Raw genomic sequence first — 139,715 nt, forward strand, 5'->3', positions numbered from 1 at the left:
CATCCACACTATTGAGTTCCTGTTTCTCTTTATTCTTTATACTTTATTGTGTGGATGCTTTATGCATCCACACTATTGAGTTCCTGTTTCTCTTTATTCTTTATTATTCTTGGTGTTTCCGTACGTTTTTCGCCGTGGATCTACTTCCACAATTTTCAGCCGATTTTCACCGTTCAAATTTTAAACTATTCTGCTAATTTTTCCCTTTCCGGCTATATCTTTTGGTATTTTATACTATTATACTTTTTAAAATATTAAGCTTTTTCCTTTAATTTGTCCCATTGGAAATGAATGGGAAACTTCTGCAATTCTGCTAAAACTTTCTTGTTTTTGAGACTTAACTACTTCCTCATACTTTAGCCTAGAACAACCATTCAAACTTTAAAATGTTCACAAATTATTGGGCTATTCAGGTATAAGTCAGCTTTTTCAAATCTTTTACCGTTTTACTTTTATGCCTCTTAAAGTTTTGAGTTTCATTTTTGTGATTTTTCACAAAATACACGCGTTGTTATGGTTGCTATGGTCTTGGCTTCCACTGTGCCACTGAAGGTTTTGCAGTCTTCTCTTCATGTCCGAACAACTTCTTGCTACTCGCTCAATTTTCACTTAACTCACACAAATTCTACATCAAAACGTAGGTATCTTTGCTGGCTTTCAGAAAATGTCACTGTCATTGTTGTGGGATTTATAGAATTTTGCCAAATCTCCTCAGACCAACACAAGGTCGGAAAAGTCTCCATACAAAGTCAATGGAGAGTTTGTTCAAAATCACCGCTTGATTTCTGTCATGAGAGGCATATTCGAATCGTCATATCTCCTTAACGAAGCGAAGTTAAAACATGAGGCTTGTCCCAGTATATCTTCAGACACTCCTGACGCTCACAATTCAAGAATTGTTTTCTCAAATATTACCATTTGGCCATGAATTGGGTTTGTTTGAGGGTAGGAAATTTGTCCCTCGCTCAGATTTCTTCAGATTTCAAACTCTGGAAATGAACCACTTTTTTCTCTTGTCATAACTTTTTGTTGGATTTCCACAGAGACCTGAAAATTTCCATGACTGTTCACCAAAGCCTGCTGTCTCTTACGGTGAAAGAATGATATCGATACTCCAAATAGATTTAGAGTTACAAAGCTTTGTTCGAGGGCAAGTCAGGGCAGTTTTCTCTTCGCCTCTACTCAGTTATGGTGCATTACAAGTCGAATATCTTTAATAATTCATATTTTAATGATAAATTGTCAACACTTGAAGATTCCCCCATCTCTTCTGAACAAAACGGTGTAAGAATGACTGTTCTAGCCCCTACGGTTAGAAAATTATAGCCATTTGTTTGAGGGGAGTCCTGACTATGAGAAATAGACTGCAGAAATCCTGTCTCTGTGCTGCGTGTGTGTAAAAAGAGGTGCACCTGTTTTGGCGGGAAAAAGTGCACAGCCTCTCTGATTGGTGGATTCAAATTTAGCAGCTCCCAGGCTGCTTGACTGACCTAGAAACTTGATTTTCTCTCCCTGTGTGTGTGTGTGTGTGTGTGTGTGTGTGTGTGTGTGTGTGTGTGTGTGTGTGTGTGACACAGAGAGAGAGAGAGAGAGAGAGAGAGACTTTTTATAGGAGCATCTTATTGTATGATTTTAATTCAATATATTTAGACTGGTTGACTGAATTTGATCCTGTGTGTCTCTCTGTGCTTGTGTGTTTCCATATGTGTACATACTTGTGATTGTGTGACTGTTATACTTTTTTTTGCTGATTCTTTTTTCATTTAACAATTACATTTGAGGGACCCTTAGTATGTTCAGGATTTTTTTAGCTGTCCATTTTGCTTTTCCAATTTTTCTATTTAACTTATCACTATTGTGCTAAGTCATAGCATTTCTGCTGATTTACAGTATTTGTGCTAAATACAGCATTTCTGCTAAATCATACTATTTCTGCTATTTTATAGGATTTGTACTTAATATAATATTTCTGCTTAATTATAGTATTTCTGCCATTTTATAGTATTTGTGCTAAAACATAGTATTTCTACTAAATGCAGTATTTCTGGGTAATCATTGTATTTCTACATATTTCTGCCAGGTCCCCAGGGAGTCAGTCCTCTGTAAGGACTGTAATATTCAAACTTACCTATCAGGACCTGGACGGCTTCCCAGCCAGCCAATCATATCTGAGCCCTGGCACATTCAAATTTGCATATTGGGGCCTTCATGGCTTCTAAGACAACCAATCATATCTGAGCCCTGGCACATTCAAATTTGCATATTGGGTCATTCATGGCTTCTAAGCCAACCAATCATCTATGTCATATATCTTTAATATGTCATATTTGTATTTTAAATGGTCAACATTTCAAGATTCCCCCATGTCTTCTGAACAAAATGGTGAAAGAATGACTGTTCTAGCTCCTACGGTTAGGAAATTATGGCCATTTGTTTGAGGGGAATCCTGACTATGAGAAATAGACTGCAGAAATCCTGTCTCTGTGCTGCGTGTGTGTGAAAAGAGGTGCACCTGTTTTGGCGGGAAAAGTGGACAGCCTCTCTGATTGGTGGATTCAAATTTAGCAGCTCCCAGGCTGCTTGACTGACCTAGAAACTTGATTTTCTCTCCCTGTGTGTGTGTGTGTGTGTGTGTGTGTGTGTGTGTGTGTGTGTGTGTGTGTGTGTGTGTGTGACACACACAGAGAGAGAGAGAGAGACTTTTTATGGCAGCATCTTATTGTATGATTTAAATTCAATATATTTAGACTGGTTGACTGAATTTGATCCTGTGTGTGTCTCTCTGTGCATGTGTGTTTCCATATGTGTACATATTTGTGATTGTGTGACTGTTATACTTTTTTTGCTGATTATTTTTCGTTTCACAATTACATTTAAGGGACCCTTAGCATGTTCAGGATTTTTTTAGCTGTCCATTTTGCTTTTCCAATTTTTCTATTTAACTTATCACTATTGTGCTAAGTCATAGCATTTCTGCTGATTTATAGTATTTGTGCTAAATACAGCATTTCTGCTAAATCATACTATTTCTGCTATTTTATAGGATTTGTACTTAATATAATATTTCCGCTTAATTATAGTATTTCTGCCATTTTATAGTATTTGTGCTAAAACATAGTATTTCTACTAAATGCAGTATTTCTGGGTAATCATTGTATTTCTACATATTTCTGCCAGGTCCCCAGGGAGTCAGTCCTCTGTAAGGACTGTAATATTCAAACTTACCTATCAGGACCTGGACGGCTTCCCAGCCAGCCAATCATATCTGAGCCCTGGCACATTCAAATTTCCATATTGGGGCCTTCATGGCTACTAAGACAACCAATCATATCTGAGCCCTGGCACATTCAAATTTGCATATTGGGTCATTCATGGCTTCTAAGCCAACCAATCATCTATGTCATATATCTTTAATATGTCATATTTGTATTTTAAATGGTCAACATTTCAAGATTCCCCCATCTCTTCTGAACAAAACGGTGTAAGAATGACTGTTCTAGCCCCTACGGTTAGGAAATTATGGCCATTTGTTTGAGGGGAATCCTGACTATGAGAAATAGACTGCAGAAATCCTGTCTCTGTGCTGCGTGTGTGTAAAAACAGGTGCACCTGTTTTGGCGGGAAAAAGCACAGAGCCTCTCTGATTGGTGGATTCAAATTTAGCAGCTCCCAGGCTGCTTGACTGACCTAGAAACTTGATTTTCTCTCCCTGTGTGTGTGTGTGTGTGTGTGTGTGTGTGTGACACAGGGAGAGAGAGAGAGAGAGAGAGAGAGAGAGACTTTTTATGGCAGCATCTTATTGTATGATTTAAATTCAATATATTTAGACTGGTTGACTGAATTTGATCCTGTGTGTGTCTCTCTGTGCATGTGTGTTTCCATATGTGTACATATTTGTGATTGTGTGACTGTTATACTTTTTTTGCTGATTATTTTTCGATTCACAATTACATTTAAGGGACCCTTAGCATGTTCAGGATTTTTTCAGCTGTCCATTTTGCTTTTCCAATTTTTCTATTTAAGTTATTACTATTGTGCTAAGACATAGCATTGCTGCTGCTTTTCAGCATTTGTGCTAAATACAGCATTTCTGCTATATCATACTATTTCTGATTTTTTATGAGGTTTGTGCTAAATAGAGCATTTCTGCTAAATCACACTTTTTCTGCTTTTTTATGAGATTTGTGCGAAATTATGCATTTCTGCTAAATCGTACTATTTCTGCTTTTTTATGAGATTTGTGCTAAATACAGCATTTCTGCTAAATCATACTTTTTCTGCTATTTTATGAGATTTGTGCTAAATACAGCTTTTCTGCTAAATCATACTGTTTCTGCTATTTTATAAGATTTGTGCTAAATAGAGCATTTCTGCTAAATCATAGTATTTCTACTATATTATATTTTTCTTTCTAAATATAGCATTTCTGCTATAGAATAGTGTTTCTGCTATATTATAATATTTGTGCTAAACTGGAATATTTTTGTTAAAACATAGTACTTATATAAAATTATAATATTCATAGTATATTACAGTGTCTCTGGTAAATCACAGCATTTCTGCTATGTTGTACTGTTTTTCTAAATCATAGTATTTCTGTAATGTTTAAGATTGTTTGGCTAAATATATTCTTTCTGTTATCTTATACTATTTCTCCTAAATTCTTGTATTTTTGAGAAGTTATCATGTTTCTGGTAAGTTACAATATTTCTGCTAAGTTCTGCAATTGCTATTGTATTTCTGCCAAGTAATATGTTTCCTCTAAGATATTGCAGTTCTGCTAAGTTACTACATTTTAGCAAAGTTCCTTTGCTTCTGCAAAGTTTTTACAACTTCTGCAACTTTTTAGCTTTTTCAGCTAGTTTCAGCAGACAGCTTCAGCGTTCCAGCATCCACACTGCATTTTCGCAGGAAATGCAAATTTTTCTAGTTGTGTGGATGCTGGAGGCATCCACACTATTGTTTTCCTGTTTCTCTTTATTCTTTATTATTATTGTGTGGATGCTTTATGCATCCACACTATTGTTTTCCTGTTTCTCTTTATTCTTTATCTTTACTTTATTCTAGTTGCGTTCCGTACACTTTTTGGCACTTAACTACTCCTACAATTTTTAGCCGATTTTCACCGTTCAAATTTTAAACTATTCTGCTATTTCTGCTAATGTGCGCTATATCTTTTGGTATTTTTTGCTATTATACTTTTTAAAATATTAAGCTTTTTATGCTTTTTTTTGTCCCATTGAAATGAATGGGAAACTTCCGCAATTCTGCTAAAATTTGCTTGTTTTTGAAACTTAAAAACTTCCTCATATTTACACGTAGAACAACCATTCAAACTTTAAAATGTTCTCCAATTATTGGGCTATTCAGGTATAAGTCAGCTTTTTCAAATCTTTTACCGTTTTACTTTTATGCCTCTTAAAGTTTTGAGTTTCATTTTTGTGATTTTTCACAAAATACATGCGTTGTTATGGTTGCTATGGTCTTGGCTTCCAGTGTGCCACTGAAGGTTTTGCAGTCTTCTCTTCATGTCCGAACAACTTCTTGCTACTCGCTCAATTTTCACTCAACTCACACAAATTATACATCAAAACGTAGGTATTTTTGCTGGCTTTCAGAAAATGTCACTATCATTGTTGTGGGATTTATAGAATTTTGCCAAATCCCCTCAGACCAACACAAGGTCGGAAAAGTCTCCATACAAAGTCAATGGAGAGTTTGTTCAAAATCACCGCTGGATTTCTGTCATGAGAGGCATATTCGAATCGTCATATCTCCTTAACGAAGCGAAGTTAAAACATGAGGCTTGTCCCAGTATATCTTCAGACACTCCTGACGCTCACAATTCAAGAATTTGTTTCTCACCTATTACCGTTCTGAAATGAGTTAGACTTGTTTGAGGGTAGGAAATTCGTCCTTCGCTCAGATTTCTTCAAATTTCAAACTCTGGAAATGAACCACTTTTTTCTCTCGTCATAACTTTTTGTTGGATTTCCACAGAGACCTGAAAATTTCCATGACTGTTCACCAAAGCCTGCTGTCTCTTACGGTGAAAGAATGATATCGATACTCCAAAGAGATTTAGAGTTACAAAGCTTTGTTTGAGGGCACGTCAGGGCAGTTTTCTCTTCGCCTCTACTCAGTTATGTGCATTAGAAGTCAAATATCTTTAATAATTTCTATTTAAATGATAAATTGTCAACACTGTAAGATTCCCCCATCTCTTCTGAACAAAACGGTGTAAGAATGACTGTTCTAGCCCCTACGGTTAGAAAATTATAGCCATTTGTTTGAGGGGAGTCCTGACTATGAGAAATAGACTGCAGAAATCCTGTCTCTGTGCTGCGTGTGTGTAAAAGAAAGTGCACCTGTTTTGGCGGGAAAAAGCACAGAGCCTCTCTGATTGGTGGATTCAAATTTAGCAGCTCCCAGGCTGCTGGACTGACCTAGAAACCTGATTTTCTCTCTCTCTCTCTCTCTCTCTCTCTCTCTCCCTGTGTGTGTGTGTGTGTGTGTGTGTGTGTGTGTGTGTGTGTGTGTGTGTGTGTGTGTGTGTGTGTGTGACACAGAGAGAGAGAGAGCCTTTTTATGGGAGCATCTTATTGTATGATTTAAATTCAATATATTTAGACTGGTTGACTGAATTTGATCCTGTGTGTGTCTCTCTGTGCTTGTGTGTTTCTATATTTGTCCATCTTTGTGATTGTATTACTGTTATACTTTTTTTTACAGATTTTTTTTCAGTTTTTCATTTTTTCATTTTACTTTTTTTGCTAAGTCATAGCATTTCTGCTGATTTACAGTATTTGTGCTAAATACAGCATTTGTGCTAAATCATACTATTTCTGCTATTTTATAGGATTTGTACTTAATATAATATTTCTGCTTAATTATAGTATTTCTGCCATTTTATAGTATTTGTGCTAAAACATAGTATTTCTACTAAATGCAGTATTTCTGGGTAATCATTGTATTTCTATATATTTCTGCCAGGTCCCCAGGGAGTCAGTCCTCTGTAAGGACTGTAATATTCAAACTTACCTATCAGGACCTGGACGGCTTCCCAGCCAGCCAATCATATCTGAGCCCTGGCACATTCAAATTTGCATTTTGGGGCCTTCATGGCTTCTAAGACAACCAATCATATCTGAGCCCTGGCACATTCAAATTTGCATATTGGGGCATTCATGGCTTCTAAGCCAACCAATCATCTATGTCATATATCTTTAATATTTCATATTTGTATTTTAAATGGTCAACATTTCAAGATTCCCCCATGTCTTCTGAACAAAACGGTCTAAGAATGACTGTTTTAGCCCCTACGGTTAGGAATTTATGGCTGTTTGTTTGAGGGGAGTCCTGACTATGAGAAATAGACTGCAAAAATCCTGTCTCTCTCTGTGCTGCATGTGTAAAAGCCTGCACTTGGTGCACCAGTTTTGGCGGGAAAAGCACACAGCCTCTCTGATTGGTGGATTCAAATTGAGAAGCCCACAGCTGTTTTACTGACCTAGAAACATGCTGTTCACTTGCTGCTGCTGTGTGTGTGTGTGTGAGTGTGTGTGTGTGTGTGTGAGAGAGAGAGAGAGAGAGAGAGAGAGAGACAAGGAGGGAGGGAGAGAGAGAGAGAAAGAAAGACACACACAAAGCATCTCATTGGTGGATAGAAATTTAATATATTCAGACTGGTTGACTGGCATAGACCCTGTGTGTTTGGCTCTCTCTATGCTGCGTATGTGTAAGCAGTTGCACCTGTTTTGGCGGGAAAAAGTACACAGCCTCTCTGATTGGTGGATTCAAATTTAGTAGCTCCCAGGCTGCTTGAATGACCTACAAACGTGCTGTTCTCTCCCCGTGTGTGTGTGTGTGTGTGTGTGTGTGTGTGTGTGTGACACAGAGAGAGAGAGTGAGAGAGAGAGAGAGAGACTTTTTATGGGAGCATCTTATTGTATGATTCAAATTCAATATATTTAGACTGGTTGATTGAATTTGATCCTGTGTGTCTCTCTGTGCTTGTGTGTTTCCATATGTGTTCATATTTGTGATTGTGTGACTGTTATACTTTTTTTTTGCTGATTTTGTTTCATTTAACAATTACATTTGAGGGACCCATAGCATGTTAAGCATTTTTTCAGCTGTCCATTTTGCTTTTCCAATTTTTGTATTTAACTTATTACTATTGTGCTAAGTCATAGCATTTCTGCTGATTTACAGTATTTGTGCTAAATACAGCATTTCTGCTAAATCATCCTATTTCTGCTTTTTAATGAGATTTGTGCTAAATACAGCATTCCTGCTAAATCATACTGTCTGCTATTTTATAAGATTTGTGCTAAATACAGCATTTCTGCTAAATCATACGTTTTCTGCTATTTTATGAGATTTGTGCCAAATACAGCATTTCTGCTAAATCATACTTTTTCTGCTTTTTTATGAGATTTCTGCCAAGTATTATGTTTCCTCTAAGATATTACAGTTCTGCTGAGTTACTACATTTTAGCAAAGTTCCTTTGCTTCTGCAAAGTTTTTACAATTTCTGCAACTTTTTAGCTTTTTCAGCTAGTTTCAGCAGACAGCTTCAGCGTTCCAGCATCCACACTGCATTTTCGCAGGAAATGCAAATTTTTCTAGTTGTGTGGATGCTTTTTGCATCCACACTATTGAGTTCCTGTTTCTCTTTATTCTTTATCTTTACTTTATTCTAGTTGCTCCGTAAACTTTTGGCACTTAACTACTTCCACAATTTTCAGCCGATTTTCACCGTTCAAATTTTAAACTATTCTGCTATTTCTGCTAATGTGCGCTATATCTTTTGGTATTTTTTGCTATTATACTTTTTAAAATATTAAGCTTTTTATACTTTTTTTTGTCCCATTGAAATGAATGGGAAACTTCTGCAATTCTGCTAAAATTTGCTTGTTTTTGAAACTTAACTACTTCCTCATATTTACACGTAGAACAACCATTCAAAATTTAAAATGTTCTCAAATTATTGGGCTATTCAGGTATAAGTCAGCTTTTTCAAATCTTTTACCGTTTTACTTTTATGCCTCTTAAAGTTTTGAGTTTCATTTTTGTGATTTTTCACAAAATACATGCGTTGTTATGGTTGCTATGCACTTGGCTTTCAGTGAGCCACTGTAGGTTTTGCAGTCTTCTCTTCATGTCCGAACAACTTCTTGCTACTTGCTCAATTTTCACTCAACTTGCACAAATTATACATCAAAACGTAGGTATTTTTGCTGGCTTTCAGAAAATGTCACTATCATTGTTGTGGGATTTATAGAATTTTGCCAAATCCCCTCAGACCAACACAAGGTCGGAAAAGTCTCCATACAAAGTCAATGGAGAGTTTGTTCGATATCACCGCTTGATTTCTGTCATGAGAGGCATATTCGAATCGTCATATCTCCTTAACGAAGCGAAGTTAAAACATGAGGCTTGTCCCAGTATATCTTCAGACACTCCTGACGCTCACAATTCAAGAATTTGTTTCTCACCTATTACCGTTCTGAAATGAGTTAGACTTGTTTGAGGGTAGGAAATTCGTCCTTCGCTCAGATTTCTTCAGATTTCAAACTCTGGAAATGAACCACTTTTTTCTCTCGTCATAACTTTTTGTTGGATTTCCACAGAGACCTGAAAATTTCCATGACTGTTCACCAAAGCCTGCTGTCTCTTACGGTGAAAGAATGATATCAATACTCCAAATAGATTTAGAGTTACAAAGCTTTGTTCGAGGGCAAGTCAGGGCAGTTTTCTCTTCGCCTCTACTCAGTTATGGTGCATTAGAAGTCAAATATCTTTAATAATTCATATTTTAATGATAAATTGTCAACAATGTAAGATTCCCCCATCTCTTCTGAACAAAACGGTGTAAGAATGACCGTTCTAGCCCCTACGGTTAGGAAATTATGGCCATTTGTTTGAGGGGAATGCTCACTATGACAAATACACTGCAGAAATCCTGTCTCTCTCTGTGTCTGTGTGTGTAAAAGCCTGCACTTGGTGCACCAGTTTTGGCGGGAAAAAGCACACAGCCTCTCTGATTGGTGAATTCAAATTAAGCAGCTCCCAGGCTGCTTGACTGACCTAGAGTCTTGCTTGTCTCTCCCTGTGTGTGTGTGTGTGTGTGTGTGTGTGTGTTTGTGTGTGTGTGTGTGTGTGAGAGAGAGAGAGAGCCTTTTTATGGGAGCATCTTGCTGTATGATTTAAATTCAATATATTTAGACTGGTTGACTGAATTTGGTCCTGTGTGTGTCTCTCTGTGCTTGTGTGTTTCTATATGTGTCCATCTTTGTGACTGTGTGACTGTTATACTTTTTTTTACTGATTTTTTTTTTCATTTAACAATTACATTTGAGGGACCCTTAGCATGTTCAGGATTTTTTCAGCTGTCCATTTTGCTTTTCCAATTTTTCTATTTAAGTTATTACTATTGTGCTAAGTCATAGCATTTCTGCTGCTTTTCAGTATTTGTGCTAAATACAGCATTTCTGCTAAATCATACTATTTCTGCTATTTCATAAGATTTTTGCTACATGTAATGTTTCTGCTAAAAATACAATTTCTCCCAAATATAGTATTTTTGATTAATTATAGTTTTTCTACCAAATCATAGTACAGTTTTACTGCTTTTTATATGGCTTCTAAGACAACCAATCATGTCTGAGGGCTTGCACATTCAAATTTGCATATTGGGGCCCTCGTGGCTTCTTAGATAACCAATCATCTATGTCATATATCTATGATATTTCATATTTTTATTTTAAATGGTCAACATTTCAAGATTCTCCCATGTCTTCTGAACAAAACGGTCTAAGAACGACCATTTTAGCCCCTACGGTTAGGAATTTATGGCTGTTTGTTTGAGGGGAGTCCTCACTATGAGAAATAGACTGCAAAAATCCTGTCTCTCTCTGTGCTGTAAGAGCCTGCACTTAGTGCACCAGTTTTGGTAGGAAAAATACACAGCCTCTCTGATTGGTGGATTCAAATTAAGAAGCTCACAGCTGTTTGACTGACCTAGAAACATGCTGTTAACAGCCCCTGTTCACTTGCTGATGCTGCTGCTGCTGCTGCTGCTGCTGTGTGTGTGTGTGTGTGTGTGTGTGTGTGTGTGTGTGTGTGTGTGTGTGTGTGTGTGTGTGTGTGTGTGTGTGTGTGTGTGTGTGTGTGAGTGAGTGAGAGAGAAAGAAAGACACACACACAAAGACCCTTTTTAGGGCAGCATCTCATTGTTGGATAAAAATATAATATATTCAGACTGGTTGACTGGCATAGACCCTGTGTGTGTGTCTCTCTCTGTACATTTGTGTATCCATATTTGATTTTCTGTGTATTTGGTGATTTGTGTATCTATATTTGATTTTGTGTATATCTGTTGGCTGTTCATTTGTTTTTTTTTCTAAATGTATTTTTATTTTATTTTTTTCACAGGTGAACAAAAATTAGTTTTGAGCAAATTTAACCTTGTTCCTTTTTATTCAGCTTGTCATTTTACCTTTCCAATATTTTCACTTAAGTTATTACTATTCTGCTCAATCATAGTATCTGTTCTAAATCATTGTTATTAAGCTATATTGTAGGATTTCTGCTAAATCATAGTATTTCTACTATATTATATTTTTCTTTCTAAATATAGCATTTCTGCTATAGAATAGTATTTCTGCTATGTTACAATATTTGTGCTAAACTGGAGTATTTTTGCTAAAACATAGTATTTATTCAAAATTTCAATATTAATAGTATATTACAGTGTCTCTGGTAAATCACTGCATTTCTGCTATGTTGTACTGTTTTTCTAAATCATAGTATTTCTGTAATGTTTAAGAATGTTTGGCTAAATATATTCTTTCTGTTATCTTATACTATTTCTCCTAATTTCTTGTATTTTTGAGAAGTTATCGTGTTTCTGGGAAGTTAAAATATTTCTGCTAAGTTCTGCTATGCTATTGTATTTCTGCCAAGTATTATGTTTCCTCTAAGATATTACAGTTCTGCTAAGTTACTACATTTTAGCAAAGTTCCTTTGCTTCTGCAAAGTTTTTACAATTTCTGCAACTTTTCAGCTTTTTCAGCTAGTTTCAGCAGACAGCTTCAGCTGTAAAGCATCCACACTGCATTTTCGCAGGAAATGCAAATTTTTCTAGTTGTGTGGATGCTGGAGGCATCCACACTATTGAGTTCCTCTTGGGACTTCCTTACACTTTTTGGCACTTAACTACTTCCACAATTTTCAGCCGATTTTCACCGTTCAAATTTTAAACTATTCTGCTATTTCTGCTAATGTTTGCTATGTCTTTTGGTATTTTTCACTATTATACTTTTTAAAATATTAAGCTTAATTTGTCCCATTGAAATGAATGGGAAACTTCTGCAATTCTGCTAAAACTTGCTTGTTTTTGAAACTTAACTACTTCCTCATATTTTCACGTAGAACAACCATTCAAACTTTAAAATGTTCTCAAATTATTGGGCTATTCAGGTATAAATCAGCTTTTTCAAATCTTTTACCGTTTTATTTTTATGCCTCTTAAAGTTTTCAGTTGCAAAATTGTGATTTTTCACAAAATACATGCGTTGTTATGGTTGCTATGCACTTGGCTTCCAGTGTGCCACTGAAGGTTTTGCAGTCTTCTCTTCATGTCTGAACAACTTCTTGCTACTTGCTCAATTTTCACTCAACTTCCACAAATTATACATCAAAACGTAGGTATTTTTGCTGGCTTTCCGAAAATGTCACTATCATTGTTTTGGGATTTATAGAATTTTGGCAAATCTCCTCAGACCAACACAAAGTCGCAAAACTCTCCATAGAAAGTCAATGGAGAGCTTGTTCAAAATCACCGCTTGATTTCTGTAATGAGAGGCATATTCGAATCATCATATCTCCTTAATGAAGCAAAGTTAAGACATAAGGCTTGTCCCAGTATATCTTCAGACACTCCTGACGCTCACAATTCAAGAATTATTTTCTCACCTATTACCGTTCTGAAATGAGTTAGACTTGTTTGAGGGTAGGAAATTCGTCCTTCGCTCAGATTTCTTCAGATTTCAAACTCTGGAAATGAACCACTTTTTTCTCTCGTCATATCTTTTTGATGGATTTCCACAGAGACCTGAAAATTTCCATGATTGTTCACCAAAGCCTGCTGTTTCTTACGATGAAAGAATGATATTGATACTCCAAACAGATTTAGAGTTAGAAAGCGTTGTTTGAGGGCAAGTCAAGGCAGTTTTTGCTTTGGTCTACTCAGTTATGGTGCATTAGAAGTCAAATATCTTTAATAATTCATATTTTAATGATAAATTGTCAACACTTTAAGATTCCCCCATCTCTTCTGAACAAAACGGTGTAAGAATGACCGTTCTAGCCCCTACGGTTAGGAAATTATGGTCATTTGTTTGAGGGGAGTCCTGACTATGAGAAATAGACTGCAAAAATCCTGTGTCTCTCTGTGCTGCGTGCACCTGTTTTGGCGGGAAAAAGTGCACAGGCTCTCTGATTGGTGGATTCAAATTCAGCAGCTCCCAGGCTGCTTGACTGAGCTAGAAACTTACTTCTCTCTCCCTGTGTGTGTGTGTGTGTGTGTGTGTGTGTGTGTGTGTGTGTGACAGAGAGAGAGAGAGAGAGAGAGAGAGAGCCTTTTTATGGGATGATCTCATTGTAAGATTCAAATTCAATATATTTAGACTGGGTGACTGAATTAGATCTTGTGTGTGTGTGTGTGTGTGTGTGTGTGTGTGTGTGTGTGTGTGTGTGTGTGTGTGTGTGACAGAGAGAGAGAGAGAGAGAGAGAGCCTTTTTATGGGATGATCTCATTGTAAGATTCAAATTCAATATATTTAGACTGGTTGACTGAATTGGATCTTGTGTGTGTGTGTGTTTGTGTGTTTGTGTGACAGAGAGAGAGAGATAGAGAGGGCGAGAGAGAGTTTTTATGGGAGCATCTTATTGTATGATTTAAATTCAATATATTTAGACTGGTTGACTGAATTTGATCCTGTGTGTGTCTCTCTGTGCTTGTGTGTTTCCATATGTGTCCATATTTGTGATTGTGTGACTGTTATACTTTTTTTTGCTGATTTTTTTTTTTCATTTAACAATTACATTTGAGGGACCCTTAGCATGTTCAGCATTTCTTCAGCTGTTCATTTTGCTTTTCCAATTTTTCTATTTAAGTTATTACTATTGTGCTAAGTCATAGCATTTCTGCTGCTTTTCAGTATTTGTGCTAAATACAGCATTTCTGCTAAATCATACTATTTCTGCTATTTTATAAGATTTGTGCTAAATACAGCATTTGTGCTAAATCATACTATGTCTGCTACTTTATAGGATTTGTACTTAATATATTATTTCTGCTTAATTATAGTATTTCTGCCATTTTATAGTATTTGTGCTAAAACATAGTATTTCTACTAAATGCAGTATTTCTGGGTAATCATTGTATTTCTATATATTTCTGCCAGGTCCCCAGGGAGTCAATCCTCTGTAAGGACTGTAATATTCAAAGTTACATATCAGGACCTGCACGACTTCACAACTAGCCAATCACATCTGAGGGCTGGCACATTCAAATTTGCATATTGTTGCCTTCATGGCTTCCCAGCCAGCCATTCATATCTGAGGGCTGGCACATTCAAATTTGCATATTGGGGCCTTCATGGCTTCTAAGCCAACCAATCATCTATGTCATATATCTATAATTATTTATATTTTTTTTAAAAAGACAACACTTGACGATTCCCCCATCTCGTCTGAACAAAAGAATGTTAGACCTGAGACCTGAAAATTTCCATGACTGTTCACCAAAGCCTGCTGTGTCTTACGGTGAAACAATGATATCGATACTCTATATAGATTTAGAGTTACAAAGCGTTGTTTGAGCGCAAGTCAAAGCAGTTTTTGCTTCGCCTCTACTCAGTTATGGTGCATTGCAAGTCAAATATCTTTAATAATTCATATTTTAATGACAAATTGTCAACACTTTAAGATTCCCCCATCTCTTCTGAACAAAACGGTGTAAGAATGACTGTTCTAGCCCCTACGGTTAGGAAATTATAGCCATTTGTTTGAGGGGAATCCTGACTATGAAAAATAGACAGCACAAATCCTGTCTCTGTGCTGCGTGTGTGTAAAAACAGGTGCACCTGTTTTGGCGGGAAAAAGTACACAGCCTCTCTGATTGGTGGATTCAAATTTAGCAGCTCCCAGGCTGCTTGGCTGACCTAGAAACTTGCTTGTCTCTCCCTGTGTGTGTGTGCGTGTGCGTGTGCGTGTGTGTGTGTGTGTGTGTGTGACAAAGAGAGAGAGAAAGAGAGGGCGAGAGAGAGGTTTTATGGGAGCATCTTATTGTATGATTTAAATTCAATATATTTAGACTGGTTGACTGAATTTGATCCTGTGTGTCTCTCTGTGCATGTGTGTTTCCATATGTGTATATATTTGTGATTGTGTGACTGTTATACTTTTTTTTTGCTGATTTTTTTTCGTTTCACAATTACATTTGAGGGACCCTTAGCATGTTCAGGATTTTTTCAGCTGTCCATTTTGCTTTTCCAATTTTTCTATTTAAGTTATTACTATTGTGCTAAGTCATAGCATTTCTGCTGCTTTTCAGTATTTATTTTTATTTCAGTAATCATACTATTTCTGCCATTTTATAGGATTTGTACTTAATATAGTATTTCTGCTTAATTATAGTATTTCTGCCATTTTATAAGATTTGTGCTAAATATAGTTTTTCTGCTAAAAAATAGTATTTCTGCCAAATATAGTATTTTTGATTAATTATAGTTTTTCTACCAAATCATAGTAAAGTTTTACTGCTTTTTCTATGGCTTCTAAGACAACCAATCATATCTGAGGGCTGGCACATTCAAAGTTGCATATTGTTGCCTTCATGGCTTCCCAGCCAGCCAATCATATCTGAGGGCTGGCACATTCAAATTTGCATATTGTTGGCTTCATGGCATCCCAGCCAGCCAATCATATCTGAGGCCTGGCACATTCAAATTTGCATATTGGGGCATTCATGGCTTCTAAGCCAACCAATCATCTATGTCATATATCTTTAAATTTATATTTGTATTTTAAATGGTCAACATTTCAAGATTCCCCCATGTCTTCCGAACAAAATGGTCTCAAAATGACCGTTTTAGCCCCTACGGTTAGGAATTTATGGCCATTTGTTTGAGGGGAGTCCTCACTATGAGAAATAGACTGCAAAAATCCTGTCTCTCTCTGTGCTGTGTGTGTAAAAGCCTGCACTTGGTGCACCAGTTTTGGCAGGAAAACGTACACAGCCTCTCTGATTGGTGGATTCAAATTGAGAATTCAATTCAATTCAATTCAATTTTATTTATATAGCGCCAAATCACAACAAAAGTCGCCTCAAGGCGCTTTATATTGTACAGTAGATAGCACAATAATAAATACAGAGAAAAACCCAACAATCATATCATATGACCCCCTATGAGCAAGCACTTTGGCGACAGTGGGAAGGAAAAACTCCCTTTTAACAGGAAGAAACCTCCGGCAGAACCAGGCTCAGGGAGGGGCGGCCATCTGCTGCGACCGGTTGGGGTGAAAGAAGGAAAACAGGATAAAGACATGCTGTGGACGAGAGACAGAGATTAATAACAGATATGATTCGATGCAGAGAGGTCTATTAACACATAGTGAGTGAGAAGGTGACTGGAAAGGAAAAACTCAATGCATCATGGGAATCCCCGGCAGCCTACGTCTATTGCAGCATAACTAAGGGAGGATTCAGGGTCACCTGGTCCAGCCCTAACTATATGCTTTAGCAAAAAGGAAAGTTTTAAGCCTAACCTTGAAAGTAGAGATAGTGTCTGTCTCCTGAATCCAAACTGGAAGCTGGTTCCACAGAAGAGGGGCCTGAAAACTGAAGGCTCTCCCTCCCATTCTACTTTTAAATACTCTAGGAACAACAAGTAAGCCTGCAGAGCGAGAGCGAAGTGCTCTAATAGGGTGATATGGTACTACAAGGTCATTAAGATAAGATGGGGCCTGATTATTTAAGACCTTGTATGTGAGGAGCAGGATTTTGAATTCAATTCTGGATTTAACAGGAAGCCAATGAAGGGAAGCCAAAACAGGAGAAATATGCTCTCTCTTTCTAGTCCCTGTCAGTACTCTTGCTGCAGCATTTTGGATTAACTGAAGACTTTTCAGGGAGTTTTTAGGACATCCTGATAATAATGAGTTACAGTAGTCCAGCCTGGAAGTAATGAAGGCATGAACTAGTTTTTCAGCATCACTCTGAGACAGGATATTTCTAATTTTAGAGATGTTGCGCAAATGGAAGAAAGCAGTCTTACATATTTGTTTAATATGTGCCTTGAAGGACATGTCCTGGTCAAAAATGACTCCAAGGTTCCTCACAGCATTACTGGAGGCCAAGGTAATGCCATCCAGAGTAAGGATCTGCTTAGATACCATATTTCTAAGATTTTCAGGGCCGAGTACAATAACCTCAGTTTTATCTGAATTAAGAAGCAGGAAGTTAGCGGCCATCCAGGTCTTTATGTCTTTAAGACATTCCTGCAGTTTAACTAATTGGTGTGTGTTACCTGGCTTCATGGATAGATAGAGCTGCGTATCATCTGCATAGCAGTGAAAATTTATGCTATGTCTTCTAATGATGCTACCTAGGGGAAGCATGTATAATGTAAATAGAATTGGTCCTAGCACTGAACCCTGTGGAACTCCATAATTAACCTCAGCATGTGAAGAAGACTCTCCATTTACTTGAACAAATTGGAGTCTATTAGATAGATATGATACAAACCACTGCAGTGCAGTACCTGTAATACCTACAGCATGTTCTAATCGCTCTAATAGGATATTATGGTCGACAGTATCAAACGCTGCACTGAGGTCTAGCAGGACAAGCACAGAGATGAGTCCACTGTCAGAGGCCATAAGAAGATCATTTGTAACCTTCACTAAAGCTGTTTCTGTGCTGTGATGAGCTCTGAAACCTGACTGAAACTCTTCAAATAAGCCATTCCTCTGCAGATGATCTGTTAGCTGTTTGACAACTACTCTTTCAAGGATTTTTGATATGAAAGGAAGGTTGGAGATTGGCCTGTAATTAGCTAAGACAGCTGGGTCTAGAGATTGCTTTTTAAGTAAGGGTTTAACTACAGCCACCTTGAAGGCCTGTGGTACATAGCCAATTATTAGAGATAGATTGATCATATTTAAGATTGAAGAATTAATTAATGGCAGGACTTCTTTGAGCAGTTTTGTAGGAATGGGGTCTAAAAGACACATTGATGGTTTGGAGGAAGTAATTATTGAAGTTAACTCAGAAAGATCGATTGGAGAAAAAGAGTCTAACTTAACATCAATGGTACTAAAAGTAGCTGTAGACGATATTACATCTGTGGGATGATTATTGGTAATTTTTTCTCTAATGATAAAAATTTTATTTCTGAAGAAGTTCATGAAGTCATTACTAGTTAACGTTAAAGGGATTGTTGGCTCAGTAGAGCTCTGACTTTTTGTCAGCCTGGCTACAGTGCTGAAGAGAAACCTGGGGTTGTTCTTATTTTCTTCAATCAGTGACGAATAGTAAGATGTTCTGGCTTTGCGGAGGGCTTTCTTATAAAGCAGCAAACTATTTCTCCAGGCTAAATGATGATCCTCTAAATTTGTGACACGCCATTTCCTCTCCAGTTTACGAGTTATCTGCTTTAGGCTACGTGTTTGAGAATTATACCACGGAGTCAGGTACTTCTGATTTGAGACCTTAGTTTTCACTGGAGCTACAGTATCCAGAGTCGTACGTAGTGAGGAGGTAAAATTATTAACAAGATAATCGACCTCTGTTGGAGTAGCGTTCAGATAGCTGCCCTGCTCTATGTTGGTACAGGGCATTGAAGATAATAACAGTGGGTGGATTATATTCTTAAACTTAGTTACAGCACTATCAGAAAGACATCTAGTTTGATAAAGTCTACTCTCCACTGCTGTGTAATCAATTATTGTAAATGTAAATGTTATCAGGAAATGATCAGACAGCAGAGGGTTTTCAGGAAACACTGTTAAATGTTCAGTTTCTATGCCATATGTTAAAACAAGATCTAGAGTGTGATTAAAGTGGTGGGTGGGTTCTTTTACATTTTGAGAGAAGCCAATTGAGTCTAATAACAGATTAAATGCAATTTTGAGGCTGTCATTTTTAGCATCTACATGGATGTTAAAATCACCCACAATAATTATTTTATCTGAGTTGAGCACTAAATCAGATAAAAAGTCTGAGAAATCAGAGAGAAACTCTGTGTAAGGCCCAGGTGGACGATAGATGATAACAAGTAAGACTGGTTTCTGAGTTTTACAGCTGGGGTGGACAAGGCTAAGCATCAGGCTTTCAAATGAATTAAAAGTCTGTCTTGGTCTTTCATTAATTAATAGGCTGGTGTGAAAAATTGCTGCCACACCGCCCCCTCGGCCTGTGCTTCGAGGTTTCTGGTAGTTAGAATGACTCGGGGGTGTTGATTCATTTAAACTAACATAATCATCCTGCTGCAACCAGGTTTCTGTAAGGCAGAGTAAATCGATTTGTTGGTCAATTATTAAGTCATGTACTAACAGAGACTTGGAGGAGAGAGACCTAATATTTAATAATCCACATTTCACTGTTTTACTCTTTGGTTCAGATGTGGATTCTGTATTGTTCTTTCTTTTTGATTTTTTATGTTTAAGTTTTTTATTGCTGGTTTTTGGTTTGTTTTTTGTCTGTTTGGGAGCTGACACAGTCTCAATGGAGATGGGTTTTTGGGGGGGTAGCGGGAGGAGAGAAGCTGCAGAGAGGCGTGTAAGACTGCAACTCTGCTTCACAGCTCACAGCTGTTTGACTGACCTAGAAACATGCTGTTAACAGCCCCTGTTCACTTTCTGCTGCTGCTGCTGCTGTGTGTGTGTGTGTGTGTGTGTGTGTGTGTGTGTGTGTGTGTGTGTGTGAGAGAGAGAGAGAGAGAGAGAGAGACACACACACACACACAAAGACCCTTTTTAAGGCAGCATCTCATTGTTGGATAAAAATATAATATATTCAGACTGGTTGACTGGCATAGACCCTGTCTGTGTGTCTCTCTCTGTACATTTGTGTATCCATATTTGATTTCTTGTGTATTTGTTGATTTGTGTATCCATATTTGATTTTGTGTGTATCTGTTGGCTGTTCTTATTTGTTTTTTTTCTAAATGTATTTTTATTTTATTTTTTCACAGGTGAACTAAAATTAGTTTTCAGCGAACTTAACCATGTTCCTTTTTATTCAGCTTGTCATTTTACCTTTCCAATATTTTTACTTAAGTTATTACTATTGTGCTCAATCATAGAATCTGTTCTAAATCATTGTTATTAAGCTATATTGTAGGATTTCTGCTAAATCAAAGTATTTCTACTATATTATATTTTTCTTTCTAAATATAGCATTTCTGCTATAGAATAGTATTTCTGCTATGTTATAATATTTGTGCTAAACTGGAGTATTTTTGCTAAAACATAGTATTTATTTAAAATTACAATATTCATAGTATATTGCAGTGTCTCTGGTAAATCACAGCATTTCTGCTATGTTGTACTGTTTTTCTAAATCATAGTATTTCTGTGATGATTAAGAATGTTTGGCTAAATATATTCTTTCTGTTATCTTATACTATTTCTCTTAAATTCTTGTATTTTTGAGAAGTTATCGTGTTTCTGGTAACTTACAATGTTTCTGCTAAGTTCTGCTATGCTATTGTATTTCTGCCAAGTATTATGTTTCCTCTAAGATATTGCAGTTCTGCTAAGTTACTACATTTTAGCAAAGTTCCTTAGCTTCTGCAAAATTTTTACAATTTCTGCAACTTTTCAGCTTTTTCAGCTATTTTTAGCAGACAGCTTCAGCATTACAGCATCCACACTGCATTTTCGCAGGAAATGCAAATTTTTCTAGTTATTGTGTGGATGCTGGAGGCATCCACACTATTGTTTTCCTGTTTCTCTTTATTCTTTATTATTATTATTCTAGTTGCGTTCCGTACACTTTTTGGCACTTAACTACTTCCACAATTTTCAGCCGATTTTCACCGTTCAAATTTTAAACTATTCTGCTATTTCTGCTAATGCGCGCTATATCTTTTGGTATTTTTCACTATTATACTTTTTAAAATATTACGTTTTTTTCCTTTAATTTGTCCCATTGAAATGAATGGGAAACTTCAGCAATTCTGCTAAATTTTGCTTGTTTTTGAAACTTAACTACTTCCTCATATTTTCGCGTAGAACAACCATTCAAACTTTAAAATGTTCTCAAATTATTGGGCTATTCAGGTATAAATCAGCTTTTTCAAATCTTTTACCGTTTTACTTTTATCCCTCTTAAAGTTTTGAGTTGCAAAATTGTGATTTTTCACAAAATACATGCGTTGTTATGGTTGCTATGCACTTGGCTTTCAGTGTGCCACTGTAGGGTTTCGCAGTCTTCTCTTCATGTCCGAACAACTTCTTGCTACTTGCTCAATTTTCACTCAACTTCCACAAATTATACATCAAAACGTAGGTATTTTTGCTGGCTTTCCGAAAATGTCACTGTCATTGTTGTGGGATTTATAGAATTTTGCCAAATCTCCTCAGACCAACACAAGGTCGGAAAAGTCTCCATACAAAGTCAATGGAAAGTTTGTTCAAAATCACCGCTTGATTTCTGTCATGAGAGGCATATTCGAATCGTCATATCTCCTTAATGAAGCGAAGTTAAAACATGAGGCTTGTCCCAGTATATCTTCAGACACTACTGACGCTCAAAATTCAAGAGTTATTTTCTCACCTATTACCGTTCTGAGATGAGTTACACTTGTTTGAGGGTAGGAAATTCATCCTTCGCTCAGATTTCTTCAGATTTCAAACTCTGGAAATGAACCACTTTTTTCTCTCGTCATATCTTTTTTTTGGATTTCCACAGAGACCTGAAAATTTCCATGACTGTTCACCAAAGCCTGCTGTCTCTTACGGTGAAAGAATGATATCGATACTCCAAATAGATTTAGAGTTAGAAAGCGTTGTTTGAGGGCAGGTCAAGACAGTTTTTGCTTCGCCTCTACTCAGTTATGGTGCATTACAAGTCAAATATCTTTAATAATTCATATTTTAATGATAAATCGTGAACACTTTAAGATTCCCCCATCTCTTCTGAACAAAATGGTGTAAGAATGACCGTTCTAGCCCCTACGGTTAGGAAATTATGGCCATTTGTTTGAGGGGAATGCTCACTATGACAAATACACTGCAGAAATCCTGTCTCTCTCTGTGTCTGTGTGTGTAAAAGCCTGCACTTGGTGCACCAGTTTTGGCGGGAAAAAGCACACAGCCTCTCTGATTGGTGAATTCAAATTAAGCAGCTCCCAGGCTGCTTGACTGACCTAGAGTCTTGCTTGTCTCTCCCTGTGTGTGTGTGTGTGTGTGTGTGTGTGTGTGTGTGTGTGTGTGTGTGTGTGTGTGTGTGTGTGTGTGAGAGAGAGAGAGCCTTTTTATGGGAGCATCTTACTGTATGATTTAAATTCAATATATTTAGACTGGTTGACTGAATTTGGTCCTGTGTGTGTCTCTCTGTGCTTGTGTGTTTCTATATGTGTCCATCTTTGTGATTGTGTGACTGTTATACTTTTTTTTACTGATTTTTTTTTTCATTTAACAATTACATTTGAGGGACCCTTAGCATGTTCAGGATTTTTTCAGCTGTCCATTTTGCTTTTACAATTTTTCTATTTAAGTTATTACTATTGTGCTAAGTCATAGCATTTCTGCTGCTTTTCAGTATTTGTGCTAAATACAGCATTTCTGCTAAATCATACTATTTCTGCTATTTCATAAGATTTTTGCTACATGTAATGTTTCTGCTAAAAAATACAATTTCTCCCAAATATAGTATTTTTGATTAATTATAGTTTTTCTACCAAATCATAGTACAGTTTTACTGCTTTTTATATGGTTTCTAAGACAACCAATCATGTCTAAGGGCTTGCACATTCAAATTTGCATATTGGGGCCCTCGTGGCTTCTTAGATAACCAATCATCTATGTCATATATCTATGATATTTCATATTTTTTATTTTAAATGGTCAACATTTCAAGATTCTCCCATGTCCTCTGAACAAAACGGTCTAAGAACGACCATTTTAGCCCCTACGGTTAGGAATTTATGGCTGTTTGTTTGAGGGGAGTCCTCACTATGAGAAATAGACTGCAAAAGTCCTGTCTCTCTCTGTGCTGTAAGAGCCTGCACTTAGTGCACCAGTTTTGGTGGGAAAAATACACAGCCTCTCTGATTGGTGGATTCAAATTAAGAAGCTCACAGCCGTTTGACTGACCTGGAAACATGCTGTTAACAGCCCCTCTTCACTTGCTGATGCTGCTGCTGCTGCTGCTGCTGTGTGTGTGTGTGTGTGTGTGTGTGTGTGTGTGTGTGTGTGTGTGTGTGTGTGTGTGTGTGTGAGTGAGTGAGTGAGTGAGTGAGTGAGTGAGTGAGTGAGTGAGTGAGTGAGTGAGTGAGTGAGTGAGTGAGTGAGAGAGAAAGAAAGACACACACACAAAGACCCTTTTTAGGGCAGCATCTCATTGTTGGATAAAAATATAATATATTCAGACTGGTTGACTGGCATAGACCCTGTGTGTGTGTCTCTCTCTGTACATTTGTGTACCCATATTTGATTTTCTGTGTATTTGGTGATTTGTGTATCTATATTTGATTTTGTGTATATCTGTTGGCTGTTCTTATTTGTTTTTTTTTCTAAATGTATTTTTATTTTATTTTTTTCACAGGTGAACAAAAATTAGTTTTGAGCAAATTTAACCTTGTTCCTTTTTATTCAGCTTGTCATTTTACCTTTCCAATATTTTCACTTAAGTTATTACTATTCTGCTCAATCATAGTATCTGTTCTAAATCATTGTTATTAAGCTTTATTGTAGGATTTCTGCTAAATCATAGTATTTCTACTATATTATATTTTTCTTTCTAAATATAGCATTTCTGCTATAGAATAGTATTTCTGCTATGTTACAATATTTGTGCTAAACTGGAGTATTTTTGCTAAAACATAGTATTTATTCAAAATTTCAATATTAATAGTATATTACAGTGTCTCTGGTAAATCACTGCATTTCTGCTATGTTGTACTGCTTTTCTAAATCATAGTATTTCTGTAATGTTTAAGAATGTTTGGCTAAATATATTCTTTCTGTTATCTTATACTATTTCTCCTAAATTCTTGTATTTTTGAGAAGTTATTATGTTTCTGGTAAGTTACAATATTTCTGCTAAGTTCTGCTATGCTACTGTATTTCTGCCAAGTATTATGTTTCCTCTAAGATATTACAGTTCTGCTAAGTTACTACATTTTAGCAAAGTTCCTTTGCTTCTGCACAGTTTTTACAAATTCTGCAACTTTTCAGCTTTTTCAGCTAGTTTCAGCTGACAGCTTCAGCGTTCCAGCATCCACACTGCATTTTCGCAGGAAATGCAAATTTTTCTAGTTGTGTGGATGCTGGAGGCATCCACACTATTGTTTTCCTGTTTCTCTTTATTGTGTGGATGCTTTTTGCATCCACACTATTGAGTTCCTGTTTCTCTTTATTCTTTATCTTTACTTTATTCTAGTTGCTCCGTAAACTTTTGGCACTTAACTACTTCCACAATTTTCAGCCGATTTTCACCGTTCAAATTTTAAACTATTCTGCTATTTCTGCTAATGCGCGCTATATCTTTTGGTATTTTTCACTATTATACTTTTTAAAATATTACGTTTTTTTCCTTTAATTTGTCCCATTGAAATGAATGGGAAACTTCAGCAATTCTGCTAAATTTTGCTTGTTTTTGAAACTTAACTACTTCCTCATATTTTCGCGTAGAACAACCATTCAAACTTTAAAATGTTCTCAAATTATTGGGCTATTCAGGTATAAATCAGCTTTTTCAAATCTTTTACCGTTTTACTTTTATCCCTCTTAAAGTTTTGAGTTGCAAAATTGTGATTTTTCACAAAATACATGCGTTGTTATGGTTGCTATGCACTTGGCTTTCAGTGTGCCACTGTAGGTTTCGCAGTCTTCTCTTCATGTCCGAACAACTTCTTGCTACTTGCTCAATTTTCACTCAACTTCCACAAATTATACATCAAAACGTAGGTATTTTTGCTGGCTTTCAGAAAATGTCACTGTCATTGTTGTGGGATTTATAGAATTTTGCCAAATCTCCTCAGACCAACACAAGGTCGGAAAAGTCTCCATACAAAGTCAATGGAAAGTTTGTTCAAAATCACCGCTTGATTTCTGTCATGAGAGGCATATTCGAATCGTCATATCTCCTTAATGAAGCGAAGTTAAAACATGAGGCTTGTCCCAGTATATCTTCAGACACTACTGACGCTCAAAATTCAAGAGTTATTTTCTCACCTATTACCGTTCTGAGATGAGTTACACTTGTTTGAGGGTAGGAAATTCATCCTTCGCTCAGATTTCTTCAGATTTCAAACTCTGGAAATGAACCACTTTTTTCTCTCGTCATAACTTTTTGTTGGATTTCCACAGAGACCTGAAAATTTCCATGACTGTTCACCAAAGCCTGCTGTCTCTTACGGTGAAAGAATGATATCGATACTCCAAATAGATTTAGAGTTAGAAAGCGTTGTTTGAGGGCAGGTCAAGGCAGTTTTTGCTTCGCCTCTGCTCAGTTATGGTGCATTACAAGTCAAATATCTTTAATAATTCATATTTTAATGATAAATCGTGAACACTTTAAGATTCCCCCATCTCTTCTGAACAAAACGGTGTAAGAATGACCGTTCTAGCCCCTACGGTTAGGAAATTATGGCCATTTGTTTGAGGGGAATGCTCACTATGACAAATACACTGCAGAAATCCTGTCTCTCTCTGTGTCTGTGTGTGTAAAAGCCTGCACTTGGTGCACCAGTTTTGGCGGGAAAAAGCACACAGCCTCTCTGATTGGTGAATTCAAATTAAGCAGCTCCCAGGCTGCTTGACTGACCTAGAGTCTTGCTTGTCTCTCCCTGTGTGTGTGTGTGTGTGTGTGTGTGTGTGTGTGTGTGTGTGTGTGTGTGTGTGTGAGAGAGAGAGAGAGAGAGAGCCTTTTTATGGGAGCATCTTACTGTATGATTTAAATTCAATATATTTAGACTGGTTGACTGAATTTTGGTCCTGTGTGTGTCTCTCTGTGCTTGTGTGTTTCTATATGTGTCCATCTTTGTGTTTGTGTGACTGTTATACTTTTTTTTACTGATTTCTTTTTCATTTAACAATTACATTTGAGGGACCCTTAGCATGTTCAGGATTTTTTCAGCTGTCCATTTTGCTTTTCCAATTTTTCTATTTAAGTTATTACTATTGTGCTAAGTCATAGCATTTCTGCTGCTTTTCAGTATTTGTGCTAAATACAGCATTTCTGCTAAATCATACTATTTCTGCTATTTCATAAGATTTTTGCTACATGTAATGTTTCTGCTAAAAAATACAATTTCTCCCAAATATAGTATTTTTGATTAATTATAGTTTTTCTACCAAATCATAGTACAGTTTTACTGCTTTTTATATGGCTTCTAAGACAACCAATCATGTCTGAGGGCTTGCACATTCAAATTTGCATATTGGGGCCCTCGTGGCTTCTTAGATAACCAATCATCTATGTCATATATCTATGATATTTCATATTTTTATTTTAAATGGTCAACATTTCAAGATTCTCCCATGTCTTCTGAACAAAACGGTCTAAGAACGACCATTTTAGCCCCTACGGTTAGGAATTTATGGCTGTTTGTTTGAGGGGAGTCCTCACTATGAGAAATAGACTGCAAAAATCCTGTCTCTCTCTGTGCTGTAAGAGCCTGCACTTAGTGCACCAGTTTTGGTGGGAAAAATACACAGCCTCTCTGATTGGTGGATTCAAATTAAGAAGCTCACAGCTGTTTGACTGACCTAGAAACATGCTGTTAACAGCCCCTGTTCACTTGCTGATGCTGCTGCTGCTGCTGCTGTGTGTGTGTGTGTGTGTGTGTGTGTGAGTGTGTGAGTGAGTGAGAGAGAGAGAGAGAAAGAAAGACACACACACACACAAAGACCCTTTTTAGGGCAGCATCTCATTGTTGGATAAAAATATAATATATTCAGACTGGTTGACTGGCATAGACCCTGTGTGTGTGTCTCTCTCTGTACATTTGTGTACCCATATTTGATTTTCTGTGTATTTGGTGATTTGTGTATCTATATTTGATTTTGTGTATATCTGTTGGCTGTTCTTATTTGTTTTTTTTTCTAAATGTATTTTTATTTTATTTTTTTTTCACAGGTGAACAAAAATTAGTTTTGAGCAAATTTAACCTTGTTCCTTTTTATTCAGCTTGTCATTTTACCTTTCCAATATTTTCACTTAAGTTATTACTATTCTGCTCAATCATAGTATCTGTTCTAAATCATTGTTATTAAGCTATATTGTAAGATTTCTGCTAAATCATAGTATTTCTACTATATTATATTTTTCTTTCTAAATATAGCATTTCTGCTATGTTACAATATTTGTGCTAAACTGGAGTATTTTTGCTAAAACATAGTATTTATTCAAAATTTCAATATTCATAGTATATTACAGTGTCTCTGGTAAATCACTGCATTTCTGCTTTGTTGTACTGTTTTTCTAAATCATAGTATTTCTGTAATGTTTAAGAATGTTTGGCTAAATATATTCTTTCTGTTATCTTATACTATTTCTCCTAATTTCTTGTATTTTTGAGAAGTTATCGTGTTTCTGGTAAGTTACAATATTTCTGCTAAGTTCTGCTATGCTATTGTATTTCTGCCAAGTATTATGTTTCCTCTAAGATATTACAGTTCTCCTAAGTTACTACATTTTAGCAAAGTTCCTTTGCTTCTGCAAAGTTTTTACAATTTCTGCAACTTTTCAGCTTTTTCAGCTAGTTTCAGCAGACAGCTTCAGCTGTAAAGCATCCACACTGCATTTTCGCAGGAAATGCAAATTTTTCTAGTTCTTTATTATTATTATTCTAGTTGCGTTCCGTACACTTTTTGGCACTTAACTACTTCCACAATTTTCAGCCGATTTTCACCGTTCAAATTTTAAACTATTCTGCTATTTCTGCTAATGCGCGCTATATCTTTTGGTATTTTTCACTATTATACTTTTTAAAATATTACGTTTTTTTCCTTTAATTTGTCCCATTGAAATGAATGGGAAACTTCAGCAATTCTGCTAAATTTTGCTTGTTTTTGAAACTTAACTACTTCCTCATATTTTCGCGTAGAACAACCATTCAAACTTTAAAATGTTCTCAAATTATTGGGCTATTCAGGTATAAATCAGCTTTTTCAAATCTTTTACCGTTTTACTTTTATCCCTCTTAAAGTTTTGAGTTGCAAAATTGTGATTTTTCACAAAATACATGCGTTGTTATGGTTGCTATGCACTTGGCTTTCAGTGTGCCACTGTAGGTTTCGCAGTCTTCTCTTCATGTCCGAACAACTTCTTGCTACTTGCTCAATTTTCACTCAACTTCCACAAATTATACATCAAAACGTAGGTATTTTTGCTGGCTTTCCGAAAATGTCACTGTCATTGTTGTGGGATTTATAGAATTTTGCCAAATCTCCTCAGACCAACACAAGGTCGGAAAAGTCTCCATACAAAGTCAATGGAAAGTTTGTTCAAAATCACCGCTTGATTTCTGTCATGAGAGGCATATTCAAATCGTCATATCTCCTTAATGAAGCGAAGTTAAAACATGAGGCTTGTCCCAGTATATCTTCAGACACTACTGACGCTCAAAATTCAAGAGTTATTTTCTCACCTATTACCGTTCTGAGATGAGTTACACTTGTTTGAGGGTAGGAAATTCATCCTTCGCTCAGATTTCTTCAGATTTCAAACTCTGGAAATGAACCACTTTTTTCTCTCGTCATATCTTTTTTTTGGATTTCCACAGAGACCTGAAAATTTCCATGACTGTTCACCAAAGCCTGCTGTCTCTTACGGTGAAAGAATGATATCGATACTCCAAATAGATTTAGAGTTAGAAAGCGTTGTTTGAGGGCAGGTCAAGACAGTTTTTGCTTCGCCTCTACTCAGTTATGGTGCATTACAAGTCAAATATCTTTAATAATTCATATTTTAATGATAAATCGTGAACACTTTAAGATTCCCCCATCTCTTCTGAACAAAACGGTGTAAGAATGACCGTTCTAGCCCCTACGGTTAGGAAATTATGGCCATTTGTTTGAGGGGAATGCTCACTATGACAAATACACTGCAGAAATCCTGTCTCTCTCTGTGTCTGTGTGTGTAAAAGCCTGCACTTGGTGCACCAGTTTTGGCGGGAAAAAGCACACAGCCTCTCTGATTGGTGAATTCAAATTAAGCAGCTCCCAGGCTGCTTGACTGACCTAGAGTCTTGCTTGTCTCTCCCTGTGTGTGTGTGTGTGTGTGTGTGTGTGTGTGTGTGTGTGTGTGTGTGTGAGAGAGAGAGAGAGCCTTTTTATGGGAGCATCTTACTGTATGATTTAAATTCAATATATTTAGACTGGTTGACTGAATTTGGTCCTGTGTGTGTCTCTCTGTGCTTGTGTGTTTCTATATGTGTCCATCTTTGTGATTGTGTGACTGTTATACTTTTTTTTACTGATTTTTTTTTTCATTTAACAATTACATTTGAGGGACCCTTAGCATGTTCAGGATTTTTTCAGCTGTCCATTTTGCTTTTCCAATTTTTCTATTTAAGTTATTACTATTGTGCTAAGTCATAGCATTTCTGCTGCTTTTCAGTATTTGTGCTAAATACAGCATTTCTGCTAAATCATACTATTTCTGCTATTTCATAAGATTTTTGCTACATGTAATGTTTCTGCTAAAAAATACAATTTCTCCCAAATATAGTATTTTGGATTAATTATACGTTTTCTACCAAATCATAGTACAGTTTTACTGCTTTTTATATGGTTTCTAAGACAACCAATCATGTCTAAGGGCTTGCACATTCAAATTTGCATATTGGGGCCCTCGTGGCTTCTTAGATAACCAATCATCTATGTCATATATCTATGATATTTCATATTTTTTATTTTAAATGGTCAACATTTCAAGATTCTCCCATGTCTTCTGAACAAAACGGTCTAAGAACGACCATTTTAGCCCCTACGGTTAGGAATTTATGGCTGTTTGTTTGAGGGGAGTCCTCACTATGAGAAATAGACTGCAAAAATCCTGTCTCTCTCTGTTCTGTAAGAGCCTGCACTTAGTGCACCAGTTTTGGTGGGAAAAATACACAGCCTCTCTGATTGGTGGATTCAAATTAAGAAGCTCACAGCTGTTTGACTGACCTAGAAACATGCTGTTAACAGCCCCTGTTCACTTGCTGATGCTGCTGCTGCTGCTGTGTGTGTGTGTGTGTGTGTGTGTGTGTGTGAGTGAGTGAGTGAGTGAGTGAGTGAGAGAGAGAGAGAGAGAGAGAAAGAAAGACACACACACAAAGACCCTTTTTAGGGCAGCATCTCATTGTTGGATAAAAATATAATATATTCAGACTGGTTGACTGGCATAGACCCTGTGTGTGTGTCTCTCTCTGTACATTTGTGTACCCATATTTGATTTTCTGTGTATTTGGTGATTTGTGTATCTATATTTGATTTTGTGTATATCTGTTGGCTGTTCTTATTTGTTTTTTTTTCTAAATGTATTTTTATTTTATTTTTTTCACAGGTGAACAAAAATTAGTTTTGAGCAAATTTAACCTTGTTCCTTTTTATTCAGCTTGTCATTTTACCTTTCCAATATTTTCACTTAAGTTATTACTATTCTGCTCAATCATAGTATCTGTTCTAAATCATTGTTATTAAGCTTTATTGTAGGATTTCTGCTAAATCATAGTATTTCTACTATATTATATTTTTCTTTCTAAATATAGCATTTCTGCTATAGAATAGTATTTCTGCTATGTTACAATATTTGTGCTAAACTGGAGTATTTTTGCTAAAACATAGTATTTATTCAAAATTTCAATATTAATAGTATATTACAGTGTCTCTGGTAAATCACTGCATTTCTGCTATGTTGTACTGCTTTTCTAAATCATAGTATTTCTGTAATGTTTAAGAATGTTTGGCTAAATATATTCTTTCTGTTATCTTATACTATTTCTCCTAAATTCTTGTATTTTTGAGAAGTTATCATGTTTCTGGTAAGTTACAATATTTCTGCTAAGTTCTGCTATGCTACTGTATTTCTGCCAAGTATTATGTTTCCTCTAAGATATTACAGTTCTGCTAAGTTACTACATTTTAGCAAAGTTCCTTTGCTTCTGCACAGTTTTTACAAATTCTGCAACTTTTCAGCTTTTTCAGCTAGTTTCAGCTGACAGCTTCAGCGTTCCAGCATCCACACTGCATTTTCGCAGGAAATGCAAATTTTTCTAGTTATTATTATTATTCTAGTTGCGTTCCGTACACTTTTTGGCACTTAACTACTCCCACAATTTTCAGCCGATTTTCACCGTTCAAATTTTAAACTATTCAGCTATTTCTGCTAATTGACGCTATATCTTTTGGTATTTTTTGCTATTATACTTTTTAAAATATTAAGCTTTTTTCCTTTAATTTGTCCCATTGAAATGAATGGGAAACTTCCGCAATTCTGCTAAAATTTGCTTGTTTTTGAAACTTAACTACTTCCTCATATTTTCACGTAGAACAACCATTCAAACTTTAAAATGTTCTCAAATTATTGGGCTATTCAGGTATAAATCAGCTTTTTCAAATCTTTTACCGTTTTACTTTTATGCCTCTTAAAGTTTTGAGTTTCATTTTTGTGATTTTTCACAAAATACATGCGTTGTTATGGTTGCTATGGTCTTGGCTTCCAGTGTGCCACTGAAGGTTTTGCAGTCTTCTCTTCATGTCCGAACAACTTCTTGCTACTCGCTCAATTTTCACTCAACTCACACAAATTATACATCAAAACGTAGGTAGTTTTGCTGGCTTTCAGGAAATGTCACTGTCATTGTTGTGGGATTTATAGAATTTTGCCAAATCCCCTCAGACCAACACAAGGTCGGAAAAGTCTCCATACAAAGTCAATGGAGAGTTTCTTCAAAATCACCGCTTGATTTCTGTCATGAGAGACATATTCGAATCGTCATATCTCCTTAACGAAGCGAAGTTAAAACATGAGGCTCGTCCCAGTATATCTTCAGACACTCCTGACGCTCACAATTCAAGAATTTGTTTCTCAAATATTACCGTTCTGAAATGACTTAGACTTGTTTGAGGGTAGGAAATTCGTCCTTCGCTCAGATTTCTTCAGATTTCAAACTCTGGAAATGAACCACTTTTTTCTCTCGTCATAACTTTTTGTTGGATTTCCATAGAGACCTGAAAATTTCCATGACTGTTCACCAAAGCCTGCTGTCTCTTACGGTGAAAGAATGATATCGATACTCCAAATAGATTTAGAGTTACAAAGCTTTGTTCAAGGGCACGTCAGGGCAGTTTTCTCTTCGCCTCTACTCAGTTATGGTGCATTAGAAGTCAAATATCTTTAATAATTCATATTTTAATGATAAATTGTCAACACTGTAAGATTCCCCCATCTCTTTTGAACAAAACGGTGTAAGAATGACCGTTCTAGCTCCTACGGTTAGGAAATTATGGCCATTTGTTTGAGGGGAGTCCTGACTATGAGAAATAGACTGTAGAAATCCTGTCTCTGTGCTGCGTGTGTGTAAAAACAGGTGCACATGTTTTGGCGGGAAAAAGCACAGAGCCTCTCTGATTGGTGGATTCAAATTTAGCAGCTCCCAGGCTGCTTGACTGACCTATAAACTTGATTTTCTCTCCCTGTGTGTGTGTATGTGTGTGTGTGTGTGTGTGTGTGTGTGTGTGTGTGTGTGTGTGTGTGTGACACACAGAGAGAGAGAGAGCCTTTTTATGGGAGCATCTTAATGTATGATTTTAATTCAATATATTTAGACTGGTTGACTGAATTTGATCCTGTGTGTGTCTCTCTGTGTGTGTGTGTTTCTATATTTGTCCATCTTTGTGATTGTATTACTGTTATACCTTTTTTACAGATTTTGTTTCATTTAACAATTACATTTGAGGGACCCTTAGCATGTTCAGCATTTGTTCAGCTGTCCATTTTGCTTTTCCAATTTTTGTATTTAACTTATTAGTATTGTGCTAAGTCATAGCATTTCTGCTGATTTACAGTATTTGTGCTAAATACAGCATTTCTGCTAAATCATACTATTTCTGCTATTTTATAGGATTTGTACTTAATATAATATTTCTGCTTAATTATAGTATTTCTGCCATTTTATAGTATTTGTGCTAAAACATAGTATTTCTATTAAATGCAGTATTTCTGGGTAATCATTGTATTTCTATATATTTCTGCCAGGTCCCCAGGGAGTCAGTCCTCTGTAAGGACTGTAATATTCAAACTTACCTATCAGGACCTGGACGGCTTCCGAGCCAGCCAATCATATCTGAGCCCTGGCACATTCAAATTTGCATATTGGGGCCTTCATGGCTTTTAAGACAACCAATCATATCTGAGCCCTGGCACATTCAAATTTGCATATTGGGGCCTTCATGGCTTCTAAGACAACCAATCATATCTGAGCCCTGGCACATTCAAATTTGCATATTGTTGCCTTCATGGCTTCCCAGCCAGCCAATCATATCTGAGCCCTGGCACATTCAAATTTGCATATTGGGGCATTCATGGCTTCTAAGCCAACCAATCATCTATGTCATATATCTTTAATATTTCATATTTGTATTTTAAATTGTCAACATTTCAAGATTCCCCCATGTCTTCTGAACAAAACGGTCTAAGAATGACTGTTTTAGCCCATACGGTTAGGAATTTATGGCTGTTTGTTTGAGGGGAGTCCTGACTATGAGAAATAGACTGCAGAAATCCTGTCTCTGTGCTGCGTGTGTGTAAAAACAGGTGCACCTGTTTTGGCGGGAAAAAGCACAGAGCCTCTCTGATTGGTGGATTCAAATTGAGAAGCTCACAGCTGTTTTACTGACCTAGAAACATGCTGTTCACTTGCTGCTGTGTGTGAGTGTGTGTGTGTGTGTGTGTGTGTGTGTGAGAGAGAGAGAGAGAGAGAGAGAAAGAAAGACACACACAAAGACCTTTTTAGGGCAGCATCTCATTGGTGGATAGAAATTTAATATATTCAGACTGGTTGACTGGCATAGACCCTGTGTGTTTGGCTCTCTCTATGCTGCGTATGTGTAAGCAGTTGCACCTGTTTTGGCGGGAAAAAGTACACAGCCTCTCTGATTGGTGGATTCAAATTTAGCAGCTCCCAGGCTGCTTGAATGACCTACAAACGTGCTGTTCTCTTCCTGTGTGTGTGTGTGTGTGTGTGTGTGTGTGTGTGTGTGTGTGACAAAGAGAGAGAGATAGAGAGGGCGAGAGAGAATTTCTATTGGAGCATCTTATTGTTTGATTTTAATTTAATATATTTAGACTTGTTGACTGAATTTGATCCTGTGTGTCTCTCTGTGCTTGTGTGTTTCCATATGTGTACATATTTGTGATTGTGTGACTGTTATACTTTTTTTTGCTGATTCTTTTTTCATTTAACAATTACATTTGAGGGACCCTTAGCATGTTCAGCATTTGTTCAGCTGTCCATTTACTTTTCCAATTTTTCTATTTAAGTTATTACTATTGTGCTAAGTCATAGCATTTCTGCTGCTTTTCAGTATTTGTGCTAAATACAGCATTTCTGCTAAATCATACTATTTCTGCTTTTTTATGAGATTTGTGCTAAATACAGCATTTCTGCTAAATCATACTTTTTCTACTTTTTTATGAGATTTGTGATAAATACAGCATTTTTGCTAAATCATACTTTTTCTGCTTTTTTATGAGATTTGTGCTAAATACAGCATTTCTTCTAAATCATACTTTTTTCTGCTTTTTTATGAGATTTGTGATAAATAGAGCATTTCTGCTAAATCATACTTTTTCTGCTATTTTATGAGATTTGTGCTAAATACAGCATTTCTGCTAAATCATACTTTTTCTGCTATTTTATGAGATTCTTGCTAAATTCAGCATTTCTGCTAAATTATACTTTTTCTGCTATTTTATGAGATTTGTGCTAAATACAGCATTTCTGCTAAATCATACTTTTTCTGCTATTTTATGAGATTTGTGCTAAATACAGCATTTCTGCTAAATCATACTTTTTCTGCTATTTCATGAGATTTGTGCTAAATACAGCATTTCTGCTAAATCATACTTTTTCTGCTATTTCATGAGATTTGTGCTAAATACAGCATTTCTGCTAAATCATAATCAATTATGTTTCCTCTAAGATATTACAGTTCTGCTAAGTTACTACATTTTAGGAAAGTTCCTTTGCTTCTGCAAAGTTTTTACAATATCTGTATTTTATCAGCTTTTTCAGCTAGTTTCAGCAGACAGCTTCAGCGTTCCAGCATCCACACTGCATTTTCGCAGGAAATGCAAATTTTTCTAGTTGTGTGGATGCTTTTTGCATCCACACTATTGTTTTCCTGTTTCTCTTTATTCTTTATCTTTACTTTATTCTAGTTGCTCCGTAAACTTTTGGCACTTAACTACTTCCACAATTTTCAGCCGATTTTCACCGTTCAAATTTTAAACTATTCTGCTATTTCTGCTAATGTGCGCTATATCTTTTGGTATTTTTCACTATTATACTTTTTAAAATATTAAGCTTTTTTCCTTTAATTTGTCCCATTGAAATGAATGGGAAACTTCCGCAATTCTGCTAAAATTTGCTTGTTTTTGAAACTTAACTACTTCCTCATATTTACACGTAGAACAACCATTCAAACTTTAAAATGTTCTCAAATTATGGGGCTATTCAGGTATAAGTCAGCTTTTTCAAATCTTTTACCGTTTTACTTTTATGCCTCTTAAAGTTTTGAGTTTCATTTTTGTGATTTTTCACAAAATACATGCGTTGTTATGGTTGCTATGGTCTTGGCTTTCAGTGAGCCACTGTAAGTTTTGCAGTGTTCTCTTCATGTCCGAACAACTTCTTGCTACTCGCTCAATTTTCACTCAACTTCCACAAATTATACATCAAAACGTAGGTATTTTTGCTGGCTTTCAGAGAATGTCACTGTCATTATTGTGGGATTTATAGAATTTTGGCAAATCTCCTCAGACCAACACAAGGTTGGAAAAGTCTCAATACAAAGTCAATGGAGAGTTTGTTCAAAATCACCGCTTGATTTCTGTCATGAGAGGCATATTCGAATCGTCATATCTCCTTAACGAAGCGAAGTTAAAACATGAGGCTTGTCCCAGTATATCTTCAGACACTCCTGACGCTCACAATTCAAGAATTTTTTTCTCACCTATTACCGTTCTGAAATGAGTTAGACTTGTTTGAGGGTAGGAAATTTGTCCTTCGCTCAGATTTCTTCAGATTTCAAACTCTGGAAATGAACCACTTTTTTCTCTCGTCATAACTTTTTGTTGGATTTCCACAGAGACCTGAAAATTTCCATGACTGTTCACCAAAGCCTGCTGTCTCTTACGGTGAAAGAATGATATCGATATTCCAAATAGATTTAGAGTTACAAAGCTTTGTTCGAGGGCAAGTCAGGGCAGTTTTCTCTTCGCCTCTACTCAGTTATGGTGCATTACAAGTCAAATATCTTTAATAATTCATATTTTAATGATAAATTGTCAAGACTGTAAGATTCCCCCATGTCTTCTGAACAAAACGGTGTAAGAATGACTGTTCTAGCCCCTACGGTTAGGAAATTATGGCCATTTGTTTGAGGGGAGTCCTGACTATGAGAAATAGACTGCAGAAATCCTGTCTCTGTGCTGCGTGTGTGTAAAAAGAGGTGCACCTGTTTTGGCGGGAAAAAGCACACAGCCTCTCTGATTGGTGGATTCAAATTTAGCAGCTCCCAGGCTGCTTGACTGACCTAGAAACTTGGTTTTCTCTCCCTGTGTGTGTGTGTGTGTGTGTGTGTGTGTGTGTGTGTGTGTGTGTGTGTGTGTGTGAGTGTGTGAGAGAGAGAGAGAGAGAGAGAGCCTTTTTATGGGAGCATCTTATTGTATGATTCAAATTCAATATATTTAGACTGGTTGACTGAATTTGATCCTGTGTGTCTCTCTGTGCTTGTGTGTTTCCATATGTGTTCATATTTGTGATTGTGTGACTGTTATACTTTTTTTGCTGATTATTTTTCGTTTAACAATTACATTTGAGGGACCCTTAGCATGTTCAGGATTTTTTCAGCTGTCCATTTTGATTTTCCAATTTTTGTATTTAACTTATTAGTATTGTGCTAAGTCATAGCATTTCTGCTGATTTACAGTATTTGTGCTAAATACAGCATTTCTGCTAAATCATACTATTTCTGCTATTTTATCGGATTTGTACTTAATATAATATTTCTGCTTAATTATAGTATTTCTGCCATTTTATAATATTTGTGCTAAAACATAGTATTTCTACTAAATGCAGTATTTCTGGGTAATCATTGTATTTCTATATATTTCTGCCAGGTTCCCAGGGAGTCAGTCCTCTATAAGGACTGTAATATTCAAACTTATCTATCAGGACCTGGACGGCTTCCCAGCCAGCCAATCATATCTGAGCCCTGGCACATTCAAATTTGCATATTGGGGCCTTCATGGCTTCTAAGACAACCAATCATATCTGAGCCTTGGCACATTCAAATTTGCATATTGGGTCATTCATGGCTTCTAAGCCAACCAATCATCTATGTCATATATCTTTAATATTTCATATTTGTATTTTAAATGGTCAACATTTCAAGATTCCCCCATGTCTTCTGAACAAAACGGTCTAAGAATGACTGTTTTAGCCCCTACGGTTAGGAATTTATGGCTGTTTGTTTGAGGGGAATCCTGACTATGAAAAATAGACAGCACAAATCCTGTCTCTGTGCTGCGTGTGTGTAAAAAGAGGTGCACCTGTTTTGGCGGGAAAAGTGCACAGCCTCTCTGATTGGTGGATTCAAATTTAGCAGCTCCCAGGCTGCTTGACTGACCTAGAAACTTGATTTTCTCTCCCTGTGTGTGTGTGTGTGTGTGTGTGTGTGTGTGTGTGTGTGTGTGTGTGTGTGTGTGTGTGTGTGTGACACACACAGAGAGAGAGAGAGAGAGACTTTTATGGGAGCATCTTATTGTATGATTCAAATTCAATATATTTAGACTGGTTGACTGAATTTGATCCTGTGTGTCTCTCTGTGCTTGTGTGTTTCCATATGTGTTCATATTTGTGATTGTGTGACTGTTATACTTTTTTTTTGCTGATTTTTTTTCATTTAACAATTACATTTGAGGGACCCTTAGCATGTTCAGGATTTTTTTAGCTGTCCATTTTGCTTTTCCAATTTTTTTATTTAACTTATTACTATTGTGCTAAGTCATAGCATTTCTGCTGATTTACAGTATTTGTGCTAAATACAGCATTTCTGCTAAATCATACTATTTCTGCTATTTTATAAGATTTGTGCTAAATAGAGCATTTCTGCTAAATCATAGTATTTTTACTATATTATAGTTTTTTCTTTCTAAATATAGCATTTCTGCTATAGAATAGTACTTCTGCTGTTATAATATTTGTGCTAAACTGGAGTATTTTTGCTAAAACATAGTATTTATTTAAAATTACAATATTCATAGTATATTACAGTATCTCTGGTAAATCACAGCATTTCTGCTACGTTGTTTTTTTTTTTTTTAAATCATAGTATTTCTGTAATGTTTAAGAATGTTTGGCTAAATATATTCTGTCTGTTATCTTATACTATTTCTCCTAAATTCTTGTATTTTTGAGAAGTTATCGTGTTTCTGGTAAGTTACAATGTTTCTGCTAAGTTTTTCTTTTCTATTGTACTTCTGCCAAGTATTATCTTTCCTCTAAGATATTGCAGTTCTGCTAAGTTACTGCATTTTAGCAAAGTTCCTTTGCTTCTGCAAAGTTTTTACAATTTCTTCAACTTTCCAGCTTTTTCAGCTATTTTTAGCAGACAGCTTCAGCGTTCCAGCATCCACACTGCATTTTCGCAGGAAATGCAAATTTTTCTAGTTGTGTGGATGCTGGAGGCATCCACACTATTGAGTTCCTCTTGGGACTTCCGTACACTTTTTGGCACTTAACTACTTCCACAATTTTCAGCCGATTTTCACCGTTCAAATTTTAAACTATTCTGCTATTTCTGCTAATGTGTGCTATGTCTTTTGGTATTTTTCACTATTATACTTTTTAAAATATTAAGCTTAATTTGTCCCATTGAAATGAATGGGAAACTTCTGCAATTCTGCTAAAACTTGCTTGTTTTTGAAACTTAACTACTTCCTCATATTTTCACATAGAACAACCATTCAAACTTTAAAATGTTCTCAAATTATTGGGCTATTCAGGTATAAATCAGCTTTTTCAAATCTTTTACCGTTTTACTTTTATGCCTCTTAAAGTTTTCAGTTGCAAAATTGTGATTTTTCACAAAATACATGCGTTGTTATGGTTGCTATGCACTTGGCTTCCAGTGTGCCACTGAAGGTTTTGCAGTCTTCTCTTCATGTCCGAACAACTTCTTGCTACTTGCTCAATTTTCACTCAACTTCCACAAATTATACATCAAAACGTAGGTATTTTTGCTGGCTTTCCGAAAATGTCACTATCATTGTTTTGGGATTTATAGAATTTTGGCAAATCTCCTCAGACCAACACAAAGTCGCAAAACTCTCCATAGGAAGTCAATGGAGAGCTTGTTCAAAATCACCGCTTGATTTCTGTAATGAGAGGCATATTCGAATCGTCATATCTCCTTAACGAAGCAAAGTTAAGACATAAGGCTTGTCCCAGTATATCTTCAGACACTCCTGACGCTCACAATTCAAGAATTATTTTCTCACCTATTACCGTTCTGAAATGAGTTAGACTTGTTTGAAGGTAGGAAATTCGTCCTTCGCTCAGATTTCTTCAGATTTCAAACTCTGGAAATGAACCACTTTTTTCTCTCGTCATATCTTTTTGATGGATTTCCACAGAGACCTGAAAATTTCCATGATTGTTCACCAAAGCCTGCTGTTTCTTACGGTGAAAGAATGATATTGATACTCCAAATAGATTTAGAGTTAGAAAGCGTTGTTTGAGGGCAAGTCAAGGCAGTTTTTGCTTTGGTCTACTCAGTTATGGTGCATAAGAAGTCAAATATCTTTAATAATTCATATTTTAATGATAAATTGTCAACACTTGACGATTCCCCCATCTCTTCTGAACAAAACGGTGTAAGAATGACCGTTCTAGCCCCTACGGTTAGGAAATTATGGTCATTTGTTTGAGGTGAGTCGTCATTATGAGAAATAGACTGCAAAAATCCTGTGTCTCTCTGTGCTGCACCTGTTTTGGCGGGAAAAAGTGCACAGGCTCTCTGATTGGTGGATTCAAATTCAGCAGCTCCCAGGCTGCTTGACTGAGCTAGAAACTTACTTCTCTCTCCCTGTGTGTGTGTGTGTGTGTGTGTGTGTGTGTGTGTGTGTGTGTGTGTGTGTGTGTGTGACAGAGAGAGAGAGAGAGAGAGAGCCTTTTTATGGGATGATCTCATTGTAAGATTCAAATTCAATATATTTAGACTGGTTGACTGAATTGGATCTTGTGTGTGTGTGTGTTTGTGTGTTTGTGTGACAGAGAGAGAGAGATAGAGAGGGCGAGAGAGAGTTTTTATGGGAGCATCTTATTGTATGATTTAAATTCAATATATTTAGACTGGTTGACTGAATTTGATCCTGTGTGTGTCTCTCTGTGCATGTGTGTTTCCATATGTGTACATATTTGTGATTGTGTGACTGTTATACTTTTTTTTTGCTGATTTTTTTTCGTTTCACAATTACATTTGAGGGACCCTTAGCATGTTCAGGATTTTTTCAGCTGTCCATTTTGCTTTTCCAATTTTTCTATTTAAGTTATTACTATTGTGCTAAGTCATAGCATTTCTGCTGCTTTTCAGTATTTATTTTTATTTCAGTAATCATACTATTTCTGCCATTTTATAGGATTTGTACTTAATATAGTATTTCTGCTTAACCCTCTGGGGTCCAGGGTATAATTGGCCATTTTTGATTACTTTTGATTTTACCTCTATATTTCACCTTTAAAATATGTTTTTCTTGCCTTGTTTGGTATCATTATTTTCAGCACAACCTCAAATATCTGAAATTTGAGTTATTTTTTTCATTTTGGCATACCATATTAGCACAGTTGATCTAAATTCAGACAAGAAATTCAAAATCCGAGTAGAAAAAAGTTATATTTTTTACTGTAAAACTCACAAACATGTTTAACAAATCATTTTCATAACTTGAAATGCAAATAGAAATTGTACATTTCTAAAAATTATGCACAAGTTTTGCAAACAACAAAGTTATATGGTACTATTTACCTAAAAATGCAGCAAAGGCCTCGGGCGTTTTTTATATAACCATTTAAATCTATTTACAGAACAATCAGGTGTGCTGCATCAAGGAAGAAGGCACACAAATGATTTGTGCCAGTCCAAAAAATGTAGTTTTTTTTTTTTTGTATTTTTTATCATAACTCTGGTTTTACGTGGCCCATCGACACAATTCAAAAACTGGTATGTAGTTTGAAGTCCGCACTTTCGACCCAAGTTGAAATGGAGACTCTGACGTGCTGCATCTTGTAGCTGTGTCGTCTTAAATTGGTCATGTGATTTTGACGCGCCGGCGCGTCCAGCGACCCCAGAGGGTTAATTATAGTATTTCTGCCATTTTATAAGATTTGTGCTAAATAAAATTTTTCTGCTAAAAAATAGTATTTCTACCAAATATAGTATTTTTGATTAATTATAGTTTTTCTACCAAATCATAGTACAGTTTTACTGCTTTTTCTATGGCTTCTAAGACAACCAATCATATCTGAGGGCTGGCACATTCAAATTTGCATATTGTTGCCTTCATGGCTTCCCAGCCAGCCAATCATATCTGAGGGCTGGCACATTCAAATTTGCATATTGTTGGCTTCATGGCTTCCCAGCCAGCCAATCATATCTGAGGCCTGGCACATTCAAATTTGCATATTGGGGCATTCATGGCTTCTAAGACAACCAATCATCTATGTCATATATCTTTAAATTTATATTTGTATTTTAAATGGTCAACATTTCAAGATTCCCCCATGTCTTCCGAACAAAATGGTCTCAAAATGACCGTTTTAGCCCCTACGGTTAGGAATTTATGGCTGTTTGTTTGAGGGGAGTCCTCACTATGAGAAATAGACTGCAAAAATCCTGTCTCTCTCTGTGCTGTGTGTGTAAAAGCCTGCACTTGGTGCACCAGTTTTGGCAGGAAAACGTACACAGCCTCTCTGATTGGTGGATTCAAATTGACAAGCTCACAGCTGTTTGACTGACCTAGAAACATGCTGTTAACAGCCCCTGTTCACTTTCTGCTGCTGCTGCTGTGTGTGTGTGTGTGTGTGTGTGTGTGTGTGTGTGTGTGTGTGTGTGAGAGAGAGAGAGAGAGAGAGAGAGAGAGACACACACACACACACAAAGACCCTTTTTAGGGCAGCATCTCATTGTTGGATAAAAATATAATATATTCAGACTGGTTGACTGGCATAGACCCTGTCTGTGTGTCTCTCTCTGTACATTTGTGTATCCATATTTGATTTCTTGTGTATTTGTTGATTTGTGTATCCATATTTGATTTTGTGTGTATCTGTTGGCTGTTCTTATTTGTTTTTTTTCTAAATGTATTTTTATTTTATTTTTTCACAGGTGAACTAAAATTAGTTTTCAGCGAACTTAACCATGTTCCTTTTTATTCAGCTTGTCATTTTACCTTTCCAATATTTTTACTTAAGTTATTACTATTGTGCTCAATCATAGAATCTGTTCTAAATCATTGTTATTAAGCTATATTGTAGGATTTCTGCTAAATCAAAGTATTTCTACTATATTATATTTTTCTTTCTAAATATAGCATTTCTGCTATAGAATAGTATTTCTGCTATGTTATAATATTTGTGCTAAACTGGAGTATTTTTGCTAAAACATAGTATTTATTTAAAATTACAATATTCATAGTATATTGCAGTGTCTCTGGTAAATCACAGCATTTCTGCTATGTTGTACTGTTTTTCTAAATCATAGTATTTCTGTAATGATTAAGAATGTTTGGCTAAATATATTCTTTCTGTTATCTTATACTATTTCTCTTAAATTCTTGTATTTTTGAGAAGTTATCGTGTTTCTGGTAACTTACAATGTTTCTGCTAAGTTCTGCTATGCTATTGTATTTCTGCCAAGTATTATGTTTCCTCTAAGATATTGCAGTTCTGCTAAGTTACTACATTTTAGCAAAGTTCCTTAGCTTCTGCAAAATTTTTACAATTTCTGCAACTTTTCAGCTTTTTCAGCTATTTTTAGCAGACAGCTTCAGCATTACAGCATCCACACTGCATTTTCGCAGGAAATGCAAATTTTTCTAGTTATTATTATTATTCTAGTTGCGTTCCGTACACTTTTTGGCACTTAACTACTTCCACAATTTTCAGCCGATTTTCACCATTCAAATTTTAAACTATTCTGCTATTTCTGCTAATGCGCGCTATATCTTTTGGTATTTTTCACTATTATACTTTTTAAAATATTACGTTTTTTTCCTTTAATTTGTCCCATTGAAATGAATGGGAAACTTCAGAAATTCTGCTAAATTTTGCTTGTTTTTGAAACTTAACTACTTCCTCATATTTTCGCGTAGAACAACCATTCAAACTTTAAAATGTTCTCAAATTATTGGGCTATTCAGGTATAAATCAGCTTTTTCAAATCTTTTACCGTTTTATTTTTATCCCTCTTAAAGTTTTGAGTTGCAAAATTGTGATTTTTCACAAAATACATGCGTTGTTATGGTTGCTATGCACTTGGCTTTCAGTGTGCCACTGTAGGTTTCGCAGTCTTCTCTTCATGTCCGAACAACTTCTTGCTACTTGCTCAATTTTCACTCAACTTCCACAAATTATACATCAAAACGTAGGTATTTTTGCTGGCTTTCAGAAAATGTCACTGTCATTGTTGTGGGATTTATAGAATTTTGCCAAATCTCCTCAGACAGACACAAGGTCGGAAAAGTCTCCATAGAAAGTCAATGGAAAGTTTGTTCAAAATCACCGCTTGATTTCTGTCATGAGAGGCATATTCGAATCGTCATATCTCCTTAATGAAGCGAAGTTAAAACATGAGGCTTGTCCCAGTATATCTTCAGACACTACTGACGCTCAAAATTCAAGAGTTATTTTCTCACCTATTACCGTTCTGAGATGAGTTACACTTGTTTGAGGGTAGGAAATTCATCCTTTGCTCAGATTTCTTCAGATTTCAAACTCTGGAAATGAACCACTTTTTTCTCTCGTCATATCTTTTTTTTGGATTTCCACAGAGACCTGAAAATTTCCATGACTGTTCACCAAAGCCTGCTGTCTCTTACGGTGAAAGAATGATATCGATACTCCAAATAGATTTAGAGTTAGAAAGCGTTGTTTGAGGGCAGGTCAAGGCAGTTTTTGCTTCGCCTCTACTCAGTTATGGTGCATTACAAGTCAAATATCTTTAATAATTCATATTTTAATGATAAATCGTGAACACTTGAAGATTCCCCCATCTCTTCTGAACAAAACGGTGTAAGAATGACCGTTCTAGCCCCTACGGTTAGGAAATTATGGCCATTTGTTTGAGGGGAATGCTCAATATGACAAATACACTGCAGAAATCCTGTCTCTCTCTGTGTCTGTGTGTGTAAAAGCCTGCACTTGGTGCACCAGTTTTGGCGGGAAAAAGCACACAGCCTCTCTGATTGGTGAATTCAAATTAAGCAGCTCCCAGGCTGCTTGACTGACCTAGAGTCTTGCTTGTCTCTCCCTGTGTGTGTGTGTGTGTGTGTGTGTGTGTGTGTGTGTGTGTGTATGTGTGTGTGTGTGTGAGAGAGAGAGCCTTTTTATGGGAGCATCTTACTGTATGATTTAAATTCAATATATTTAGACTGGTTGACTGAATTTGGTCCTGTGTGTGTCTCTCTGTGCTTGTGTGTTTCTATATGTGTCCATCTTTGTGATTGTGTGACTGTTATACTTTTTTTTACTGATTTTTTTTTTCATTTAACAATTACATTTGAGGGACCCTTAGCATGTTCAGGATTTTTTCAGCTGTCCATTTTGCTTTTCCAATTTTTCTATTTAAGTTATTACTATTGTGCTAAGTCATAGCATTTCTGCTGCTTTTCAGTATTTGTGCTAAATACAGCATTTCTGCTAAATCATACTATTTCTGCTATTTCATAAGATTTTTGCTACATGTAATGTTTCTGCTAAAAAATACAATTTCTCCCAAATATAGTATTTTTGATTAATTATACTTTTTCTACCAAATCATAGTACAGTTTTACTGCTTTTTATATGGCTTCTAAGACAACCAATCATGTCTGAGGGCTTGCACATTCAAATTTGCATATTGGGGCCCTCGTGGCTTCTTAGATAACCAATCATCTATGTCATATATCTATGATATTTCATATTTTTATTTTAAATGGTCAACATTTCAAGATTCTCCCATGTCTTCTGAACAAAACGGTCTAAGAACGACCATTTTAGCCCCTACGGTTAGGAATTTATGGCTGTTTGTTTGAGGGGAGTCCTCACTATGAGAAATAGACTGCAAAAATCCTGTCTCTCTCTGTGCTGTAAGAGCCTGCACTTAGTGCACCAGCTTTGGTGGGAAAAATACACAGCCTCTCTGATTGGTGGATTCAAATTAAGAAGCTCACAGCTGTTTGACTGACCTAGAAACATGCTGTTAACAGCCCCTGTTCACTTGCTGATGCTGCTGCTGCTGCTGTGTGTGTGTGTGTGTGTGTGTGTGTGTGTGTGTGTGTGTGTGTGTGTGTGTGTGTGTGTGTGTGTGTGTGTGAGAGAGAGAGAGACACACACACACACAAAGACCCTTTTTAGGGCAGCATCTCATTGTTGGATAAAAATATAATATATTCAGACTGGTTGACTGGCATAGACCCTGTCTGTGTGTCTCTCTCTGTACATTTGTGTATCCATATTTGATTTCTTGTGTATTTGTTGATTTGTGTATCCATATTTGATTTTGTGTGTATCTGTTGGCTGTTCTTATTTGTTTTTTTTCTAAATGTATTTTTATTTTATTTTTTCACAGGTGAACTAAAATTAGTTTTCAGCGAACTTAACCATGTTCCTTTTTATTCAGCTTGTCATTTTACCTTTCCAATATTTTTACTTAAGTTATTACTATTGTGCTCAATCATAGAATCTGTTCTAAATCATTGTTATTAAGCTATATTGTAGGATTTCTTCTAAATCAAAGTATTTCTACTATATTATATTTTTCTTTCTAAATATAGCATTTCTGCTATAGAATAGTATTTCTGCTATGTTATAATATTTGTGCTAAACTGGACTATTTTTGCTAAAACATAGTATTTATTTAAAATTACAATATTCATAGTATATTGCAGTGTCTCTGGTAAATCACAGCATTTCTGCTATGTTATACTGTTTTTCTAAATCATAGTATTTCTGTAATGATTAAGAATGTTTGGCTAAATATATTCTTTCTGTTATCTTATACTATTTCTCTTAAATTCTTGTATTTTTGAGAAGTTATCGTGTTTCTGGTAACTTACAATGTTTCTGCTAAGTTCTGCTATGCTATTGTATTTCTGCCAAGTATTATGTTTCCTCTAAGATATTGCAGTTCTGCTAAGTTACTACATTTTAGCAAAGTTCCTTAGCTTCTGCAAAATTTTTACAATTTCTGCAACTTTTCAGCTTTTTCAGCTATTTTTAGCAGACAGCTTCAGCATTACAGCATCCACACTGCATTTTCGCAGGAAATGCAAATTTTTCTAATTATTATTATTATTCTAGTTGCCACTTTTTTGTACTTTTTTTGGCACTTATCTACTTCCACAGATTTCAGCCGATTTTCACCGTTCAAATTTTAAACTATTCTGCTATTTCTGCTAATGATCGCTATGACTTTTGGTATTTTTTGCTATTATACTTTTTAAAATATTAAGCTTTTTATGCTTTTTTTTGTCCCATTGAAATGAATGGAAAACTTCCACAATTCTGCTAAAACTTGCTTGTTTTTGAAACTTAACTACTTTGTCCTACTTTCACCTAGAACAACCATTCAAACTTTAAAATGTTCTCAAATTATTGGGCTATTTATGAATGATTCAGCTTTTTCATATCTGTTACCATTTTCATCTTATCCCTGTTTAAGTTTTCAGTTTCATTTTTGTGATTTTTCACAAAATACATGCGTTGTTATGGTTGCTATGCAGTTGGTTCTAAGTGAGCCACTGTACCTTTGGCAATTTTCTCTTCATGTCCGAACAACTTCTTGCTACTCGCTCAATTTCCACTCAACCCACACAAATTATACATCAAAACGTAGGTATTTTTGCTGGCTTTCAGAAAATGTCACTATCATTGTTGTGGGATTTATAGAATTTTGGCAAATCTCCTCAGACCAACACAAAGTCTCAAAAATCCCCATAGAAAGTCAATGGAGAGTTCGTTTAAAATCACCGCTTGATTTCTGTAATGAGAAGCATTTTCGAATCGTCATATCTCCCCAACGAAGCGAAGTTAAGACATGAGGCTTGTGCCAATATATCTTCAGACACTCCTGATGCTCACAATTCAAGAATTGTTTTCTCATCTATTACCATTTGGCCATGAATTGGGTTTGTTTGAGGGTAGGAAATTCGTCCCTCGCTCAGATTTCTTCAGATTTCAAACTCTGGAAATGAAACACTTTTTTCTCTCGTCATATCTTTTTGATAGATTTCGACAGAGACCTGAAAATTTCCATGACTGTTCACCAAAGCCTGCTGTCTCTTAGGGTGAAAGAATGATATCGATACTCCAAATAGATTTAGAGTTACAAAGCTTTGTTCGAGGGGAAGTCAGGGCAGTTTTCTCTTCGCCTCTACTCAGTTATGGTGCATTAGAAGTCAAATATCTTCAATAATTCATATTTTAATGATAAATTCCCCCATCTCTTCTGAACAAAACGGTGTAAGAATGACCGTTCTAGCCCCTACGGTTAGGAAATTATGGCCATTTGTTTGAGGGGAATGCTCACTATGACAAATACACTGCAGAAATCCTGTCTCTCTCTGTGTCTGTGTGTGTAAAAGCCTGCACTTGGCGCACCAGTTTTGGCGGGAAAAAGCACACAGCCTCTCTGATTGGTGAATTCAAATTAAGCAGCTCCCAGGCTGCTTGACTGACCTAGAGTCTTGCTTGTCTCTCCCTGTGTGTGTGTGTGTGTGTGTGTGTGTGTGTGTGTGTGTGTGTGTGTGTGTGTGTGTGTGTGAGAGAGAGAGAGAGAGAGAGCCTTTTTATGGGAGCATCTTACTGTATGATTTAAATTCAATATATTTAGACTGGTTGACTGAATTTGGTCCTGTGTGTGTCTCTCTGTGCTTGTGTGTTTCTATATGTGTCCATCTTTGTGATTGTGTGACTGTTATATTTTTTTTTACTGATTTTATTTTCATTTAACAATTACATTTGAGGGACCCTTAGCATGTTCAGGATTTGTTCAGCTGTCCATTTTGCTTTTCCAATTTTTCTATTTAAGTTATTACTATTGTGCTAAGTCATAGCATTTCTGCTGCTTTTCAGTATTTGTGCTAAATACAGCATTTCTGCTAAATCATACTATTTCTGCTATTTCATAAGATTTTTGCTACATGTAATGTTTCTGCTAAAAAATACAATTTCTCCCAAATATAGTATTTTTGATTAATTATAGTTTTTCTACCAAATCATAGTACAGTTTTACTGCTTTTTATATGGCTTCTAAGACAACCAATCATGTCTGAGGGCTTGCACATTCAAATTTGCATATTGGGGCCCTCGTGGCTTCTTAGATAACCAATCATCTATGTCATATATCTATGATATTTCATATTTTTATTTTAAATGGTCAACATTTCAAGATTCTCCCATGTCTTCTGAACAAAACGGTCTAAGAACGACCATTTATAATATTTGTGCTAAACTGGACTATTTTTGCTAAAACATAGTATTTATTTAAAATTACAATATTCATAGTATATTGCAGTGTCTCTGGTAAATCACAGCATTTCTGCTATGTTATACTGTTTTTCTAAATCATAGTATTTCTGTAATGATTAAGAATGTTTGGCTAAATATATTCTTTCTGTTATCTTATACTATTTCTCTTAAATTCTTGTATTTTTGAGAAGTTATCGTGTTTCTGGTAACTTACAATGTCTGCTGAAACTAGCTTTTTCAGCTAGTTTCAGCAGACAGCTTCAGCTGTAAAGCATCCACACTGCATTTTCGCAGGAAATGCAAATTTTTCTAGTTGTGTGGATGCTTTAAGGCATCCACACTATTGAGTTCCTGTTTCTCTTTATTCTTTATACTTTATTGTGTGGATGCTGGAGGCATCCACACTATTGAGTTCCTGTTTCTCTTTATTCTTTATTATTCTAGTTGCGTTCCGTACACTTTTTGGCACTTAACTACTTCCACAATTTTCAGCCGATTTTCACCATTCAAATTTTAAACTATTCTGCTATTTCTGCTAATGCGCGCTATATCTTTTGGTATTTTTCACTATTATACTTTTTAAAATATTACGTTTTTTTCCTTTAATTTGTCCCATTGAAATGAATGGGAAACTTCAGCAATTCTGCTAAATTTTGCTTGTTTTTGAAACTTAACTACTTCCTCATATTTTCGCGTAGAACAACCATTCAAACTTTAAAATGTTCTCAAATTATTGGGCTATTCAGGTATAAATCAGCTTTTTCAAATCTTTTACCGTTTTACTTTTATGCCTCTTAAAGTTTTGAGTTGCAAAATTGTGATTTTTCACAAAATACATGCGTTGTTATGGTTGCTATGCACTTGGCTTTCAGTGTGCCACTGTAGGTTTTGCAGTCTTCTCTTCATGTCCGAACAACTTCTTGCTACTCGCTCAATTTTCACTCAACCCACACAAATTATACATCAAAACGTAGGTATTTTTGCTGGCTTTCAGAAAATGTCACTGTCATTGTTGTGGGATTTATAGAATTTTGCCAAATCCCCTCAGACCAACACAAGCTCGGAAAAGTCTCCATACAAAGTCAATGGAGAGTTTGCTCAAAATCACCGCTTGATTTCTGTCATGAGAGGCATATTCGAATCGTCATATCTCCTTAACGAAGCGAAGTTAAAACATGAGGCTTGTCCCAGTATATCTTCAGACACTCCTGACGCTCACAATTCATGAATTTGTTTCTCACCTATTACCGTTCTGAAATGAGTTAGACTTGTTTGAGGGTAGGAAATTCGTCCTTTGCTCAGATTTCTTCAGATTTCAAACTCTGGAAATGAACCACTTTTTTCTCTCGTCATAACTTTTTGTTGGATTTCCACAAAGACCTGAAAATTTCCATGACTGTTCACCAAAGCCTGCTGTCTCTTACGGTGAAAGAATGATATCGATACTCCAAATAGATTTAGAGTTACAAAGCTTTGTTCGAGGGCAAGTCAGGGCAGTTTTCTCTTCGCCTCTACTCAGTTATGGTGCATTAGAAGTCAAATAACTTTAATAATTCATATTTTAATGATAAATTGTCAACACTGAAAGATTCCCCCATCTCTTCTGAACAAAACGGTGTAAGAATGACTGTTCTAGCCCCTATGGTTAGAAAATTGTGGCCATTTGTTTGAGGGGAGTCCTGACTATGAGAAATAGACTGCAGAAATCCTGTCTCTGTGCTGCGTGTGTGTAAAAACAGGTGCACCTGTTTTGGCGGGAAAAAGCACAGAGCCTCTCTGATTGGTGGATTCAAATTTAGCAGCTCCCAGGCTGCTTGACTGACCTAGAAACTTGATTTTCTCTCCCTGTGTGTGTGTGTGTGTGTGTGTGTGTGTGTGTGTGTGTGTGTGTGTGCGTGTGTGTGTGTGTGTGTGTGTGAGAGAGAGAGAGAGAGACACAGAGAGAGAGAGCCTTTTTATGGGAGCATCTTATTGTATGATTTTAATTCAATATATTTAGACTGGTTGACTGAATTTGATCCTGTGTGTGTCTCTCTGTGCTTGTGTGTTTCCATATGTGTACATATTTGTGATTGTGTGACTGTTATACCTTTTTTACAGATTTTTTTTCATTTAACAATTACATTTGAGTGACCCTTAGCATGTTCAGCATTTGTTCAGCTGTCCATTTTGCTTTTCCAATTTTTCTATTTAACTTTTTAGTATTTTGCTAAGTCATACCATTTCTGCTGATTTACAGTATTTGTGCTAAATACAGCATTTGTGCTAAATCATACTATTTCTGCTATTTTATAGGATTTGTACTTAATATAATATTTCTGCTTAATTATAGTATTTCTGCCATTTTATAGTATTTGTGCTAAAACATAGTATTTCTACTAAATGCAGTATTTCTGGGTAATCATTGTATTTCTATATATTTCTGCCAGGTCCCCAGGGAGTCAGTCCTCTGTAAGGACTGTAATATTCAAACTTACCTATCAGGACCTGGACGGCTTCCCAGCCAGCCAATCATATCTGAGCCCTGGCACATTCAAATTTGCATATTGGGGCCTTCATGGCTTCTAAGGCAACCAATCATATCTGAGCCCTGGCACATTCAAATTTGCATATTGGAGCATTCATGGCTTCTAAGCCAACCAATCATCTATGTCATATATCTTTAATATTTCATATTTGTATTTTAAATGGTCAATATTTCAAGATTCCCCCATGTCTTTTGAACAAAACGGTCTAAGAATGACTGTTTTAGCCCTTACGGTTAGGAATTTATCGCTGTTTGTTTGAGAGGAGTCCTGACTATGAGAAATAGACTGTAAAAATCCTTTCTCTCTCTGTGCTGCATGTGTAAAAGCCTGCACTTGGTGCACCAGTTTTGGCGGGAAAAAGCACACAGCCTCTCTGATTGGTGGATTCAAATTGAGAAGCTCACAGCTGCTTTACTGACCTAGAAACATGCTGTTCACTTGCTGCTGCTGTTGTGTGTGTGTGTGTGTGTGTGTGTTTGTGTGTGTGAGTGTGTGTGTGTGTGTGTGTGTGTGTGTGTGTGTGTGTGTGTGTGTGTGTGTGTGTGTGTGACACACAGCGACAGAGAGAGAGCCTTTTTATGGGAGCATCTTAGTGTATGATTTAAATTCAATATATTTAGACTGGTTGACTGAATTTGATCCTGTGTGTCTCTCTGTGCTTGTGTGTTTCCATATGTGTTCATATTTGTGATTGTGTGACTCTTATACTTTTTTTTGCTGATTTTTTTTCATTTAACAATTACATCTGAGGGACCCTTAGCATGTTCAGGATTTTTTCAGCTGTCCATTTTGCTTTTCCAATTTTTGTATTTAACTTATTAGTATTGTGCTAAGTCATAGCATTTCTGCTGATTTACAGTATTTGTGCTAAATACAGCATTTGTGCTAAATCATACTATTTCTGCTATTTTATAGGATTTGTACTTAATATAGTATTTCTGCTTAATTATAGTATTTCTGCCATTTTATAGTATTTATGCTAAAACATAGTATTTCTACTAAATGCAGTATTTCTGGGTAATCATTGTATTTCTATATATTTCTGCCAGGTCCCCAGGGAGTCAGTCCTCTGTAAGGACTGTAATATTCAAACTTACCTATCAGGACCTGGACGGCTTCCCAGCCAGCCAATCATATCTGAGCCCTGGCACATTCAAATTTGCATATTGGGGCCTTCATGGCTTCTAAGACAACCAATCATATCTGAGCCCTGGCACATTCAAATTTGCATATTGGGGCATTCATGGCTTCTAAGCCAACCAATCATCTATGTCATATATCTTTAATATTTCATATTTGTATTTTAAATGGTCAACATTTCAAGATTCCCCCATGTCTTCTGAACAAAACGGTCTAAGAATGACTGTTTTAGCCCCTACGGTTAGGAATTTATGGCTGTTTGTTTGAGGGGAGTCCTGACTATGAGAAATAGACTGCAAAAATCCTTTCTCTCTCTGTGCTGCATGTGTAAAAGCCTGCACTTGGTGCACCAGTTTTGGCGGGAAAAACCACACAGCCTCTCTGATTGGTGGATTCAAATTGAGAAGCTCACAGCTGTTTGGCTGACCTAGAAACACACTGTTCACTTGCTGCTGCTGTGTGTGTGTGTGTGTGTGTGTGTGTGTGTGTGTGTGTGTTTGTGTGTGTGTGACAAAGAGAGAGAGATAGAGAGGGCTAGAGAGAATTTCTATTGAAGCATCTTATTTTATGATTTTAATTTAATATATTTAGACTTGTTGACTGAATTTGATCCTGTGTGTCTCTCTGTGCTTGTGTGTTTCCATATGTGTCCATATTTGTGATTGTGTGACTGTTATACTTTTTTTGCTGATTATTTTTCGTTTCACAATTACATTTGAGGGACCCTTAGCATGTTCAGCATTTCTTCAGCTGTCCATTTTGCTTTTCCAATTTTTCTATTTAACTTATTACTATTGTGCTAAGTCATAGCATTGCTGCTACTTTTCAGCATTTGTGCTAAATACAGCATTTCTGCTGAATCATACTTTTTCTGCTTTTTTATGAGATTTGTGCTAAATATAGCATTTCTGCTAAATCATACTATTTCTGCTTTTTTATGAGATTTGTGCTAAATACAGCATTTCTGCTAAATCATACTATTTCTGCTATTTTATAAGATTTGTGCAGAAATTAGTATTTCTGTTAAAAAATATACTAATTTTGATTAATTATAGTTTTTCTACCAAATCATAGTACACTATTTCTATTTTATAGGATTTGTACTTCATATAGTATTTCTGCCATTTTATAGTATTTGTGCTAAAACATAGTATTTCTACTAAATGCAGTATTTCTGGGTAATCATAGTATTTCTATATATTTCTTCCAGCTCCCCAGGGAGTTAATCCTCTGTGAGGACTGTAATATTCAAATTCACATATCAGGGCCTGCACGACTTCCCAACCAGCCAATCATATCTGAGGCCTGACACATTGAACCACTTTTTCCTCTCGTCATATCTTTTTTTTGGATTTCCACAGAGACCTGACAGTTCACCAAAGCCTGCTGTCTCTTACGGTGAAAGAATGATATCGATACTCCAAATAGATTTAGAGTTAGAAAGCGTTGTTTGAGGGCAGGTCAAGGCAGTTTTTGCTTCACCTCTACTCACTTATGGTGCATTACAAGTCAAATATCTTTAATAATTCATATTTTAATGATAAATTGTCAACACTTGAAGATTCCCCCATCTCTTCTGAACAAAACGGTGTAAGAATTACCATTCTAGCCCCTACGGTTAGGAAATTATGGCCATTTGTTTGAGGGGAGTCCTGACTATGAGAAATAGACTGCAGAAATCCTGTCTCTGTGCTGCGTGTGTGTAAAAACGGCTGCACCTGTTTTGGCGGGAAAAAGCACACAGCCTCTCTGATTGGTGGATTCAAATTTAGCAGCTCCCAGGCTGCTTGACTGACCTAGAAACCTGATTTTCTCTCTCTCTCTCTCTCTCTCTCTCTCTGTGTGTGTGTGTGTGTGTGTGTGTGTGTGTGTGTGTGTGTGTGTGTGTGACACAGAGAGAGCGAGAGCCTTTTTATGGGAGCATCTTATTGTATGATTTAAATTAAATATATTTAGACTGGTTGACTGAATTTGATCCTGTGTGTGTCTCTCTGTGCTTGTGTGTTTCCATATTGGTCCATCTTTGTGGTTGTGTGACTGTTATACTTTTTTTTGCTGATTTTTTTTCATTTAACAATTACATTTGAGGGACCCTTAGCATGTTCAGCATTTCTTCAGCTGTCCATTTTGCTTTTCCAATTTTTCTATTTAAGTTATTACTATTGTGCTAAGTCATAGCATTGCTGCTACTTTTCAGCATTTGTGCTAAATACTGCATTTCTGCTAAATCATACTATTTCTGCTATTTTATGAGATGTGTGCTAAATACAGCATTTCTGCTAAATCATACTATTTCTGCTATTTTATGAGATTTGTGATAAATACAGCATTTCTGCTAAATCATACTATTTCTGCTTTTTTATGAGATTTGTGCTAAATAGAGCATTTCTGCTAAATCCTACTATTTCTGCTGTTTTATGAGATTTGTGCTAAATACAGCATTTCTGCTAAATCCTACTACTTCTGCTGTGGTATGAGATTTGTGCTAAATACAGCATTTCTGCTAAATCATACTTTTTCTCCTATTTTATGAGATTTGAGCTGAATAGAGCATTTCTGCTAAATCATACTATTTCTGCTTTTTTATGAGATTTGTGATAAATACAGCATTTATGCTAAATCCTACTATTTCTGCTGTTTTATGAGATTTGTGCTAAATACAGCATTTCTGCTAAATCATAATATTTCTGCTAAGTTCTGCTATGCTATTGTATTTCTGCCAAGTATTATGTTTCCTCTAAGATATTACAGTTCTGCTAAGTTACTACATTTTAGCAAAGTTCCTTTCCTTCTGCAAAGGTTTTACAATTTCTGCAACTTTTCAGCTTTTTCAGCTAGTTTCAGCAGACAGCTTCAGCGTTCCAGCATCCACACTGCATTTTCGCAGGAAATGCAAATTTTTCTAGTTATTATTATTATTCCAGTTGCTTCCGTACGTCTTTTGGCACTTAACTACTTCCACAATTTTCAGCCGATTTTCACCGTTCAAATTTTAAACTATTCTGCTATTTCTGCTAATGATCGCTATGACTTTTGGTATTTTATGCTATTATACTTTTTAAAATATTAAGCTTTTTTCCTTTAATTTGTCCCATTGAAATGAATGGGAAACTTCCGCAATTCTGCTAAAACTTGCTTGTTTTTGAAACTTAACTACTTTTTCCTACTTTCACGTAGAACAACCATTCAAACTTTAAAATGTTCACAAATTATTGGGCTATTCATGAATGATTCAGCTTTTTCATATCTGTTACAGTTTTACTTTTATCCCTCTTAAAGTTTTGAGTTGCAAAATTGTGATTTTTCAGAAAATACATGCGTTGTTATGGTTGCTATGCACTTGGCTTCCAGTGTGCCACTGTAGGTTTCGCAGTTTTCTCTTCATGTCCGAACAACTTCTTGCTACTTGCTCAATTTTCACTCAACTTCCACAAATTATACATCAAAACGTAGGCATTTTTGCTGGCTTTCCGAAAATGTCACCATCATTGTTGTGAGATTTATAGAATTTTGGCAAATCTCCTCAGACCAACACGAAGTGTGAAAACTCTCCATAGAAAGTCAATGGAGAGTTTGTTCAAAATCACCCCTTGATTTCTGTAATGAGAGGCATATTCGAATCGTCATATCTCCTTAACGAAGCGAAGTTAAAACATGAGGCTTGTCCCAGTATATCTTCAGACACTCCTGACGCTCACAATTCAAGAATTTTTTTCTCACCTATTACCGTTCTGAAATGAGTTACACTTGTTTGAGGGTAGGAAATTCGTCCTTCGCTCAGATTTCTTCAGATTTCAAACTCTGGAAATGAACCACTTTTTTCTCTCGTCATATCTTTTTGATGGATTTCCACAGAGAGCTGAAAATTTCCATGACTGTTCACCAAAGCCTGCTGTCTCTTACGGTGAAAGAATGATATCAATACTCCAAATAGATTTAGAGTTAGAAAGCGTTGTTTGAGGGCAAGTCAAGGCAGTTTTCGCTTGCCTCTACTCAGTTATGGTGCATTACAAGTCAAATATCTTTAATAATTCATATTTTAATGATAAATTGTAAACACTTGAAGATTCCCCCATCTCTTCTGAACAAAACGGTGTAAGAATGACCGTTCTAGCCCCTACGGTTAGGAAATTATAGCCATTTGTTTGAGGGGAATCCTCACTATGAGAAATAGACTGCAAAAATCCTGTCTCTCTCTGTGTCTGTGTGTGTAAAAGCCTGCACTTGGTGCACCAGTTTTGGCGGGAAAAAGTACACAGCCTCTCTGATTGGTGGATTCAAATTCAGCAGCTCCAGGCTGCTTGACTGACCTAGGGGCATACAGGAAACACAGTATGCACAGCCACTGTTTGTTCACTTGCTGCTGCTGTGTGTGTGTGTGTGTGTGTGTGTGTGTGTGTGTGTGTGTGTGTGTGTGTGTGTGTGTGTGTGTGTGTGTGTGTGTGTGTGTGTGTGGGTGGGTGGGTGGGTGGGTGGGTGGGTGGGTGGGTGTGTGTGTGTGTGTGTGAGACCCTTTTTTTGACAGCATCTCATTGTAGGATATAAATTGAACATATTGAGACTGGTTGACAGGCATAGATCCTGTGTGGGTGTGTCCCTCTGTGCATATGTGTCCATATTTGTAATTGTGTGTATCTGCTGGCTGTTATTTCTCTTTGTTTGTTTATTTTTTTAAAAATTTCTGTGAATTTTTCACTGGAACCTAACCATGTTCAGCATTTTTTTAGCTGTCCATTTTGCTTTTCCAATATTTTTACTTAAGTTATTACTATTATGCAAAATCATAGTATTTCTGCTACATTTTACTATTTGTGCTAAATACAGTATGTCTGCTAAGTCATGCCATTTCTGCTATTTTATAGGTTTTCTGCTAAATGTAGTATTTCTGCCAAATACTATTATTTCTTCCAAATCATAGTATTTCTGCTAAGTTATTATGTTTCTCTTAAGTCACAATTTTTTTGCTAAGATGTTATGTTAATGTTCCATGTCTGAAATACATTACAGAAAGCCCATGTCTCTGTCGGTGTGAGCAAGGGATGCAGCTGCACTGACAGGGACAACTACATAGCCTGATGAAGCAGACAGAAGTGACAGCTCTGATTGGTGGATTCAAATTGAGCAGATCCAGGCTTTTTGACTCTCATAGATACAGCTGAAAATATAAAGCTGAAAAAAAAAACTGAAGAAGCCGATGTCAGTGTTTGAAAAACTTTTTTAACTTCTAATAACTTTACAGAAGTGTGTGTGTGTGTGTGTGTGTGTGTGTGTGTGTGTGTGTGTGTGAGAGAGAGAGAGAGAGACCCTTTTTATGGCAGCATCTCTTTGTTGGATAAAAATATAATATATTCAGACTGGTTGACTGGCATAGACCCGGTTTGTGTGTCTCTCTCTGTACATTTGTGTATCCATATTTGATTTTGTGTGTATCTTTTGTTTTGTGTATCCATATTTGATTTTGTATGTATCTGTTTGCTGTTCTTATTTGTTTTTTTTCTAAATGTATTTTTATTTTATTTTTTCACAGGTGAACAAAAATTAATTTTGAGCGAACTTAACCATGTTCCTTTTTATTCAGCTTGTCATTTTACCTTTCCAATATTTTCACTTAAGTTATTACTATTCTGCTCAATCATAGTACCTGTTCTAAATCATTGTTATTAAGCTATATTGTAGGATTTCTGCTAAATCATAGTATTTCTACTATATTATATTTTTCTTTCTAAATATAGCATTTCTGCTATAGAATAGTATTTCTGCTATGTTATAATACTTGTTCTAAACTGGGGTATTTTTGCTAAAACATAATATTTATTTAAAATTACAATATTCATAGTATATTGCAGTGTCTCTGGTAAATCACAGCATTTCTGCTATGTTGTACTGTTTCTCTAAATCATAGTATTTCTGTAATGTTTAAGAATGTTTGGCTAAATATATTCTTTCTGTTATTTTATACTATTTCTCCTAAATTCTTGTATTTTTGAGAAGTTATCGTGTTTCTGGTAAGTTACAATATTTCTGCTAAGTTCTGCTATGCTATTGTATTTCTGCCAAGTATTATGTTTCCTCTAAGATATTACAGTTCTGCTAAGTTACTACATTTTAGCAAAGTTCCTTTACTTCTGCAAAGTTTTTACAATTTCTGCAACTTTTCAGCTTTTTCAGCTAGTTTCAGCAGACAGCTTCAGCTTTAAAGCATCCACACTGCATTTTCGCAGGAAATGCAAATTTTTCTAGTTATTATTATTTTTCTTCCGCCTGAAATTATGAACTTTTTCACGGCCCGCAGCTTTGAGATGACCCCCACGTATGTCACACCGTTTCGTGCGGCTCAATCGGGAATAGGGTGCTATGACTCTTGGTAGGGATTCGTCGCACAGTTTTCCCGAAATTCCCCAAAAAAGACCCCATTTTTCCCCATGCATTTCGATTGGGAAGGGCCCAAAAAAACCGCGCCAACCCAGGCCACTTTGAAGGCCTACCGCTCGGCCATACTTTGTCGTAGAAACGTCATTTAAACTTTAAACGGGTCACAAGATTTTGGACTTTTATTGTCCAAATCCTCGTTGCGATATCTCTTACGGTTGTTTCACAAGAGCAGTTTAAGTTTTAGGAAAATTGAGATTTTCACGGAATGTTCGCCGCACTGTCAACTGCCAAAAAACCAGAGTGTGGGGAATAATTTAAAAAATTTGTCTTTCTCGTCCTGTCCCATCCAAACCGTTTACCCCACATCAATAATTTATACATCAAAACGTAGCTATCGTTGTCTTCTTTCATCCAATGTTTTTCTTATCAAGATCAGATTTACGGTTTTCTCACAAATGCCATCAAAGCGCAGCCTCCTCCCTCTCTGTCCCCCATAGACAACCATTCTAAAACTGCTCTCAATTTTCAGCTCAAACCTAACATCGAAGGGTGTCTTTACACTGTCACCACGTCAGTATAAAACACTCTACAGGCATTAAAATTTAATATGTTGTAGTCTGGAAGTTCCTGCCACTCACGGTGAAAGAATTATTGCGATCGGACCTACAGTTTTCTCTTGGCAAGCATTTGTTTCAGAGCTTAATTCCTGTTTGCCCATCTCTGTGTCTGACCCCAACTGCAGAGTGTGTGTGTGTGTGTGTCCCATCCCCTCCTGCCACTCACAGGAGTTACTATAGCAACCGGCCCTAACAGCTGAGTACTGATAAACAGTCTCCTTCTTTCTCACTCAGGGTTTAAAACTCACCACTTTACTTCTGATTTGCTTTTTCAACTTAGTAGATCCTAATAGTTTTTCACAACTGATCTGGCAGCAATCCAGTGAGTATTTACAGTAATCTAACTTAAAACTGTTGGCAGTGTTTTTCAGTTGGTGATTTTACGGCAGTCTAACCTAAAGGTGTTGGACATTTTATTTTTTCAGTTGGTGATTTTACTGCAGTCTAACCTAAAGGTGTTGGACATTTTATTTTTTCAGTTGGTGATTTTACTGCAGTCTAACCTAAAACTGTTGGCAGTTTTTTTTTTTTCAGTTGGTGATTTTACTGCAGTCTGACCTAAAACTGTTGGCAGTTTTTTTTCAGTTGATGATTTTACTGCAGTCTGACCTAAAACTGTTGGCAGTTTTCACCGTTGAAAACTGTTGGCAGTTTTCAGTTGGCAGTAAATAGTATAGGTTTATCACGCTAACAGTTTTTTTCAGTTGGTGATTTTACTACAGTCTAACCTAAAACTGTTGGCAGTTTTTTTTCAGTTGGTGATTTTACTACAGTCTAACCTAAAACTGTTGGCAGTTTTTTTCAGTTGGTGATTTTACTACAGTCTAACCTAAAACTGTTGGCAGTTTTTTTTTCAGTTGGTGATTTTTCAACTATTTTCAGCAAAAACATCTTTTCAGCAGAATTCTGAAAAGAATTCTGCACAACTCTTTTCAGCAGAAATTCTGCTGATTGAACTCTTTTCAGCACAATTTGCACCTCTTTTCAGCCCAAATTCTGCTTATTCACCTCTTCTGCAAAATTTTCAGCCTTTTCACCTCTTATCAGCACAAATCTCAGCTGTTTTCAGAAAATACACTTTTGAGCAGAAATTCTGCTGATTCATCTCTTTTCAGCGCAACTTTCTGCTTCTTTATCTCTTTTCAGCAGAAATTCTGCTGATTCACCTCTTTTCTGCAAAACTTTCAGCCTTTTCTCCTCTTATCAGCACAATTCTCAGCAGCTTCTTCTCATTCCAGCAGAATTGTCCGTCGCTCCACCTTTTCTTTGTGAGATTGAGTTTGGGTCAGTGAGATGAGTAGCTGCCTTGAGCCCAGGAGGGCCAGGTTGGAATCCTGCTCAGGGCAATGTTTTTTTTTTCACCACCATACAACTTTTTGCAACTTTTCATCTTTTTCAGCTTTTCAGCAGACAGCTTCAGCGTTAAGGCATCCACACAGCATTTTCGCAGGAAATGCAAATTTTTCTAGTTATTCTTGGGCCTTCCGTACATTTTTTGCCGTTTAACTACTTCCTCAGTTTTCAGCCGATTTTCTCAGTTCAAACTCTAAACTGTTCTGCTATTTCTGCTAATGTGTGCTATGACTTTTGGTGTTTATTACTATTATACTTTTTAAAATATTACACTTTTTTCCTTTAATTTGTCCCATTGAAATGAATGGAAATCTTCTGAAATTCTGCTAAAACTTGCTTGTTTTTGAAACTTAACTACTTCCTCATACTTTCACCTAGAAACTCCATTCAAACTTTGAAATGTTCTCAGATTATTGGGCTATTCATGTATGATTCAGCTTTTTCAGATCTTCTACCATTTTAATTTTATACCTCTTTAAGTTTTCAGTTGCAAAATTGTGATTTTTTAGAAAATACATGCGTTGTTATGGTTGCTATGCAATTAACTTACAGTGTACACTCATCCATTCTGAATTTTCTCTTCATGTCTGAACAACTTCTTGCAACTCGCTCAATTTCCACTCAACCCCCACAAATTATACATCAAAACGTAGGTATTTTTGCTGGCTTTCAGAAAATGTCACTATCATTCTTGTGGGATTTACACATATTTTGCAAATCTCCTCAGAGCAACACAAAGTCTCAAAACTCTCTATAGAAAGTCATAGGAGAGTTTGTTCAAAATCAGGGCTGGATTTCTCTAATGAGAGGCATTTTCAAATCGTCATATCTCCTTAATGAAACAAAGTTGAGACATGACGCTTGTGCCAATATATCTTCAGACACCCCTTATGCTCACAATTCAAGAATTTTTTTCTCACCTATTACCGTTTGGCCATGAATTACATTTGTTTGAGGGTAGGAAATTTGTGCCTTGCTCAGATCTCTTCAGATTTCAAACTCTGGAAATGAGGCACTTTTTTCTCTCGTCATATCTTTTTGATGGATTTCCACAGAGACCTGAAAATTTCCATGACTGTTCACCAAAGCCTGCTGTTTCTTACGGTGAAAGAATGATTTTGATGCTCCATATAGATTTAGAGTTACAAAACGTTGTTTGGGGGCAAGTCAGTGCAGTTTTGCTTTACCTCTACTCAGTTACAGTGTATTACAAGTCATATATCTTCAAAAATCTATATTCTATCTCTGAATTAAGAAGACCTGCAGATTCCCCCATCTCTTCTGAACAGAACGATGTCAGAATGAGCGTTGTAGCCCCTACGGTTAGGAAATTATGGCCATTTGTTCGAGGGGAATCCTGAATGTGAGAAATACACTGCAGAAAACTTATACCTCTCTGTGTGTCTGTGTGTGTAAGGGCTGATTACAGCAGGTGCAGCCAATTTAGCTGACCTAGATATACCAAGCCCAGAGTCTTAACAGCCACTGCTCCCTTTAGGCTCTGTGTATGTGTGTGTGTGTATCAATATTTCTCCCATGTTAAAGTATTACTCCTCCATAATAGTATTTCTGTTGAATCAAAGTGGAGAAGTTTTTACAGTCATCTTACTGTTGAGCCATAAATTACGTTTGTTTGGGGGTGGAAATCTGTCCTCCTCTCACTTTTCAAACTCTGAAAATGAAGCCGTTTCTTCTCTCGTCATATCTCCGCGACGGAGGTACAAAGAGCAATGAAAATCGCAGTCAAAGTACACCAAAGTCCGCTGATTCACCGAGTTGAAGAATGATGCTTCTATTCCACCTAGTTTTTGAGTTACACGACGTTTTGTAACTCCAAAAAATGGCGTCTTTCGCCTCTCACCGCGATCTAAATCTGACAGGTCATTTGCCTGTTTTCCAAGCGGCTGCCATCTTCTTTCCCAGTGGCGCAGTTGGTAATGACGCCGGTCAGCAGCCCAAACATCGCGGGTTCAATCCCACCTTGGTCGACATTTCTTTTTCACTACAAATTTATACACTATCACAGACCTGTAATTTATATTGCTAATTTTTTTCACTACAAACGAGTAGTACAAAAACATACTATGTCTGCAACATCACAGTATATCTGTTATGTTATAGTATTTCTACTAAATCACAGTATTTCTGCCAGTTCAAGGAGGCTGACTGTTACTAAGTGCATCAGTGGACCCACCTGAGCGGCATCTGCAAACACGCCTCTCTGGCGTAGTCTGTGCTCTCTCGGCTGTTTTTTGGGTGTGTGTCGGGCTGTGAGTTGAAAAGCTACAGCCGGCTGTGTGGGTACACCAACCATGTGTGAAAAGTGGTCCATAACGTAATGCTTCAAAGCGTGTTCATGCAAACATTGTCGGGTCTGCCGTGGTACAATGGGACTTCTGCTCATGAACCTGTGTGCACAGCGTCTGCAAATCGGGACTGTACAAAGTCACTTCATCTTTACCCAAAACTGTAAGCTGTCATCTGTGAGGCGCGAGCGGTGTTTGTTTTTACCATAGTTCATGGTGGAGAATGGCTGCTCTGCTGAGTTTTGCTCTCTGTAGCTGTATGAATGGCAAACTACACTGATTACCAGCGGCATAGGCACACTTAAAATTTCTTCTGAAATTTTCGCTTTCTAGTTTTTATTACGACCACCCATCAGCCGGCAATTGGTCAGGATTCCACCAGGAATCTATCGTGGTCCTGTCACTGATGAGGCGGCTGCATCTGATGCCATAAGTCATAGTAAGATCTAGAGTGTGATTAAAGTGGTGGGTGGGTTCTTTTACATTTTGAAAGAAGCCAATTGAGTCTAATGACAGATTAAATTCTGTGCTGAGGCTGTCATTTTTAGCATCTACATGGATGTTAAAATCACCCACAATTATTATTTTATCTGAGCTGAGCACGTTTTCAGATAAAAAGTCTGAGAAATCAAACAGACACTCTGTGTAAGGCCCAGGTGGATGATAGATCATAACAAATAAGAAAAAAAAATACTTGAGAAAAAAATACTAATTGAGGTTGTCATAATTCATGCATGAAAGGGTTAAGTGTTTTTTTGCTGGTTTGGGAGCTGACACAGTCTCTAAGGGCATGGGGTTTTGGGGGGGGGGGGGAGGGGGGGGGGGGGGGAGGCGTGTAAGACTGCAACTCTGCTTCCTGGTCCCAACTCTGGATAGTCACATTTTGGGGGGTTTAATAAATTTTTCCAGATTTCTCGAAATGACAGCTGCTCCATCCAAAGTGGGATGGATGCTGTCTCTCCTAACAGTTTTATATCCTCGCAGGTCAGAATCCTTTTCTGCGTGAATTAGACTAACTATTCACTTTAGCTAAAGTTATTAAGTTAGCTAAAGAGTTGGGATGCTGTGTAAGACATAAATAAAGCTAAAATACAAATGTTTGGACACTGTTTTGCATGTTTCCCTACTGTAGGGGTCTCTGCAAGCATACAGGGCTCTGAGAGGGTACAAGATGACAACTTTGGAATTCTACTAGAAACAGTCGATCATATTTGTTTGTCAAAGCTGAATCCACGGCAAACTAGGCTAAATTAGCGTTTTTAGCTAGCAGCTACAATAAGCATAAAAGTTACTGTACGGCTATCATATGTTAACATGACGCTTGTTCTTATACATGTAATACATTTATTACCAACCTGAGAGTTTATCCGCTGGTCATTCGACATGACGAATGACTTCTGAAGTCTCAATTCAGCTCAAGATGCTGTAGATTCAGTAACACTATCAGTCCGCTAGTAAAACGTAGTTCTTTAATCTGTGCTTGAACCGGAACCAGATGTAAGTTCCAAAAAACTGAATTTTGGAACTGAAATTGAATTGTAGAACTGAAACTGAATGGTGAGAGTGAAACTGAAATTATTCGAGAGCTGAATTTTTAAAGGATAAAATGCAGTTTCAAAGCAAATCAATTCATTTTCAAATTATAAATTTCAATTTCAATTTAGTGATGATCATTTTCAAACCATAAATTCAATTTCAAATTAGACTAATTCAAATTCAGTTTTCAAAAGCTTTTATTCAAGTTACAATTCAGATTCAATCCGAGCAATTCAAATTCAAATTTAACTTATTCAAATTCAGTTTCTGATGGCACAGATTTCTGCCCATAGAGAAACCTCTGACTTTAAATTTGACACAGGCCATTAAGCCATTAATCTTGCTTTGTAGTACTGCTGTGAGCAGCAGCAGGTTAAACCTGCACAGCTCCACCAGAGCTACACTGACTCACACCTGAACCATTAGGCTGTGCAGCATTGCTGTGTCACACCTGCCCTGCAGCTAACCGCTCAGACACATCTGTCAGTGTGGAACTAGCGTCTCCTCGTTGTCACATCTGTGGAAGTCTGTTTCTCCTCATGCGCACAGCTCTGTGCTGGAAACCAAACCCCAACCTCACTGACTCACTGCGGTCCTTGATCCTGTCAATCAAACTCTGTCACGGTTCTGGGTCATGTTGACCCAGCATTTTCAGTTTCTTATGTTTCTGGTATTCTTCTGTATTATGATTTATGTCTGATTCTTTAGTTTTCCTGTTTTGATTATTATTATTATTATAAATCTACGTTTCAGTTTATTCTGGTTTAGGGTTTAGTTCTTAGGTTTTGTTCTTATGCCCTCATGTTTAGTTTAGTTTTAGTTCTGTGCTTAGTCGTCTCTGCCCTCCTGACTCAGTATGAACCCTGGCACATAGTAAACACTTCACCTTGTACAAAAGTAAAGACAGCTTAGCATAAATTGTATTGCGCCATCAGTATTATGAAAATACATCTTCTGTAGAAATTTACATACCTTGTTGGGAGGAATAAGATCAAAATGTTCCCACACAGGGGAGGACATCCTCCTCTTCTTAGCTGGCTCCATTCTCTCCTGACTTTCTCTCCTCACTCTCCTAAACCTCCAAACTGTCTCCAAACTACGGTGGCCCTGAAGTGCAAATCACAACAACAAATTGCTAAACACAACAACAAAATTGAGAGGCCCTGGGGCCCGTTCTTCGTACCTCGCTTACTACATCCAAGATCAAATGACACATCCAAGATCAAATCATCGCGCTAACCTTGAGCTCGCTAATCCGGTTCTCCGAACACACCTGTTGTTGACGATTAGTATAGCTGGATGAAGTAATCTGAGATCACTGGGTGGCTTAAAAGGGGCTACGCATCGATAGTAGAAACATTGATCGGCAACCCTGTGATTGGTCGGCGAAGATGTCGAAGGAGCGCGCTCAGTATTTTACGGCAGCAGACCAAGAACTCTTGATTGAGGGATATCAGGAGTTTCAGAGTCTAATTAAAACGCAAGGGAACACTGCAAAGGCTGCAAAAGCAAGGAGAGAGGGCTGGCAGAAAGTTGCTGACAAATTAAACTCGTAAGTAATTCATTATATTACATTATATCATGTGATATTATATTATACCACATTATATTATATTACACCATATCCTCTGTCACATTAGAGCCACAACAGGACCCACTAGAACATGGGAACAAGTAAAAGTGAAATATAAGAATATTCTACAGAATGGTAATATTTATCACTTATATTGCTTTTAGTCTCTTGAAAAGAGACCCTGCAATAACCTGTTTGTTTGTTCATAACAGCAACCAAGAAAAGGGCAGAGCAAATGAAGACAGGTGGTGGTCCTGCACCCCCTCGTCACACCCCGGCTTTTTGTACCGTGACATTTATTGACATTGTGGGTTTTTTGTGTGTAGTTTTACATAACACTCCATCACTTTTACCTGTTCCCATGCGAGGGGTGACTGAAGCATGCACAGTAAGTTGGGAGATAGATAGATAGATAGATAGATAGATAGATAGATAGATAGATAGATAGATAGATAGATAGATAGATCTATCTATCTATCTATATAGAGAGAGAGAGAGAGAGAGAGAGAGCGAGAGAGAGAGTGTTAAGTAAATAACAAAAAAAGCGATATCTCTCTATGAGCACACTGTCGCGCTGAGCTAAAGGATCCTGTCTATCCCACAATATACGCTGAATTCTGAGAACTCTCCTTATCAATCTTGCACCTTCCGCAATGGGCTGCTCGCGTACAAACGGACAGGACATGGCTGTGACAGACTTCCCAAATCCACCTTCGCTTTTATAGTCGTGGTCTCTCATCTTGATTACACGAAGTAATTTACTTATACTACCCTAAAATATGAATTACATCTGACATGATCTACTACATGACATAGAATGGTTAAGAGTACATTTCCCTTTTTTTCGGAAATGACCTGTATGTATCTGTATGAAATCAATAAAAGCATCAAATGCTGCATTATATTTAGCTACATTGATAATATTTATTTATGGTAAAACAGTGGCGAAATATCGCTGTTGCTTTCATATAACTGCAGCGGACATACCTGAGTGGCCGCGATCTAATCCTGTTTACATAAAGTAAACCTGCTCCCGAGCAGGTTTACGCTTACGGATCTGTTGCTATGACAGCAAGTCCCAGATGAGCTTCGGAGAACCGAACGATCCAAGATCACGCGAAATCGTCAACATTCAAATCCGGCTAACTTACTTAGCGAGGTACGAAGAACGGGCCCCTGAAGTGCAAATCACAACAACAAATTGCTAAACACAATAACAAAATTGAGAAGCACAAAAACAAAACTGAGAATCACAAAATCTAATTAAGAAGCACAAAAACAAAATTGAGAAGCACAAAAACAAAACTGAGAATCACAAAATCAAATTAAGAAGCACAAAAACAAAATTGAGAAGCACAAAAACAAAGCTGAGAAGCACAAAAACAAAACTGAGAATCACAAAATCAAACTGAGAAGCACAAAAACAAAAGAAGAATCACAAAAACAAATTGAGAAGCACAATTACATTAAGAAAACCAGAAAGGGTAGGTACCAGTCGGCAACAGGAGACATCACTGATTGGATGTCCGCGCTGTTCGTCTTTGGAACCGGAAGTTACTCTGTGGCGCATTTCGTTTGAAGAAGAACGGCGGAATGTTTTGTCCTAGCTGTGGGAAAAAGCTGGTTGAGGAGTCACCGAACTTTTGCAGCGGCTGTGGCGAGAGGCTTCATCACGCATCTTGCATCGGAGACACTTCACTCCCATCGAGTAAGTTAATAAGCATAATAAAATGTTTGTTAATTATTGATTTATTAGCCTAGCGTTAGCTGTTTCCAGACCATAGCAGACCAGAGGGCTGTTCCACTAAGCGAGCTCAGAAAATCGAGGCTCATTTAAAAATGCACGCAGCTGTCAAAATGACTGCTCAAGACCTTTCTAGTAGTGAAGGTTTGAGGGCAGTTCTAGTGTTAACAAACCTCGCAGCTAGGGTGCCACGGACCAGACTTGTCCACAAGCATATTGCATAATGAATGAGCAGAAAGACTGCAGGTTAGCCTCGTTCCTGGAACCGAATTTGGGGCAATCGAGCCTGGATTTTCAGAGTGAGCCTGGCTTTTGGGATTAGCTTGCTTCGTGGAACAGTCCTCTGAGCATTTCCACAACTGAAACGATAATAAATTAGTTCATTTATTATGTTTGGTTAACTTTAGGAACTAACACTATTATGTGTCTATACATTAAAACTTACTGGTGTAGAATTGTATTGGTCAATAGTATCAGTTACATTGTCATTCCTTGGTAGAAATTTTCTAGTGAGATTATTCAGTGTTGTCCTTATTTGCGTGTTGTGTGGACAATGGAATGTCACATGAATGAATGTCTTTAATGTGTGACATTGTAGTACATTTTTCCTTTGTTTCCCTTTAGCATCACAGACTACCTCAAACTGCCCGACTCCAACCTTCAGCACCTTCTTAGAATACAGAAAAAAGAAAAATGAAGAGAGGCAAAAGTTTTCTGAAGGGAGGAAGGGCTTAAAGAAAAAGGAAAAAAGAAAGGTTCAGGTAGTTTGGCTAGCTCTGTCTGAAAACAAGTTGAGGTTAATTTTCTAATGACATTCTTTTGTTATTCCTTAGGGGAGTTGTGTAAAAAATGTTCAGTGTAGTAAAGCTATCCAGAATAAGAACAATTGTTTACGAGTAATTGTACATTTAGGTTGTCAGGAAGATCCCTCTTTTGCAGTTAATAAATATTTAAGTTTGAATAGATCTGCTTAGAGTCATATTAGTATCTACTTGGCCCATTGTTCATGTCTTTTTCCTTACAGATAAATGTCGGCTTGATGACCATTAAAAAGGGTGGTTTGAAGCCATACCGTGGAAAAACTATTTTCCTAACAACAGACCCTGACGCTACTGCCACAAGTCTGCTCAATCAAGCTGTTAAAAAAATGAAGGACTTTAACAAAGATCTAAAAGATGGACCTTTCCTTCTTCTGTATCCGGATGGCACTGAGGTCATTACTGTCCCTGGAACACAAAGACCATTTACACTTGAGGCTTATAAGGCTGAAGTTGGCAAGCCTTATCAAAGAATCACTGTTTTCATCTGCTTGAAGAGTGACTTTGAAGATGGTAAGCTGCTAATGTTTGTTTGGAGTTTGACACACATTCCCTTAGTTTCAACAACTGCTAATTTTGAAATTGTGAAATGATAACATTACGCATAAAGCACCCAAGTCAATAGCATACCTACATTAAAATGGTGAATGGCCTGTATTTGATATAGCACCTTCTAGGGTTCTACAACCCCCCCAAGACACTTCACAACAAAACCAGTCATTCACCCACACACATTCACACACTGCTGGTGATTAGCTACAATGTGGACACAACTGTCCTGGGACTCACTGACTGAAGCAAGGCTGCTGTACACAGATGCCACCTATCCCTCCCACTACCACCACCTGGCATGGAGGGTGAAGTGTCTTGCCCAAGGACACAACGACTGTGACAGACTGAGCAGAGCTCAAACCTTCAACCTTTTGATTACAGGGCGGGCTTTTAACTCCTCTGCCACCATTGCTCCCTAAATTAGCTTGTATATGTTATGTTTCTTCCTGGAAACATGAAATTCAGCCATTTTTGGATCTACTGAGTCATGAGTTTTCAATGCTAACTTTATGCCTTTCGTATTAATCTATTATTGATGATCAAATAAAGTTTCATACATTAGTATGAATTTAGTTAGCTTAGCTTGATTTGTTTTCATGTTTTGTAGTTGGAGAAAACTCAGACTTGTCTGACTCTGACCCAGAGATTGTTATTAAAAGGCCCTCTGAGTTTGATCTTGCTGATACACTGGTAAGTACAATTTAAAAAATTTTTATAGAGTTTTCTTGTTGTTTAGCCACCACCATTTGCCTCAGTTCAGTAAAACAGTTAATAGTTATATGTGAAATACATTTTGTGTGTGTGTGTGCGTGCTCGCGTGTGTTTGTTTGTTTGTTTGTTTCAGCCATGGGAACTTCAACATGAAAGCAGTCCTTTACAGAAAGCGGCAGAATATGAGTAAGTGATATTTTAAGAACATGTAATCTTTTACTGTTTTTTGCCTACACTTTGTATTAATGAGATATACACTTTTGTCATTCATTCTGTATATGGTTTTTGGAACATGGACTACATAATACTTGTATTGCTTGTTTGTTAATCAAGATGCTTAAATATTTTCAAAGTGTCAATTAATATTTTCACAGTACACAACAAAAATGCTTTTCTTTGTTCTCTAAGGAAGGGTGCTGGGGATCTTGTGCTTGCTAATGAAGTACAACAGGTAAAAAACTATTTTATTAGTAAAACAGTGCAGCAGACAATCTCCACCGCCTTTACTTTGCAATTAGATAACGATTCACTGTTTGCTTATTAAATTCATTGTTATTATACAATGCATTTCACATCCTCAATTTTCATACTATCAATAGATTATAACATCCACCCCTTAAAGGTACAATAAGTCATACCGGTACATGAAATAATCACAAAGCAGTCTAATGTCTCAATCATGTTGGAAGGAAGGTTACATTAAAACTAACTGTGTATGACTCGTCTTTGTCATCTAGCATCTTCTGGCGCTGATCCGTAGCCATGAAACTCATGGAACGGGAGGAGGGAGAGTCACTCGTTTGTTTATAAAGATAGACTGCAGTACACAAATTTGACCACAGGATGTTCTTCTTATTTCATTCTTACTTATTGTACCTTTAGATAATCTATTGGGATAGGGAACCTAAGGTACATCCATCTACTTCCGGACCATGGGTCCCCTACTGCTAAAAAAAATAGGAGTCTATGAGCCAATAAAAATTATTTTCTGATCCCGTTTGATGTGTGCCATGGATTTAAAATATGATGTCCGTGAAGTATATAAACACATTTTGATGCCAAAAAGTGCTTAAGCGACAGGTGGCAAAGGTTATTTTAGGTTTTGTTTGAAAAGACGTGGCGAAATGTAAATGTTCGCCTCACAAAATTGACATCATCGAACCAGACACAGAGAAGAGGAAAAGCTTAGTTTTGTTTAGCGAGCTTCGAATCCTTCTTCCAGGATGATGTGGAGAAAACCACTATAAATCTGGCCATGTGATAATTAGCAGCTACGCTGAGGGAGAAAAGCTTCTGAGGCGACGTCATATTTGCGACATCTGACTTGTAGTCATTTTAATGACGAATTTTTACAAGCTAACAAATCTCAAATTACATTACAGACATAGTCGAAACACAATTATTTATTATTTAAATTGAAGTATTACATATGTGTGATTCAGAGAGTAAGGCAAAGCAGACCAGAAAATAACTTTTATAGCTCCATTCACTTCCATTCATTTTTCTTTTGTTCATGGACCCATGAGCAGACCAGAAGGGGAGGAGACTTAGGCTCCCTATATTAAAATAATTATCAATTGGTCAAATATGAATTTTCATTCATCCTCATTTCTGTATTTCCAGGTCATAGATTTGGAAGAAGAAAACGATACAGGCACTACTGAATGCCTCACTGTCGAGAGCTCCTGTTACAGGTGCGTTGTATCTTGAGTAATTATTCCAGAGGGTTGCACAAAATATATACACACAATTATTGTAAATGTATGTAGTTTGACTCTTTTACATTAGATTCTTCAGAAAAAAAAAATAGTAGAATCGTTCTATAAAACTGGAACTGCATGTTTATGCATTTGTCTTTTTGCATCTACTCTTTGTGTACATGTTTTCACTCTGCAGAAACTACACACAGCTGTTTGATCCGATTGTGATTGATGATGAAGATCCTACTCCTAACGAAGCCAAAGCTGAGCCCCCAGAAGAACCTGTGTTAGTAATTTAAACATTTGAATCCAATTAACCGCCATCTTGTTCTGTACAAGACATCATGCAATCATGAGAGAAGTATATACACCTTTAAAAAAAAGTTTCCCTTTTTTTTAGAGACACCAATTTGCAGGCACATGAAATTATTGCAAATTTGGCACTGGAACTTGACCACAAGAAGGTCAGCAGGTTCAATATATCAAGGTCAGCTGTATGGGATGGAGCTGTTAGAGGATTTCGACGCAGCACATACTCTGACAACTACGACATGTTCATCAAGTTTAATGATGATGCTGGCAGCTTTGAAGAAGGTTTGGATACAGGTGGCCCGAGGCGTGAATTCCTCACACTTCTTATGGGCAGTCTGAGAAATCGCCCCATCTTTGATGGACCTCCAGAGAGCCGTTATCTTGTATATAATTCAAGAGGTGGATGTTTTCTCCGTAATTATTACAATGGAAATTTTAATAAAAATTGGCTTATTTTTTTCATTAGCATATTTAATTGCAATTAACCATGATAATTATGTGCCCTGTATAACAGCTGCCAGGCAAGATGAGTACTTTTTAGCAGGAAAGATGATCGCTGTATCCATTGTGCATGGGGGACCAGCACCACATTTCCTCTCCAAGAACCTGGTCAACCACATCACAGGGAATCAGAGTTTCAGCGCCACTGTAGAAGATGTGCAAGATGAGGAGATCACAAAAGTTCTACATCAGGTAGAAAATTACCTAGGCTCAGGGAATGGGTTTACTTAGAAGACACTTGGGGCCAGTTTAAAAGATTTAATCAGGATAAAAGTTATCTGGGTTGGATCATATCTTGAAAGTAGGTTCAAGGTAGATTCTGTAATCTGAAAGGACAGATTTCCACCTCCCAACAACACAAGTGAAATAACAAATTGATTATTTTTTTAATCCAATGTTTGAATTAATCGTAAAAGTAGTGAAAATTATATTTTTGTTTTTCTTACAGTAAACCTTTTTTTTTATAGGTCCTGAAAGCTGAATCAGAGGAGTCTTTGCATGATCTTATTTTGCAAAACAGCACAATCTTCCAAACTGCTGGATGCCTCAGAAACGTCAAGCCTTGTGAGAAACAAGCATTTGTGGAGGAGTACCTCAGATGGTACATCCTTGAAAGAAACCAAAGTGTCATTCAACGGTAAACTCATTACTCCTTTTAAATTCAGGATGGCCAGTTGCTCATCACAGCAGCCACTGACATTTTCAGACCTTCAGATGTATATGAAAAAACTGATTCAGTAGCATCCGTGTGATCTGATGAACAACAAGTTAATTCCTGAGCCACTGTTGCACGCTATTAACCTTTAGACACTAGAACTCTAATTTAGTATACATTTATTGTTCACAATGACCCATAATAATCATAGTCATGCAACATGATTAATTTTTCAGTTATTTATAAAAAGAGGTGATCCCTTGTTTGACACACTTGTTTATTCCAGTGTGAAAGCACTATTTTTTTTTTAAAATGCTGAAATCCCAATGAGCTCTTCTTTTTTTGCTGTCACAGTTAATTTCTGAGCACTATGAATTGTTTTTGTGTATAAGTGATTCTATGCATTTGAAATCTGTCCAAATTTATAATGAAAGATCTAGTAGGTAAAGACATTTAAACACAATTTAGAAGACTGCAATAGTTATAGCTATAAACCAATTATTAGTTATTTGTCTATCCTTTGCAGATTTAAAGATGGACTGGAAAGTCTGAATTTTTTAAGTGCACTGCAACAACATTCCAGTGTGCTGGCCCCACTCCTATGCTTCTCTGCCAAGGCCCTGACTGCTTCAGAACTGGAGAGCATGTTCAGACCAGATCTCAGCCCAGCAGGAAGCAACAAGCGGCATAAGGAGGTCCTAACACTTGGCTTTTGGGCAGATTATCTCCTTGATTGTGAAGGTTTGAATGGCCGTTTTTATTTGTTTATAGTTTTATGAAAGGAGAGGTTAGGAAATAAATTTTCTGTAATGTACTACAGTGTTTACTTTCTTCTTTCAGAGAAGGCAACAGCAGTGTGTCTGGAAGATTTGATGATGTTTGCCACAGGGCTGACGGCAGTTCCACCAGCAGGAATGACACCACCACCATGCATCCAGTTTTTAAGTGATTCGCCTTTTCCAGTTGCAAACACCTGTGCAAATACTCTGAAGCTACCCATCTGTGACTCATACAGCATCTTTAAGGCCAACATGGACTTTGGAATTCAAAATGCTCCAGGATTTGGATGTTCTTAAATCAGCAAGGTCATCAAGTTACAGTTATTGAGTTACCCTGTTAGGTTCAGCTGCTGTTGGCACACTACTTAACACATTCATGTGACAAGCAACTTCCATATTGTTAAACATTTAGTTGTTTTAGTTGTTTTTTCTGAATATTGTGTATGTTGGAAAAGTGACAGAAATGCTGGACACTATTTGTAAATGGTTTTATTAAAGAAAATTTTAAATGTTTCCTTGTGGTTAAATGTTAATATTTAAATCCATGCCAGTTGCTGTATATTATGAACAATATTATATTCAATTTAGCAAGAGGGAAAGGAGACACTACTAACATTAAAAAATGAAGGAAAAACAGAAGGGCTGGAGCACTCAAGTAAGTCCAAAGGTTTTATTAGGTGCAAAAAAAGAAAAGAAACTAATGTTTCGACACCGTGTGTGTCTTCGTCAGAGTAACTCTGACAAATGTCATTACAAACTGAAGTTCAGTTGGTATCTAAAACCCAGCTATGTCCTTCAGGGCCAAATACAGTTCTGTGGCCGATTCCCAGTCTTGTGGCTGCTGCAGTGTGTTTTGTTGTACAGCCTGTTGTAAATATTCCTCAATGTTTGGATCACCACACAATCCAACCGGTAGCCCCTCCTCGGGAAACACATCCAGTTCCCTCTCCTCAACAGCACATCCACAGTCTCTTGAACCATATCTGCAAAATGAAAATAGAACAGTGAAGGATTTTTTGCTGACAATATGGAACTATATAAATCAACGCATGCAGTGACATGTTATAAACTGCTCTATCATACTTATGTGTAAAATTATGAATATATATTAACCAACTTAAGCAATAACAACACCTTGCATTTAGTTTGATGCAAAAGGTTAATTAATTTTGTTAAGAACTCAAATACCTGTGAGGCAAGAGATAGAGTTCGTTTGGAATCCCCCCTGGACACGATGCAAGTCTGCTTGGCCGGATCCTGTGTTTGTTCCAGAGGTCTTTGCATTCATCCAGGTCTTTCTGTAGAACCCCTCTGAAGCAGAATCTCAGCAAGCATTGGTGTTCGTGGCTTCTATTGAAGTTTCCAGAGTCTCTTAGGTCTCCAAATAAGTCCATCCAAAACTGAGACCTGGGTATATAATTAATATTTAAGAATCAATTTAGCTTTGTTCTTGGTCATTTTATAGGGTTTGTTACATTTTGGTCCCATTTAAAACATGCCACAAATGGATGTCAAACAAAGCAATGTATATTAGTTTTCCATAAATATTGTAGCGACCCTGCAGTAATGTTCTTGTTAAAAATGCTGTATTCTTTTCACTCTGTTCTGTGTGTTGATTGTGAGGAGTGGAGAGTTTGGTCTGAGTTTTTCATTTTGTATTGGCGTCGTTAAATCTAGGCAAGCATGCTCATTTCGGCACAACAGCTGACAGTGACCATTTTGAGTTCCTGCAATAAAGTGACGGCTGTTAAGGTCTATCTCATCCAGCTTTTCAACACGTCCAGCAGGACGCTACTCTATTTTCTTAAATGCATGTAAAAAACAACAACAATCTGATCAGCTTTCACTGTAGCTTACACCTACCAGACACAAATGTACCCACCTTCCTCTTCTGAAATAAGACCACCATGACTCGATGCGCTGATTCCCAGTAGATGATCCGTAACTGTGGCTTGACGATCCAGCATAATAGTCCGTGTGCGCGTGACGGAGGGTACACTGTATTGCTGCCATAGTCCCATTCTCAGTCCCGAAGTCTGTTCGTAATCTCATTGGTATCACACCAAGACTCTTTACACAGTTTATATAATTGTGAGCTATAACAGCCGGGTTGTTGTTTGTTGCTCCACACACAAGCCACATCAGTCTTCTTGAAAAGCCATCTATACATCCTGACAGGGCCAAGCCAAAGGGTTTTAGTTTATCATAGCCATCTACATGCCATATGTAATTGGGCCCCATGGAGTGATACGTGCGTCTTGTGAACCTCCTTCGAGTTCTCAAAGCGATTCCTTGAGGATTTAGTTGTCTCAACAGCCTCATAACTACATCACGCTTGACACGCAGCTTGTGTTTTTGTTTGAGAACTTGCCACATGGTCCGATATCCAAACAATTGTCCTGGTCCTCGAAGCTCGGACAAAATGGCACGCCTCACCTCAGGAAGTGGAGAATAGTTGCCTCGTCTGTACAGTCCAGATTCTTTTAAATGCGTTTTCAGTGTACGCATACTAATTGAAATGTCACGATTACACTTGAGCATATCCAGTATCACCTCGTATGTATGTCCTGAATCAAAATATTCTCGAATAGCGACAGCTATGTTTGGGTCACCGCTAATGTTCATGTTTGAAAAAATGCGCCACAGGCAGAGTAACTTCCGGTTCCAAAGACGAACAGCGCGGACATCCAATCAGTGATGTCTCCTGTTGCCGACTGGTACCTACCCTTTCCGGTTTTCTTAATGTAATTGTGCTTCTCAATTTGCTTTTGTGATTCTCAGTTTTGTTTTTGTGCTTCTCAATTTTGTTTTTGTGCTTCTCAGTTTTGTTTTTGTGCTTCTTAATTTGATTTTGTGATTCTCAGTTTTGTTTTTGTGCTTCTCAATTTTGTTTTTGTGATTCTCAGTTTTGTTTTTGTGCTTCTCAATTTTGTTTTTGTGCTTCTTAATTTGATTTTGTGATTCTCAGTTTTGTTTTTGTGCTTCTCAATTTTGTTGTTGTGTTTAGCAATTTGTTGTTGTGATTTGCACTTCAGGGCCACCGTACCAAACTCTCACTAACCGCAACTCTCCATCAAACACCCACATTTTGAATGAAGTCTGAGGGGTTTATATCGCTGTCGTAGCTCGCGGCAAAGTTCGAACCACTTCCTGAACCAGTCACGTGGTACAGCCGGGCAGCGAGGCTTTGGACGTCATCATTTTCAGCTCCTCCCATAAATGAAGCAAGCCTCGTTACGCGCATCGTGGAAACGCCCCCTCCATTACTCGACACAAGTTTTGAAGCCTCGATACAGAACGTCACATCACTAGCGACCAGCATGGATCCAGCGGACTCACGTTTTGCCTCAGAGGGGGAGTATCTCGCGCAGCTGTGGGATTATCACAGGAGGATAATCCACGCTGCGGACCCCTACAAGAGGCAACTGGAGGTAGTGTTTGTTGATCACTTTTTGTCATCCACTACCTCCACTGTCAGTTTTATGGACATAAGAGGACTAAAGCAAATAATTACAGAGCTGAGGGCGAGGCTTTGTTTCAAACTGTTTGGCATGGGCGGTCCGGGCAAGGGAAATTCAGCTGCCCTCCTGGAAGCCCTCACCACTTGGTGTTCTCGGCGTCAGCGGCCTTTCCCGTCGATGTTTATTGCCAAATCGCTCGATCCTCCTTTAAGGGAGAAACGGCACCCTCGTCATCTTCACCCCACCACACCTCCACTCTCTCCTGTGGCATTGGCTGAAGCAGCTGTTATTGGACCTGCAGCACGGAACGCCGCAGTGAGTAAAATAGACTCTGCCATCAGGACTAATTCATTCACTAAGACCTGGAAAGTTCAGAGGAGTTCTTCTGTGTTGACTGGCAATTCTAAGACTATTTTTGCTGCCAAGCCGCCTCTCTCTGAGAAGAAATCTGGTGTTTCTTCTTTTCTTGATTTTAAAACTGAGAAGACTGAGATCTGTTCCCCTATGTTCAAGACTGTTAGCTCAGCCACAGTTAGCTTAGAACCTGTTAGCTTGGAAACTGTTAAGCCTGTGTCTGTTAACGTAACAACTCTGATTTCTGAGTCAATGGATTTTGAAGATGTTGACCCGGAGTCAGCGGACTCAGAAGTAATCAACCCCATATCAGGGAGCTCAGAGCCTGGAGGTTTGGAGTTAGTTGACGCAGTGTTAGTGGACCTTTCGGCCCAGTCAGGCTACATAGACAGAGATTCTCCCCAGGGCTTCCCCAGAGGCTGAGTTTGAGTCAGTTGCCACCTCTGCACCCCTGGAGAAAGTAGAGCCTGCTAGGTTTCTGCCGTCAGTCCAGCCTGTAGTTCAGTCCTCTACTCCACCACCTGTTACACCTCCACCACAATCATATCCGCTCCCCATAGGTCGGTCCTTAGCTCAGCTCTCTGTAGCTCAATCCCCAGTGTCCCTGCTAGCTCAGCCCCGTGTTCAGTTGCCGCTAGCTCAGTCTTACCACTCCACCACCTATTACACCTCCACCACAATCATCTCCGCTACCCAGTAGCGGTTTTTGATACGGGCGACACGGGCGGTTGCCCAGGGCGGCATCGTGGTGGGGGGCGGCATCACGGACATCGGCAAAAAACCCAAAACATTTTGCTCGTACTCATGCTGCCCCGACATCAGCCAGCGCATATTGGGAATGTCATAGGCACCGATCGGTTTTCTATCGGCCATTTGCTGGGAGTAAGGGCGCCCTCGTTTGCGAGGTGCGCCTGCTGCTTGCAGCACAGGGAGTAGAGGGCGGGGCGGCGGGGAATTCTCCGGCTGGAGCAGCATTTAATAACCAACTCGCAAAATAAAAGAAAATAAAAACAAAACAACAAACACGTAAACACCAGACATTATGATACAGACTGCGCCTGCTCGCTGCTGTGCTGAAGTCAAAGTAAACTTTATTGTCATCTCCCCTATACACAGTACAGTATATAGAGAAACGAGACGACGAGGCTCCAGTTACAGCAGTGCAAGTAAACAATAAATATAAGAAGAGTAAGAAAATACATATACACTTTAGTACTAGGTGTAAAGGGATCAATAACAATTTAAAATTTATATTTTACAGTTTGATGATTTAAAGTCTCACACACAACCTGTCGAAAGGGGAGGGGGGCGGCTTCTTCCAAATAGAGCACATTTCATTCATAATGTTGTAAATCCAAGCCCATTATGTATTCATGATTTGAATCCTGGGTTGTGCAAAATCCCAGAACCAAATCTGTGAACTAAGGTGGAGGTTTATTAGGTTATGTTGTGGTGATCCTCGAGTTGGGGGATGGGTGTTCATACTGGAGTGCAAAATTAAAACCAATGGAAGATGGACAAAGTTCAAAGCCATCAGGTGCTCAGTTTAGAAAAAAAGAGAAAAGAAGAGGAGAAACGAGCAAAAGATACCGGAAAGCAGATGCGTCACTGGATAATGGCAGGTCATGTATCCTGAAACAATCATTGAAATTATGTGGGTTACAGTTGCTCCAAGAAGAAATGATAAAAATAGTAACAGTAACAGACTAAACTCCAAACAATACATTATGTTACAGATTTGACACATTTAAGAAATAGCACTAATATATACAGATCACTCAATTATAAATATCAAGGATTAACAGAGGTGATTATAAATAAATATCAAGAAAATTGACAAGAATATTACAGAGTAGAAAAGAGCGTGTGTAAAAAGGGTGTAGCTATTGCAGTGTTTACAGTGTGTTAGATGGAGGAGTTGTACAGGGAGATGGCCACGGGCAGGAATGATTTCCTCTGTTGGTCAGTGGTGCTTTTTGGTAATCTCAGTCTCTCACTGAACATGCTCCTGTGACTGACCAGCATGTCATGGAGTGGGTGGGAGGTATTATCCATGATTGTCCTTATCTTGGACAACATCTGACTCTCAGACACCACCCTAACGGAGTCCAGCTCCACCCCCACAACATTACTGGCCTTGTGGATCAGTTTATTTAGTCTGTTGGCATCTGTGACCCTCAACCTGCTGAGGGAGTTTTCGCCCAGGGCGTCAAACAGGCTAGGACCGCCACTGCCGCTACCTGTAGCTCAGTCTTCAGTTCTGTCAGCCATTCAGCCACCTGGTCAGCTACACACTCATCCAGGGGTCTCAACGCCTTCTGGTCCTGCTGGAAGCTTGAGTGAGCCAATCCAGCACTTCGCTGTCTGTCCCCGCTGGCAGTTCAGGAGAACTGTTTCAGCCGTCCGTCCCGCTGGAGGGTCCGAGGGGCCGGTTCAGCCGCCTGCCTCCACTGGAGGGTACGAGGGACCCGTCCAGCCGCCTGCCTCCGCTGGAGGGTCTGAGGGGCCCGTCCAGTCATCTTCTGTCTCAGCTGGGGGTTCAGGAGAACCCAGCCAGCATTCTGTCTCATTAGCTGGAGGTCCTGAGGAGCCCGGCCAGCATCAAGCTTCGTCAGCTGGGGGTTCTGGTGAACCCAGCCAGCATCATGTCAAGTTAGCTGGAGGGTCCGAGGAGCTTCGTGGGAAAAGATAGTGGGAGTTCTGCCCAGCCACAGCCTGTGGGACAGAAACCTGTTGTAACTAAAAGCTACAGAGAGTTGTGTGTGTGCAGGGGTATAAAAGAGGAGCTGAGACATCCCAAGGGCAGAGCTGGCATGCCTGTGAACTGTAATTTTTCATGTGTGTGTTGGCTCTCCTGCGCAGTAATAAATAGCTCTTTCCGTGTTGCAGACTTTATTTACAAAATTCCACGACAGTCTTCTCTGCCCGTGTGTTCCCTCTGTGTAAAGTCCATGTTTCTTAGTCTGCGTCTTTGTGAATTGTTTCCTGTTTTATTTTGAAGGGTTATGTCTGATGTCAGTGTTTCTAGCTTCGCTCCCCCTGTCTCGTTAGGTCTCATTCCTCCCAGCTGTGTTCCCCTGCTGTCTCTAATTCCTTGATGACTTCCTCAGTGTATTTAAGCCCCGTGTTCCGTTGTGTCAGTGTCACATCGTACCCTTAGAATTGCCTGTGTGTTTTTGTGTTAGCAAGCTCAGTTTGATTCATGTTTTGTGCCAGCAATAAAGCTGTGGTTTTTGAGTTGCATTCAGTCTCAGAGTCCTGCATTTGGATCCTCACCTCTGCCTGCCTGCACACAGAGCCCTGACAAACTCAGCTGAAGCTCTTCTTCTCAGTTTCTCTGGCAGACATTCATAAATGTCTCTGAGCTTCACCAAAGGCTGATGGCTGGGTTTTGGCGCCCTTTCATGTCAGAAGCTCAGAATGCATGACTGAAGCTGTGACTGGCTGGGAATCGTTAGTCGGAGCTTAAATAAATCATGAAGCTCTGGCAAGCAGCTGATGTCACACTCTGCTGGCTGCGGATTGGTCCACGGGCAGCAGGTGAGCAGCAGGTGTGCTGACACCTGAAACGTTCATCGATCATTCAGCAGCTTCACTTTGTGTCTTCAGCAGCAAATGCTTGGGTTTCAACTGGGACAGAGTGAACGGAGGTGAGTCTGTGTCTACTTAGACTCTACTGTCTGTGTCTTTGTTTCTATGGTTCTCACTGACAAACTCTCTTCCTCCTCCTCCTCCTCCTTCTCCTGATGGACGAGACAAGAGTCCACCACAGTCCAGAGTATCTGTGCTGATCCAGGAGCAGGGTTAGCCAAGAAAACAAAGAACGCTGAAGTCTGACTCAGTTACCATGGTCACTGACCTGCTTCCTGTCTACTCCTCCTGCTGAGCCCAAAGTCTGATCCTCGGTTTATTCTGGTGCTGAAATCATGAGAGGATTTCAGATCTGCGCTCGTTCCTTGATGAGTTCCTGACCGAGTGTCACTGTTTTTGTTTCATAATCTATAACTAATGTGAGCATCACTCTGACCTCACATCTCCATAAACACCATGACACAGCAGAGCAGCATGAACTCTGTGCTTTCTATTCACAGCATGTGCAGTACAGTTTGGTAGTATTAGCAGCGTGTGCAGTACAGTTTTGCAGTAATCCAGTGAGGATGATCAGAGAAGAAACATGGAGGACAGCAGTGTTAGAACTCATCTGTTTAAGTATTGTGATGATATTTGAATGATCAAAACTTTAGTAGTTTGAGTTCTGTAGAGTTTCCTTGCCTGCTCAGTGGCACTGATGATTCTCACATCTCCACCCATCTGAAACACAAGTTTGTTTGCTCTGTTTTTATTTCTTTCTTTCTATCCCCCCAGTGCGCAAATATAACTGAACCTCTGTAACACAGTAACCACATACCTGTAATCTGATTACTGATGAATGTAATGTGAATACTTTGGAACAGCCTTTTAGTTAGAGGTTAGTAAGTCTGAGTCTCTGTGAACTTCATAAAACATATAAATTCATACATGAATGACTTAAAGTATTATTCATGAACCTAAACAAACAGTCAGCACTTTAAAACAAACTGAAGTTACTAAAGTTTCTTTTCTCTGTTGAATTAAACTGTAACTTTAATCATGATCAATCATTAATCATGTTCTGAATGAAACACAAAGAGCTGCTCACTGATCAACAATGAGCTTATTCTGTGTTTCAGACTGAGTCTCATCATGGATCCAGACTCCATCGGTAAGATCGCCTCACTGTTCAGTGAAACCTGAAACCCGTTGAGCTCAGGTTCAACTACATGTTTAAAAAAACAAAAGCCTGTGTGTGAGGAGGTGACAGCAAACAGAAAGCAAATAGAGACAGAATAGAAATATGTCTGTTCTTTGTTCTGTTCGTTAAGATCATTATCCTGAAAGTAAAGTGTCACACTGTCTTCAATTACATATTCAGAGCAGGGTGTTTGTGTAAGATGATCCCTGAGTGCTGCCTGACAGGTGAGATTGAGCCTGAGTTCAGGGAGGATGGAGGAGCTCTGATAGCAGTCTGAATGAGATCCTTTAACAGTGCTGATGGTCATCATAAGACTCAAACATCTTCACTACAAACAGCTTACTTTCATGTATTTGTACACACAAACAATACATATATGTACAAAGAGTAAGAAGAAGATGAAGCCTGATGTACATGAACCTGAGCATTGACACAGAGACGATGAAGTTCACACAGATGTTTATGTTCACCAGTGTTTCCAGATGTTTATGTTCACCAGTGTTTCCAGATGTTTATGTTCACCAGTGTTTACAGATGTTTGCTTCCTGTTTATCAGAGAGTTTCAATCAAATCTGTCCATCGGGCTACAGAACTGCCATGAAGCTCCAGGCTCTGCAGAGACTCTGTTGCCGTGGGTAACAGTGCACTGAGTGTATTCTCTGTACCACATGTACTGCAGTATACTGAATGTACCACATGTACTGCAGTATACTGAATGTACCACATGTACTGCACTACATGCACTGTACTCTGTGTAGTAAATGTACTGCAGTATATGTTCAGTACTCTCTGTAGCACATGTACTGCAGTACACTAAATGTACTCTGTGTACCAAATGTACTGCAGTACATGTACTATACTTTGTGTAGTACATGTACTGCAGTACACTGAATGTACTCTCTGTAGCACATCTACTGCAGTACATGTACTATACTCTGTGTAGTACATGTACTGCAGTACACTGAATGTACTCTTTGTAGCACATGTACTGCAGTGCGTGTACTATACTCTGTGTAGCACATGTACTGCAGTACACTTGATGTACTCTCTGTAGCACATGTACTGCAGTGCGTGTACTATACTCTGTGTAGCACATGTACTGCAGTACACTTGATGTACTCTCTGTAGCACATGTACTGCAGTACATGTACTATACTGTGTAGTACATGTACTGCAGTACACTGAATGTACTCTTTGTAGCACATGTACTGCAGTGCATGTACTATACTCTGTGTAGCACATGTACTGCAGTACACTTAATGTACTCTGTGTACCAAATGTACTGCAGTACATGTACTATACTCTGTGTAGTACATGTACTGCAGTACACTTAATGTACTCTGTGTACCAAATGTACTGCAGTACATGTACTATACTCTGTGTAGTACATGTACTGCAGTACAGTGAATGTACTCTTTGTAGTACATGTACTGCAGTACACTTAATGTACTCTGTGTACCAAATGTACTGCAGTACATGTACTATACTCTGTGTAGTACATGTACTGCAGTACAGTGAATGTACTCTTTGTAACACATGTACTGCAGTGCATGTACTATACTCTGTGTAGCACATGTACTGCAGTACACTGAATGTACTCTGTGTACCAAATGTACTGCAGTACATGTACTATACTCTGTGTAGTACATGTACTGCAGTACACTTAATGTACTCTGTGTACCAAATGTACTGCAGTACATGTACTATACTCTGTGTAGTACATGTACTGCAGTACACTGAATGTACTCTTTGTAACACATGTACTGCAGTACATGTACTATACTCTGTGTAGTACATGTACTGCAGTACACTGAATGTACTCTTTGTAGCACATGTACTGCAGTGCATGTACTATACTCTGTGTAGCACATGTACTGCAGTACACTGAATGTACTCTTTGTAGCACATGTACTGCAGTGCATGTACTATACTCTGTGTAGCACATGTACTGCAGTACACTGAATGTACTCTGTGTACCAAATGTACTGCAGTACATGTACTATACTCTGTGTAGTACATGTACTGCAGTACACTGAATGTACTCTGTGTACCACATGTACTGCAGTGCATGTACTATACTCTGTGTAGTACATGTACTGCAGTACACTGAATGTACTCTGTGTACCAAATGTACTGCAGTGCATGTACTATACTCTGTGTAGCACATGTACTGCAGTACACTGAATGTACTCTTTGTAACACATGTACTGCAGTGCATGTACTATACTCTGTGTAGCACATGTACTGCAGTACACTGAATGTACTCTGTGTACCAAATGTACTGCAGTACATGTACTATACTCTGTGTAGCACATGTACTGCAGTACACTTAATGTACTCTGTGTACCAAATGTACTGCAGTACATGTACTATACTCTGTGTAGTACATGTACTGCAGTACACTGAATGTACTCTTTGTAACACATGTACTGCAGTGCATGTACTATACTCTGTGTAGTACATGTACTGCAGTACACTGAATGTACTCTGTGTACCAAATGTACTGCAGTACATGTACTATACTCTGTGTAGCACATGTACTGCAGTACACTTAATGTACTCTGTGTACCAAATGTACTGCAGTACATGTACTATACTCTGTGTAGCACATGTACTGCAGTACACTGAATGTACTCTGTGTACCAAATGTACTGCAGTGCATGTACTATACTCTGTGTAGCACATGTACTGCAGTACACTGAATGTACTCTGTGTACCAAATGTACTGCAGTGCATGTACTATACTCTGTGTAGCACATGTACTGCAGTACACTTAATGTACTCTGTGTACCAAATGTACTGCAGTGCATGTACTATACTCTGTGTAGCACATGTACTGCAGTACACTGAATGTACTCTGTGTACCAAATGTACTGCAGTACATGTACTATACTCTGTGTAGCACATGTACTGCAGTACACTTAATGTACTCTGTGTACCAAATGTACTGCAGTACATGTACTATACTCTGTGTAGCACATGTACTGCAGTACACTGAATGTACTCTGTGTACCAAATGTACTGCAGTGCATGTACTATACTCTGTGTAGCACATGTACTGCAGTACACTGAATGTACTCTGTGTACCAAATGTACTGCAGTGCATGTACTATACTCTGTGTAGCACATGTACTGCAGTACACTGAATGTACTCTGTGTACCAAATGTACTGCAGTGCATGTACTATACTCTGTGTAGCACATGTACTGCAGTACACTGAATGTACTCTGTGTACCAAATGTACTGCAGTGCATGTACTATACTCTGTGTAGCACATGTACTGCAGTACACTGAATGTACTCTTTGTAACACATGTACTGCAGTGCATGTACTATACTCTGTGTAGCACATGTACTGCAGTACACTGAATGTACTCTGTGTACCAAATGTACTGCAGTGCATGTACTATACTCTGTGTAGCACATGTACTGCAGTACACTTAATGTACTCTGTGTACCAAATGTACTGCAGTACATGTACTATACTCTGTGTAGCACATGTACTGCAGTACACTTAATGTACTCTGTTTAGCACTGCGTGTACTCTTGTACAGTCAGATGTTCAGCTCTAACACTGACCCTGAGACATACTTGCCAACCTTGAGACCTCAGAATTAGGGAGACATTCAATAAGGGGGGGGGTTAGGTATACATGTACAGAAAACTTGAATTTTACAGTGTTTATTTATTTAAAATTATATTTAAAGTAAGTTATTACTGTCCCCCAGCCGGGGTTGTCCAAATTCAGAGGCTGCATCCACCTGAGAACCCGGCCTTCGTGGTCTAAGTGGGCTGGGTCCTCCGAAAGCCGGTTATGCCAGAAGTGACTGACTGTGACGGTCTAGCCCTCAGAATTATGTCACGAGCTTTCTCAGTGGAGTGAAACTCTGCCTTCTGCTCCTTGCTATCTAAATATAACCGGACGCTGACATAAATTCTTGACCATCTCACGCTTCTGTTTAATCAGTTTTCTGTTTGACGTTTATTCAGCTGTGTGAAAACCCCGAGAGGAACCCTCCCGAGGGATTAATAAAGTTTTATTTAATCTAATCTAATCTAATCTAATAACTTTAATCTCAGCCAAACCGATTTACTCAGGAACAAATAAAACACTGAAAAAAGTCAAACAATAACATTTTTAGGTTATCTATGTGACTTATATATCATGTTTAACCTGAGTAGTGAAAGACCGCTGGGGTTTGAAAACGATGTGCCGGGAGTTTGCTGTTCTCGCCGGCTCAGATATTTGAAATTTACACAGCTACATTCTCGCCTGAAAATATGCTAAAAGTTTATTTTGCAACCCAGAAAGAGTAATAAGAGTAATGTTAAAACTAAGTAGCTGCCGCCATTGTTGGAAACTGGAATTGGCTGGGCCGCGCTATGAATTCAGGGATATGGTTTTTCATTTTTGTTGTCCGGGTGGAAAATCAGAAGAAATTCGGGAGAATGGTGGCTCAGGGAGATTTTCAGGAGGGGCACTGAAATTCGGGATTATCCCAGAAAAATTGGGAGGGTTGGCACATATGCCCTGAGAGTCAGCTGACTTCATGAGCTCACCTCTGACCTGTACATGTTCAGATGTTACGGTGACATCGCTGTCTGTTTCTAGTGGACACCGTGTTGGTGCGACACGTCACAGCGGCTCTCCACTCAGGGGGTGGAGCTCAGCGTGACGTCGCAATGAGCAGACAGGAAGTGACCTGCGCTCTGAACAGGATGTTCCACAGCGCATCACAGGAAGTGCCAGTTCATGTGACTGCAGCAGCTACCGAGGAGACATGCAGTCTGATGTTCAGGTTGTTTGACCGGTCAGTGTACTCACAGTATCACATTACTTGTAGTGCTCATAGTACTAACAGGACTGCACCCAGTCAGAGTAACAATCTCAGTTTGTGTGTGTGTGTGTGTGTGCTGCAGCAGTCAGTCCGATGAAGTTTCAGGTCGCTCTCTTCAAACCGCTCTGATCGCTCTGTCCTCAGATAACCTGCTGCTAAAGTACAGAGGTGAGGACAATACACTGCTCTATAACAGGCCTTCACAATAAAATGCACAACCCTTCACAATAAAATGCACAGCCCTGTAGAATAAAGCTCGGGTGTTTTCAGGTCTGCTGCAGGTCTCGACAACCCCTTCAGGATCCATCAGCAAGCCTGGACTCAGGTGTTTGCTGATGGACCTCATCCAGGTAAAAAGCTCACACTACATTTCCCAGCATGCCTCTGCTGCTGCTCTCTGTAACGTATGTTTTCAGGTTCCTGCGGCAGTTCAGGAGGAAGTCGTGTTTGACGATTTGGAGGCGGCGGTTCAGTCGTGTTTTAAAGGGGTGAGAACACAAACGCACACCTGGCTGTGATTGGCCATCGTCATGGTTAACATGTTATGTGTGTTTATAGGTGTTGACCCCAACGGTGAGCAAGCATCATCTGTTGTCATGGCTGCAGAGTGAGCCATGCCTGTTGCTGTGGTTATCCACTCTGTACCGGCTGTCAGCCAGTCAGAGCGTCCAGCACAACGTTCGCTGTCACATCTGTAAGACCCGCCCCTTCACTGGGCTCAGGTGATGTACATTTTAAACTGGAAACTGGGTAAACACGGTCCAGATGTGTGACGAAGATTTACCTGTGCATTCAGGTATCGATGTATGAAGTGTGTGAACGTCCATGTGTGTCAGAGCTGCTTCCTGACTGACCGCCAGACCAGGAAACACAAAACCCACCATCCAATGCTCGTGTTCTGCAAGCAGGTAAGAACACATGTAACAGGAGGCACAGGGAACAGAACAGAACAGGTAACAGGAAGCAGAGGTAAGAACTCATTTAACAGTACAGGTAAGAGGAACAGGTGAAAGGAAACAAAGGTAACAGGAGTAATAGGTGAAAGCCTGACAGGTAAGAGGACGCAGAGAGGAAGCGAGGGGTAAATCCCCACAGGTGCACATGGAGGGGTAACGCTTGTAGAAGAAGTAATAACCTGTTCAGTTCAATTGTCATTCTATACCAGCCCACCTGGAGAGAGTCTCTAACCTCGTTGGTGCGCAGTGCTCATCACACCTTGCTGCCACGGCGACACACTCAGAGAGAAGCTAATTGGAAGAGGGTCCTAATGTGGGAGGAGCCAAGCGAGACTGAGAACAAGTGTGAAAATAACCCTTTCATAATACGACCCCCCCTCGTTAGGTATCTTATTATAATTACATTTCTTTTCCCCTCAGAGGACCACCCACTTCTGATGCCTCAACACGATTGGTTGGCTCGGCTCACAGCTCCTCCTCTGAGAGGGGTGTTTCACATGGCGCCTCAGAGGCTCCTCCTCCTCGCTGCTCTTCTTCGTGTAAATCTCTGCAGACGAATGAGGACACGTCCAGTCAGCAGGTGACGTGATGAACTCACTGTGTACTGTGAGGTCATAAAAATTATGTAATAGCAACAGTCATGTGACTGTGTGTGTTTGGCATTGAAGGCGGTGGCGTTGCTGACAGACGTGAAGAACCTACAGAGGGACCGATGGTGAGAACAAAGAAAAACAGAGCCAGATGGTTTTATCAGCCTCGTGTTTATGTTTGTTTGTTTCTTTTTATCTTGTTTTGTTTTAGTTTGCTACCTTATGTTGTTTGTTTGTTTGTTTTTCCCCATCAGGCTGTTGGAGCAGGAGCTGCAAACGTTTCGGCTCACCGTCCAATCCGAGCAGGGCATCTTGGAGGAAAGGTGCTCTGAGATGGAAGTTACCGTGGAAACATTGACGCGGTACAATGCCCAACTGCAGGGCATGCTCACACAGGTGAGTGGATGTGGGCGGAGTGATTGGCTGATGACTGCTGAGGTGCCTCCTAGGAGTCGTAGCTGAAAATGTTGTTCTTCAGGCTCTGAACAAGATGGAGGCTCAACAACACGGCAGCAACATGCCAAACAGTGCCAACACGGAGAACACAGAAAGAGGAACCATCACGCCAACTTCTGACACTCTGAAAAGCACAGAAGAAGAAACAGAGGAGGAAGAGGAGATAGAGGATGAGTGGAGCCAGGAAGAACTTCAAACTCAAACATCTCCCACAATCCACCAGGGCTCACCTCCCTCACCTGATGGAGACTGTGAGGAGGAGTCTGCAGGTCGCATGTCTCCACATCATCCAGTAGAGCTACAGCATGGCCCTGAGGAGGCGGAGCTACAAGGAGAACGAAACAGTCTGTCTGAAGAAGAGGAGGAACATGGGCCACGTAGTTCAGAGACGCTACTGCAGGGGACTGTAGAACGACTGAAGGCTGCGCTGGAGACACACAGGTGGACTCACACAGGTGAGGCACAGACAGGTGAGATAGGTGAAAATATTTTTCCTTCGTATAACTGAGACTGCAGCAGGAAACGGAAATGACTGCCTGAGGTCAGACTCACCTGTCAGGTGAGCACACACCTGACAGTCAGTACCTGTAACAGTCAGTGCATCATTTACACCTGCTGCATATCCTTTCCAGCTCAGTCTCTTTGCCAAGCCAATTAGCACAAGTCCTTTCTTCTTCATCTCTTTGATAACTTTGTCCTTCAAACACTAAAATTAATGTTACATCATGTTTCTAACTCTGTCCAGGTGAGAGGACGAGGGCGGAGCTTCTGCAGGCTGCAGAGCAGGTGGGAGACTCGATGCTCCACCTGGTCGACGCTATGGAAACAAACTCACCAGCTGATTCGTCCAGCTTAGAAAACTTTATTTAAACATTAAATAAATGCACAGATACAAAAAGTATCAAAGTTCACCTGTAGAAAAGTTACCAAAACATAACGTGTTTCTATGGAGACGTAAAGCTGCCAGGATCATCATCAAGTCATCATGTTTCATGTGATGTTTTACAAACATGAATTCAAATAAAACATGAAATTTCTTTCGTCATATTTTTTAACATTTCATCCGAATTTTGTTTACACACAATAAATAAAATCCATTCATAATTTTTACTTAAATGCTTCCCAAATAAAACTTTAAAATAATTAAATTAAAACAATAAAAGCTCTTCAAAATGGACAGATTAAACTTTATATTTAGATTTTTAACTTTAAAAATTAACATTTTAAAACAATCAGATTTGAAAACATCATTATGGCCAAAAGAAACCTGGCATTTAAAACACACCTGGACAGGTGAGTGACAGGCAAGTCGTACTACAAACACAGTAAAAATGATAAATGGATTCAGTTTTCATTTTAAAATTGGCACCAGCAGGCTTCCATACACTTCTAACAGCCTAATTAAAGGCTACATTATCCAAGAATAACTGATCAATAACCCATCAATAACCAGCACCATCAGGTTTCATGAAAAATAAGACTTTTATTTTGAAAATCAGCTATCTCCGCGACCTGCGGCCCCTCCTCCGGCGTGATGACAGTAAGGGGGCAGGACCTGCAGAGATTAGGGGTTTCCTGCCGGGTCCAGCCCGGCGCAGCCCCTCCCTCCTTGGGTGAAGGGGTGTGGCCTGACCCCTGGTTTGTATCTGGGAGGGTGGGGGGAGTGCCCTCTCCCTCCTAGCCCCTCTTCTGCTCTCTGACAGCCTGTCGAGGGGCGGAGCCTGAGATGTGTCGGACTGAGCAGAGTCCCTGCTTAGCGTGCTTAGCAAAAGGCTGCTGCTGTGACCTTTGACCTCTGTGGGCGTTCTATCGGTGTTCAGGTCTGGGCTCAGACTCCTGAACAGCTGACGAACACAGGGCGGCGGCGGCCCAGAGGGGGTGGAGCCTCTGCGCCACAGGACGCCTCTGGGTGGGTTCTTGAGGATACGGTTGGAGGCGGGGTCGTAGAACCTGACAGGAAGTCGTTTGTATTTGACCTTTAACCCCTGCTGCTCCAGCGGGCGCCGTTTCTTTCTGCAGCGTTTGTGGGTGGAGCCTAACGCAGACACGCGGGTGGGGGCGGAGGCTGATGGGGAGGAGAGTAGGTAGACCAGCGAAGTGCGTGGCTGTACAGGTGTGATGATGCTGGAGTACGACGAAGGGAGAGAACGCCACGTCGGCACAGGTGTCCTCTCAGCTGCCTCTGGATTGGCTTGTGGGTAGTCGATGGGTGGGGCCTCAGGGGATAGCTGATGCACGGCGGGAACGACCAGTCGGACTGTCTGAGTGCTGTGACTGACCTTCACCACCTGCAGGAACAGTGCAGGTGAGACCTTGTTCTTTTGCAGGAACTGACAGCGCTCTAAGTCACACGACTCACCTGACACCTTGATGCCAGTCTGAAGCTCCGCCTCCTTCCTCTCCTTCTCCTCATATACACATAGTCCCCCTCGTCTGGGTCCAGCAGGGGTAGCATACCTGCATCTGGCTCCACCTCCTCGGGTTCAGCATCCCCCTTCATTTTCTGGCTCCGCCTACCATACCTGAGTTTGATGACATCAGCAGAGAGAGTCATGAGTGTGATTTACGACCTGAACAGGGATTACCCGCAGAATAAAAACCTCGTTTTAGTGGAAAAGTTGCGTGACAGCAACCACTTCAGTTCTTATACCTGAAGTATCTTAATCCAGGATATCTTTAACCTAGAGCTGGGCGATATAAGATTTTTTCATATCACGATATGTTTTTTTCATTTCAGGCGATAACGATATATATCACGATATAGGCCAAATAACTATATTTGTAAGATTTAAATGTGCCATTGCTCACAAGTAAAATGTGAAATAATCAGCAGCTTGTTTTGATTTAAATATTTATTTCCCATAATAAGTTCAACAGGGTAGATGTACTTAAGGAACATGAGACTTTTTCAGATAAATAAAGGCAAATATTGCAAACTACACAAAAGGCAGCCGCTAAAGCGTTTAAGTTTCAAAATAGAACAAACAAAACGGACTACTAAATTGTCAACAAAAACAAAATTTTAATTCTAAAAATAAATCTTAGTTTGTTTTACAGAAAAACAGACAAAATTGACTAACTTTTGTCAATATCAAATAAACTGAGAACTAAAAGGAAATTTTCAATCTCTCCTTGTTGTATAGCTTTCTAAACTTTCTGAATCCTTTATCATCTGCAACTGAAAATAGTTGTGGATGATTACTATACCTTTCTAATGTGACGTTGTTGTCCCTGGCTCTCTTTCTCTCTCTCTCTCCCTCCTGCTCTGTTCCAGTGCCACTGCGAGTGTAACTACCGCCCCTCCCCCCTCTTCCCAGCGCAAAGCACAAGGCTCGCGTGCAGAGTGAAGCGGAAAAAAGTGCGAGAGAGAGGGTGAGAGAAAGAAAGAAAAAAAACCCCACAGCTCGCGATAAGGAGCCGGCTCGCGACATTCACGTCAAAGATTCGGCTCTAGAGCCATTTCGTTCGCGACCGACACTGCTTCCCAAACAACTACACATGTGAGTCTTGGAACTTGTGCAGTACGTAACAAGTCACGTGACGTGACACTGCGGCTGTGATTGGTTCGGCTCTGCGCTACTTAATTTGGATTGGCTGTTCTTCTTTTCTTTTCTTTTCTTTTTAAGAGAGCAAGAGAGACGAGTGTCTATCGCAATAGTTTAATTTTTCTATCGAGAAAAAGTTATTTCGCAATACATATCGTTATCGTTTTATCGCCCAGCTCTACTTTAACCAGGATGTTATTGGCTACTTTTACTACCTAACTCAAACTGCAAACTTAAGGAGACAGATAAGTCTTTAATAAACTTTACTCAACTCATTCTTCTTGCTTCCTCTACTTCTGTATCATTGATTCATTAATGTTGAATTCTCTCTCAGCTGCTCTATTCCCATGTTCTACTGTGTGACTGATAGAGTTTGAAATCCACATCGTAAGCATGTCTCTTAACAGGAGCCATTTTGGGGTCCTTATACACACACACAATACGGTAATATTATGCACAGTACGTATTACTACATGAGGCTCCTGACTACGGTAGCAGTTGTGCTCCAACAATCCATCAAGCGGTGCGGCTTCATAGCTTACCAAAGTCATACTAAAGCATTTTGACAGATTTTTGAGCGCCGTGTACCACATAAAATCGTTTTGTGGTCAGTAAGCACAACCAGAATTCATACATAAGGCACACTTTTGAGGAAATTAAAGGATTTTAAGTGTGCCTTATAGTCCTAAAAATACGGCACAGAAAATGTTCTTGTGCTTAAAGTGCTTCACTGAGCTGAAATTTAAACTTAAAATATCTTAAGATATATAAAATTAAAAGAAAGTCAAAATTAAAAGTGCCTCAAAGGCTTTGAATTGAACATCTCAATATCTGAACATCTTACCTTGTGCATGGGCACCTGAGAGGTCCCGACCTTGACTACCTCTGATTGGTTTAGACCACGATATGGGCATAATGTTGTCTGTTGTTGGCCACACAGAGACTTTCAGAGTTGCGGAGACTTTTTTTTTTTACTCGAACCTAGGATTTTTTTTTGTCGCACCATTGAGAAATTAGGTCACATTTGCAACCAAATTGGTCGCACTCTAGAGCCCTGTCAGGTAAGCTCAACTAGCTTTAGTTAAGCTCAGCTGACTTCCTGTTTCCTGTGGATTGTAATATTGGCAGGTTCTGGCTCACCTGGCGAGGGACTCTGTGTCGAAGTAGCAGATGAAGCGCCCGCGCCTGAACTGTCTCACCAGCCTCTCCACCTTCTCCTCGTCCTCCTGCTGGATCTGGGTCCAGGTCTTCCCCCTGAAGGATTCTGGGATACGCTCCGGGGCGGGCCTCACCTCCTCGATGGGTAAGGTCCAGAACCCCTCCTCCATCCTGTCACCCGGCCCGTGGAGGGCAAAGTGCAGCTGCTGTGAGTACACTCTATCTTCCACGTCCACCTGCGCATCCATCAGATGGCAGAGGTCCCGCCCCTCCGCCTGACTCACCTGCGCAGGTGTGTCACTGAGAGTTCGCGCTCGTTGCAAAACCACCTGCAAGGTGACATCAGTGATCAGTGTCTGCGCTTGTCAGGACACGCCCAATTCTTCCCTGGACCCACAGGTACCTGCACAGGCGAGTCCCAGTCTTCACTCTGTGTTTCCATGGAAACAGGGAGGCTTAGCTGGAAGCTGTCTGTATCATCTTGGCAGGAAATGGCGCCATAACAGCACCTTTGAATCACCTGCGTGTGGAACAGAGAGACTGGTTGACAGGAAGTCCACCTGGGAACCATCAGTGTACTGGAACAGGAACTAACCTCCTCGATGGTCTGGTCCAGAGGGTCCGTGTGGCCTGAGGAGAATGCATCCTCTCTGTGGGCCTCCCTCCTCTCCCTCTGCCAGGTGAGCCAGGGCCTCTCACCTGGACCAGGCCTGTGGTCTGTGGGGGTCAGGTGGGGTCGGGGGCCATGGCCTGGACCTCCAGGGCGCTGCGAGGAGGACGAGGACTCACTGGTTTTCCTCCTGTTCGTCTTCCTATGGGCTTTCCTATGGACAGGGGGCGGAGTCTCCAACTGAGAGGCCGGCGCTCTGCGGTAAGGAGAGTGGGTGTGACCAATGATGCCTTCGTCCTGCTCTCTTATAGGTACAGACAGCCTCTCCTGGCCCACTCTGTCGCCTGACTGGCTGCGGGCATCATCTTCTTCCATCGGACGGGCTGGCTGACAGGAAGCGTCATCAGAGCTGGGCATGCGTTCCCGGGTACCTTGAGACCGGCTGTCGTCGGACAAACGGACTTCATCGAGCTCCGCTTTTGGCAATGGGGGGGTGGAAACTGATGGGAGGTCAGTGTGAGACGGCCTGAGGCGGACAAACAATTGGACAGGTAAATAAACAGGTTTGTTTGAGTTTTCAGAGGTCTGCGCTATGAAACCCTGAAGCTACCTGTCCTATCCAGGTAACTTCAGGGGTAACTGTGGATTTACAATGAAGGTAGTTCACTTATTACTGGGGTGTCTACCTCCTAAGTCTTGCGTCATTAGCTGTCTCTGGGTGCAGACTGTTGTAAACTCTAACTTCCAGGGATCCATAAGAAACAGGATTTATGAAGTTTCATGTAGCTAGAGGTTAGCAGGGAGTTAAATGAAGTCCCATAAATGAAGACAGAAAACTAAACAGCAGTGACGTTTGTAGGGTGACTGAAGGTGGACCACCTTCTGTCACCCTAGGTCAGGGGCCCCCAACTCCCGGCCTCGAGGGCCGGTGTCCCCCAGTTTTTAGATGTGTCCGTGATCCAACACAGCTGATTCAAATGGCTGAATTGCCTCCTCAACATGTCTTGCAGTTCTCCAGAGGCCTGGGAATGAACTAATCATTTGATTCAGCTGTGTAGACCCAGGGTGGGATCTAAAACCTGCAGGACACCGGCCCTCGAGGTATATTGGTGTTCTACCTACAGAGCTATGGTTAGCATAATATAAACACATTAGCACAGTGAAGCTGGACGACACAGCTAACTTTCCCCCCTCAATAAAAGTTTATGTGAGAGTTCCTGATGGGCAAATGCAAATGAAAAGATGCTGAGAACAGCCCAAACTTCATCTGAGATCATCCATCAGCAACATGAGGTTAGTCACTGTGTGGTCTGTCCTGATCCTCAGCTTCATGTACACGTTCAAATCTTTGTTAGCCTCAGAGTGACTCTTTTCTCATCCGCTAGAATATTTGGTGTCTGGCAAACCAGTCACAAAGCTCTGTCCCCTGTTACCAGGGTCCCCTGTTACCAGGGTAACAGCGGACAGCTGATAAAAGGAGAGGAGAGGGAAGGTGGTGAGACTGAAAATACAGAAAAACAAACATATTTCAGTCATCCAAGAGAGATCCCGTTAGTGCTGGGCGATATGGAAAAAATATTTATCACGATATGAATTATTTTATATCACGATAACGATATATATCACGATATACCACCTGACCTGTGGTCATCTGGAAAGTATGCAGTCTGTAAACAGCGAGTGGAGAGGGTGCAGTCTTTGTTTTGAGTTACTGTAAAGTATGTCGCAAATCCGGGTGCACGTAAAGCAGCACCATGTTGCAAAACCACAAGACAGTTTCTTTGTGAAAAATATCATTTTTTTATACTTTATTTTCTCTTGCATAAAGTTAAGAGCATGTATAGTGAGAAGACAACACTAATATATTTGCACAGGCTATTTAACCCTTTAAGACCTACCATAGAACCAAGTCCGCCAGAGCTTATCTTTACATTTATTTATTTTGAGTGTCTTCATAGTTTTATTTTTAAGATACACAAATTTTTATATATAAATGAAAATAAATATTATAATGCAAATTTGCAAAAACACAGCATGTGCATCAAAATAAACTATTTCCAACAGTGTAATTTGACTTCTAAGCATCCCAGAAACGATACAGAAGAGCATAAAGTCAAACATGACTTTTAAAAACACCAACATAGACTTTGAAGCTTAAAAAACTACATTTTCCGCGAAAGTGACGTCACTTCCGGTTTCGGACAGGTAATGGCGGACATGCGATAGTTCGCGCTGACTTATATTCCAACATAGGAAGTGTTATGAACAGCTGATCGGATCGGCAAAGCCTGTTTCTGGAATATTATGTTTTTGTTGCTGCAAGTCTGGAATATTATTTTTTTGTTGCTGGAAGTGCTTTTTATGCAATTTTTGCAAAGCTATATGTGGAAGGAAACCGTGACCTAGGGCAAGCTAATGGAATAAGATGTAAGTACAACTCCTACAGTTTCATATGCAAAAAAAAAACATTATTGCACTACCTTACGTGGTTACAGTTCTACAGGGATTTAAAAATAGTTAGGGAAAACGGAGTGTGCCTGCTCTGACCGGTTGTAAAGGGTTAATGATATATTTTATGTAATAATTTGTAAAATTCGGGTTAGAAACGATAGAAACGATAGAAGACAAATGGCACGATAGACACTTTTCTATCGTCCACACGATATATATCGTCATATCGCCCAGCACTAGATCCCGTATACCCCATAATAACCACAGTGAGTTTCTACTACTGGAGCCACTGTGGAGTTTTTCCCTCCGTTTCCCTCAGCTGTCTATGTGAGAAGCCCCCACCTTTATTTACTCTGGAAGAGGCTGAAAACGATGTGAGTCAGAGAAGCTCACTGCTGACAGCGATACTGAGGCTATCCTGAAATTTTCCGTGGGTAAGTGTTATGCTCACTTAATCCTGTTAGCTGTTTTTAGTTTGCATTAATGAATTTGTCTTTGAAGTAGATCTAAGATTGTTGGACATGTAGTGAACAAAGTTGTAGGATGTGAGGAAGTAATCAAACTGAGGGAAAGCGTAATTTTAGGACACTCGAGCCTAACAGGAGGTGGCCTAATGTTAGCTTATAACAGCTCTTTTTGTTTAGCTGGCTCGCTGTCACGGAGACAGGACGGTCACATGTCTAATCAGCTGACAGTGACAGTACTGGTGTGTAATCATAGACATTAATTCTCAGAATATTTCACTGGTAGGGTTTTAATCCTCTGATAGTGTCATGTTTGTAGCAGGTGACACTCGCGGGGATCGTGTTCTGTCACATGAGCTGTGAAATGTCCCTTTCAGATTGGTCACATGGTGCCAGCTCCGCCCCTTTCATGTGAACGCACAGGTTAAGACCGTCACAGGTGCATCTATGTGGGTTACCTGGGGTCATCGTAGCGATGTGGGTGGTGCTGCAGAACGTCCTGGAGGAAGCGCTCCAGTAGCGTCAGTCTGTTTCTGCCACTTGCTGAGGAGGTGGACCCTGAGCCTCTGGAGGACGCCCGGACTGAATCCAGGTGTCTGAGACTGGACAGGTGCTGGAAAAGACACACGACGTGATCAGAGAGTCACATGACCTAAGGGCACGTTCAGGTTCTCCTGTGACGTGTGTGCATACCTGGTCCAGGTTCTTGTACAGGACTCTGCAGTAACCACAGTAACCCTGTCTGCTGGGCTGACACCTGGATGGGCCAGGCTGAGGCTCCTCCCACATCCTGTCACGCAAACAACACATGTGACCACAGAGCTCACCTATCTCTGAAACAGAAGCTGAACGCTCCTGCACAGGTACACTCACCTGCTGGTAGGCTCAGCCTTCCTCTGGTCATCTGAAAGAAACACACAGTGTGAGACAGATATCACCTGTGTGTGTGTGTGTGTGTGTGTGTGTGTGTGTGTGTGTGTGTGTGTTCTACCTTCATCAGAGGAGTCGAACATCCTGACTGGAGATCTGAAAACAAACAGGTGAGAGTCACACCTGTAGCTGTCAGCACACACACAGGTAGATAGATAGATGGCGGCGTGTACGAGTGCAGCGGCGTCAGAGTGGAAGTTGTGTGTGTTTGTGAGGGACTATGTGATACGTCTGGTGTGTGTGTCTGGTTTCAGTACTCACCTGGAGGACGTGCAGTCAGTGGCCCCTCTCTCCAGTCACAGTGCTCCATCCTGTAACCAGTGGTAAGGTGAGTGTGTCCATGAGCCTGGAGAGACAAACAGGAAGTGATTTATTATGGGTCAGAAGTCAGAGGAACACACTGGCCTGTCTAATCATGAGACAGGAAGCCTCTGATTGGTCCAGGTAAAGCTGCAGCACAGACAGTCCATTATGCAGCCAGGTTGGAAACACCTGAGGGTGCTTATTTATCGCATCATACACACTCACAGCTCAGTGATGTGACTGGCTGTGTGGGGGCGGGGCTTGTACAGCATGGGAGGCGTGGCTGTTGAGTTGGAATTATTAAGGTCACAGAGCCTGAAACCTTTACAGGTGTTTCTTAACTGTGAACACGTCTAACAGCTGCCAACAGGACAGCCCACCTGAGCTTCACGGGCCAATTAGAACACTGGTAAACCCGCCCCCTTGCAGAATGAGGTACTCCCATTCGCTGTTATTCTCTGTCACTCACTTTGGTCATTCTGGCGTGGGCGGGGCCAGCAGCTGTTTGATTTAAAGTTAAAGAAGCAGACCGTTGGCACGGGAACCATCTGACTGCACATATACAGTCAGACACACACACTAACACAGCATCAGCACCAGGGACTTACCTGGCTGCGTCACCAGGTAAATGATCGGAACACCTGGTTGGGATCAGGTGATGTTCAGATTACGATCGCCTGCTGAGTCACAGCTGATCCCTGATAACTGATCATTAACGTTTACAGACGTCTTTCAGTAGAATGTCAGAGGCTCTTCACGAAGCTCTATTCATCTGCTCAGAGACGTACTGAGGAGGCCTTTGACTCCTGCGTCGTGGTCACATGACCTGTTACACACCATGTCAGCGGGGAGGAGTCACATACATGAGCGTATATGAGTGCGGTACAGGTGATGCTGTGCTGTGATTGGTGTTTGAGTGCAGGTGTGTCTGCTAATAAAATGATTCATATGTAAATTAAACAGCCTCCTGTGTGACCTCCACTCACTTCAGGTTAACCCAGTGTTTAACCTGCATGCTTACGTGAAAGGGGCGGGGCTAGATCTTCTGACCAATCTAATTGTGATGTTCAGAGTTTCAGGTCAGCTGACCTTGTCACTGATTCTTTGATTTCCAGATGTTTTCAGTGAGACTTACTGATTTCATATGAACCACTGACTGAAGCTTAGACTGAGCGTCTCACTGTCACACCGCTGTGTTACTGAAACCGTTTATTATGTTGTGTGTAGATCTTTATCACCATCTGATGACATCTCTGGTGTCTCTCATAGGGATCATTTTCTGTGGAAGATTCACATGACCCATGAAACACCTGTGATTGGTTCAACACTGCCAGCTCCACTGCTTTTATATGACCTGCGGTTAACGCAGTGTGTTTATAACCAGCTTCGGGTGACCTCTGAACCCTGATCGTAAGAATGTGCTTCCTAGCGCAAGGAGTACTGAGGAGAACGACACTCAGACTCTGAGTAAATCATGAGGACAGTTATCAGCTGTGTTGCATTTAGATGGTGTGACTCTCTGTGAGCCCTCACAGCTCCCGTTTCCATGGTAACTCTGAATAAACAAGCAATTATGTCAGTTATTTGTTTGTTAACAAAAACCCTTTCTGTTGTTTACACGGCGCCTTCGACTGACCACTCACAGCATTGCTCTTCCTGCGCTCTGATTGGCTACTGTCGCCTGAACCGAGCTCTAATTGGTCGATTCTGACTGAAACTAACTAGCCGCGTGCTAACCTCCCCTCTTAAGCCTGACTGGTTAAACTCACGCTGACCCCGACTTAAACCGGACTCGCGGTAACCATGGCGACGCCGCTCGTCATGCTGCCGGTGACGTGGCTTTACCCTCACAGCAGCTGTTAGCATTAGCACCTGGCTATGCGGTAGCATGGTTAGCCCGCTAGGTCAGGCCGAAAGAGCAGCTGAGTGGCTGTCTGCGGGCTCGGTGCATTCACGTCAGGGCGGACAGCAAACAGCTTACCTTCCGCTGTTTGTCCTTCTTCTTGCTTTTGTTCAGTTTCCACAGATTTAAAAGTCGTCCGCCGTCGCGCGTTGCTCCCCCCCCTCTGTTTAAGTTCCGGTCCGACTCTTCTTCTACGGCTCCATTCGCTGCAATACAACGGGGGCGTGCCGCCGCCAGCAGGCCGCACGGAGAAGTGCAGCCTCTACAGCCCGGGTTCCAGGGTTTAAAAACCAGTTACTTGTTTCTGTCCTCCAATCACAGCCCAAGTTACACATTACATCATGAGCTCGGGATGAACATTATCACTCTGCACAGACTAATACAATGATTAATGAACTAGCTCAGGTGATGAAGCAGACTTTAATTTGAATCCACTGAAGAGGATGCGTCGACTGAGTGTGCCCTAAATAAAGTTTGAGCTGACTTAGTGGTTTAATCTTAGGCTTACTTACACCTGAGTTTAGGAGCACCCCTGAGCTCCACCTGCTCAGTGCTACAGGTCCCTTAACCACAGGTGTGAGTGTGTGTACAGGTGAGTCAGACACAGTCTGGTGAGTCAGTGTGTGGTGCAGAGCTTTTATTTCAGATTTTATTGAATGCAGCGACGTCCATCGACTGTACGAAGTCCTCGAACTCAGTGATCTTCTCCTCCAGGATGTCGGTACCCACCTGAGACAGGTGACATCACACAGGTGAGCTCACACACAGGTAACAGCATTTACTGCTGCAGGTGTGTCACAGGTGATCTAATCAACCCGACAGGCACCTGATCAACAAGCAGTAACAGGCCACTCACCTTGTCATCCTCCACCACACAGTTGATCTGCAACTTCTTGATGCCGTAACCCACGGGAACCAGTTTGGCTGCAGGACAGATTAATCACAGTTATCGATCAGTGAGTCCAAGCTGCAGCCAGCGGGTTATTGGTCAGTGATCAGCAGCTCTCAGATCAATATGAGTCCATCAGTGATCAGCCGAAAGATGGTGAGTTAGATCATCAGTGAGCCCAATCAATATTCTACACACAACTCAATAATCATGTGTCTACAGGAATCACCCCCACTCTGATCAAGAACCTATTATCAATAAACAGTTCAGAACATCAAAATGAGCCTGTACTAGAGCAGGGCGATATGACCAAAAATATTCATCACGATATACATTTGAAAATTTGCGATAACGAAATAACTGACGATATAATTGACACGAGGCAAAATACTTTACTCCACAACTTTATTAGTGCAAAAAAAAAAAAAAAAAAAAAAAAAAAAAACAACAAAAAAAACAACAAAAAAAACAAATTTATGTATTTTCACTTAAACAAGCAGCCGGTTTTTATGTGCATTAAAGTTATATAAATATTTAACAGCGGAAATGCAAATTCCTCGCTGACAGTTTAACCAAAAGGCATTTCCAGTGAAACTTGGCCGACATATCCTCAGCATAACAATGTATAATATCCACAAAACTTAAAAAGAGGTCACACACACACACACACACACACACACAATACGGTAATATTATGTTGAAGCACAGTACGTATCACTCCGCGAGGCTCCTGCCTACGATAGCCGTAATGCTCCGACAATCCATCAAGCGGGTTCGTAGCTTAGCAAAGTCGTACTAAAACATTTGACAGATTTTCGAGCGCCGTGTACATAAAATCGTTTCGAGGTCATAAACACAACCAGAATTCATACATAAGGCACACGGGATTATAAGGGGCACTGTCGATTTTCAGAAAAATCAAAGGATTGATTTTAAGTTTGCCGTATTTTCCAAAAAACACGGTAATAACGACGGCCCGCTAGCATGCTCTACCAAAAATAGTGCTTTGTTGTGTATCTGACGGACGAAAGCTAAACCAGTTCCACACCACTGAAGTTGCAGCAATTTTACAAACCAGTTCTGGTTCATCCATTTCATTCAACAGATGCTGATAAGAAGCGTTCGCCCTTCTCATTCTCCGTCGCCGTCATGCTTTTTCCGCCATGTGCGTATGAAAACAAAGGCACCGCACATGCGCGTTTTACCCATACTGTATCGCGATATTTTCTTTTCGTTGCCCAACATTATACCGGTATCACCGTGAACGGTATGATATGGCCCAGCCCTAGCCTGTACTGATATATAATCATTACTTCAGGTGTCACAGGTATACTGATCCACCCAATAACTGATCAGCTCCATTGATCCATCAGTACTCATCTATAATCAATGATCACAGCGTTATCAATGCCTGAACTGGAAAAATACTGATCAGTACCTCACTACTACTGCGAGTGTTAGACACTACTACTACCACATCATCTGGTACAATGATTACTGTAATGCTACTGCAGTGCTACCAGTAGTATTACTCTGTGCAGTACCCACACCAGCCCATCTATCCGAATACTGACTCCAACCCTGTGTGTAATACTTTAACCCCACAGTGGTGGGTGTAGTAGTGTATGCAGTATTTGCAGTAGTACTCACACTGGCCCCACACCAGCCCGTCCATCTGGATACTGCGTACGCACTCCTCGAGCTTCGCCATGTCAGTCTCATCGTCCCACGGCTTCACGTCCAATAGAATCGAAGACTTGGCGATGACTGCGGGCTCTGCAGGACAGGGGAGGGGTTAGTTACTGTGGAAACTGAGCGAGCTATGAGCCGTGCGAGGGCAGGACTCGTCAGGCAAAAAAGGCGTCCATCAGGCGTCAGCCGAAAGATGGTGATTGGTTAATCATCACAGAGTCTGTATGATGCATTGGCTGCGAGGGGGGCGAACCTACTTTTAGACTTCTTGGCAGCGTAGGCGGCGAGGCGTTCCTCCTTCAGCCGGGTCGCCTCAGCATCTTCCTGTCAAACAAAACTCAGGGTTAAAGGTTAGAGTGACCATGACAATGTAGCGTCATGGTGACATCACCACCTCCTCACCTCCTCATCTGAACCAAACAGGTCGATGTCATCATCGTCCTCGTCTTTGGCTGTGGTGGGGGCGGAGCCTGAGGTGGTGTCGGCCACTCCGAGGGGCCCGTACTGACCCAGGGGCTTCTTCACACCTGGAAGACTAAAACAGGAGGCGGGGCTTAGTTGCTGCCGCCAGCACACCAGTATTCACCCCATGATGTCAGCAGCGCTCACCTGCTCTTCTCGCTCTGGTAGGACCGGATGTGGTTGTACCAGCGGACGGCGTGGCACAGGTCAGCAGGGGGCGGAGCCGAAATAGCTTCGAAGACCGCCACGTCAGCCTGGGAGGGTACGTACCTGAGGAGAGAACACATGACCATGGTAAGGGGTACTCCAAGAGCAGGTGCAGGACTTCACTCCGTCCACGTGAGTCACCGCGCAGACTCGCGGCGTGCAGCCGTTAGCAGCATGCGGCTAACGGACTAACAAGCTAACAGCTTGTCACGTCAAACGGAAGTGAATAAAAACGGCCTCGGCCCGGACCCTACCCTCCTTCCAAAACCGGTGCACCTCTCGCGCCAGATTACCGTCCCGTTTCCGGTTTCCCTTCTTTAGCGCTTTAATCAACGCAGCTAACTGTTAGCTCAGCATGGACCCAACATGGCGGCTATGTTGGGTCGCAGTTTCTCCCGCTTTACGGCGGTTCCCGGCACTCACCCTTCGATGTAGCTGCGGTCGGACAGGAAGTCATTGAGCACTTTGAGGCCGGAGGCTGACTTCAGGTCACCGAAACCCATGATGAAGAGGAACCACGAGGACACGCGCGAGGATCCGCTGGAGGAGGAAGAAGAGGGAGGAGGAGGAGCGGGGATCGTCTTTATAGGAGGAGACAGACTCCTCCTCAGAGAGTGCTGCCGCTCCGCCCCGAGGAGGAGGGGGAGGAGGATGAAGGTGTCCCCCAGTCCAACTTTATTTAAAAACAGCTGCTGACAAGAGCCGGAGAGCGCGGGTTCGAGTCCAGCTCAGGACACGTGACAAACGTTAAAGAGCGACCAATGAGGAGGCAGCACGCTCTGTAGCCTTATTTAGTGAATCATTAGAGCAGACCGAGGAGACCGTGGCTTTGGAGCTGTGTAAATAAAGTAATTATTACCTGTATGTATCTATGGTTACTTCATCAGCAGCAGCAGCAACGATCCAGCTCAGCTGCTCCTCTGACTGATGTCAGATCAGTCAGACTGATGTCAGATCAGTCAGACTGATGTCAGATCAGTCAGACATGAATAATCGATGGTCCAGTTCATGATGGCTGTGTCTCAGTCCTCCTCAGTAACCTGATGAAGTAACTCCTCCTGCAGGTGTTGGGGTGCTTCAGTGTTTCTGCATCTCACCGTGTACCTGAGCTCAGCTGGTCCTGGATCAGCATCAGTATCACATCACCCACAGCTCCACCCACAACAGTCAGACCTTCATCTTACATAAACTTCATCCTGCTGTCTGATGTCACAGATGATGTCACTGATGTTGTATATCATCATCTCCATCATCTCCAGCCTGATCTCCACAGAGAGTAAGATGGACGCTGCTGTCAGTGACCATCACATCATCTTCAGCAGCAGCAGCGGCATTCACTCAGAGTATTGTTATAAAGTCATGCAGATCAGTCTTCACTGTCGCACTTTGATGACATCACACAGCCTGAGACAGGCTATGACAGGCAGGTGAGAGGGGGCAGGTGGTCAGAGTCAGTGATAGGTATGAAGCTGAGGTATCGACATCAGCAGGTCATCAGACTGATGTGACCTCAGTAACGGCTGTGGGGGTTCGAGCGATCCCTGGCAATCCCAAAATGTGACCTCAGTAGAGTGCACACCATCAACTGGCCAGTCAGGGCTAGAAGAACTGCAGGTCTGTTTTGCTCAGACCTGCAGTTCTCCTAGTTCTTCTTCTGGAGAACAGCAAACACTAGCCTTCCTGCAGGTACGCAATCAGAGCACACTCAGTGAAGATCATCAGAGTTTTATCCTGCTCAGACATCACACTCCTCTGTAACCGCAGCCATTTTTATTTCAGTTCTACTTGAACTGATCGTAGTACAGTATTTAACTACTGTAAAGTACTACACAATACAATTCTGGTAACAGTGACCCGTTCTCCGCTCACTTCCTGTTTCTGAGCCTCTAGTCAGACTCACCTGAAGCTCGGCTCAGGACACAACAGGAGATGGTCGCTGCTACACTTTGTACCTGAACAGATGTGCGCACAGCTGGTTTAAACCTCTGATCAGATCACACCTTCTGTTGCTCTAAATGATGAGCTCTTTATAATGACATCACTGACACTAACAAACAACTACAACGTTTATGTAAAAGCACTGCATTAGTTTCCTGTCTCTAAGATAGCTGTGAGTCCTCAAACCGACATATGAAAGCAGATGTTTCTGTCACCTGTCCCAGGTTACCCACAGGTGTGACTCACACCTGTCCAGCTTCACTTTCATTGGCTGTCTGTGTGGTTCAAACTCAGGCCGTTTCTCAATTCTCAAGTACGCGAGTACGTACTCGCGTTCTCGGCGAGTACGTACTGGCCGAGAACGCACGGGAGTACGGACTCGCCGAGAACGCGAGCACGGACTCGCGATTTGTACAATTGGAACACCAGCGTACGTGATGATGTCACAGGTCCGGAGTTTCTACTGCCGTCCCCTCTTAATTTAACTGTGAGTAACATGTTATGAAGCTTAACTTTAATCACAGCCAAACCGGTTTACTCAGGGACAAATAAAACACTGAAATAAACCAAACATTAACATTTAGAAGTGATCAAAGTGACTTATATATCTTTTTAACCTCAGTAGTGAAACCTCTATTAATAAAAATAGTGTACATGTACATACGTGTACATACCTTAATAAAAACAAGCAGGTGAGATGTTAGAACGCTTCTATTTTTATTTTAGTGGACACTCAATACTATAGACAGCTGCTGGGGTTTCTTTAACCTGAGTAGTGAGAAGACCGCGGGGGGGGGGGGTGAAAACGATGTGCCGGGAGTCCGCTGTTGAGTTTTGGACGAAATGCATTCTGGGATATTTAGCTGTACCAAGTCCACACAAGTCACCACCGATGCATGCTCGATAAAACGGGCGGAGCGAGAACACATCCGGGACTTTTTCGCGTTCTCGGCTTGATGCGTACTTTGAATTGGAACAGTACTTGGTCTCCGACTGATGACGTATCACGAGTACACGAGAACGCAAGTACGCACAAGTACGCATATTGAGAAACGGGGTCAGTGTTTCCATTCAAAGTAAGATCAGCAGCTGCTCGCAGTTTGTTCACAGGTCCAGGAGAGGGCACTCTCATTCCACTCTACATATTGACCAACCTGCTAAAACAAACTTTTATTTATTTCATTAATTTAATTCTGACTGACTCTCTTTCCCATGATGCACCACTACTACCAGTTCTGTGGTTCTTCCATCTGCCAAACCCCGCTGTACACTCTCGTTTACCTGTCCAAGTGTGGAGGCAGCAGTAAATACAGATGTTCAGTCAGACCCTCAGTTTAAATAAAGTTTGTGTTACCCTATTCTGATATGAGTATCACCTGAAACGTACAGGTGCTGGTTTTGTACTCTGAGTACTTTTGCCCCTTTACTCAAGTAAATTTGTACTTGTCCCTTAAATACCGTAGTGTGTACCTGTGCCAGCTCAGGCTGTAACACACCTGGACATGATGTATTTAACTGGTTTGTGTTGGATGTGTGTGACATTCACAGCTTGACTCACAGCAAATAAACAAGGACGACTGTGCCACAGAGAAATTTATATTGAAAACTTTAAAAAGCAGTGACGTTACAGAAACACCTGAGCTGCTGGTGACAGGAGCAGTGAAATCATTAAAAAATGATTGGCTCTTCTTCTCCTTTAATTTGGGATTTTGTGTGAACTTATCAATAGGTCTAGAGTTTGAAGCAGGACAGGAAGTAGCTGTTCCTCAGCACACGGAGCAGCTTCCCCGTCCTCGGGCTGAACTCGTACATGTATGGTCCACTGTACAGGTAGAAGAAACCTGCGGGACACACGTCACCTGTTAGTGCTGCGTTACAGCCCAAAGACCCTGAAAACAGCTGGACAGATGCTCACCTCTGTACAACAGAGCCGCTGTCAGTCCGGAGCTCATTTCCAGGAAGGTGTCATCCACTTGTTTGGGGTTTCCGTCGTCCATGTCCACCCTGGCCTCGTCATAGCTGGAAGAGAAATGGGATTAGGCAGGCTATTCTCCAGGTGTGACCTGAACACACCTGCAGTAACTGCTGCCTACAAAGAAAAGAGTCTTCCTGGTCTGTGGGTCATTTGGGGGCGGCATCCACCTTTTCCACTGCTGTGGGTAGACCAAAGCTGGGTATGGATTTAGGATACCCGGTCACGAGGTCATAGCCGCTGAACGCCCAGACGCGGCGACCTGCAAACAGACCTAAAGAGGATTTCAGAGCGGACCTGTGTGAGGGAGGGATGAAGCGTGCTTCAGCAAATGGACACCGACCTTTAAAAGAAGGACTCGGTCTGACTGTGGGCTCTCGTATGCAGCGTCGATGATAACTGGAGCGTTGGGCCAGAAGTTTGTGATGAGAGCCTGCTGAGGGGTCACAAGCTGAGGGTAGCTACACCAGAAGAACCTGACCACACACAAATGATCATCTCAGCACCACCGTGGAGAAGAACGCTCCGCGTGGATTTGTTTTACTTTCCTGCCCTTGAAGAAGAGCATCTCTCCTCGCAGCGTGGCGACGGCGTCCAAAACCAGGGTCAAGTCGCAGGCGTCAGGCTTGACGGGCGCCCTAGGGCCAGGCTCGACGGGGTCATCATTTGGACCTGGAGGTCATTTCATCAATGTGGCATCACAGACAAGCTAGTGCACAAGTTCACTTAATCAAATAATGACTCAACATTTTTAGGCCCATCTAGCCTCACAATGACAGAGCAAATCTAAACTTTGTAATAAAATACCTCCAAGTTAGCCAAGGTTAAGTCACTCCATAATATGGCCCCAAAAAAGTACAGTGTTTTTTAATTATTTATAGATAAATATAATTAATTGCATCCATTCAATAAAATTACAGGGAAATTACGCCCTTGGTTGTAGACTGTGTTGTAGAGTGTTACCACAAGTTTTGGTCAAATTGAAAGTTTTTCATTGATAAAGGAAGAAGTGAAGACTCACCGTAAAGGGACTTGATACCTTTAACATCATCCCAGGGCAGAACAAAGGTGTCCAGGTTACTGTACGAGTACATTGAGTACATGAGAGCGCCAGGGTCATCAGAGTGAGACAAGCCCAGAGAGTGACCAAACTCGTGAGCAGCGACCATGAACAGGACGTAGCCTAGAGCAGAAACTCAGAACCACAGGTCACAGTTTAAAGTAGTCAGGTCACATCCCGAGCAGTAATCAGGAACAAAGTCACAGAGTCACCTGTGTTTGAGCGGAATGTGAAGGTTTCATCATCATCAAAATGGGCATCTCCTCCAATCCCAAGTGCCTGGCCAAAGGCGTGGGCGAGAGTGCCATCGGGGCCATCAAAGGGGCTGCCGTCACCATGACCTGTTGGAGGGTAATCAGGGTAGACTAAACACACACACCAAAGACTGCATTGGTCTTTATGGGATAATATTACTGTGTGCTTTGTGGACTCACCACTGCGGCTGAAGGAGATCATGATGTCAGCAACGCTGCTATAGATTCTTCTGAACCTCAGGGGCGTGACTTTGGCCCACACCTGCAGAGCTTTCTCTATGGAGTCATCCACCTTCGCCACAGACATGTCAGGTATATAGTTCTCTATCCTGCCAGACAGGAACGTGCTGAAGAATATCATCGGATAGATTCAGGAGTTACATGTTCTGTGTTTGGATCACTCACCTGTACGTAAGGGCTGTTCTTCTGCCATTTGAAGCTGCTTCCAGAAGCGGAGAAACAGGCCATGTTTGCATCTGGAACACCGCAGCGGGGCTTCTTCATTATGGCCAAGGTGTCAGCGTCCAGAGTCCCAGTAATCTGGAGACCGAAGAACCTCTGCATCTCAACCAGCTTCTTGGTCAGTGGGCCACTCCTCCGTCTGACAGCAGGACAGGTTGAAGAACATCTTCAGGTAGCTCTGCAGGAAAGAAGCGGTCAGACATTCATCAGCACGTACGAGCTGCAGAAAGAAGGACACGTACCTTTGCCAAACTTGCATCTTTCTGGGAGAGCTGAGATATCGGCACGCAATAAACTGTGAGTTCCAGGCCCAGCAGAGCGCTCAGGCTCAAAGTCTTCATGCTTCCTCATGTCTCAGGCTGGTGGTCGAGAAGCTCTTATATATGCTACAGGCTGGAGGAGCTGAGTGACTACCTGCTGTCACCGAGGAAGCGGTCCTTTTATGGATCACAGAGGAAGTCTGGCTTTGATCACATCACGCATACATATTGCCACATCGCTACTGCGGTTTATGGGGAAAATCTTCATGAGAAAAATCACATTAGGAAGTTCTCTACATGGACAATCATCAGCCTTCAGTGCACTCTCCTGATTTTGTGTTCTCCACAGGAAATCAAAGTGTTGTTGATGGATTAGTGACTAGATTAGACCTCAGGGTGAAGTCAGAGTTACTCTTTTCCAAAGATACAATAAAAACTTCTCAAATCTTCAACGAAGAACACTTTCCTCTGACAATTCTTTAGGCAGATTAGATTTATAGTTCGTATTTTTACGTTACTTTTAGTCGGTTTCCAGGACAGGCTTCTGTTTACCAATCACACCATGTTACGATGTGTGAAATAATAACACAGCCACGTCTGAATCTTTGAAGAGCTACCCAGAAGTACCCGGAGGACCATTTGTCCGAGACCCCTGCAGGAAGGTGATTCCACTGATGGGGTGGTATAGGACACACTGAGGCTACGTCCACACTAATGCGTTTTTGTTTGAAAACGCATTGTTTTATCTCCGTTTTGGCCTCTTGTCCACACTGAGACGGTGCTTTCCCCAAGGGAAAACGCATACATTTCAAAACAGAACTGTCCCGTCGCAGTGTGGACACTCGAAAACGCAGACTTTGTAAAACGATGACGCATTTTAGTCATGCTATAAACAAAGATAGCGGAGTGCATTATACAGCAGTTGTTTTGATTGCTCTCAATTTGGACAGCCCTAAAAAAGATTAATATCAGTTTGTACATGCTCCAGATAGCTTTTCTTCAAATTCTTTAATTCTCACTCGCTTTTGCACATGCACAGGACTGGAACGTAAGCGTTTTCGGCCGTTTCAATGTGGACGCACAACTCTGTGAAAACGACTGAAAACGCTAGTGTGGACGCGGAGCATTTTCCGACGAAAACGCCGTTTTCAAATCTATCCGGGCTAGTGTGGACATAGCCTGAGGCTCATCGAAAGCACCATCTCACCTGAAAACAGTCTATCAGAGGGTCAGCACATCTGATGGACTGGTACAGGGAACCCACAGCACTGGGACTACAATGGAACCAGCACGATTGCTTTGGGTTTACTGGGCATTCTGGGTTCTGGAAAAAGCTTTGAGCGGTCAAAAAACCCACACACAAAAACAGGATTCAATTAATTACATTTTACCTATGTAGCACCAAATCACAACAACAGTCCCTTTACATTGTAAGGTAGAGGCCCTGCAATAATACAGAGGAATCCCACAGTCCTGTTAAAAGGGAGCTTTTCCTTCCCACTGTCATAGGGGTCCTGTGGAAGAAAGAGGGGGGGGGGGGGGGGGGGGGGGGGGGGCATTTGCTCCTGATGGAGGGAGCCTCTGTTTACACAATAATAAAATATAGGGCTAGTGTTACATCAGGCTTTTCTGGGTTAAACATTTCCATCTTTTTTCCTGTGAAGTTTGTTGAACTACACGACTGATCGATGAGAAACAGTTGAGCTGATGACTGATGACAGTAGGAGGTGTGTAAGTGTGTATTACAGCAACACTTCAGAAGAAGTGAGCGTGCTCCACACTGGTTCTGTGTGTGAACCTATGGGAATCTGTAAATCTGCTCCTTGAGGTGCTAACTACGTGATTAGTTGTGGCTATCTTCCCGAGGTACACATCGGATATTTGTTGTTTCGTCCTGGTTAGTGGCTCTGACACTCACTAGTCCTTGGCCTCTTTCCTTCTTATAACCCACCACAAGGTTCAGTAGTTAGTCCTTTACTTTTTATACTGTATTTAAACTAATTAGAATGTCTTGATTTAAATTGTATATTGTTTCCTGCTGATACCACTGTGTTTGTCAGTGAGGAAATCCTGGATCAGCTCCTGGATACTGTAAAGGTATAAAAACTGCTTCTTATAAATGGGTTATTATAAAATTTAAGAACATCCACTATCCATTTGGAAATCAACCCATAAATCATAATAGTAAATTCAGCATAAACAATGTTGAAACTGATGATGGATCCAAAACTAAAATTCTTAGGTGTATTGTTAGATTGTAAATGAAGTTGCCCCCCCACCCTGTGAAACACATCTTAACAGGTTTTGTTTCTAAGAAAAAAACTTTATTACACAAAGAGGACTTGTAAATATGGATTGTCTTTACAAACTGTACTGTAAAGTATGTAGCTCCATACTTGTTCTACGGGGTCAACGGGGGGGGGATTAACATAAAACAATGACAAACTCAGTATGTTTAAAAGAAAGCAGTAAGAATAGTGTACAAAGCAAGGAGTGGTGATCCCATCACGCCACTGTTCATTCTTTAATAACATTTTATGAATCAAAAGATTTTAAAATGATACAATGATGTTATTACCATAGAGAGGGATTTGAGGGTCTCTCTGGTTACAGTGTTGCTTCAGAACTCCAATAATTTGGATAAAAGGCAGACGATGGATGGAACTAAAAACGGTCTGCTTTAGTCATAGCGACGTTGTACACTGTGGAGTGTCCATGCTTTGGTTTTAGGCTGCTTCTCCACAGACGTCACACGTTTACTGCTTATGTCCAGAGTGGGTTTGCAGATGGTTTATTAAGTATCTTTTATGAGTAAAGGCCTTTCCACACTGACCACAGCTGAACGGTTTAACCCCACTGTGGGTCAGCTGATGTCTCCGTAGGTTAGTAATCAGTGTAAAGGCCTTTCCACACTGACCACAGCTGAATGGTTTAATTCCACTGTGGAGGAGCTGATGATTTTTTAAATCACCCTTCTGACTAAAACACTTTCCACACTGATCGCAGCTGAATGGTTTAACCCCACTGTGGGTGAACTGGTGCCTTTTCAATTCACCCATCTCAGTAAAGGCCTTTCCACACTCCCCACAGATGAATGCTTTAACCCCATTGTGGATGAGCTGATGTCTTTTTAAGCTACTGTGGCTAACAAAACCTTTTCCACACTCCTCACAGCTGAAAGGCTTAACGTCACTGTGGGTGAACTGGTGTGTTTTTAAATCACACCTGCGAGTGAAACACTTTCCACACTGATCACACTTGAATGGTTTAACCCCACTGTGGATCAGCTGGTGTTTCTTTAAGATCCCACGGAAAGCAAAACCCTTTCCACACTGCTCACAGGTGAATGCCGTAATTCCACTGTGGATGAGCTTATGTGTTTTTAATTTACTCGGGCAAGTAAAAGACTTTCCACACTGCTCACAGGTGAATGGTTTAACCCCACTGTGGACAAACTGGTGTCTTTTCAAATCACCCTTCTCCGTAAAAGCCTTTCCACACTCGCCGCAGACGAATGCTTTAATTCCACTGTGGGTGACCTGGTGTCGTTTTAATTTACTAATGCAAGTGAACGCCTTTCCACACTGATCACAGATGTATGGTTTAACTCCACTGTGAGTGAGCTGATGACTGTTTAAATCACTCATCTCATTAAAACTCCTTCCACACTGACCACAGCAGAATGGTTTAACCCCACTGTGGATGAGCTGGTGTCTCTGTAACTTACTAACGCAGGTAAAACCCCTTCCACAGTGGTCACAGCTGAATGGCTTAACCCCATTGTGGACGAAGTGATGCCGTTTTAAATCACTCTTCTGAATAAAACACCTCCCACACTGCTCACAGCTGAATGGTTTAACCCCACTGTGGATGAGCTGGTGCTTTTTTAAATCACTCGACTGAGTAAAAGCCTTTCCACACTGATCACAGCTGAATGGTTTAATTCCACTGTGACTGAACTGGTGTGATTTTAGGTTAGTAATGCAATTAAAACCCTTTCCACACTGCTCACAGCTGAAGGGTCTGTCCCCACTGTGAATGCGTTGGTGTCTTCTGAGGTGGTCCATCTTGGCGAAAGCCTTTCCACAGACGTCACAACGATGCACTCTGTTTCCCTTTGCGGCTGGTGGGTGAGCTTTGTCAGGCCCACTGCAGTGCTGAGGTCTCTGCCCATTTTTGCCTCTTTGTTCCTGTAGTGACAGAAACTAATCTATGAACCTGCAGTCCTGAGACAATGTCACTGAATTCATGTTAGCATGTGTATGAACCTGTCTCCTCACCTCTTGTGAAGAATCAATTTCTAAACTCTTCCTTTGCTGCTCCATCTCCTCCTGTTAATCGGGATGGAAAAGATCATCATTGATAATCAAACACAATCCAAACACTTGCTGGCAGTTACCTTTAGACCATAAAGATGTTGAACTCTATAGCTGCATATTTTTATTTAACATGGATGCATTACTCATGGGTATTGATCAATTGTCAATTTGCATATCAGCAAGCCTGTTGTTAGGCAGTGGTGTGTCGATCTCCAGGGCCAGCAACAAGTCTGGTTCAGTCATTTGGCAGGTGTTGATAAACTGTGTGGGAGGCAGGATGAAAGACCCAAATGCAGGACTCATGGGAAACCAAGGCTACGTCTACACTAATCCGGATAAATTTGAAAACTGAATGTTGGGTCTAAACTCAGACCCCGCTGTATCCAGGACTTATTCCCATGAAAGAAAAACAAGGCAACAGCGTTCGATCGATTACTTGCGCAAGGGAGGCCTCATCTGTGTCCAGCACGAAAATGACCCCGATGATGGCCTCCTCCTGCTGCCTTTTATTGAGAGACAGTTCACACAAGAAGTAACGCCCACATAGTTCTAAGACAAGGCTTTGTATGTATATGTGTGAACTTCTATATGTAAGTAGGAATGTGTGTGTGTGTGTGTGTGTGTGTGTGTGTGTGTGTGTGTGTGTGTGTGTGTGTGTGTGTGTGTGTGTGGTACCTCCTGCTGACCAAAGGGTCGTAAACGCAGGAAGCTTACATCAAAAGAAGCAGATCTTCCAGATAGGATGTATCTGCAATAAAACATTACAGCCCCCCCCAACCAGAACCTCGAGAATCTGGGGGGAAGGACAGTGGAATCCCTTTCATCAGAGTTAGCAAGCATAGAAATGACAAACATTTAACAATCAACTCTAACACTGAAAATGCTCCGCGACCACACTATTGTTTTCAATCATTTTTGAACAGTTGTTCATCCACACTGAAACGACTAAAAACAATTACTTTGCTGTACTGCGCATGCGTGAAACGTAAGATGATTCGACCTGCGTTATTTCTGTCTGCCGTTTATTTACTTTCCGGCTCTTTGAAATGTTTAGGAAAAGCATCAAGTTTTTTTTTGAATGGACTAATAATGAGGTGGAGTTGCTGCAAGTAACACAAAAGTACAAAGTTGCAAAAGTGAGTGAGAATGAAAGAATTTGAATAAAAAGCTCTCTGGAGCATGTCCGAACTGATATTAATCTTTAATATGGCTGTCAAAATTGAGAGCAAACAAAATAACTGCTGTACAGTGCCGTCAGCCATCTTGGTTGAACTGGTCACATGAATGCATCACATGACTAAAATTCGTCATCGTTTTCAAAAAGCCTGCGTTTTCGCAGGGCACACTCCGATGCAAAAACAGCTGCGATGCAAAAAACGCTCTCTTTAGAGAGCGTTTTCAAAAAGGTCAGTTTTCCTTGACCAAAAACACCGTCTCAGTGTAGACGGAAGGCCAAAATGGAGAGAAAAGATGCGTTTTCAAACGAAAACGTATTAGTGTGCACATGACCCAAGGAGTAACTAAGGGAGGCAGCTTTAGTGGCTGTACAAAACCTGAACATTAACACAAGAAAACTGACCGAAAACTAGAAACAATGAACTACACCAGAAACTGGGAAACTCGAACTGGGAATCACAAGATGCACGGAGGAAACACACAGCACTGTGAGGGAACATGATGGTGCGACGCGACAGACAGACAGATGAAAACACAGGAACGGAACCAGAAGAAAAAACAAATAGTCCAGGAGGCCGCGGCAGTGCAGACACAGTTCAGGGGCCGACCGCGTGGAAAGTGGTAGGGGCGAGGGCGAAGTGGGTCTGGAGGCCAACCATGCGGAAAGCAGCGGCGGCGTACTGGAAGCAGCTCCGGAGGTCGACCGCGTGGGAAGAGGCGACAACACCACAGTTCAGGAGGCCACCTTTGATGGCGAAGATCCTTGGCCAATAGATCCTGAGTACGACGATGGCAAAGGAGGGCCTTTTCTGGAACCCAATGAAGAAGATGACGGAGACAAAGAGCTTCAGGTGGCTTGGAGGGCAGCCATCGTTGGTGTGGTTTGGTGGATTGTGGGCATCAATGTAGTTTGGTGGATGGCCAAAATTGGTGTGATTTGGCGGATGGACGAGGATGTGCTGGCCTAATCGGACGTGGACGTATCCAGAGAACAACACTAAACACTGGGTCACCAACCCAGGACCATGACAGGTACAGCAAAATCAAAATGAACCGACCCAAAATGCCTCGAGGAGCTCCAATGTATGCTCTGTCGAGTGCCCACTCATCTCCACCTCTTCTCCATGGCCATCCAGTCTAGCGTTGCAGCTACCAATTATTTTAGTAATAGATTATTCCATCGAGTAAGAAATACTTTTGTGTTGTTGATGAGCAATAATAAATAAATGATATTAAAAGAGAAAAAATACAGGTCTTTCAAAATTAACTGCTCATTGTGTTCCAGTTTAGAAACTGCAGTTTTTTCTGTTTCAGCCTTCATGTGTTTCTTTTTTTTTTTTTTTAAAAACCCAAAACCCTTTGAACTGAGGTTTACTGCAGATGTTTCTCTGTGCAAAACAAACAGCGGTGGGTGGAGCAGCTGCAGAGTTCACTTTTCTTCACCTCAGTTTGTTGATCAGGTGCTTTGATGACGGACTCCCGCTCGGTTTTTCCCAGTAAAGGTTTTAATGGTCGTTACAGGAACAGCTGCTCCTGTGCCTGTGTCAACATTACTGCTGCTGTTGTGTTATCATTGTTTTTGTTTAAAACTGCGGGCTGCGTGGGCCTGATGTGGTTACACTTTATATTCACACGCTACTCCTAAATGCATTTCTATTGCAGGTCTGTTTGTAGTCGCACATGTGGGTGAAACACGTTTATATCATTTAATGCTACAGAGCCATCCATTAAAGCATCAAAGAATTTCTGTGGAGAATTTTTGTACTCCACTTATTCGAAGTACTCAATGAATCGTTGCAGTCCTAATCCAATCTCTCTGTTCACATGAGATCCAGCGATATCTAGCTACACCCTATCATCCACTCCATCTCGCTTTGAGTGCTCAGATAGAGTAGAAAAGTGCTATATAAGAACCAATCCATTTAGCATTTACCATCTCCAACCTTTCACCCCGGTTGAACTAAGGCAAAGGTTATTTCATTTCATGTCTTCATGTCATTTTAGCACAATCCGCTTTAAACCAGTTAGAGGAACACTTTCTCAGTAATTTACTCAGTACAACTGTTTTATGAAATCATACATTTTTAAAGTCAGACATCAGCGTGACCTGTGTGTCCGAAATGTTTCTCCCACTGAAAATGTCCAGATGAACAGAATCAACTCTCTGAGGTCAGCTGAGATGAAGGTGGCTCACATTATATCACAGACTGTTTCCCTCCCCAGGACTGCTTTGAGACAACTGACTGGCAGATATTTGAGAATGCAGCTCATAGCAACATCAGTGAACTCACAGACTCTGTCATTGGATATATTGATAAATCCATAGACGATATCATCACCAAAACCACCGTCTGCAAATATCCAAATCAGAAACTCTAGGTAATTAAAGACAATCATACTAAGTTCAAGGCTTGAACCTCTGCCTTTACCTCAGGGGATCCTGATGCATATAAAGACAACAAGGAGCAGATCCTCTACCCTCAGGAGGACAGTGAGGCTATAACTGCATCCCAGGCTGGGTTCTCAGAGCGTGTGCCGACCAGCTGGCAGGGGTGTTCACCAACATCTTCAACCTCTCCCTGAGACAGTCAGTGGTCCTCACAAACTCCTCAAAACATCCACTGTCATTCTTGTCCCAAAGAAATCAGCGGTCTCCTGTCTGAATGACTACCGCCCTGTTGCACTGACATCGTCATTATGAAGTCCCTCGAGCGGCTAGTCAAAGGTCACATCTGCTCCTCCCTCCCTGACAGGCTGAACCCTCTTCAGTTCCCCTATCAGACAAACAGAGCCACAAAGGATGCCATCGCCCTGACAATGCACACCAACCTCACTCACCTGGAAAAAAGGAATACATATTCACGACTACAGCTCGGCTTTTAACACCATCATCCCCTCAAAACTTGCCTCGAAGCTCGTCGACCTTGGGCTGGGAACACCCATCTGCAGATGGATTCTGAACTTCCTCACAAACAGGTCCCAGGTCGTGAGAGAAGGTAAGCACACCTCCTCATCACTCATCCTAAACACAGGAATGCCACAGGGATGTGTGCTTAGCTCCCTCCTTTATTCCCTGTTCACACACGACTGCGTTGCTAAACATAAGTCCAACACCATTATCAAGTTTGCGGATGACACAACCAGGCCTCATCACAGGCAACGATGAGACGGCAGGTGATGGCACTGTACAAGTGGTGTCTGGAAAATAACCTGTCTCTCAACATCAGCAAAACAAGGGAAATGATAGTGGACTACCAGAAACGACCAGTCAGGGAACACCAGCCCATCAACAGTGTCGAGGTCGAAAGTGTCACCAACTTTAAATTCCTTGGAGTCAACATCACTGAGGATCTCTCCTGGACCCTTCACACAGACACTGCTATCAGGAAAGCTCACAAGCGACTCTACTTTCTGAGGAAGCTGAGGAAGTTTGGCATGAACGCCAAAATCACCTCAAATACAGGTGTGAGATCGAGAGCTTGCTGACGAGCTGCATTACAGTTTGGTACAGAGGCTGCTCTGGCAGCAGCTGAAAATCACTACAGAGGGTGGTGAAGGCAGCAGAGCACATCACTGGCATGAGGCTTCCTGCCATTCAGGACATGTATCTCCAGCGGTGCCACCATAAAGCACACAGCATCATCAAGTACCACAGCCACCGAGCACATCAGCAGTTCTCCTTGTTACCATCTGGCAGACGTTACAGGAGTCTGTCTGCTCGGACTACGAGACTTAAAAACTGTTTTTACCACCAAGCCATACGACACCTGAACCACAGCTCACACACTACACACCACAGGATGCACACAGAAGCTGTCCTAAAGCTGCTCAAGTATATTCTACATTCTGCACTGGTCACTCACTTTATCTGTAATCACTAAAAAAAAACAACAACCTCATTCTCTGTACTGTACTGCACTGCACTAACTGCCACTTTTAATCTTGTACTGCTCAAATCTGTACTGCTGCTCACTCCTGACACTTTATCTTATGTGCAATTATATTGTTTCCACACTTGAAGAGGGAATGCCAGGAATCGTGAACCTTGTAAACAGATTCTATTTACATAAATAGAAAAAAAATCAGCTCTGTAGCAAATCTAAAAACAAACAAAAACACACCAAAATGGAAACTATAAGTCATCCCAACATCCTCAGACACACAAACATAATCAGATAAATCACATTACGTAACAAATGCCTATTATTAAAATATAATTATGAGTTATAATTGCCCATTTCAAATATCCCAGCTCGTCCAACATCAACATGGTTTAATTCTCTGGGTTGATTAATAAAAATTATGTTTTCCTGCCAAAAATGAAACTGAAAACACTACAAAATCCCACAAAGTCTTAAAGGAGGACGTGAAACACCGGACCTTAGAGCTACTTCCTGACCAACCTATCGGCCCCACAGAGCAAACTCAGCCCTGGACAGACATTGAACAACAAGCATGCAAACAGCAAGATCACTGCAATAAAACTCCATGTTTCACCAACATTACACATCCTCAGCTCTAACAGCTTGGACCAACGACTCAGTGTTACAGCGCCTCAGGTGGACAGCACCAACATCAACACTGACACTGGTTGAGTACTTACTGAACCTCGTAATAATCAGGACAGAAACACAGATCAAACAATAACCTTTCCAGAATTATTAGAAACCACAGAGCTCGGATTAATCTTTTAATAGCCACATAGCTTGCCATTGCCAGTGTGTGAATGTGTGTGTGAATGGGTGAATGACTGAATGTAGTGTAAAGCGCTTTGGGGTCCTTAGGGACTGAGTAAAGCGCTATACAAATGCAGGCCGTTTACCGTTTAATGAATCAGTACAAAGTAAGTCGACAGTGAGAGAGCTACAACACCAACATGTGTGTTTTACAAAGTAAGAGGCAAACACACACACACACACAAACATGTGACTGAGGTCATGTAAAAGAAGAGTGTGTGCGCCACGTGGGTGAACATGTGGTCACTGGGAACAAAGAGCATGTTCAGTGGGAGCCTTCAGTCACGCTGAGGGTGAATTAAACAAATGCTGTTCAGCTTCCAGGAAGGTTATCAGTTAGCATGCAGGACCAAACGTTAGCCACTGACTGTGAAATACACCAACCCGCACACTGCGGTCATCAGGGTTAAAGGTCACATTCACACTGAGTCGTGCGTGCATATATTAGACCTGTGCTATTTGTGCTGTGGTGGTGTGTTACCATCTGTCTGCAGAGCTGGATCCTGTCAGTTGGTACAGGAAGCCTCACAGTCCTTTGTTAGCAGAGGGAGCACCGTGTGCTAACGGGTGGTGCTGCTGGTGTTCACTGCTGTGCAGCTGAGAGCAGACTCTATCAGCTCTGCAGGCTGTGCATGAAGCTGCAGGAGCCACAGCAGAGACTGGACAGAGAGCAACAGGAAGCAGAGGTTTCAGCTGGATCGGGGGCGGGGCTAGTGTCAGGTTACAAGCCTTTACCTGTAAGAGCAAGGTTCAGTCCACAGCTCTCAGTCTGTGGTCGTCCTCATAGTGATCCCGACTTCTTGCTGGATTAAAGGAAGAGGGGGTCGGGGTAGAGAGGGGCACACGTCCCACATCTCTGGCTCCAAATGTGATCCTGCGCTCCTCTGGGGCGGAGGGGAGGGGGGGTTAAGAGCAGCCATTATTAGCATTGCACTGGCTTCTTTTGTCCACACTCAGCATGGCAATGGTGACCATTCAGAGAGTTCTCCCAGCCCCCACAGAGGGACCACGAGCACGTCACAGACCTGACGGTGTCCTCTCTCTGGAACAACACCGCTCATCCACGATAATCATGAAACAGCACACAGGGAACGCTGTTTTCCAGCTTTCACGTGACGGTGATGTTTCTATCAGGTCTCAGTGCTCCAGTGTGCAACAATCATGCACCCCACACAGCTGGACTGAGTCTGCTTATTTAACAAGCAGTGATACAGATGTTTACCTGCCTCGAAGCCAGCCTGGACCATATACTGTCCAAGTTAGAAACCTGACTCAAGAGGCATTCCAGTTTAAAATTCCTGCTCAAAAGTTGAAATTTTCTTCTTGAACTGGAATGCAGCGCAGCAGACAAACACTCCCACGTCTTTGCCCGTCTGTCAAACCTTCCCTCCCTCGGATTTCCAGCAGTGATCAATGAATTTCATGTGAGAGCTGTGCTGGTTTAACCTTTGTCCTATCGTGCTGTGAAGTTCCACTCACTGGAACATTTTAATAATAAAAGACACAAATGTGTGCAGACTGCACTAAACAGGTCCATGTGGTTCATGAACAATCGTGTCACCTGCAAGTGTGTGGATTCACTGTCCTCAGGTGTGTCCATCTTCCTCTCCTGGTATTTGTTGTTGAGCTTGGTGAACGTGAGGACTTACTCTGAGCACTGTTAAAGGTAATAATCACCTCCACGTGTGAGCGCAGTGATAAAAATCTGAATGTATTTGCATGTGGGCGAGTTATAAGAATATATGAAAAGACCACTGTTGTTATTATTCTGCAGAGGGTGCTGCAGTCCTGACAGCCAGGCTATGCTTGGGTTATGATTATGTTGTGCTGGACCGCACACGCTGGAGGAGACTCAGTGTGAAAGATGACCTGTTGCCATTGGGAAACTCCGCCTCTTCTTTGAACTGAGGCCCTTCTGCTGACTCAGCAGCTCTGGCACGATTTAACCATATTGGCCAGCAGCCGTTTGATGCCCCTGTACCTCCTGAAGCTCCATTGTTCCACTGAAGGAAAAAGCACCCCAGACCATTATGGCGTCCCCTCCACTGTGGGGCATAGAAACGGGGGGGGGGGGGGGGGGTTCTGGTTGTCATGCCAGTAACCTTAGAAACCATCAGGACCATCAAGGTTACATTTGTTCTCATCAGAGAATTTTTCTTCCACCTTCCATTTTCCCTTGTTTGGTCCAAACAGTCAGTTCTGTGACGTTCAAGGAGACGAGGCCTTTGAAGACGTGTTTTGTTTTTGAAGCCCTTCAGTGTCAGATGCAGTCTGATGGTTCTGGGGCTGCAGTCTTAATAACAGCCTTAATTTGGGTCGAGGATCGTCCAGTGTCCTGACACACAGCCAATTAGATCCTCCGGCTCAATGCTGGTGAAGTTGTTGTGGGTTTTCCACTTGACTTTTTTGTTTCATAACCCTCAGGATCATTTAAGAAATTCCAATTGTCCGTCTCACTGTGTCCCACCTCAGCAGCAATGGCGTGCTGTGAGAGACCCTGCTTATATAGTTCAACAACCAGAACACGTTCAAAAAGGGAATGTTTTTACCTTTGCCATCAGAACGCCATAACAGTGTGACTACCTGACAGAAAATGACAATGAATCCACATTTTTGCACAGATGTTTGTTTGTTAATTTATTCCAGACATGTAAACAATATACAGGTACATTTAGTAAAGAAAATAAGAGAAAAAAAAATACTACACAAGTCAATACATTTCAATACTGCTACCGTTCTGATACACTTACATGTTGAAAGGGAGTGGGAAGAAGTACACACTTATTTAATCCCACCCCCAGATCTGGCCTTTTGAAGGCATGTGGTCCTAAACTTTGATCAGCTGTAAAAAAAAAAAAAAAAAAAGCCTGTTTCAGTTTCAGTGTTGTTTTCAATATTAAAAAAAAATGTTTTGTCTCCCTAACATCTGATGAAAGTAGTGATGTGACGTTCTGTATCGAGGCTTCAAAGCTTGTGTCGAGTAATGGAGGGGGCGTTTCCGCGAAGCACGTATCGAGGCTTGCTTCATTTATGGGAGGAGTTGAAAATGATGACGTCCGAAGCCTCGCTGCCCGGCTAAACCACGTGACTGGTTCATGAAGTGGTTCGAACTTTGCCGCGAGCTATGACAGCGATATAAACCCCTTAGACTTCATTCAAAATGTGGGTGTTTGATGGAGAGTTACGATTAGTGAGAGTTTGGAGAAAGTTTGGAGACAGTTTGGAGGTTTATGAGAGTGAGGAGAGAAAGTCAGGAGAGAATGGAGCCAGCTAAGAAGAGGAGGATGTCCTCCCCTGTGTGGGAACATTTTGATTTTATTCCTCCCAACAAGGTATGTACATTTCTACAGAAGATGTATTTTCATAATACTGATGGTGCAATACAATTTATGTTAAGCTGTCTTTACTTTTGTACAAGGTGAAGTGTTTGCTTTGTGCCAGGGAGCTGGGATATAACAACAACACCTCATCCATGCTCAGGCACTACAGAGCTTTGCATGAGAATAAGGGGAACACGGATTGTGGAGCAAGACCAGGTGAGCCATCAAATGCCATGATAATATAGCATGCAGTAATCTTACTAAATGATAGAACAATATTATACAACTGTAATAAGTTACATGTGTGATATTTATATTTGTGCTTTGTTTTTATTGTCTTTCCTCAGGAGAACAATCTCAAATAGATGGAGACCTGGTTAGCATGGTGATTGAGGACTCCCAGCCATTTAGCATTGTGGAGGACAAAAGAATTAAAAGATATGTTAAATCGTTAAATCCTAGCTATGTTCTCCCCACTAAAAAGGTCATAAAAGCAGTGACAATGTAGTTTTTACAGAATAAAATGTGAAGAGGCAGGACTGAGGCTCAAAGCCTCAGTGTGTAGCTGTCCATACCTCAACGTTACAAAAGCACAACCACTTTCCACACCCCAACCACACCTCACCTCACAGTAAATGATCATTTCCATTTTAAGCATTTCCAAATGATCATTTTCCATACTGCCAGTATAAATATACACAGTATACTGCCATCACTACAATATACATGTTTTACACACTCCTTTTGTTGTTGACATTTACAGGCTGTGTGCAAAATGCCACACTCTTCAAATTTATGCCAACTAATATTTTCACGTCCACTAGATGTCCTACTAGAAGCAAATGAAGCTTCACGAAGCTTTGCGCTGGGGTGAACCAATTGGATGAAAAGCTTCAGTGCTTCATGAAGCTTCATCTGCCCATCACTAGATGAAAGTAACCCTTTTAGTTGTCATTAGCGGGTCTGTTGTTTCTGCGTTCAAATATTACTTTGTTCGGCGGCGTTCCCACCTCAAGCAGAACTCCAGTTCGAAAACTGCTGTTTTTATACACTTTCATTTATTTAAGTACTTAAATGGGCTCTCTTTGAAACAAAGTGCAATTGCCTGATTGTTGTTATGTGTTGCCTTCAATTCTGCTATGCTGTCTGTTAGACAGTTGTTTTTTCATTGTTGTTTTTGTTTGTAGTAAACGCTACTTGAATGTATAGATGAAGCTACATAGCCAAAACGATTAATAATTTAAATATTGTACCTTTGTGAAATATGATGATGATGATTCACACTGTTGCGTAGAACTGTAGAAAAGTTGATTTGTTTACCGGTAAACTGAATTGAACATGATATACTAATTTTTCTGGCCTACGGGTCAGGGTTTTTTTTGGGTCACACTGAAGCTGTTGTTCTTCATATTGAAGTGGCGAGCCGGTAGGACCATTTTCCCCCTCTTTTCACCCCTTTTGCTGTCTCTGGATTACGGACATTTATTTTGTGTTTTGTATTTATTATTTTATTCCATTTCCCCTTTTCCACATTTATTCAATATATTTTTGGTTTTCCTAAACAAAAACCTGAAGGTCAGAGGTGATGCACATCCGGGTGTTCCACCTGTGCCTGCATTAGCTGTCTCTCTCTGTCACGGACATGCTGACCCAAGTGTCTTTGCACGCAGTGTTGCCAACTTAGCGAGTTTTCAGACCCCCTTGGCGACTTCTTTTCTAAAAAGCGACTAGCGACAAATCTGGCGACTTTTTCTGGTGTTATTGGAGACTTATTTATGACGACTTTTTCACGTGAAAGCGCGTATCGCTCTTACTCTCAACAAGCAGCGGTGCTGCCATGGGCACCTCACCTATGCCAAAGCGTTCACAGGCGGAGGATAGTCCTCCCCCAGCTGCTATCAGGGCAGGAGATGTTCCCATCTATGCGTCCAAACTGCAAATGAATCGCGCATGAGCGAAGCCGCTGCTCCAGCACAACGCAGTCAGTTCTTCTTTTACTGTTATGTTGTTTTGTGGATCACAAGGTTTAAAACTACTTATAAACACACACCCACACACACAAAGTAACTTCACCAGAGTGCCAATTTCGGGTCACTTTTGCCGGTCCAAGCCCGGATAAAGGAGCAGGGTTGGAATTGTGATATTAAAAAAACAATAATTGCTAAAATAAATTTAATTTGTAGTTCTAAATAAATTCTAAATGCATTTAGGACGTTTTTTACTCACTTTATGTCTCTTCCACGATGTTATTTCTCTCTCCAACAACGTAGGTTACAATTACATTAGCATGACCAATTATGCAAATTAGGCAATGATGTCTTTTAGCGACTTCTAGCGACTTTTAGGACAGCCAATAGCGATTTTCCTTACTGAGGAGTTGGCAACACTGTTTGCACGAACTCACCTGCAGTCAGTGTTGGGGAGTAACGGAATACATGTACTGCCGTTACGTATTTAAAATACAAAATATAAGTAACTGTATTCCGTTACAGTTACCGTTTAAAAAGGTGGTATTTAGAATACAGTTACTTTGTTGAAATAAATGGATTACACGGCGGTCTTTTCCTGTTTCATATTGTCGCGGGTCAGGACTGTTTGGGTTTTGTTTGACAGCTATATTCTGTTGTTCCAGGCGGCAGCGTTACGGTTGCCATGGTTACAGGGTGACGCTCTCTCTCTCTCTGCGACTGTGTGTTTCCTGGGTGACAGAGCGCCTTTTTGTTGTCGTTGTTGTGCTAAGCTAAGAGGCAGAATGCTACAGGCATAGCCCTACAGAATGTAGCCTCATGGGCAGTGTAGTCCGTGCTGCAGGGAGAATGGACTGCCATACCCGTTATGTGTCTGTGAGCGCGAGGAGGGAGAAAAAGGAGAGTGGGAAAAGTACGAGCTGTCACCGAGCACAAACGGGAGCTGGAAGCATGTAAATATAATAATAACCACTGCAGCCAAAAAGAGTGCCTGACGAGCCCAGTTGTAAGTACGCTATTAAGACTCGACTGTACACCGTGTTCGTGTTTTCCTCCAAAACAATAAGTTCCGTTGGAGCAGCCTTTCAACGCCTCTCTCTGTCTCTCGCTAGCAAAGTTGACCCAGACAACAAAGTAAAGCTAGTTTTCAGCTACGAGCCCGACACGAACCTGACGTATTAGCCAGAGGTCCCTTTACTACGGTTCGGAGCCGCGGACCTTCAGTAATAGTAATAAATCACATTCATGTAGTTGTAAACAGCATGATAATATATTAAGTAATCCAAAGTATTCAGAATACGTTACTCTCATTGAATAACGTAACGGAACACGTTACAAAATACATTTTGGGGCATGTAATCTGTAGTGGAATACATTTTAAAAGTAACCTTCCCAACACTGCCTGCAGGTATGTGAACAAGGATGTAAATCAGCTCTGCTCTCATCTGTATCACCTGTCCTCTCCTTCATGTGTCAGCAGGTGGGTGTGTTGGATTCATACTACAGGTGACCTGCCTGTGCAGCAAAAATGCAGTCAGACCTGTTGCTGAGTCATGTGACCTACTCTCACCATGCCCTGTGAATGAGCCTGTACACACCTGTGAGAGATGTTATCCAGGTGAGTTTCAGTCAGTTGCCCCAAAGCACCAGATGGCAGAAGCAGAAGAAGAAGCAGAAGAAGAACCGATTGAAGTAGCAGGGAAAGAATAGTCATGGGTCAGGGCCGCTCCACCAGTCCTCCCCAGGTAACTCCTCCTCACCTGAGTCATTCCTTTTACCTGCACATGAAGTTCATAACAGTGTATCAGCTTACCTTAAGTGATCGTGTCTGTTTCTTACCTGTATCCAGGTGAATTGAGTGTTTTCTTACCCGAGAACAGGTGTGGACAAACCGTGTTTCATAGTTGTGAGTTGTTGTGTTTGGGTTTAAGTCACTTCCTGTTTTGTTTTCTGTGGTACTTCCTGGCTCATTTACCCTCCTGTGGAACGCTGTTCCAGCCCCTCATCACTCTCACCAGTGTGTAGTCACCTGTTCCCCCTCAGTGCAGGTGTGCTGCTCCTGTTTGAGTTCACAGAGGAAACCATCCTGACCTACACCTCTGACCGGGGTGTAGTTTATTTGAGATCACAGAAAGTCCTGGTTGTCATAGTTACAGGTGATTCTCACAGGCCTGGACTCTAGTGTTACCTGTGCCCTGACAGGTATGGATGGTAATATAATAATAACCAGAGATAATGTTTGCCATGGTGAGGGTTATCAAGCCGCTCTGGCTCTGAGCACGCTCACATTTTCATGTGTTTAACATAATCAGTCAACTGAACCAGCTCTGATCAGCTGTTCAGCAGCACTAGTTACCATGGTGATCTGGCAGGTAAATACAGGCACCCTCAGCTCTTCTTCACTTTAATGTTTCTTACCTGTGTCCAGGTAATCCTCTTGGGCCTGGACTCTGCTGGAAAGTCGACCCTGCTGGCCAAGCTCCTGACCGGACAGGTAAGCTTCCTCCTCAGGTGAGTGCTGAGTGTGGGACAGGTGGCGTCCAGGTCAGACTGTGTCTCTCTGACCTTCCAGGTGATGGAGACGTCTCCGACCATCGGCTTCAACGTGGGAACGCTGAACCTGGACAAGAAGACGTCTCTGACGGTATGGGACGTGGGAGGACAGAAACACATGAGGCCCAACTGGAGGTAAACAGGGTCGGGGTCAGGGGTCAGGTCATGGTCAGAGCTCCTCACATCTGTTTGCTCCAGATGTGGCTCCACTTTTATTCACTGTTGAAGTAGCACATTCATTTTAAAATGTATTTCATGAACTGTAATTCATTTCCCCCATGTTTCAAAATAAAAGCCACATTCAGAAATACTGTTTCCATCCAATGAATTATTAGAGGGCTTTTAATTTTAAGCTGCTGAGGTAAAAAAGGTCAAAGATTACTAACAGACAGAGCAGAGGTCATGTGTGATGATGTTGACGGTTGGTGTCGTCTTTGAGGCTGTACCTGGACGACTGTGAGGCGCTGGTCTTCGTGGTGGACAGTAGCGATCAGGGCCGGATGGCGGAGGCAAAGGGGGCTCTGAAGAAGATTCTGAGCGAAGAGAAGCTGCGAGGAGTTCCTGTCATGGTTCTGGCCAATAAGAAGGATCTGCCCAACTCCATGACCATCCGCGAGGTAGGAACCACTCCAGTGTTCCCACTACAGGAGCCTGGGGTATCCGACTGGTCTGAAACCGGGGTGTGCATTCACAAAGTTACCCAGTGAAGAAAGTACTCAGAATCATCAGGTTTTTTACTTCCCTTCTAAGTTTGGACTAAAATAAACAGTACAGGTAAAAGTTATTCACTAAAGCATCTGAAGGAGCTATTGGTGTGGAAAACTACGGATGAGGAAGAGAACTGGGGAACTTTAAGAGACTGAAGAGCTTCTTAGGCGATTAGAGTCATACTGACGCAGCTCATGAAACAACATCATTTACTGCCACTTAATGCATTCATAGATCAAACTAACAATAGAAACAACAATGAAGCATCATTTCTAGTCATAACAGCTTAAAGGAACAGTTTACCCCAGTGTACACCTGACTCTTCTGTGGTGACACTCAACTGAATCACACCTGGGGACAGTGCCACCTGAAAGCCAGCACTGGTTCCACGGTCCAGCAGCTTCTAAGGTGGAATGATTTCTGTCCTGTTGCTGAGTGTGTGCTTTGATGAATTCATAAACACCACAGCTCTGTCTGTTCTCTTGGTTAATGTTGGTTCTCTGATTGGAGCCTCTGAATGAGCCAGTCTCAGACTTTAGACGGCCCCGCTCACTTTGAAAAGGGTTTTCGTGCCCTTTGACCTCCCAATGATCAGTGGGTGACCTTTACTCTCCACCTGTGGCTTCATACCTGCTGCTGATGAGTTCAGAATCAGAAACAGGTCAGAAAATGAAGATTATCAGTCAGTAGTTTTTAAAGCCGTCCGTGTCACGGTCTGAGTGGCAGACCGTGGGGAAGGAGGACCCAAACGCTGGACTCTGTGCAGTGAACAGAGCGTTTATTTACAGTGCAGAAAATGACAAATCCCCGTGTGTTTCCTTGGCTCCCGTGTCGTATCTTCTCCCAAAAATCTGTGTCTTCGTGCTCTCTGCTCCTGTGTCTCCACACTCCCTGTGCTCGCTACCCTCCTGTTTCCACGGTCCTCCTGGGGGAAAAATACCAGAGGCAGCCGTCAAGACACACACTCTCGCAGCTATACACTAGCTGATTTTAACTTAAGCTAAGACACTGCTGTGGAGTCTTACACAACAATCCCTCATCGAGGAGCACTCAGCCACACTGTTAAATAGCTCCCCGATGAGGCTTGATCAGCTCTAGGTGTGTGTGATTCTCCTCTGCAAGTGTGGCCAGGCTCCTGGCTAACACACCCACCAGGCCAGAAGAACCGGTGCTCTGTCACACCCACACACACCCACCTATACACAAACACGTGGAAACAAAGGACAGCAGCACCAAAAATACACATGTCAATACTTATTCAAAAACCCTGGGTCCTTCAGACCCAGGCCCATGACACTCGGCCTTGTTGTGTTTTCAGTTCATACTCTTTTTGAAATGCACATGTTATCATTAATTATTTAAATGAATGACAAAAATGTAGTCAAAGAAAGTTTGAACAGAGAAATCTGTTTGATTTTGGAGCCACTCCCAGAATAATTTAAATAGGATCTGTAGATTTATTATAAATGATGTCTCGGGCCCCACTTGCAGTACTTTTACCACCCACCAGAGGGCCACAGCCCTGACTTTAAGAATTTCTGCTGTAACATTTACACAGGTGAAGTTCAGATGTTTGATTTCCTTACTAGGACGGCGCTAACGGCCTCAGAGCGCCCTGCACTGGGTCTAAACTTAACCCCTTACTGTTTTTACTGTCTCTGAGCATCTGTCAGCACATTGTTTACTCTGGGATTAATAAAGTAAATATTAAATACACTGGTTCTTACATCTTATCTCAGAGTGCTTAAACAGCCGGGGATTGAACCACCAACCTGTCGATTAATAGATGACCGGTGCTACCTCTTGAGCTACAGCCACCCCGATAAAGTGGCCTGATTCTAACTCCTGTCTCTGGAGCTCACACGAGCTCTGATGGTAAATACTAAAGTTACTGTAATCTGATTACATATTTCCTCAGTAACTGATGACTCCTTTTCTCTGACTCCTCCCCCTCAGGTGTCCACTGCGCTAGACCTCCCCAGCTACACAGACAGACTATGGGAGATTCAGGCCTGCAGCGCCTTGAAGGGACTCGGCCTCCAGCAGGCCTTCACCTCCGTCAACAAGATGATCAAAAGGAGCTGAGGGAGGGAGGGAGGAGGTGAATGGTGGTGCAAAGAAGACAGGGGAGATGTGGTTAGATGTTCCAAAGCAATAATTTAAGGCACTGAAACTGTATCTATAATAAAATGTTTATTTTTCAAACGATTGATCGTGGTGATTGATTCTGACATCAGATGAATATTTAAATGATCCTCGGACTCGGCCATCGATCAGTTTAAACCATATCAGTGACATCACTGTCTTTTAGCTGCTTTGCTTTGGTCCGCTCTGAGCACGTGCAGACTCCTTAGGCTGAACCAGGACTGGAGCAGCAGCAGGACTGGGACCAGGACCCAGACTCCATTAAATAAGACCAGGTAGATCCACAGGTAGAGCAAGGAGGATGTGTTCAGGTGAGGGCTGCCCAGCAGCCAATCGGGACAGAAGGTCATCCAGCCGCCGTACAGCTCGCACACACTCAGAGCGATCTGCAGGAAGTGTCTGACAGATTGGTTCACCATTAACATCAGTACCAAGCAGTACCAGCATCACAGTAACTGCAGTACAGGAAGTGTTACCTGTAGTACTTGTCCTTCAGTACTGCGTGTATAAGCAGAAGAGCTAGCAGCGAGTCGAGGACGACGGTCAGGATCTCGATGGAGACGATCGTCGGATCAGAAACCAGCCAGCGACTGTCGGCTTTCCCGTACTCCTTCCCTACAGGTAAGACAGGTGAGAAGAAGTCAAACATCCCAAATGACGTTCCAAATAGTGTGTTTTTACAGTATCTGTGAGTAAAAGTACTTCATTACTTTGTTCTCATACTCGACTTCAGATCAAACTAACACTGCCTGGAAATACTGCAGTGTATTTACAAAATACTCACAGAGCTCAGCCAGTGGCCCGTCAGAAGCCTCCACTGTCCCAACCAGAGACATGTAAACAAACGGACCCTCCTAAAAAAAACAAAAAATCAGAGACATGTAAACAAATGGACCTTCCTAAAAAAAAACAAAAAATCAGAGACATGTAAACAAATGGACCTTCCTAAAAAAAACAAAAAATCAGAGACATGTAAACAAATGGACCTTCCTAAAAAAAACAAAAAATCAGAGACATGTAAACAAATGGACCTTCCTAAAAAAAACAAAAAATCAGAGACATGTAAACAAATGGACCTTCCTAAAAAAAACAAAAAATCAGAGACATGTAAACAAACGGACCCTCCTAAAAAAAACAAAAAATCAGAGACATGTAAACAAATGGACCTTCCTAAAAACCTTTAGGTTTAGAATAAAAAATAAACAAGAATAAACAAAAACAAAGTGTTTATGAAATGAGTCTAATTTTGAAGATGAGCTGAAACTTGAATAAAGTTTTTTGTCATTATGATGAAGATGGGAATAACTAAGAATAAAGCACCGCCTACCAGCGTCAGGTGGACAATGACATCATAAAAGAGCCACAGCAAGATCCACCAGTTCTGTGTAGAGCTCCGCCCACAATACCTGCGTGTTAGCAGGACAGCTGCCAGCAGCTGGCCACTGCATGCTAACAGAGACAAGATGGAGACCAGAGAGAGGCCAGGAGGCACCGATGAGTCCATCTGCAACCACAGAAGAAAAAGGAAGAGAAGGAACAGCAGATAGAAGAGGTACCAGTACTACAGACTGTACTTCAAATATGCCACAATAAAATTATTTTAGGATTAGTGTAGTAATACTGCAGAAATGCTGTATGCATTAGTTCTGTGTAGGCTCACCACTGCTCTGTGTGAAAATGGACGTCTCAGGCTCCGCCCCCTGGCATTCCCTATTGAACTGCTGTTTCTAAATCCCGCCCCACACTCTCCCATTAACTGGTGAGGAGAACAATCCACTCCCTGTTCCCGCCTCCTCCCTCACAAACGGCTGAGGTCAAAGGTCAGAAGCAGATGAACTAAGGCTGTGTCCCAATTCAGGAACAATATTTGTCTCTTATGTATAATACATCTGTATATACACTGTCAGAGACACTTGTCTTTGAGTGAAGATTTAAGGTGATAGGAAATATAAATAACTGCTACTTGCATCTTTGACCAGAGTTCAAGCTCATATATATGTATATATATATATATATATATATATATATATATATATATATATATATATATATATATACACATATGTGTATATATATATATATATACATACACACATATATATATATATATATATATACATACACACATATATATATATATATATATATACATACACACATATATATATATACACATATGTATATATATATATATATATATATATATATATATATATATACATACACACATATATATATACACATATGTGTATATATATATATATATATATATATATATATATATATATTAGGGGTGCAACGATACTCGTATCGATATTGAACCGTTCGATACAGTGCGTTCGGTTCGGTACGCATGTGTATCGAACAATACAAAATTTTTAATTTATTTTATCAACTTTTCTTCTGACGATGCTGTCTGTGTTGAGAGCTCAGTGGATCTGCGTTCGACTACTCCGCCTAGGCTGCACTGTCAAGCGCAGATCCACTGAGCGCAGCGCAAGCTAGCAAGACAGAAGCTTAGCTCGTTGCAGCATGGCAAATTGAACCTCCCCCACCCTCATTCAGATCTGGCCTTTGGAACTATTTTGGTCTTCATGTGAAGTATGACCCTGAAGGTAAGCGCATCATGGACAAAAGTAAAACAGTATGTCGGATGTGCCACGCAATGCTCAATTACATGGGTGGGAACTACTGCGTTAGCGCAGTTTGCTCGTTAACGTGTTGACACCGTCCAGCCCCACGCACGGGGCGATCCGCGGTAGCTCGTTAACGGAGATTTGCCGCGTTGTGGCGTTAACGTCATTTCAGATTAACGCTGACAGCACTAGTGGGAACACAACGAATATGACTGCACATTTACTCCGACATCATCCTAGTGCAAAGACAAGTGGAAGCAGACAAAAACAACAAGCACGCATGCTACAAACTTTACCCGTGTCATTTAGACAGCCGTTAGCAAATGATTCTCCTTATGGGGACCTGATATGTTTAATATGCTGCTGAGAATATACCCCAGAAGAAGCGTATAGTATAGCTTTTATTTTGGAAAGAGCCATTTCTCTGTAATAAACTCTCTTTTCCAAAGATGAGGGATTTCTCCATCAGATATTTATTTTTTTATTACTTTGTCGTTTCAGCAACATTAAATTTAAAAACTGTGCTTTTGAGTTAAAATATATATTTATAATTTTAATAAATGACAAATTAAAAAAGCATGAACATTTTTTTGTATCGAAAAAATATCGAACCGTGACACCAAAGTATCGAACCGAACCGAACCGTGAATTTTGTGTATCGTTGCACCCCTAATATATATATATATATATATATATACACATATGTGTGTGTATATATATATATATATATATATATATATATATATATATATATATGAGCTTGAACTCTGGTCAAAGATGCAAGTAGCAGTTATTTATATTTCCTATCACCTTAAATCTTCACTCAAAGACAAGTGTCTCTGACAGTGTATATACAGATGTATTATGTATATAAGAGACAAATATTGTTCTTTCAGTATGTTGGCATTATTACATTTGGCTCAATGCTTACATATATGTATAAAAACAAAATGTACGAGCTGTGATAACTGTTTCTGATAGAATGAAGAGTAGACTGATATATGAAATATTACTTTATTGGGTGAGAAAATCAGACCATGTCATAACTGCTTTAAGTCATACAGAATAGATATCAGAGCCTTAAACAGGCTGACTTCTGCTAAATGGGTCAAACTGGGCAGAAAGTAAACAAACACATAACATCCTTATAGAATATGATGTAACACTATAGATCAACTTACCTCAGAATATATAAAGCATATAAACAATTACAGCAATATGATGCAACAAACACAGCAGTACTACTAATCCAAAATACTCAAAGCTTCATAGAACTGAAACAAACATTTATTTTTAGCTCCATTCTGCTGCTGATACATACTTTAGGTTTCTGAATATTAAACTTGTTTCTGCCTTTCATAGTGTATAACTTGAAGGCCCCGAGTACTTTCTCCCACACTGAAAACACTGGAATGATAACATTATTACCTAATACATTACCTAATAAGACTGATTCATTACAGACAATTAGTTATTTAAAAATTTCCTTGCAGTCCTTCACAAACAGGGAACAGTCTGTCTATTCTCTCCATCTGTCAGCTGCTGCTGGCTCTTCCTCCTCCTCTTCCTCACACACTGCTGAGTTTGTCCTGGTGGATCATCAGGGGCGCAAAGCCTCACAGATGATGTGCAGCAGTGGGTCCCTCAGTCTGTCCTCACTCTGGACACTTGCAGTTGTCACACATGGAAATCAAATGTGTGATAAGCTGCAGGATTCAAACACAAGTGTAACTTATAAACACATGTTCATACTTTTATTCCACAATCAGAGAGAAAGAAACAGAGAGAGAGAGTGCAGGACAGACAGACAGGTGACAGTCTCAGGTGTATACACTGCTACAAAACAGCACAAGAGAAGGAGGATTTAGTGTTTGTGTTATTACGAGTGCTAAACAAGAAGAGTTCCCAGATGGTACAGTGGACACATGTGTGACTCCTGTGATTAAAGCATCTTTCTTTCAGCTTAACGAGTGAACCGTCAGCTCGTTCAAACACACGTTAAAATCCGTTTGGCTCGACACCACCGAACAGAGGCAGCAATATAACATAGCTAACATTAACAGTGCAGTGAATCCTGCTTGTGCCGTGATATTCAGGACTGCAAACCGAGCAGCATCACTGACTTTCAGCTTGTTGTGTTTGTGGATATATGACTGACTTTAATTATCCATAAAATCATCACATTCTCTGTGAGATTAAGGTCGACTATATATATATATATATATATATATATATATAGAAGTAGAGGCTTTAAAACCAAGTTAACGCTGAAAGTACAAACATCACTAATGTCACATAACTTTGCCGACATGTGGCCAACAGTAATGTTTTCATGTTCTTCATTATTAAACATTCACACATAAATAAGTGACATAAAATTCAGTACTTACTTTTGCCAGTTCACTCTTCAGCCGCTCCCTTCTGCCGTATTTTGCGGCAAAATTATCCACACCCACCGCTGCGCTATGAATTGTGGGATATATGGGACCACGAAGCGTGCACCGGACCACGCTTGATATTTGGGGAAATCGACGGCGCATTTGGAGTATGCATTTGAAGTACACTTTGAATTGGGACAGCCGTTGTCGCGTGGCGGTGACGTATTCGCACTTGAAATGCGTACTTCAAGCGTGCATACCCTGAATTGGGACACAGCCATAGTGTTTATCTGAAGCTAAACGTTAACATTCATTCTGACCAGAGAAGAAGAAAATGAGGAGCTCAGTGTTTAAAACAAGCAAACAAACAAACAGGGGAATAAAATCCAAAACTCATTAAAAGTACTACAAACAGTACTTCAGCAGTACTTTGGTACATCCAATTCAATTCAATTTTATTTATATAGCACCAAATCACAACAACAGTTGCCTCAAGGCGCTTTATATTGTACAGTAGATCGTACAATAATAGATACAGAGAAAAACCCAACAATCATATGACCCCCTATGTGCAGAGGTGGGGTTTTTTTCTGTTCTCAAACTGATCTCCCTGTTGGAGCTCAGTCTGGGGGGAGTTCTTTTTTCCTCATTGTCTTTCCTGATGTTTTGTATTTTCCATTGTTCGGTTCTGGGTCGCTGCTCGTGCGGCTGACCGGCCAGCTACCCAGCCTGACCTGTCTCCCCAATATGATGTTTGTGTATTGTATGTACGGTCGGCAAGGTCAGTCTCTCAATTGACCCTCGGGGATAAATAAAGTCTTCTGAATCTGAATCTGAATGCACAAGCACTTTGGCAACAGTGGGAAGGAAAAACTCCCTTTTAACAGGAAGAAACCTCCAGCAGAACCAGGCTCAGGGAGGGGCGGCAATTTGCTGCGACCGGTTGGGGTGAGAGAAGGAAAACAGAATAAACACATGCTGTGGAAGAGAGACAGAGATTAATAACAAATATGATTCAATGCAGAGAGGTCTATTAACACAGACCTTCCCAAAGTGTGGGGCCCGCCCCCTAGGGGAGGCACAGAGCCATTGCAGGGGGAAAAAAAACCAAAAAACCAAAAAACACTTGGACACTGCTAGCACGGGGTGCCCACACAAACGCAAAGTACGAGATGAAGCATCGCTGAATATGTTTCCAAACCAACTTCATTCTAAGCCAAATGCTAGAAAATATGGTGAAGCATATCTTCCCTTTGGTTTCACCTGCACAAGTGCCGAGGTAGGTCTCTCCTGCAGAATTAGATTCCCCTGCATTGGGAGCACGCGCTGGGCTCTCCAAATCACGGACAAACAGTATCCCACATTCTGGATTTTTAGTTCACAAACACTTGTTGTAATGACTAACTACTCCTGACATTTTGGAGATGTTAGCTCTTTATACAAAGTTACAGCTGGATACAAATAATATCAGGCTGATCCTGCCACAGTTTGTTCCCCCGGTTCAAATCACGGACAAACAGGATCCCACAGTTGTTTATGTTTTAGAACCCATTTTGCACAGAGAGGCATTTTTTGAAAAATGTATTGATAGCAATGTTGAATATTATTACACAGGAAAAAAACAACTACGCGTAAAATAATCACAGCGTGACGCCACTGCCTTTGTAAATGGAGGGACAGTAACTGCGTGAGTGTATGTAAGCGTGTAAAACCTGCAGATAGAGACAAAATACTGTTAATCTGAATATCTGATATTCTGCAATTCATCTCATGTAAACAATAACGTGGCGCACAGTGTGACGTGAAAAAAGGCACATACCTTTGAGGTTGCGTGACGAACTCTGTATTCCTCGTCCGCACGTAAACGCAAAAAACAGTGTTTTAAAAAATCTCCATTTTCAGTGATTCGAAATTCGATGTCGATGAAACAGCTGCGTTTTCAAAAATACCCGTATAGGTGTGGACGTAGCGTAAAAGAGTTAGTAATTTATTTTCTTACTACCTGTAATTTATTGCAGATTACTTGTATTTGCTTAGTTGTTTACTAAATGTTTGAGGTGTGAAATAAACCGCAATGGAGCAAAATACGGGTGTGTGTGGTTGGAGGATGTGTTTGTGCATGCGTGTGCACGAACATTTTTCTTGTAAAACAAAGGGGGGCCTAGCAAAAAAAGTTTGGGAACCACTGTATTAACACATAGTGAGTGAGAAAGGTGACTGGAAAGGAAAAACTCAATGCATCATGGGAGTCCCCCGGCAGACTACGTCTATTGCAGCATAACTAAGGGAGGATTCAGGGTCACCTGGTCCAGCCCTAACTATATGCTTTAGCAAAAAGGAAAGTTTGAAGCCTAATCTTGAAAGTAGAGATAGTGTCTGTCTCCTGAATCCAAACTGGAAGCTGGTTCCACAGAAGAGGGGCCTGAAAACTGAAGGCTCTGCCTCCCATTCTACTTTTAAATACTCTAGGAACAACAAGTAAGCCTGCAGTGTGAGAGCGAACTGCTCTAATAGGGTGATATGGTACTACAAGGTCATTAAGATAAGATGGGGCCTGATTATTTAAGACCTTGTATGTGAGGAGCAGGATTTTGAATTCTGGATTTAACAGGAAGCCAATGAAGGGAAGCCAAAACAGGAGAAATCTGCTCTCTCTTTCTAGTCCCTGTCAGGACTCTTGCTGCAGCTTTTTGGATTAACTGAAGGCTTTTTAGGGAGTTTTTAGGACATCCTGATAATAATGAATTACAGTAGTCCAGCCTGGAAGTAATAAATGCATGAACTAGTTTTTCAGCGTCACTCTGAGACAGGATATTTCTAATTTTAGAGATGTTGCACAAATGGAAGAAAGCAGTCTTACATATTTGTTTAATATGTGCATTGAAGGACATGTCCTGGTCAAAAATGACTCCAAGGTTCCTCACAGTGTTACTGGAGGCCAAGGTAATGCCATCCAGAGTAAGAATCTGGTTAGATACCATATTTCTAAGATTTTCAGGGCCGAGTACAATAACCTCAGTTTGATCTGAATTAAGAAGCAGAAAGTTAGCGGCCATCCAGGTCTTTATGTCTTTAAGACATTCCTGTAGTTTAACTAATTGGTGTGTGTTATCTGGCTTCATGGACAGATAGAGCTGGGTGTCATCTGCATAGCAGTGTAAATGTATGCTATGTCTTCTAATGATACTGCCTAAGGGAAGCATGTATAATGTACACAGAATTGGTCCTAGCACTGAACCCTGTGGAACTCCATAATTGACCTCAGTGTGTGAAGAGGACTCTCCATTTACTTGTACAAATTGGAGTCTATTAGATAGATATGATACAAACCACTGCAGTGCAGTACC

At 40.4% G+C, this 139,715-nt stretch overlaps 6 protein-coding genes, 1 long non-coding RNA gene and 1 pseudogene across 18 annotated transcripts; 3 read left to right on the top strand and 5 right to left on the bottom strand.

The window, feature by feature from the left end:
• Positions 1 to 68,226: 68,226 nt before the first annotated feature.
• LOC134643339 (G2/M phase-specific E3 ubiquitin-protein ligase-like) lies at positions 68,227 to 74,927 on the top strand. The gene is made up of 12 exons (XM_063495656.1): positions 68,227 to 68,381; positions 69,442 to 69,748; positions 70,395 to 70,477; positions 70,632 to 70,684; positions 70,907 to 70,949; positions 72,122 to 72,192; positions 72,395 to 72,484; positions 72,599 to 72,909; positions 73,025 to 73,203; positions 73,479 to 73,648; positions 74,193 to 74,407; positions 74,507 to 74,927. The coding sequence occupies exons 2-12, from the start codon at positions 69,457 to 69,459 to the stop codon at positions 74,740 to 74,742; spliced, it is 1,743 nt and encodes a 580-aa protein (XP_063351726.1). The 5' UTR covers positions 68,227 to 68,381; positions 69,442 to 69,456; the 3' UTR covers positions 74,743 to 74,927.
• Positions 74,928 to 77,775: 2,848 nt separating this feature from the next.
• On the top strand, positions 77,776 to 90,744 carry dytn (dystrotelin). Of its 7 annotated transcripts, XM_063496405.1 has the most exons (16): positions 78,154 to 78,221; positions 81,870 to 81,910; positions 82,021 to 82,270; positions 82,970 to 83,001; positions 83,588 to 83,662; positions 87,643 to 87,841; positions 87,951 to 88,036; positions 88,139 to 88,356; positions 88,427 to 88,590; positions 88,665 to 88,776; positions 89,034 to 89,167; positions 89,245 to 89,404; positions 89,493 to 89,539; positions 89,669 to 89,810; positions 89,893 to 90,325; positions 90,616 to 90,744. In XM_063496405.1, the coding sequence occupies exons 4-16, from the start codon at positions 82,983 to 82,985 to the stop codon at positions 90,738 to 90,740; spliced, it is 1,914 nt and encodes a 637-aa protein (XP_063352475.1). In that variant the 5' UTR covers positions 78,154 to 78,221; positions 81,870 to 81,910; positions 82,021 to 82,270; positions 82,970 to 82,982; the 3' UTR covers positions 90,741 to 90,744. The 7 variants fall into 7 exon arrangements, with proteins under 7 accessions (XP_063352474.1, XP_063352477.1, XP_063352475.1 ...); XM_063496404.1 differs by having other exon boundaries at positions 77,776 to 81,910; XM_063496403.1 differs by lacking the exons at positions 78,154 to 78,221; positions 81,870 to 81,910; positions 82,021 to 82,270 and having other exon boundaries at positions 82,907 to 83,662; positions 88,139 to 88,218; positions 88,285 to 88,356.
• A 625-nt stretch (positions 90,745 to 91,369) lies between these two features.
• Positions 91,370 to 101,562, bottom strand: zdbf2 (zinc finger, DBF-type containing 2). The gene is made up of 11 exons (XM_063496399.1): positions 101,313 to 101,562; positions 99,290 to 99,374; positions 99,090 to 99,124; positions 98,972 to 99,002; positions 98,792 to 98,888; positions 98,557 to 98,711; positions 95,169 to 95,709; positions 94,977 to 95,093; positions 94,556 to 94,902; positions 92,230 to 92,392; positions 91,370 to 92,158 (listed from the first exon to the last, which is right to left on the bottom strand). Exons 3-11 carry the CDS (start codon positions 99,109 to 99,111, stop codon positions 91,370 to 91,372), a joined length of 2,262 nt encoding a protein of 753 aa, XP_063352469.1. The 5' UTR covers positions 99,112 to 99,124; positions 99,290 to 99,374; positions 101,313 to 101,562.
• A 294-nt stretch (positions 101,563 to 101,856) lies between these two features.
• eef1b2 (eukaryotic translation elongation factor 1 beta 2) lies at positions 101,857 to 105,058 on the bottom strand. Its single transcript, XM_063496408.1, has 7 exons — positions 104,908 to 105,058; positions 104,425 to 104,547; positions 104,218 to 104,350; positions 104,073 to 104,139; positions 103,774 to 103,899; positions 102,091 to 102,158; positions 101,857 to 101,963 (listed from the first exon to the last, which is right to left on the bottom strand). Exons 1-7 carry the CDS (start codon positions 104,985 to 104,987, stop codon positions 101,877 to 101,879), a joined length of 684 nt encoding a protein of 227 aa, XP_063352478.1. The 5' UTR covers positions 104,988 to 105,058; the 3' UTR covers positions 101,857 to 101,876.
• A 2,951-nt stretch (positions 105,059 to 108,009) lies between these two features.
• On the bottom strand, positions 108,010 to 110,873 carry LOC134643860 (interstitial collagenase-like; annotated as a pseudogene).
• A 1,830-nt stretch (positions 110,874 to 112,703) lies between these two features.
• LOC134643855 (uncharacterized) lies at positions 112,704 to 127,653 on the bottom strand. The gene is made up of 3 exons (XR_010573951.1): positions 127,547 to 127,653; positions 114,711 to 114,761; positions 112,704 to 114,620 (listed from the first exon to the last, which is right to left on the bottom strand). It is a non-coding gene; the product is annotated as an uncharacterized LOC134643855 (long non-coding RNA).
• arl11 (ADP-ribosylation factor-like 11) lies at positions 126,759 to 131,377 on the top strand. Of its 6 annotated transcripts, none has more exons than XM_063496475.1 (6): positions 126,759 to 126,954; positions 127,426 to 127,566; positions 128,377 to 128,442; positions 128,521 to 128,636; positions 128,941 to 129,118; positions 131,166 to 131,377. In XM_063496475.1, exons 2-6 carry the CDS (start codon positions 127,531 to 127,533, stop codon positions 131,292 to 131,294), a joined length of 525 nt encoding a protein of 174 aa, XP_063352545.1. In that variant the 5' UTR covers positions 126,759 to 126,954; positions 127,426 to 127,530; the 3' UTR covers positions 131,295 to 131,377. The 6 variants fall into 6 exon arrangements, with proteins under 6 accessions (XP_063352545.1, XP_063352544.1, XP_063352546.1 ...); XM_063496474.1 differs by having other exon boundaries at positions 127,429 to 127,566; XM_063496476.1 differs by having other exon boundaries at positions 126,759 to 126,901.
• Positions 131,378 to 131,387: 10 nt separating this feature from the next.
• Positions 131,388 to 133,040, bottom strand: ebpl (EBP like). Its single transcript, XM_063496472.1, has 5 exons — positions 133,015 to 133,040; positions 132,682 to 132,858; positions 132,139 to 132,208; positions 131,831 to 131,969; positions 131,388 to 131,753 (listed from the first exon to the last, which is right to left on the bottom strand). Exons 2-5 carry the CDS (start codon positions 132,856 to 132,858, stop codon positions 131,507 to 131,509), a joined length of 633 nt encoding a protein of 210 aa, XP_063352542.1. The 5' UTR covers positions 133,015 to 133,040; the 3' UTR covers positions 131,388 to 131,506.
• Positions 133,041 to 139,715: the final 6,675 nt, after the last annotated feature.

Source organism: Pelmatolapia mariae, linkage group LG15 (assembly GCF_036321145.2).
Source record: "Pelmatolapia mariae isolate MD_Pm_ZW linkage group LG15, Pm_UMD_F_2, whole genome shotgun sequence".
Taxonomy (NCBI): domain Eukaryota; kingdom Metazoa; phylum Chordata; class Actinopteri; order Cichliformes; family Cichlidae; genus Pelmatolapia; species Pelmatolapia mariae.

Excerpts from the sequence above, each read along its gene's own strand:
- LOC134643339 (XM_063495656.1), top strand. The coding sequence starts at position 69,457 with ATGACCATTAAAAAGGGTGGTTTGAAGCCATACCGTGGAAAAACTATT. Across the intron at positions 72,485-72,598 it reads GAGCCCCCAGAAGAACCTGT|AGACACCAATTTGCAGGCAC; the intron begins GTTAGTAATTTA and ends CCTTTTTTTTAG. Across the intron at positions 72,910-73,024 it reads TCTTGTATATAATTCAAGAG|CTGCCAGGCAAGATGAGTAC; the intron begins GTGGATGTTTTC and ends CCTGTATAACAG.
- dytn (XM_063496400.1), top strand. The coding sequence starts at position 83,440 with ATGTACATGAACCTGAGCATTGACACAGAGACGATGAAGTTCACACAG. Across the intron at positions 88,037-88,138 it reads CCTGCTGCTAAAGTACAGAG|GTCTGCTGCAGGTCTCGACA; the intron begins GTGAGGACAATA and ends GGGTGTTTTCAG. Across the intron at positions 89,811-89,892 it reads TGCAGGGCATGCTCACACAG|GCTCTGAACAAGATGGAGGC; the intron begins GTGAGTGGATGT and ends GTTGTTCTTCAG.
- zdbf2 (XM_063496399.1), bottom strand. The coding sequence starts at position 99,111 with ATGTTCGACTCCTCTGATGAAG. Across the intron at positions 99,003-99,089 it reads GTTCGACTCCTCTGATGAAG|ATGACCAGAGGAAGGCTGAG; the intron begins GTAGAACACACA and ends TGTTTCTTTCAG. Across the intron at positions 95,094-95,168 it reads TGGACCAGACCATCGAGGAG|GTGATTCAAAGGTGCTGTTA; the intron begins GTTAGTTCCTGT and ends TTCCACACGCAG.
- eef1b2 (XM_063496408.1), bottom strand. The coding sequence starts at position 104,987 with ATGGGTTTCGGTGACCTGAAGTCAGCCTCCGGCCTCAAAGTGCTCAAT. Across the intron at positions 103,900-104,072 it reads CGCTGCCAAGAAGTCTAAAA|AGCCCGCAGTCATCGCCAAG; the intron begins GTAGGTTCGCCC and ends CCTGTCCTGCAG. Across the intron at positions 101,964-102,090 it reads GTGTGGTGGAGGATGACAAG|GTGGGTACCGACATCCTGGA; the intron begins GTGAGTGGCCTG and ends CACCTGTCTCAG.
- arl11 (XM_063496473.1), top strand. The coding sequence starts at position 127,531 with ATGAGCCTGTACACACCTGTGAGAGATGTTATCCAG. Across the intron at positions 127,567-128,376 it reads CTGTGAGAGATGTTATCCAG|GTAATCCTCTTGGGCCTGGA; the intron begins GTGAGTTTCAGT and ends ACCTGTGTCCAG. Across the intron at positions 129,119-131,165 it reads ACTCCATGACCATCCGCGAG|GTGTCCACTGCGCTAGACCT; the intron begins GTAGGAACCACT and ends CCTCCCCCTCAG.
- ebpl (XM_063496472.1), bottom strand. The coding sequence starts at position 132,858 with ATGGACTCATCGGTGCCTCCTGGCCTCTCTCTGGTCTCCATCTTGTCT. Across the intron at positions 132,209-132,681 it reads TCATTGTCCACCTGACGCTG|GAGGGTCCGTTTGTTTACAT; the intron begins GTAGGCGGTGCT and ends TGTTTTTTTTAG. Across the intron at positions 131,970-132,138 it reads CGGGCCACTGGCTGAGCTCT|GGAAGGAGTACGGGAAAGCC; the intron begins GTGAGTATTTTG and ends TCTTACCTGTAG.